The sequence below is a fragment of the Dreissena polymorpha genome, unplaced genomic scaffold (genome assembly GCF_020536995.1).
Source record: "Dreissena polymorpha isolate Duluth1 unplaced genomic scaffold, UMN_Dpol_1.0 chrUn001, whole genome shotgun sequence".
NCBI lineage: Eukaryota > Metazoa > Mollusca > Bivalvia > Myida > Dreissenidae > Dreissena > Dreissena polymorpha.
This window is the reverse complement of record NW_026273315.1, coordinates 1,363,656-1,507,834: the sequence shown is the minus strand read 5'-3', so window position 1 is coordinate 1,507,834 and position 144,179 is coordinate 1,363,656. Positions and strand designations below refer to the sequence as shown.

General features: G+C 35.5%; 5 protein-coding genes and 1 long non-coding RNA gene across 6 annotated transcripts; 4 read left to right on the top strand and 2 right to left on the bottom strand.

The window, feature by feature from the left end:
• Positions 1 to 9,786: 9,786 nt before the first annotated feature.
• On the bottom strand, positions 9,787 to 11,156 carry LOC127863147 (uncharacterized). Its single transcript, XR_008040943.1, has 2 exons — positions 10,692 to 11,156; positions 9,787 to 9,979 (listed from the first exon to the last, which is right to left on the bottom strand). It is a non-coding gene; the product is annotated as an uncharacterized LOC127863147 (long non-coding RNA).
• Positions 11,157 to 12,312: 1,156 nt separating this feature from the next.
• On the top strand, positions 12,313 to 13,389 carry LOC127863160 (B1 bradykinin receptor-like). The gene has a single exon (XM_052402543.1). It carries the CDS (start codon positions 12,313 to 12,315, stop codon positions 13,387 to 13,389), a length of 1,077 nt encoding a protein of 358 aa, XP_052258503.1.
• Positions 13,390 to 48,391: 35,002 nt separating this feature from the next.
• Positions 48,392 to 66,700, top strand: LOC127863159 (uncharacterized). The gene is made up of 8 exons (XM_052402542.1): positions 48,392 to 48,431; positions 49,231 to 49,313; positions 50,022 to 50,097; positions 52,247 to 52,309; positions 55,716 to 55,805; positions 61,790 to 61,887; positions 64,354 to 64,468; positions 66,555 to 66,700. The coding sequence occupies exons 1-8, from the start codon at positions 48,392 to 48,394 to the stop codon at positions 66,698 to 66,700; spliced, it is 711 nt and encodes a 236-aa protein (XP_052258502.1).
• A 12,716-nt stretch (positions 66,701 to 79,416) lies between these two features.
• LOC127863157 (uncharacterized) lies at positions 79,417 to 81,581 on the top strand. Its single transcript, XM_052402541.1, has 2 exons — positions 79,417 to 79,945; positions 81,178 to 81,581. The coding sequence occupies exons 1-2, from the start codon at positions 79,417 to 79,419 to the stop codon at positions 81,579 to 81,581; spliced, it is 933 nt and encodes a 310-aa protein (XP_052258501.1).
• An 8,932-nt stretch (positions 81,582 to 90,513) lies between these two features.
• On the bottom strand, positions 90,514 to 116,835 carry LOC127863156 (dynein axonemal intermediate chain 3-like). Its single transcript, XM_052402540.1, has 11 exons — positions 116,792 to 116,835; positions 114,552 to 114,702; positions 113,665 to 113,748; positions 112,800 to 112,931; positions 107,823 to 107,886; positions 107,552 to 107,682; positions 101,839 to 102,043; positions 99,616 to 99,707; positions 99,052 to 99,174; positions 95,673 to 95,699; positions 90,514 to 91,413 (listed from the first exon to the last, which is right to left on the bottom strand). The coding sequence occupies exons 1-11, from the start codon at positions 116,833 to 116,835 to the stop codon at positions 91,273 to 91,275; spliced, it is 1,194 nt and encodes a 397-aa protein (XP_052258500.1). The 3' UTR covers positions 90,514 to 91,272.
• Positions 116,836 to 136,040: 19,205 nt separating this feature from the next.
• LOC127863155 (uncharacterized) lies at positions 136,041 to 138,170 on the top strand. The gene is made up of 2 exons (XM_052402539.1): positions 136,041 to 136,569; positions 137,752 to 138,170. Exons 1-2 carry the CDS (start codon positions 136,041 to 136,043, stop codon positions 138,168 to 138,170), a joined length of 948 nt encoding a protein of 315 aa, XP_052258499.1.
• Positions 138,171 to 144,179: the final 6,009 nt, after the last annotated feature.

Sequence of the window (144,179 nt, the reverse complement as noted above, 5' to 3'; positions counted from 1 at the left end):
AATAATTGTAAACATGATTAATAACATTTAATAAACAGTTTAATGGTAAATTAGTTGTTGATAAGTATATGTAATCTTGAGATACAAGTTAAAAAAATAACACCATAATGGTTACACATATGTTACTTTTTTATGTGTACTAAACTAGATATAAAAATAAAAACTGCACTGAACACTCTGCTTTAGAAACTCTGCATGATACTATATCTACATGTATTGCATTTTTATGATTAATTGTTATTGTGATGTATATTATACACAATGTAACTTATACCATCAATTAAGTACTTGTACTTGTACATACGATGTTACAATATCGTGATGTAATATCTTCTTTTAACAGAAGAAAACAACACGCTATTAAAACAATTAAAACGAGCACTGAACGCATATTCAAAAAACAAATAGTCTAACTACATTGGCATTACAATTAATATTTTTTATTCACATTAACTACACATGATTATACACAAATTGATTAAAGTGAATAGCTGGAAAAATACTCTTGTATTAATAAGTAAAACGCCACAACTGCTTGTACAGTAAATACTTACATGTCTAGAAATAATGAATAGTAATGGGTCGCTAACATCCTTGTTTGGAACGATTCTTTTTATAATAAAACATGTCAACAAATAATAATTTGGTAGCACTAAAAATGAATCTTTTGACCCAATTGAATGACTGACAGCTCTCTGACTGGTTCAAATCAAACTGCTATAAAGTAAAATGGAAACAGTAATATTATCAATGAATGTTAAAGGTTTAGGTAATAAACAAAAGAGAAATCAAGTTTTCGAATGGTTAAGAAATAAAAAATTTGCGTTGTACCTATTGCAAGAAACACATTCGACCAAAAGCATAGTAGAATCATGGGAACGGGAGTGGAAGGGACAAGCCTATTTTAGTGGCACGAAATCAAACAGCGAAGGAGTAGCAATCCTCATTAACGATACACTGCCAGTAAAAATATTAAATTACAAAGAAATTATACCGGGTCGTCTTCAAGCCTTAACACTAGAAATCAATGAACAGAGTCTTACGATTATTAATATTTATGGGCCTAACAAGGACGACACCCTTCTTTTCAAAACTCTAGCTAAATTCTTACAAGATACCAACGAAAATATTTTAATCGGGGGTGACTTTAATACTGTTTTAGACACTAATTTAGACAAGAAAAACGGCCGAGCCGATACACATAAACATTGTCGAGATAACTGAAATAAAATTATAGACGAACATAATTTAATCGATGTTTGGAGAATGCATAATCCTAATAAATGTCAATTTACATGGCACTCTAACGGTAAAAGTTTCAGGAGACTTGACTTTTTTTTATCACAGATACATTATGCAATATAACAAAAAGTTGTATTATTCAAACAGGATATAAAACAGATCATTCAAGTGTTATATTAAAAATGAATTTCATATCACAAAAACGGGGACCTGGTTATTTTAAAATAAACAACAGCCTTCTGTTAAATACCGAATATAAATCACTAATTAAAAACACATCGCAAGAAGTTTTAAATAACAAAAAACACTCAAACGCAAACACTAAATGGGAATTGGTAAAAGGAAATATTAGAAATGTAACTATAAAATTTGCTAGACCAAAGAAAAAAGAAAACAATCAACAAGAAAAAGAACTAATTCAAGAAATAGAAACCCTTGAACAAAACTTGATACGTAAGGATAATATAGACACAAAAGAATTATCAAATAAAACAATGTTATTGGATAATTTAAGAGACAAAAAAACTAACGGTATATTACTGCGATCAAAAGCTATATACGTTGAAAGTAATGAAAAAAACAGTGCTTTTTTCGCAAACCTAGAAAAAAGACACGCAGAGAAGAAAACTAGTAAATGTATAAAAGTAAATGATAAATTTATAACAAATCAAAATGAAATATTAACAGAAGAAGTGAAATTCTATCAATCCATTTATCAAAAAGAGTATGATAAAACATCAAATATTGATTTCTTTAATACACCGATAAACCGCCTTAGTGAAAACAATAAAAATATGTGTGAAGGTATCCTAACCGAAGAAGAATGTTATAATGCCTTAAAAGAAATGAAAAATGACAAGAGCCCGGGCTCAGATGGACTAACGATAGAATTTTATAAAACCTTTTGGGATGACATTAAAAAAACTTTCATCGAATGAATAAACTATTCATTTATACACGGACATCTAACTGACTTTCAAAAACAAAGCATTATATCACTAATCCCTAAACCTAACAAGGATACCACTATTTTAACAAATTGGCGACCAATATCATTACTTAATGTAGACTACAAAATAGCTACAAAAGCCATCGCTAATAGAATTTAAAAAAAACGATATCCTCAATAATAGCACCTTCACAAACAGGTTTCATAAAAGGGAGATATATTGGGGAGAATGTCAGACTAATTTTCGAAATAATCGAATACCTTGAAAACAAACAAATACCCGGTCTTTTATTTTTTTCAGATTTTGAAAAGGCATATGATACTTTAAATTATGAATTTATGTTTAAGTGTTTACAGCATTTTAATTTTGGCGATGATCTTATCCGTTGGGTAAAGCTGTTTTACCGTGACATAAGTATTATTATTATGAACAATGGATACATGTCGGAAAGTTTTAAGATGAAAAATGGCGTACGGCAAGGTTGCCCTCTCTCATCGTCCCTGTTTGTAATATGTATCGAAATATTGTCTAATTATATTGAAAAAGACCAGAACATTAGGGGTATTGTTGTAAATAAAAGAGAAATAAAACAGTCGCTATTCGCAGACGACGCAACCTTTTTCAACAACGGTGAACAAAATTCTTTTGAAAATATGGTCAATGTAATAACACAATTTGGGAAAACATCTGGATTAAACCTTAACAATTAAAAATCAACAGTTTTAAGAGTAGGGCTTTTCAAGAATACTACAATCCATTTTTGCAATGATCACACATTTATTTGGACATCAGAATCTGCAAGCACTCTTGGGTTATCCTTTTATAATTGTAAAATAAAAAATATGTCCATGAACTTAGAACCAAAATTATGTGCATTCAGTAATTGTCTTAAACAATGGCACCACAGAAAATTGACCTTACTAGGGAAAATTACAGTAATAAAAACATTCGCCCTACCAAAATTAGTATATCCATTCACTGTATTACCAAACCCTCCTAAACACACCATACAAAAAATAACTAAGGAAATTTTTAACTTCTTATGGGATGGTAAACCCGACAAAATAAAACGCAGCAAAATAATAATAAATTATACAAATGGAGGCCTTAAATTAACAGACATTGAAATGTTCCTAAATTCTATAAAGGGATCATGGGTTAAACGACTGCTTACAGCAAATAATAGTATGTGGAAGTGTATATATGATACAATCCTACAGAAATACGGAGGAGATTTACTATTTGAATCAAATTTACAAACTAAAGATATTAAACGTATATGTAAAGACAACGAATTTTTAAAAAACATAATTCAAGGATGGAATACATGTAAAAATTGCTATAAACACAACTTCAGCAAACATGTTATATGGAATAATAGTTAAATACAAATTGAAAATAAAACTTTGTACTGGAAAGATTGGCACGACAAAGGAATCGTATTTGTCGATCAGTTAATTGACTTTCGCGTTAAGAAATTTTATAGCTTTACTGACTTCAAATATATCTTTAATGCATCAGACAATGACTTTCTTAAATACAATAGTCTTATAAATAACATACCAAAAGACATATTGGAACTTGTAGACGAGCGTTTTCTAACAGGATCAAGGAAAAAATCATTACTAGATATAATCAAAACTTCGTACCAACCAAATAAATTTTTATACAATCTTCAACTAACTGAAATAAAAAATACAAATTCGAATGCGGAAAATAGATGGCAAAATATTTTTCAAAATAAAGAGTTAAATTGGGCAAAGATATACACGCTAGTGTTCAAAACTTGTACGGACACAAATTTAAGATGCTTCCAATATAAATATATTATGCGTTTAACAGCTACAAATACATACCTCTTTCGGTGCAAACTAACGAACTCTAACTTATGTGATCTGTGCAATGAATACGATGAAGATATTGAACACTAGGGCTGCAACGAATCCAAAAAAATTTTTCGGATCCGAATCCGAATCCAAATATGGTTTCTTACTGTTTTTCGGATCCGGATCCCTCATATAAGAGAAAATTAGAAGTTTCTGTCTAAATTAAAGAAATCAATGGTATTAGAAGTATAATTTGACTAAAAAACATAGAACATTTATTAACAAAAAACATAACAAAGTTCTCGTTTAACATTGTAGCAATGTCAAAATAAAATGAAACCTTAACAATTATTCACTTAATAGTTTGTTTGTTAACATATGCTTTTCACTGTTCATACAGTTTGATGTTTGTTTTCACAAAAATTATCATTTCAACATTGTCCGGGTCCAGGCAAGTCCTATGAGCACTGGCGAGATCTCCTGCTGTGCAGAAGATTCTCTCACTGGGCACCGTGGTTCCTTGTATCACAAGATAGCATTTAAACTTCGTAGATGATGCTTTCAAGACATTACAATTTACATGATGCAGGAACTCAATTGGACCAGTCGTCCATATAAACGGACTCCCAGAGCCTTTGATAATATTTGCTATGATGCTCAGGGAGTCCATATGCACCCCTTCATAAAAATGGGTGCAGTTCAGCGCAGTGAATCCGTGCGCTTCACTAAACTGACGTCGTTCGAGACAAATTGAGGAAAATAATGAATAAACTTCATAAACATGTTAAATTTACCTGAATGGCAACCTACGGATGTTATCCTTTGCATGCACCCTATAAAAACACGACGATGTTTTAACACACTTTTCTCGCTGATAACTGTAACTATAAGCAGCCCATTGAGCTATAAAGCGTAGAATTGAATTATTGCAACAATTGGACAGGTCGCGAAAATATGCAAAATTTACCTGAATAACATTCCAGAAACACTGGATCCACTACCGTTGTTTTTAATATAATTCAGAAAGACAATAAGGATTGAAAACTTACTTATTGCCATTATGAATTGCATTTGTAATGTGTAAATCCTCCACGATTTCGAATTAGTTTTTCTTTGTCGCAAATGACAATCTTATACAATAAAAGCCGAAGGATCTCGAATGATCTGCTATTTGACTCACTCTGGATCAGCAGACGAATTATTTCATAAATCAATCTCTGGGTTAATAGTCGCCATCTTTAGAACTACTTTCAAAAGTACAACAACAACAATAACAGACAATTTTAATTGCGAAAAGTTGAAAAATTGAGTACATGTGTCACGGTTGTTGAGTGGAATAGTGTTATTTTCAACTGTGTACGAAGCATTTGAACTGGTAGTGGAATAAGCGAATTGTTAGTGGAAATGGAATTAAGAAATATATCTAATAATTCATCATCGTGTAGAATTATCATCAGCATCATTTCTGTGGAACATTGCAATATTCAAAATACAAGTGTTTCATAGCTATGGTGCTTTTGACATAGTTCACTAACCATCAAGACTGAAATGATTCATGCACACAGGTAAAGTAAATAATTGAATTTGTGCAAAATGTTTATTTTTTACAAATTATTATTTAATTTGACCAATTTATTTTAGATATATTGCACTGAAACTCAAAGTCTAAAGCTTAGTAAGACACTTAAGCCAGTTTTCTGAGAAGAAACAATACTTGTTCAGAGTATAGCAGGCTCATGCGGCCTCTGGTTTATTTATTTGGCCTGGGCCTTTAACCTGGGTCGCTTTGATTTCAGGTGTTTAGCCCCCATATCAACAAGGCTCTCGACCCTATATGTAGTTATTCATATTGTTTAAAGATTTTGAGAACCCTCACTCGGTGCCAGTGGGGATAAAACAGGGACCTTCTTATAGCTAGATGAATGCATCAAATATGCCATATAACACTTTATAATCAATAACTTTATAATTCATGATTCTGTTCTTTTAACTACATTACTCATTTACCAAAACAATGTGAAACACATTTTTATGCCCCCAAAGGAGGGCATATAGTGATCGCACTGTCCGTCTGTCTATCCGTCACACTTTGCATTTAGGTTTTGAAAAAATGCTCATAACTTCTATGTCGCTTCAGATGTAACATTCATATTTGGTATGCATGTGTATATGGACAAGGCCTTCCACACACACAAATTTTGACCCCTTTGACCTTGAACTTAGGGTTGGCGTTTAGGTTTTGAAAAATGCTCATAACTTCTTTTAAAGCGTTTATCGGTGGCGTATGTCATCCTACGGAGACAGCTCTTGTTTTTGCTACTGTCCTCTGCACAAACCATGATACATGTATATCTGCATATATGCATCCAACCAAATCAGTAAAACTATTTGTCACTTAATTACAGTAAACTTATTGCATGTTAACTTTTCAACAATATATATTTATATATAATTATATATAACAGATCTTGAAAAAAACACACATCAAACTTCAAATTGTTTTAGTAAATTATAGGCTTTAATTGGTATTGTGACATTGACACCACTCATGCATGCGACTATACAATTATACAACTATGGGACACATTATTTATGAGAAATTCCAATACATCAACATAGCGTCTCAGATTTAAGGCAGATAATCTAGTGCTTTTTTGCTGCCATTTTTACTACAACTCATTTTTTCATTTTATGTTATGATGCATTGATCTTGTTTCTAAATTTACCAAGCAATCATGTTAAACTTTTGAAGAAAGATGTTGTCTGATAAATATAGAAAATATAATCACTACAAAGTGAACAAAATTCAGTTGAATACTGTGACCAACAAAGATTTGCCAAAGAGCAATTCAGATCATGATTTAAATTAAACACAAGTAATATGAAAGTCTGCCTATTGGATCCCAGTTAAGACTTATTTGTCAAATCTGCACATTAATTTTCCCTTAGCCATGTAGAATTGGGGACTAAATACCATCAAGTCATGTAAAAAGGAGCAGGGTATAGCACGCTGCTATTGATCTCTTGAGCTTTCACATGAATTTTACGGGTAATTTTCATACAACAAATGATATTATATAGTGTAATGATAAAGCATTATGAGCACAAATTATATCTCTTACTAGTGGTGCAAAAATCATTTAAGTGTCACATTTCAAAAGAAAATTTATATAAAAAGGTATTATTAATTGTTAAAACGTTATAAAAGGTTATTTCAATTCACTAAAGCATTTAATTACAAGAACAAGTGCATTTTATGTCCATTACAATACATGTAACAGTATTGGCATTGTATTTATCTGCATTTGATGTGCATTTAATACACTTAAAAATGCAGACAAGACACTTCTAACAGAAACAAATGTATTTTTTTCTGCATTTTTCCAGCATTTTTCCAGCATTAATACTCTTCAAGTGTATTTTTTATCATCCCAAATACACTTTACCAGGAAAAAGGTATGTTAAAATGCATTTTTAGTTTGTTTTAAGTATATTTTCAAATGCATTAAGACACTCTTTTCTTTTGCAAAAAAAGGTTGAACAAAAACTTGAAAATATTTAATATACGTATAATATTTATATGTAGTAATAATTAAAGTTTTGTATGAGCATCAAAAACAGTGTCAAATTCATACCAGTGCCTATTTAGTAGCAGTAGGCCTTATATGGTCTACTTGTGGTAGAAATAATGCATTTTGTATAATGCAACATACATAAATTAAAAAATATAGCTGCCCATACAGTTCAATACAATGTTCAATTAACTACACTATGCAAAGTTGAAATATGACATCAAGCTTGGAATACTCTTTTAAATAATGAATAATATGCTCTTTAAATTTATAAGTGAAATAGACACTTGCATATAAAAACTGATTTTACATCAAAACTAAATGTTTAATTTGATTTTTAGCTCCACTGGCCAAATGTCCTGTGTCCATCGTGCATCCATGCATAAACTTTTCCTTTAAACATCTTCTCCTAAACTACTGGTCCAATTCTGATGAAATTTCTTAGGAATGTTCCTGGGGTGAACCTCTTTCAAATTTGATCAAATTATGCCCCTGGGGTCAAATTTGACTCTGCCCTGGGGGTCACAAAATTGAAAATTTGCTTAAATAAGGCCTATTTTGTGAAAACTTTCAAAATCTCCCGACCATAACCATTGGGCCTAGGGCTATCAAATTTGGTATGTAGAGACATCTAATAGTCCTCTACCAAATTTGTTCAAATTATACCCCTGGGGTCAAATTTGAACCTGCCCCGGGGGTCACAAAATTGAACATATGCTTATATAGGGTATATTTTGTGAAAACTTTACTAATCTTCTCGTCAATAACCATTGGGCCTAGGGCTACCAAATTTGGTATGTAGTGGCATCTTATAGTCCTCTACCAAGTTTGTTCAAATTATTCACCTGGGGTCAAGTTTGACCCTGCCCCGAGGGTCACAAAATTGAATAAACGCTTTTAAAGCGCCTATTTTGTGAAATCTTTAAAAATATTCTTGTCGAAAACCTTTTGGACTATGGCTACCAAATTTGGTATGCAGTAACATCTTATAGTCCTTTACCAAGTTTGTTCAAATTATGCCCTTTGGGTCAAATTTGATCCTGACCCGCATGTCACAAAATTGAACATTATATACGCTTATATCTTGCTTATTTTGTGAAAACTTTAAAAATATTCTTGTTCTTAACTCTATGACCTAGGGCTACCACATTTTGTATGTAGTGAGATATAGTAGTCCTCTACAAAGTTTGTTCAAATTATGCCCCTGGGGTTAAATTTGACCCAGCCCAGAAGGTCACAAAAGTGTACATGTGCTTAAATAGGGCCTATATCTAAGTATTTGCACATGCAGAGAAATTTGTTTCAGCCTTTTTTCAGCAGTGGAGCGATACAGAGCCATCATGGCCCTCTTGTTTAAATACTCAAAAAATGAAACCGTGTTCATGCTTGCATGAACACAGTTTATAAATTCTGTCAGAATTATTAAATATGCAATTACTATAAATACAAATGCCAGGGAAAAGTGCTTTTTGTACTAAAAAATTCGAATATTACAATAATACATTCTGAATACTTAAGTATGTAATTAACAGTTTTGTCTGAGAAAATCACGAAATTTTATATATTTATTCAAATTCACATAAATCATATTTCAAAAACACATAATTACTTCAAATCCTTTCACACAATACTGAAAATAATGCACAGTTTCTGATTGTTATTGATTCTTTATTAATTTATACATGTACCATTTTTTAATCTTGATGCATCCTCAATTGTATAATGCACATCTTAATCTTGACAATTATAATATAAAGATTAAGGCTGACTCAGTAAAATAATAATCCATGATTTCTGCAGTACTTGCAGACAAACTAGGAATACTGCTGTGATATTATCTATCTATCTAATGGGATATTAATTTGGCTTCAATAGAAAAAAATCAAAGCATACACATGTATAAAATGTGTATGTATATATTAGTTAAACTTAAATTGATTGACCATCGATAAAAAGATATTAAAATATATGTATATATATATATATATATATATATATATATATATATATATATATATCCTTGTAAAACTAAAAATTAAATATGTATGTTTCTATTACATCATTTAGGACGTTTATTTTCAGACAAAGTAGAGTGAAGCTTAAAACAGTATCCAATTGTAACAGTCAATTTTGGGAAAATCAACCTTATAATTATTTTCTGTGTTGGCCAATGTCATAATTGGTATAAAATGTATATTGAACTGGAAGTTTTCTTTATTTTAAATGATAACATTTGCTTGGTCAGCCATAATTGTCACAATCAAGTGGTCTTTTTACACTGTAGTTTTCTCACTGACTATGGGTTTGTTCTGAGAATGAGCCACACAAATATCGTTGGGGAGATGAGTTGTCAATTTCATGTTTATCAGTCTTTCATAATCCAGTATACCTGTAAAAAGGGAATTTGTAACTAATAATCACACAATATACACAATTAAAATGGTATGCATTTAGATTTATTTAGTACTGCACATTAATCATTTTCCAAAAATATGTAGCAACATTACATTATATAATGCTGCAATACTAAAGTAATTTACTAATTAAAGGTCGCTGATGTGTAATGGATGTGGTGTCCACCTAATGATCTGGAGGTCACTGGTTTGATCCCCAGTGTGGGAGCATTCTTAAGAAATCTCCAAGAGACACCCAAGTACTGGTTCTAGGCCCAGGAAACGAACTCAAGAGCATTTCACATACATGTACGTAGTTAGTACTTTAAATTTAATCGAACTAAAAATGGGTTAAAACTAACAACTGAAACCCTTATTAATACATTTTATTTTGAATCAAGCAAATGTGCAAATTCATTAAAAATAATGAGTAAAATTTAAAAATTCTACTTTAAAGTAATCATGATAATTTAGATCATTTTCAGAATATTTAATGATGATAATGATACAATTATATATTCCCTAAATGATAAAAATAAAACATGTAATGTTAATTTATGAAAAAAACGTTTTAATTTTATCAATATCATGGTAATTACAACTAGATACAGGCAATTAGATCAGAAACGTGCATTAATTATATTAATGAACAACCCAGACATTTATAGCGATTTATGGTCACTATTTGATTAACGTTCTATACATGACCTGTCATAAAAGGTATTTTTTAGCCAGTACTACAATCGGCAATGATAGTCTGTATTGCATACATATTCCAACGTCTATTATCGATTCGCTTCCTCAAACTGAACAAATATTTAATGTTTACATCGCGAAACGTAATGCATCCAGTTTCACTTTCGGTTTGGTTGGTTTTGTAAACACCGTAATTTCATCTTAAAAATTGGATGATAGGGTGATTAAATAATAATGGAAAAGTAAATCACTTGGATAATAGGTCAAAATGCAACACAAATGAACGGTAATAGTGCTATTAATATCAAAGTTTCGGTAAAAAGTTTGGCGCTAGTTCAACGCGCATCGTATACAGCCTCATAACAATAGACTGACAACCTTTTGGGTAGTAAAGTAGTAATACAAGGCAATATGGCGACCGTTAGCCACGAGGCCTATCTTACGGAGGAATCCGAGATAGCCGATGTATCACGATTGCTATTTGACTGTCACACGTCAATAAATATCGACTTTTATAGGTTTCTTTTATCTTTTAAATGAAACCAGTCTGTATAAAATCAATACTCGTGAAAACAGCGCTAGGTTACATACAACTATAAAAATAAATATTCGGAACCGAAATTTCCAGGGGTGGATCCGTACCCGCGAATCTGAAGTAGGATCCGATATCATCGGATATTTCGGGTACCCGTTGCAGCCCTATTGAACACTTGTTTTGGAAATGCCGGGTAGCACAACATTTATGGAACAGATTAGCGGACTACATGTATGATAAAGGCATTTTATTATATTTTAGCTACGAATTAATTTGTTTTGGACAGATGGAATATAATAAGAACATGCAAACAATTAATTTCATCATTTATTTAATGAAATATTATATATTTAAATTGAAAACAATGCACCAACCATATGATTTCAACAATTTCCTTAAATTCCAAAAATTACTCTTTGATATAGAACAAGAAATAGCCCTAAAAAACGATAATCTTGAACAATTTAATACAATTTATCAGAGATTACTTGACGATCAGTTTTGAGCTTCCAGCTTCTTTTTTTTTTCTTTCTTACTTTTTACTTTCTTTTGTTTACTTTTCATATTGCAACAAGACAAAAATAATAACCTATGGTTAAACCACAATTATCACTATTTTTCCATGCGGAGTGGGTATATTTTGAAGAAAAAATATTTAAAAAAACAACATTCTATTGTACGTGCATATGTACCCATAACTGTATTGTTATCTTCTTGAAGGAAAAAATGTTTGCAATGTATGTACATGTATAATGTTTGCTTTTTTTAGTTATATTAAATATAAAAAAAATAAAAAACATGTGCGAATCTGAGATGATTAATTCTTCCCCCACTAGAATACTTACCTTAACATAGATGACACAGCCATCAGGCAAATTACACTTACCATAATTATCTAGGCAAAACCAGATCCGATTATGCTGAGCATTTATGAAAAATCACCAGTACTTAGAGTACAGCTTAGAGGAGTCCGCACAGATCAGACATTGAATAACGTAGTTGACAGACCGAACATGAAAAATGGCGCGATAAAAATACGTTTATAATACTTTTTCAAGTAAAGGAGTTTTAACGATAAAAATAGAAACTTGGGAAACTATGGATGCATCTACAAAGTGTGCTAGTAATCTGACATTGATAAACGTTACAGAACAGGAAACGTTCAACACGACGTCATCAAACGTTTCCGGATGGAAGATTCCGCCGGTCGGTCCCTTTGAAAACACGAGGGTGCTGCTCTGGAGGGTGATCCCGCCGATTCTTATTACCATTGGAACGATAGGGAACGCTATGACTATTTTCGTGCTGCTTCGTCAGAAGAAGATGACGTCAACGGCGGTATTCTTGTGTGCCCTGGCGCTTTCAGATACACTTATCTTGTTCAGCGCACCCATGCCAAGGTGGGTGTTAGAAATCTGGGGCGTTGACCTCTGGGGGATAAGTAACCTAGGGTGTAAAACGATACCCTACCTTGCCTACTCCAGCTTCCAGATCTCTTCGTGGCTGATCGTGGCTGTAACGCTGGAGAGAACAGCGTGTGTGCTGTTCCCGCATAAAGTGAGACTAGGCTGTTCCCCACGAAATGCTGGGTTGATCATCGCCATCATTGTGCAAGCCGTGTTCGGAATTAATATAATAATATTGGTGATATTTGATGTGAATGGATACAAGGGGATTTGCTATCCGTCCACGAAGGGATATCAAGATCTATTTGACAACGTTTACAGATGGATCGACATCACGTTAAGGTTCGGAGCGCCGTATCCGCTGCTACTCATTGGCAACGTCATCATCGTCGTGGAGCTCGCGCGTTCCCGTTCAAGACGTCAGCGGATGAATACATCCGGTCAGGCGCGCGACACGCGTCCAGTGTCGCTGCTACTGATTGGCCTGAGCGTGGCGTTCCTCGTCACGATCACACCGAGGTCTGTTTGTGTGGTGTACTCCAGCTACCAGAGAGAGAAGAGCAAGGCGCTCGCGTCAGTGGATCCTTACACGGCCTGGTACGACGCCCAGTACATTTATTTCCTATGCGAAGTTGCCATTCTGGTCAGATTCTTCAACGCCACCTTCAACTTTGCCATCTACGTGTTCAGCGGCTCGAAGTTCCGCGCAGAGCTGAGGAGCGTGCTTTGCTGTAAGGCAACACAAGGCACACGCCTGTTTGAGAGCTAGGGGCCGATGCAGACACAATCGTAACGCCACCAGCAGCAAAATGCCGACGAAAACCATCATTAATATTTTTTGGCATAATTGCATATTTCATAATATTAAACACAAACCCTGTATGTATGTCAGTTGGGTAATATATGACTCTGCAACACCCAATACAAATATATATAACTATTCATGTTTATTTATAGATCTTTGCAAAACAGTATACTTAAATGAAGTATAATGGAGATTTTTTAAGAACCATGCCCTTTTAAAACGGGGCTTATCGCATATCCCTGATTAGCAGTCCGTACAGGCTTATTATTGACGAAACATTTTCGACTTTATTGGATTTTTATTAAGAAGAGACTTCCTTTAAACGAAAACTTTTTATTTACATTTAGCTGGTCGTATATTATTTATGAAAGGTTTCGATATTTAAATAATCGCAGGTTCAATATTGCACATTATTAGTGTTGCAAATGGAATCGTCTGTATTGATCAAAACCAACAAAACAACCCGTTTTTATTGCTGATCTTGATTGTTTTGTGTAATTAAGAAAGAAGTGGAAATGTGCGTAAGCATTAAGTTTATATAGGGGCTAATCTGGAACGACAATTTACGCACATGCATTAAATGGGCCTGATAATCTATGAGGACCTCGATAAGGGACAAATGTGCTTGACGCATGTGCGTAAAGTGGCGTTTCAGATTAGCCCCTATATAAACTTAATGCTTACGCACATTTCCACTTCTTCCTTAATTACACAAAACAATCAAGATCAGCAATAAAAACGGGTTGTTTTGTTGGTTTTGATCAATACAGACGATTCCATTTGCAACACTAATAATGTGCAATATTGAACCTGCGATTATTTAAATATCGAAACCTTTCATATATAATATACGACCAGCTAAATGTAAATAAATGTTACGGGGATTCTCTTTAGAATACTGCGCATGCGGTATTATTTGGCCCCCTCACTGTGCCAATGCTACAACAATGTCACCGTGTTATGTGCATACGCCATTCTTGTGGTAAGTAAATTGCTAATTTAGTCGCCATCTGTGAAAAAATGATTTAATGAATATGCGTAAAGTTTCGTCCCAAATTAGCCTGTTGAGTCCGCACAGGCTAATCAAGAAAGACACTTTCCGCCTAAACTGGAGTTTTGCAAACAAGATACTTTCTTTAAATGAAAAATATAATAAAAGCGGAAAGGCTAATCTAGGACGACAAGTTAAGAACATGCATTTAGCCCAATTTTCACAGAGCACGACTCATTTATATTTACATAAGATCCCACTGCCAATTCAGGGCACATTCCTGTGTAAACATCAATTAATTAATATCACGGCGTCCAAATGGCGCATTACTTCATTTTCGCTTTCAAACGGCATCATTTTCAGAGCTCTACACATGAAGTATCGCACAAACATTCAGAAGTATTTAAATATACTGCAACACCCTCATAACATTTACCACTGATTTGTTTAAGGCTAAATTAAAACAGTAGTCAATATTATTTAGAATAAGCATATCACGGTTCAATATGTGCGATTTTACTTAATCACATGCTTTGTAAGACAGTTCTCCTGAGCAAGCTATAGGGAGGACGACGTCGAGGCCGTCAAATGGAAAGCTGGCTGGATAATGTTAAAGTGGACATCCCTTCACATGGATAAATCACTCTCAGCAGCAAACAACATACCTGACTGGAGTTGGATTTCTGTATCGTCGTCCATCATTTTCCCATAACGGTCAAACCGGTCAAGGTATTGACGTTGATGATGATGATGATTATGTTGTTGTTGTTGTTGATGATGATGATGTTGATGATTATTATGATGATAATGATGATGATGATGATGATGATGATGTTGATGCTGTTGCTGCTGCTGATGATTATCATGATGATGATGATGATGATGATGACGATAACGATGATGATGATGATGATGATGATAATGATGATGATGATGATGATGATGATGATGATGATGATGATGATGATGATGATGATGATGATGATGGTGATGATGATGATGCTACTGATGATGCTGCTGCTGATAATGATAATGACACAGACACTTCTCTTTAAATGTTTAGGAAGCAAACACCGTATAAACCAATATTATTGCTTTTCGTTTTGAACTACCAGGTAAATGCAAGTGTGTTTTTTTTAAACAAATAACATTACCAATTTTATTTCCAGGCTTTTTTAATTTGTCTACGAGTGGTGGCGGCAAATATATATTGAACCAAACATGATTTATATGAATATTAATGTCGATCGGGACTCAACATTTTAAAATATCGAACTTAAGATCTACATCAGTAACTGTGTAGTGAAAAGGTAACAAAACACATAATTGTGTCAAGTATTAAGGTCTTACTACTAAATTCGTACAAATGGTCAATGCGCTGTGTTCTTAAAGAATAATGCAACATTGAATTGAATAAAATATATACACAAGTCTTTGAATATGGCCTACGATCACACAAGATTATCGTTGGATCAGATTGACGTGTAACAAACCACAGTCAAAGCCAGGACTGGCCGAGGCGTAGTACACGTTTTTTGTTTGAAGGAAGTCTCTTTTTAGCGAAAGTTCAATTAAGCCGGAAAGTATCGTCCCTGATTAGCCTGTTCGAACTGGACAGGCTAATATATGACACTTTACACACACATTTTCCAGAAGGAGATTCATATGAATCAATGTAATAAACCGATACCTGGTGTTCGAACTAGATCCGTACACACTTAGTGTTCATGCTTATCATCATTTGAAAAGAACTGACACCATAATTTCTATTTTAATTTGGTCTGATAAGAAATAGTTCGTCAAAGCTGCATTAAAAAATGCGTACAAAGATGTTAAATTGCAGCGAAGTGACCTTGTTAAGTGACCGATTAGGGTAGTATAGAGTGAGCACAAACGTGTTTGCGTGGTCTGCATATTAATATAGGGTAGTATAGAGTGAGCACAAACGTGTTTGCGTGGTCTGCATATTAATATAGGGTAGTATAGAGTGAGCACAAACGTGTTTGCGTGGTCTGCATATTAATATATGCTAAGGTATGGATTGCAAACGTGTTTACATGTACGAGCCAAATTCACGTTAGTATGTTAGTGTATATGTTCTATAAACAATATTCTGAATAGCCGGTACTGTTTGCAATAGCATATTAAATGCATATAAGTTAATGTCTTACTTAAATAAAACACTAATAAATGGGTGTATTGATAAACAACTTAATTTGCACGGATATCACACCGTTTTCGTGTTAGTCGACAACAACTAGTTATTAACGGAAGACAATTAACAACAGTACTGGTGTTATCTTCAGTAGCAAATAATGTGTTATATATGAGTCGCCCAAGGGACAAATAGATTAAATGCAGGTGCGTCAAGTCCCAGATTAACCTGTGCAGTCCGCACAGGCTAATAATAGACGAAACTTTTTGCCTAAAGTGGATTTTCTTCTAGATGTTAAATGAAAAATACCGAAAAACACGGAAAGCGTCGTCCCTGATTCGCACAGGCTGATTGGGGACGAGGCTTTACGTTTTGTGGGGGGTATTTTTCGTTCAAAATGTAGACGGAATAACGACGCACTGGTTAATTGGGGACGATACTTTACGCACATGCATTAAGCCCCGTTTTCACAGAGCGAGGCTAATGCGTTGATGTTACTTAGCAGCTAAATAGATCTGATTGAAATCACTGACGACTAGAGCCGATTCCATTTGTATGCATTGCATTATTTTCGATGTTAAAGATCTAATCTTACGAGGACTCCTGTTTCTGTACCCAACCTTTCCACATAAAATGGGATTTGTGATACAACTAAATGTAAGTATTGGGCCATACATGTATATGTTTTTACGTTCCTCTGCGTCTTCACGACATCATTTAAAAAGGACTCATCTCTATGGCTCATCAGATGGGAAATTTAGAACCCGCAATAGAAACGAGCCGTGAGTTGTTTTTTTTTTAAATTGTGCATTACGTATTAGTGTATTATGATTTGACGGACAATATGTGTGTTTGGTGAAATGTAAAGTGTGTGTTGTACAGTAAATAATGTTGTTTGATGTTTGTGTGTGCTTACCAAAGGATGAAGCCAAGGACACACGCCCGACCGTTGTGGAATCGAGGAGAGGGATGGAAAGCGCCGCCGTCCAAATCAGGGAAGCCCGAAGCAGGCGCATACCGGCATCGCGCGACATAGCCCGTTTACCCGGTAAACTTCTCCGTCGCTGCACTGCACCCACCCGTTCGGCCATCCATCACCCCACGCAAAGAGACCCGAACCGCCGAACACCAGCCCGAGAGCACAAAAGCCGCATCCAAACACACAAGCCGAAGGCAATACATCCCTCAGCGGACGAAACAAAACGCCCTAAATACCTGTTGTGTTTTGCGCTCTTCGCCCCGAAAGCTGAAAGCTGGGTTTCCAGAAGTATAATACAGGAAACGCCCCTATTCCAGAGGCGCCCCTAGTTCTTTTTATTGCCCAATGTAAAGTACCGATACACTTCACCAACCCCCACACCTTGTAACGCCCCTTGCGAAAGACTAAGTTGCTCGATATTAGCATTGGTATTTTAAACTAGATATGTTGAACCTATTCAGGTACCATTACAAACAAATATATGTCCCTATTGTTTGTATAGGTCTCTGAGCTATTTTAACTTGTTATTTAAATGTGAAAATATCGTTTCTTTAGATTAGCTTTTCACAATGGTTATTTTCCCGTCTTTTCACCAAGTAGGACATTTTAATTCACCAGATTGTGCACTAAGCACTTGGAAAATCCATAATAAACCAGTTTACCAAAGAAAAGTACAAGTTTATGAACCGACGGTCATTATACGAATGATAAATAATGAAACTGCAAAAATAAAAATAAAAATCGCAAACACCAGAAATCATAAATAAACGGCTTATTGAGAGATCGTTGCATAAGTTACTATGAACTAATATCAGTCTGATAGACGGGCCTCCGAAAGTTGGTTAATCGGAGTGCTTTTGATTTTGCCGATCAATTGTTCGCAACAACAACACCACTAACAATAATAATACAACAATTTGATAAAAGTGTCATTCGTATTCAAGTTTTTAACTGTAGGAAACTTGTTGTATTCTATTCTATACGATAAATCAATTAACATGGAAAGGTACACATTTAAGTGCATAGTTTAATGCAGATTTCATGTTGCTTTTTTTGTTATGGAGTGGGATGTTATTTCGGACGTTCATACGGACTTAGAAAGCCTGATTATAATTTATATGCATGTTTAATGTTCTTCAGAAAAGTAACTGTTTAGCTCGACATGAATATAAATTGTTATATATACGCAATAAAACATGCGATATAAACGTGAATATATGTTCTTAACATGTTTATTAATTAAATGTAATTCACTTTCATTGGCAGAGCTTCCATTTTCAATTTCACTTAATGAATAATGGTTTTGTCACTAACTTGTCATTATCTTCGGGTTATGAACAAAGTTGAACAAACAACCGTCTTCTTACTTTACCAATTATGTTATAATATCAGAATGATTTTGAGCACATGTTCAAAGGTAATGGTCACACTAATAATTTGACATTGAATACAGTCTTTGTCTATTTGAAGATTTTATGTTGTGGTCAGTTAAATAGTTTTGCACGTCTATCAGATTATGCTGTAATTAATTAATAATACATTTATTTAATAAACACGTTTATGTTAATAAATTAAAAAATAATAACTGGTTGGGATGAATTTTAAATTAAAGCTTATATGTCCAGATATTTCATTTTAACTCGGAGATATTCAATGCTTGTGTGGTCTTGTTGGGTTAAACTGTTGTACCTGGAGGGGCCATCAACAAAACTGTCGAGCACTTTTGGCAGGGATCACCGGGTTGCCTAGAAGAGAGGGGTGGGTGAACCAGCCACAGCGCTTACCAGAAAACCTCTTTACTTGACCCCATCGAAATCCCATGTATTACATCTATTATATATCTGTGTACAAGCACACCGCTGTGGTTTCAATGCACCGACCAGAATCAGATGATCCTCTCTACAGTATAAACGTTGGATAGCTAAGTCAGCTGTGACAAAATATCACAGATAAAAATGAGACATTTTATGAAAGACCAACACACTGAGTGAAGACTCTCTTCAGGGGCCAGACATTTGTTTTAGCCTTCTTTACCCATCTCAAATCTTGTGTATTATATCCCTATCTTCTGGCAACAACTGTGGTCACAGTGCAGCGACCCTTATTAGTGGCAACCCGTTCTCAGATGCAGAGGAAATAGTGTAGTAAACCATAGGTCTTTAATGATGTTGAGCTATACTAATTTTTGACTGAAAATTGTCTAATTTCAGATTATAAAGGCTGCATTTATCTACAGAAGTTTTTGATTCAGACATATTGAAAATGGCAAAACAGTCTACGTGCAGTAAAGAAATTACAGGTACATAATTTTGTTTGTTTTATGTTCGCCTTTTCACCGAAAGTCTTTGCTTAAGTACGCGGCAAAAATGTTAGCATCTGGGTCTAAGTAATACTCTAATTAAAATCCCATGAACACTCAAAAGCAACGAATAGTTCATAGATTTTTTATAAAAAATAAAGTTAACACATAAACAATCAATGTTCCTTATAGCAATAGCCAAAATTTCAACGCTAAATGTGGTCTTGTATTATAGATTTAACAAGATACAACATGTGTTTTTTGTGTGAGACAATATATTTAACACATGTTCATGAAACATGTTAGTGTTTGTGTGTCGTATGAATAGATATCGTTTCTGTACATAACATGAAATAGATTGGGCCACACAAAATTACGAGCATATGAGGTGCATATGAGTGCATGTATCACCAGTACACAATTTGTCTCGAGATTTATTCATAAAACTGACATTATTCGAAGTGTGTATGTTAGACAAAGTCTGGCATTTACATTACTTAAACAAAGAATAAATAAAGCTGTTTAGCCAATTAAGAATTACTTTTAACAAATGAGCTTCGCTCTAGGAAAACGGGGCCTTATGCATGTACGTAACGTATCATCCAAGATTAACACAGGCTTATCTGGGAAAACATACTTCAGTCTGCTTCTCTGGGAGGACAGTCACGCACATGCATTAGCACCCGTTTTAATTGTTTAACAGCTCAATATCCACTGGAAAACTGCGACATATCTCGAAACAAATAGGCCATGATCTCAACACGGTTGAGTTTGCACGACACATGGACTCCAATTTACCCACTGCAGCATCTCAGGAATGAGTTTCATTATTCGAAAATAAAGACTTCGCGATCAGGTTATTATTTTTAGAAAATTAAGTTTGCATGTTAACTCAAAGTGCTTTTGAACTAAATACGGTACTTTTCGAATTTGATGTTTATCAAATGATGCATTGGTTGTTAACCAATATTAGGCTTATCAGATACAAATTGCATGTTTCACTTAATATGCTTCCAAGCGGAGATGATGATATGTAATCAGCTCAACTCTTTGTGTTAAAAGCGTATGGCCATTTTATACATCACCTAAGGTCTTTGAAAAACATCACACACATTATTATGGATCTTTAGTTTGCAAGACTAATACAAATAAGCTAATGATAACAGACAACTTTGCTGCAATAAAGTGCTGTTAAATCATTATTATTTGTGAATCATTAATTTGTATTGATTTTGAAGCTTGACTGATCCTCATATTTTAAACAAACACATCTCAAAACAATTTATTCTTCATATTTTACCCCAAATCACAGATCCAAAAATTAACGAGTCCACCAAAGAGTATTTCTTTGAAAAAACACATTTTTTTCATGTTAACGAATATACATGATTTTACAGTAACAGCTTTTGTATTTCAGTTGATCAGGGTATATTTAACCCAGAGGAGGACTGTGTCTACTTCTGTGGCAATTCTCTGGGTATATGTCCAAAGAAAATTCGGGAATACGTCCAATTGAAGTGGACAAGTGGGAGGTGGGATAAAACGTAAGTGCTAAATTGGGGTATTTTCTGTCAGGTTTTGGTATGAACTTTGGCCCCATTCCAATCTCAAAATGTATATATTTTCCTGAAATGATTGCCCAAAAAGTCCCAATTGAAAGTCCCCACCCCCTCCAGAAAATAAATAAATTGTAACACTAAGTTTAACACTTTCATTCTCAATTGGCATTTGCAAGCCCAAAAAAGGGGGGGGGCGAAAAGGCCCATTTCCAAATTCTGGTCGAAATAGCACCATTTTTCCCAATTCAAGGGAGCCCATGCCCCATTCCCTTAATTGTAAAAAACACACTGTAAAATGTTTGTGAAAAATTGTTTCTTGTCTGATAATTACTAATTGCTTATATGATATTGTAAGTTTGCTGGTGAGAGTAGCTAAGTTGCAAAATATACTTAAATGATATTTGTGGGTTTTCATTGTTGTATTGCTTTTAAACTTTTAAGCATTTGCTTACATTTTAAAATGTTTTAACTTGAGCATTCTGTACACGTTTTTAGTGGGAGTATGTATGTGAGTGCATGTACTGAGAATGGTTAAGTTGTTGTGTGTTAGTTGAAAATGTGTAACGGAATTCAATAAAGGAAACAGTATTGTTCTTTTAAGAGGTCTGGAGGGTCACAGACACGGTGATCTCCCATGGGCCTGCTGTGACGATGGTCTAGATGATCTGATGGGTATGCTTGTTGGTAAATACCAGGGCCCATGTTGACCAAACACTGCTTAGTTTAAAGTCTTAAAATAAAGACTACTCTTTTAATTGGACTATTCAAATAATGGTTTAATTTTGAGTCACACTTGGCATTACTCACCTAAACCTACATCATTCTTCATTTTGTTAAAGACATAATCGCCAGTGGAAGCCTTTACATATTCAATCACTGGATGTATTTTTCTTGGTTGTAATTCTTTGTTTTATTATTAAGTCTAAATGTGGATTCGTGAATACGGCCCTGAGATGTAGATAGCCCCCTTTCTTTCATCCTATGTACTCACCATACCAATGTGCATGATTGTACCTCAAAGATTGTTCTCTATATATTCTTGGGGAAAGGAAATGATCTACGAACTAATCATCAGACTGAATTGGCATTATGCTTACATGGGATGAAATGAAACTGCTTATCAATTTTGAGGTCACCACGTCAAAGGTCAATGTCAATGTGGTTGTAAAATAACATTTGGACCAGCTTGTTTCACGCAGTAATGATAACTCTTTGAATTGCGCTCTTGAGATGAAAATAATATGTTTTGAGGTCAACATGGTCATCACTTTAATTTTTCTTGCCTATTTTGTGTTATTGTAACATATTTTATCAATATATTACAATTTAACACATATACAAAATCGTATAATATCGCTTTCATGAAAACTTTCCTCGCTCGTCTGTATACGAATAGCAGTATAAATTTGAGGTAGGACGAGTTAAGCCTATGCTAATAGTTAAACGCATGGACGTTTATGGCAGTTGTTATAATTTGCTGGTTAATGTGAATTCGCGTCCAGATGAGAGCATTTGCAAGTGTCGGGATTGCTCGTAGCGCCTAAAGCGTTTACAAACACGCCTACCAAAAATTAAATGAAAGCATTCAAGTTTTGCCATAAAACGTTTTTAAACACGACGTTCACAACTTCCTACTGAAGTATTATTTACTGTCTAACCATTGTACAATATCCGTTTGATGATAGTGACATTTTCGACCGAACATATCTCTCATGTGACTTAAGTTCACTCTTATAACCATAAACTATCCGATACATATACGTATCGAAACAATCTAAATTCGTAAATTAACATGAGTTAATGCAATTATTGTTTTTGATTCATACTAGCCTTAAAGGGTAGCGAAACTAATTTAAACTGATTCAACTGCAGTTATCACGAATACACTAAAATAACAAATGAATGAGTTGATTGTTTATAATGGCGTCCAATTATTTGTACTTTGCAGTACTGTGTGCGAAACAATATCTCAAAATTAAACACAACAGTAACGTGTTCCCTTTCTCTTTCACACACACAAACACACACGCGCACGCGCACACGCACCCGCGCACACACAAACACGCAAACGCACTCGCGCTCGCATTATAATCCGCACAAAAAATAACGCGCACATAGCATAGGATATATTATTTAATAACACATGTTTGTATTTCAGAACAAATTGTCGTGCCACTGGTAATTTTCCACGCTCGACTTCATAGTGATGGTATAAAACACACACTCACTGGCAACCAGGCTGTTGCGTTCAAGACTGTTCTGGTCAACGAAGGTCGAGGATATGACCCTGCCACTGGACTCTTCACGGCGTCTGTAGCTAGAGTGTACATGTTCACAGTGCAGTACTGTCCGAATATAGCTTCGACTGTTTACCTTGAAATTACACATGAAGGGAAACCGTTGCAGAGATCATATCACTACGAGAAAGATACATATGTCTGTGTCAACATGCAGGCCTTGGGGTGGGGGAAAAGGTCTGCGTGCGGCCTATATATTCTGGTGACCCTTACCATTATGAGCCGCAGTTCTGGAACAGCTTTGCTGGGTTCCTGGTGCATTTATAATTATCAAATGCGATATGTTGTCCGATAAACATTTAAATCATAGGATTTAATATAGAATCCTTAGTCTCAACATATAAACCATAGAAGCAGTTAACACACTTATTAATTATTTGGTATTATAACGTTCAAACTTTCGTCGTAGTTAATTGTACATTGAAATATTAAGCAATGCTAATATAATTTGATATTTAATATTAAGTTACAAAAGCAAATACACATGTAAACTGTATTCATTTAGTATATTTTCTTTAATGAATTATTCAAACATAATGCATTTTGTTAAACTGGATAATAGTAAATATGTTCATAAATAAATGAGTATTTCGTTATATTATTGGCCATTCTTTGGCCTTCAAGCGATGCGCGAGTCAAAGCTTTGCACTTATGGTCTACCAATTTTTATCTTGACTGTTAAAAACTCTACAAAACTTTAAAACCAACACTAAAAAAGAAGACAACGATGGCCAAAATATGTTTACCTGATTTCAAGTGCTTTCGAGGATATGACCTAGTTTTTGACTTCTTCTGATACAGTTCTAAATTTGGTCTATATATGGTTAAGACAACATATTTTAAGTTTCATCGTAAATAGGCAATAAAGTGTGTCATTAGAATTTGTATTCTACGATTCGAAGTTGCGATCTTGTTTGCGACCTCGTCTGATCCATATTCAAACATGACTCAAGTACTTCAGTCATAGCATTCAATCGAAATTTTACCAGAATTGATTCATTACTGTGGCTTAAATAGTGATAACCATTGACCTTTCTAGACAAATATGTATGCTTACTTTACATTGAATAGTACATTAAAACCTTTCGACCAAATTTCATCAGGATATGCACATAAATATTTCACTTTAGTACTGGCATTTTTTTCTAGGATAAAACCAGGTATTAAACTTTTTTATATCGGCAATTGATCGGAATGCGAACCTGACCTTTATATTTTAAAATAATTACATTCTGACCAAGTTTTATCAGTTATACTTTATACATGTGACTTGTAGAGTTGAAATAAGGTATGTCGACGATTTGACCTGGTCACCTAGTTTTCGACCAATGGCTTCTAGATAAGTAACAAGGCTTAAAGTTGACGACACACACCGCACGACACACGCCGAAAAGAGCGACCACAATAGCTCATCTAGATCACTATGTATTCAGATGTGCATAAGCAGTGACGCCTGGGTGCATCAAGTCTTTACCGAAAGGGTATGATTGAAGCAAAAATAGTAGAGAACCACAATACGATTGTGAAAACAAATAATACATAAATGGGCGTTTAAATTTTCGAAAAGATTTTTAATAATTTATTTTAATCATACGGCAGCAGAGCCTGACTTTTGACTCAAATGCGTAATTATGTAAAACTCTATAAACATTTATCATACCAAGGCTATGAGTTTTGAGAGAAGATTTTTAATGTTCTATTGCTCCATACAACAATATAAAGCATTTCCCGAATCCCTTGGGCGAGACCAATTATTTTAACAGAGGCATGATCTGAACTAACATGGCTGGAGTCCTTTATACAGTGTTACATGCCAAATAATACTGCTCTGGGACTTGTTGCATCATAGATTTTTAAGTTATATGTCTTCAAAAGTATAAGTAGCTTATATGACCGTTGATGCGTGACTGTTTATGACCTCAAGGGGATGATTTTAACAAAGTTTTTAGTGGACCACTATGTCATGTCACATACCAAATATCGAAGTTGTGTGCCTTGTGGTTTCAGAGAAGATTTGCTATATAAATGAATAAAAAAAATGAGTCAAACATTGAACAAACTCAGGAGATTCTACTGTAATTGTCTATGTTTAACACCAAATCTTATGTAAATAGAACTTGTTATTTTGTCGAAGACTATGCTAAACCTATGTTACTTTAAAACGTATGTGTCACCTAAAAATTCTCGAGTCTTGACCCTATACACATGTTTTAAAAAAGTGTGTGTAGAGGACCACTATCTGATTTTGCATTTTACAAATATATAAGATTTGGACCTTTTGGTCTCGAAAATAATATTTTTAAAGTGCACAGCTTTAAAAGCCATTAAAACAGATTTGCACAACCAAACTAATTGTGGCAATTATTGACTTAAAAGACATTAGCTAACAAAAACAACTAAAGAAATTCTATATGCTGACACATAACAAATTGTAATATAAATCCCATGACCTTGTGGTTTGAGAGAAAACGAGGTTACGACTTTTACAATCTGTTTTTTACTCTGGTGCACATAAAGCAGAAAGCGAAAAGATTTGAACAACGACTTTGAGATAGGTTCGAGCATGGAATATTCCTGTAACGTTTCGTGAAAATATCTCTAACAATTTTAGAAGCTGTTAAAAAATCTTGATGACGGATGCCACACGAAGACGGACGTAGGGCCTATAAATAGCTCACCATAAAACGAATGACTCAAAATAATTCAAATAATTTGCGTTTCATGCCATATTTACAATGGGTAATTTTAACATTGCAAGAATTAGTATGATAATTACTTTGTCAATAAATCATGATAGCATACACGTATTTACATACGTTTTCACGCACTTCTTATATTTAAATTAAGACTGAAATATAGTGAAATAAACACAGTTTTTTACAAAAATATCGATAACGAAAAAATAATTACATATGAAAGAAAGAGGGATTGAAAAGGAGTAACTGCTTGTACAGTTGAAAATTGTATTTAGAAAATAATAGGTTTGTGTAATTATTCACTTGATTTCCTGCGTCGTCTATAAAACAAAGTGGTGTGTATAATAGTAAAATCTTAATTGTATCATGCATGAAACTACAAGCAATTAAAAATTCGTGGATTTAGTGACGACCGTGGATTTAGTACTCAACATAACTTACTATGATTTAGAACAATTTATCTTTACAATTTTAAACGAGAAATAAACAACTTCTGCAAATACGCAGATGCAAATCGGTGCAGGAAAAAGACATACCGACTTGATTTGAATCAAGATTCATGATTATCAAAACAAATATAAGAAATAAATGATATAACTTCAAATTGTACATTAATTTCAATTTGAAATAGACCTATACGGTTTGATTGGTCCAAGTCACACATGGCTGTATAAGAAACGCCTAATTTGAGAAAATGTTCGGTATTGATTTTAAAGGTTGTTTTTTTCCTATACACAGTGAAAATTAACATGCATACTTTTTTGTTTATTTATTAGACGATAAATATCGTTGGTTGCGGTAGAATATAGATTTAATTGCCGGGGGATCTGAGAGACTGACACTTTATTTAAACGAGTAGCGCAATCAGGAGTGAACATATTTCTTCTCTGAAGTATGACTATTCAAACAGAGATCTATACTTAGAGGAAATGGCACGAATATGAATATAGAAAAAAATGAAAAAATACTATATAGTTCAATCTTGAAGAATATTCCAACTTGTCTCAATATAGGCTTGTTCCAAAAGCAACTGATTCAAAGAAACTGCATGTTTATAGCAGGTATGTATGTTTTAGAAAAAAACGATGAAGATGTAATAATTAAAAGATACAACGGTTTAGATCGCAAAACAGAGGTGGCCCAGTGTTTATTATGTGCAGTATGTATATGTTGTTGTTAATTAAGAAAACTTTGAACAGTATTTCTAAAAATTTCCGTTTACGGGAAATTATGGTAATTAAGTAACATACAATTTTACATGACGAAAACATATCAAAGTAAGATAATGAATGCAAAGATTTCATTTAATTGCTAAAAAAATAAAAAATTAATCACAATTTTTGTAAGATTTGTTTAGTCTAAGTGTCTGAAAAAATATCATGTATTAACTGAAATTGCATTCTGCAGAAAAGTATAACCACCAGAACTGTTTTCTCGTATTTTGAATGTATGTTACCTATTTAACATTTATTTTGCTGAACGGAAGCAGAACATAATTCCGTTAGCATTCCGTCCATTCATCCAACCTCACTCCGTTTTGGGAGAGTCCGTCGTCACCATATGGCGCCTTGCAGCCTCAACATTGAACTAGAGCAATCCTCAGTCTGGTTCCCTGATATATATAAGTGATAATGGAACACAATGTCTCGTTCAGAACCGTAAACCAACACTTTTAGTCAGTTTGTCTGCGTTATATTACAACTTATGTGTAAATATAATAAATTGGCTTAAGTTGTAGCTATTGTTGATTTAAATATGGTATTTTGTAGGACATGCATGCTCGAATTAATGTTATTATAAATCGATGAACAGTGGAGATCCATATCCAAAAGTAATTATTTTTATTATGACGCGAGATACAGAATCTTACCGGAACTGTCGATGAAGTGAAAACAACAGTCCGCTCGCTTGTAGCACATACATCTAATAAACTGGATGTCATTAAACGTGCAGAGGTTTTGGTAGTTTATGTCTTGCTACCATCGAATTTTATGTCGTTCGTTATAGTATTTATCTTTGAATAAGAACGCAGTTTACATTTACATTTTTTAAATAGGAACTATTCAATTTTAAATAAATATTAATATTTACGGAAATAACAGTCGATGTGTCCCTCAAAACATTGTGAAATATTCAAATGTTTGTTATATATCATTAATTGTATTACCATTGTACGTCGCATTAAAATACCTTTGCCTGCATACGATAACTATTAAAATATCACTTGTAAACGAAACAAAATTAAAACAGTATTTTATTTGCGAATGTATCGTGCAAAACAAAGATACTCCTTATACAAACACATACACTTGAATATTAGGGTCAATGAGAATTTTAAGACATAATTTTCCTTTCATCGTTTTTATTGATGAATGAAAAACGATCCAGGTGCATTAAACCTATACACCGCCAGGTCGTTAGCAAGCACAAAGAGTTTAATAATTTGATAAATATTTGAGGACTGTATATGCCGTCAAAAATGTACTAAGCTGTCATCAGATTTTAGACATGCATAATGGTAACACGCAGTATAATACTTTTATCATATTTGTGTCTAAAAACGGTCAGCAATTTTTTTTTTATTAATATACAAAAGCACTACGTTCTTTTTCCAAGACGAATTGTCGTGCCACTGGTGATGTTCTACGCTCGAATTCATATTGATGGTAAACTACGGAATACCGTTGGGGCCATCGTGGTTACACATAAAAATCCAGAGGGCGACAATGCAATAGTGCGATAGTACGATGGCGACAATGCGATAGTACGATGGCGACAATGCGAAACGCGATAGTACGATGGCGACAATGCGATAGTACGATGGCAACAATGCGACAACTCGATAGAACGATAGCGACAATTCGATAGTCATATCGTACTGTCGCCATCGTACTATCGCATTTTCGCCATCGTACGATCGCATTGTCGCCATCGTACTATCGCTTTGTCGTACTGTCGTCATCGTATTATCACATTGTCGCCATTGTACTATCGCACTGTCGCCATCGTATTGTCGCACCGTCGTCATCGTGTTATCACACTATCGCAGTGTCGCACTGTCGCCATCAAACTATCGCACTATCGCCATCGAACTATCGCACTGTCGCCATCGTATTGTCGCACTGTCGTCATCGTATTATCGCACTATCGCATTGTCGCATTGTCGCCATCGTACTATCGCACTGTCGCTATTGTATTGTCGCACTGTCGCCATCGAACTATCGCATTGTCACCACTATCGCACTATCGCATTGTCGCCCTTGGATTTTAATGTGTAACCACGATGGCCCTAACGGTATTCTGTAGTATGCTGCAAAGTAAACATCTAAGTAAGTTTATTGATTAAGTAAAAGCTCAGTGCTGAAAGAAACTTGTATATTTTGCAAATTTGATTGTTAAATAACTTGGTATATTTAAAATAATAACAGTTGCTACTGAAGATATTTAATCTTTTCATTCTAGTACATTCCGTAGATTGTTAAACATAACCGGCACCAGTACCAATATATACAGATGTAATTTGTGCATTGTATAGTATCTACTTCTACCCACCTAATGATGAGTTTCCTATGTTTCGCGTTCCGCCACGAAGTTAACGAGTGATATAATGTAACCGATAATGATCTTTTGGGGATTTTCGACTTAAATGATGCATGTCCGTTACTTTTGATTCGCTCCTTTGCCCTCTGTTGCGATCTTTTAACGATTTGACAATTACTGATTAGGTACAGTCTGATCAGAAGTTTAGATAATTACATACGATCCATGGGAATGTTTCGAATAAGTCCAAGATTGGGTCTTGTTTCGAAACGATCATCATGATCGGGTTTGCCGAATCTACACGTCTTATACGAGGTGATACGTTCTGCTAGGTGAATCAAGAATCAATACGTTCCGTTACGTTACGTTTGTTTTGCGATATTCTACGTTTCAATCAATAGTAATTATTACCAGAGCTACGAATGGACCCACATTTGATAAAAACAGCACGATTGGCTTTCGTCTTTATTTACTTTTTAGATCTCAAAATATCGTAACAGAACGTGACTTTTTTGCACGCATACGATCGACTAGAATCGCTGCGAGGTGGAAGTGCGAATATATATAATAAAGGAATAATCGTTCTAATAACCTTACTATCTGATAAAATGTGCTACGATTGACAACTGATTCAATGTGATCGTGTTAATCATAGAAAATTCCACGATTGAGAAGATTGACTTAAAAAGGTTATAATATCCGCGGAACCCATGTTATGGGTCCCAATATTCCATTATATATCAATAAAGAAACATAGCGTATTTGAGTAAACGATGGTTGCTACGTCGAGGTTTGACAGGATCGAAACGATTAGTTCAAGATTTTGACAACGATTACATTCGTGGGACAATCGCGATTGAGGTAACATTGCCTCAACTGTTATTTAAAGACGTTTAACTTAAACTATTGTTATATTCAGAAATCAATGAGTTACTAACGGGCAGTTGTTATATACCTGTACCATTGCAAATGAAATCGATTTACAGAGAAGGATAATAAACACGTTACCTATACCACGTGACTTTTTCGGATCTGTGTTGGGAGAATAAAGTGCAACCCAGTTTACATTTTTAAGGATTCTTTTTTAATATTTCACCATATTTCGTAAGAGTTTTCTTAAGGTATCTTGATCTTTTTAAACAAATAAGTATTTTTTCAGTAAAGTGCAACCGCGCGTTTGACCGGTCAGAAAAATATCGGATCAGTGTGGGGACTTCATATTACAAACGCGCAGAAGGGTGGAATGTTAGAGTTCAAGTTCATATCACATTTAAATTACCGATCAAATCGTTGCCTTCAAAGATCAGAAATATACTATTTTGTTCACTTGGTACTGATCACAAGGGAAACGTCGGTACATAACAAAATGTTTTATTGGTTGTAAGCAATGTTCAACTTAATGCAACCTCTTATGCAAGGCTGTCACATCGTAAAAGTGACAAATAATTTATCGAATGTAAGGATTCATTGTAATGAGAACAGGTTATATTAACCCTTTTCCACTTAGATACGTATTTTTACGCATTTGTAGTCCATCAGAAAGTTAAATTTAATTAAAGACCTTTCTTACTAGTTTCAAGTTTTAAAGGCCGTATTTCCAACCCTTAGTTACTGATGAGCAGCAAACAGTATAAAACCTGAACAGACTGCGAGTTATTCGCAGGCTGTTCTGGTTTTATACTGGTTGCAAAAAAACAACATTTTCACTTTGCTTCTTATGGGGGGAGGTTAAAACGGTGATGCATGTGAGTAAAGTGTCTGTACAGGCTAATCTTGGACCACACTTTCTGCCGAGACTGAAGTTCGGTGTAGATGAGACTTTCTTTTAACATAGCACAATATACACGCGGAAAGTCTCGTCCCTATTGGGGACAATAGTTTACGCATATGCATTTGCTTGAAACCAGGTTTACCAAGAGCCTGTGTCATTTTAATTGCAGAGGCTTTTCTGGGGCGACACTTTACACACATGCATCAAACCTTGTTTTCCCAGAACGAGAATCAATTATAATATGAATGGCGTTTCTCACAACTGGCTAAATATGTTGCAAAAAGTTATCTAGTTGATGTCATTTGATTTTTACTGTAGATATATTGTGTCTGGAATATATAATGTGAAATCAAAATATTTCTGCTAAATTAAATGAGAAAGTAAGACAAAATTCTAATTGTGTCTGGAATACTAGTATTCAAGTTAATATTGAAAATATTTATTTATTTTTTTCTATTTGCAGTTTGTGTTCTGATGAGATATATTTTGTATTATAATCTTTCATGCCTATTAAGTTTAAAAGAATATGTATGTAACTTGATTTGTATTCATATACATGTTTTCTTTGAAATTCTGCTTTTTCATGTGCGAGTTACCTGCTTACATAAGATGTAACAAACATTTAAAGTGTAATAAAGGCGGCATTCTGTTTTTGTTTCATAATCGTATTCTTCAAAAAATAATATGCTCACATACATTTTAGTATTTAAAAATGCCTAAGAAGAGGCAAGTTAATAAATAGTATTTTCATTTTTAGGTTTGTTATACCCTTTGAGAAGAAAGGCATATTGCAGATATTATGGAAGTAATATACCATAATATTGGCCAAATAGATTTATATAACTCAACAGCATTTACTTACTCTGTTGTGTATGAATGAAATATATACTAATTATTTAAATAACATAAAACACCATTATGCAAGTTTCTAAATTGATCTTTGGTAAGATTAATTAAACACAGTTTTACTAATATGACATTAAACTTTCAAAACCCTAAAACTGGATACAAAAAATAGGAAACAAACGCTATCATCATCAGCCCTCGCATCGTTATCAACACCACCATAATCATTTACATTTTCCTTCTTATAATCAGTGTTGTTTTGTAGTACAATCTGCCAATGCTAAGAAATGTACAAGGTTCAACACGCGCTGAAGACCGATTCGTTAATTGCTTGTTCAATGGAACACGGAGCGTATATTGACTGATATTATCTAGAGTCCGTGAATGGAATAACAAGATATTCGCGGCGATTTTCAATAATGACAAATTATAATTGGCGAAAAAATAATAGATCTAACAGTTACCGATAATTGGTAAAGCACGGGGAGAATAAAGACGTTTTTTTACAAAATAAATATCACTGCTGTCGGACACTGAGAAAAACGCTCTAGGCCACGATGTCGCAGAAGTTATTGACGCGCTCATGACAATTCACAGGGTCGATTGTGTACACAGCTAGGTAATCTCGTTATCGATTTTTCCTGCTTTATGACCCGATTTACAGGCGTTTCGCACTTGCCGGACAACTTTTAGAGGCAATTTTTGTTTGATGTTGGCGGATAAAATAATCGCCATTTTTTCTAGACAATTTAAAGAAATAATAGCCAGTTAGATAAAACAATCGCCATTGTCGACAATGTCTTGCAGCAGCGTGAGCACTGCGTAAGCTATCCATAAAGCCATACGCTATCCGTAAAGACGTAAGCTGTCAGTAAAACAGTTAGCTATCGTTAAGTAGGAAAATAGCATTTAAAATACTTGAAAATGCTGGTTTTGCATGTTGCAATGTCTGTGCAAAAAAACATGGCCTGTTCACAAAATTGTGTCAACCCTCTCAGAAGCAAAGTAAAAATGGCTATGTGAAAAAAGCATAAAGCCAGAACAGCCTATGAGTAACTCGCAGTCTATTCAGGTTTTAAGCTGTTTGCTGCTCATCTGTATCTTAGAATTTGAAATGAAGCCCTTTAAACTTGAATCTGCGTATCTAAGTGGTAAAGGGTTAAGAAGAAGCATACTGTACTGAAATATTTCCACACAGGACTTCTGTGTTCACTAGTTTGCAGTATTTCCCCATGTAGGTTCAGTGATGTACCAGCTCTGTTGTAACATGTTACAGGCGAAGGCACATTACATGATCACTTATTGGATAACAAGAACTTTTGAATGTGTTTTTGCTTTAGCGAAAATTCAATTAGGGCCAATTTCGATATTTCTTAGAAACGTCCAATCTTCTCCGAGAAGTAGTATGGTGGAGCTGTCCACATGATTTGCCATTTATGTCCCTGAAACAACATGCCGATCAATAATTGAAAATATATCAGGTTTGCAGGAGTTTGGTCTGGTATTCACAAGAGATGTTTTTTTACGCATGGGCCGTGTGGTTTGTTGGACACTATATGAATACATGATAAATTAAATCCATTTATTGTACATACTGTTTGTGAATTAAATCATGAATTAGTTCATGAACCAATCATATTATATAAATTATATTATATAAATATTAAATATTGATAGTAATGAAAATGACGTGCGGCTTACCTTTGTGAAAGGAATACAGCAAAACATAGTTGACCTGATGCTTACTTTTTTTATGCCCCCGAATGTGGGCATATAGTGATCGCACTGTCTCAGTCTGTCCGTCACACCTTTGCCTTAAGGTTTAGAAAAATGCTCATAACTTCTATGTCGCTTCAGATGTAACCTTCATAGTTGATATGCATGTGTATATAGACAATGCCTTTCCATACGCACACAAATTTTGACCCCCTTCACCTTGAACTTAGGGTCAGCGTTTAGGTTTCGAAATCTGCGTTTAAGTTTCGAAAAAGCGTTTTTTGGGGGCATATGTCTTCCGATGGAGACAGCTCTTGCTTTTACAATTTTTATTTGAACAAGTCAAGAACTTTAATCAGTATATACAAGGCTGTATTTATATTGTTTGCCTGGAAAATTTGCTCTATTGCCAAAATAATATGCAATTCATTCTTATCAGTTTTAATAGTAGGTTGGGTTAAATTTACAGATAAGGTTACTGTAGAAGTGTTTATGCCATGTTTTTTGTAATTTAAATAAAGTAGACAATGCTTCATGATAACAATTATTTATTTATCATAAATATAAAATGGACTGTATGCAATGGGTCAGGTGCTTGTTATCATTTTTTAAGGGTAAAGTGTGTGCGCATCTAAAGTGTATTTGCCATATGTGCATAAGTGAAGCCATTTATTTGTGAAGCCATTGATTTAATTATTTAATCTTTGTAAATGTCACAAAACATGATTTCTATTCAATTAAATTTAAATAAAATGTTCTGAATTAAATTTTTATGTTTCTAAACCAATTTAAAAAATGAGTTTTAAGTAGATTTGAAGTATCTGCAAACACTTTATAATAAAAAAGAAGCACAAAATGCACTTTACTGTACAATTTATGAGACAGTTGGGAGGAACTTGTTAAAATCCGTTTTGATATCCGGTCTCAAGTTATTGGTGCTTCTGTTTGGAACTAAGGTTGTCTAGTGCAGGTAAATAAAGTAATGTCTAGTATAGAATAACAAGTTTTTTATGGAAGTCGATCAATATTTTTCTTTGAAGCAATTAATGTAGTTCTAGTGTTATCTCCAGAATGCTCGGGTAATTTACAATTGAAACGAAGTAAAAATATTGTGCGGTGTCTAATTTTAAGCCTGCATTTTCAACGCAGCTGTTAATTGATATAACAATTTAATAGTTTGTCATAGAATGAAAATTGACATTGTTATGAAACTATTAAAACTTCATCGAATGGTTTGACTCAGTTTTCTCCCTTGCGATTTTGTTTCACAAACTTTTTCCTATCAGTATAGGTATTTGGTAAATTAACATTATTTTTTTACAACTTAAAAGTGGCATAACCTATAAAAATTGTCTTTTATGCTCATAACCCTCTATTATGATCCTTAGCATAAGACATTAATCTTGGAATCAACTGTGTTATTACAACAATTCTTTGGATTGCAATATAACCGGATGCATTTAATTATTTTTACCACTAATGAGTAAAATGGACACCTGCATATATAATTGCATCATTGAAATGGATTTTATCACAGAACAGGATGTTTTATGAATTAAAAAAAAATCCCTAAAAATGAAACTGTGCCCATGCATGCTAAAATTACATTTTAAGAAAAACGTGAAAATGATAAAAAACAAAGTCATTTTAATGAAAGTCATGGAAAAGTGCTTTAATATAATACGATAAGTATACACAAAATATATTTAACATGTAATTATGAACAACATAACATTCAGTTTTATGTGAGAAAATCACCGAAATGATGTATATTATATGTTTGATATCTTATTCCAAATTACACCGACATTGAAAATGAAATAACATTAAAAAAACAAATATTAGATGGAATCTATCATACACATCTCAATGGAATAATACTAAGAGCGCGTGCACAGCATGTTGAACACAATGAAAAAAATACAAAATATTTCGCAAACATTGAAAAACGTAGAAGTGAACAAAAAACTGTACACAAATTAGTAGTCAATGGCAAAGATATAACAAACAGAACTGAAATACTAGAAGAACAACGTTTATTTTTCGAAACCCTCTATAAACGAAAAAATGTTGAAAATAACACCCTTTTTAAAAATACACATCACGCTTTAAACCAAGAGGAAAAACAACTGTGCGACGGATTGCTTAATGAATATGAATGTGGATTAGCCCTAAAAGAAATGCAAAATAACAAAAGCCCAGGATCTGATGGCATCACAATCGAGTTTTATAAAATATTCTGGAATGAGATAAAAACACATCTAATTAATTCACTTAACTATTCATTTAACAACGAAAACTTAACTACGCTACAAAAACAAGGTATTATATCGCTTATTCCAAAACCTGGAAAAAACTTAGAATCCTTATCAAACTGGCGCCCGATTAGTTTACTAAACAATGATTATAAAATTGCAACTAAAAGTATAGCAAACAGAATTAAAAAAATATTACCATCAATCATTTCAAAATCTCAATCTGGTTTTATAAAAGGACGTTACATTGGTGAAAACGTTCGTCTTATCCAAGAATGCATAAACTATTTCAACAATTCAAATAATCCTGGTCTAATATTCTTTGCAGACTTTAAAAAGGCATTCGATTCGCTTGATCATTCATTTATGTTCTCTTGCTTAGAAAATATGAACTTTGGTGAAAGTCTCATTCAATGGGTCAAACTATTCTATACCGATATTAACAGTATAATCATTAACAATGGCTTCTTTTCAAACAGTTTTAACATCGAACGAGGGGTTCGACAAGGATGTCCACTCTCATCATCGCTATTTATTATTTGCATCGAGTATCTATCACATCAAATCCAATCAAATAAACACATAAAAGGCATATCACTAGAACCTGACGAAGAAATCAAACAATCCCTATTTGCTGACGATGCAACTTATTTTTTAAACGACAATTACGATTCTTTCCATAACCTAATAGAGTCGCTAACCCTTTACGGAATGACATCGGGTCTTAAACTAAACAAAAGTAAATGTACTGTGCTACGAGTAGGTAAATTAAAACAAAGTACTGTTCAATATAAAAAAGAAATGAAATTTTATTGGACATCCGATGAAGCCACAACGTTAGGCATTACTTTCACAAATAATGAAAAGGATACAGTTCTTAAAAACATACTTCCTAAATTACAGAATTTTAAAAACTGCTTAAAATCATGGCATCATCGTAAACTTACACTAATCGGAAAAAACACAGTATTGAAAACGTTTGCACTTCCTAAATTAATATATGTATTAACAGTTCTCCCAAATCCACCAAACGATGTAATTAACGATATAAAATCAGCAATATTTAATTTCATATGGGACGGTAAGCCTGATAAAATAAAAAGAACTCGGTTAATTCAATCTGTAGAAAATGGAGGTATCCAATTAACGAACATTGACTCATTCTTGAATGCAATCAAATGCAGCTGGGTTAAAAGATACCTAGATAATACCAATACGAGTAAATGGAAATTATTCTACCAAAAAATCCTTAAAAAATATGGTGACTCCTTACTCTTTGAATGTAACATCAGCAATACTATCTTACATGAAATTGCAAACGAAAACATATTTCTGTCTGATGTTCTATCAGCGTGGAGTGATGTCACTCATAACTTAGAAACCCAAACCAGCAGTAAAACAATTTTATGGAACAATAAAGACATAACTTCAAACAATAAGACGTTTTTCTATAAAGATTGGTTTGAACGAAGCATTAAATATGTCGACCAATTATATGACTACAGAATTAAGGATTTCTACTCTTTTGATAATATATGCTACATATACGGAATACCTTCAAATAATTTTCTGAAGTACTACACACTAATCAAAAGCATACCCATACATATTAAATCTGAAATCAATACAAATAATACACCATGTACTCAAACAACATTTGTAGAAAACATACTTGGAAGAAAAAACAAAACAAATAAAATATTTTACACACTACAAATTAAAAACCCTACAGAAAACTCCAAAATCCAAAATAAATGGCAAGACCTTTTTGTAGAAAATGAACTTAATTGGAAACACATATTTACCATGCCATATAAAGCAACCATTGAAAGCACACTGAGAAATTTTCAATATAAATACATCCATAGAATTATAGCTACAAATAAATATCTCTTTAAATGCAAATTAGCTAACTCAAATCTGTGTGACTTCTGCAGTGAAAACATTGAAACTATAGAACATCTTTTTTGGGAGTGCAAACACATCCAGCCTATTTGGAATCAATTAATATCATTTCTTGAACAACAGCAACTAAACGTTAAACTATCTTTCTTAAATGTAAGTTTCGGAATTAACTCATTGAAATCACTAGACGGTAATAATATTGTGAATTTTATGGTTATATTGATGAAATATTTTATCTTAAACATGAAGTACAAAAAACAAGTACCAAATTTTAATTGTTTTGTCCATAGTCTTAAACTAAAAATCCAGATTGAGAAAGAAATAGCCCTCAGTAATGACACATTACAAATCTTTGAACAAAAATGGAATCGGATTAAATTCTCATAATGTTTTGTCCACTTTTATACATTTCACTCTAATGTTAGTTTATCTTTCTAAAATAGTTTTGTTTATTTTTTTTAAACATGAAGCACAAAAAACAAGTACCAAATTTTTATTGTTTTGTCCATAGTCTTAAACTTAAAATCCAGATTGAGAAAGAAATAGCCCTCAGTAATGACACATTACAAATCTTTGAACAAAAATGGAATCGGATTAAATTCTCATAATGTTTTGTCCACTTTTATACATTTCACTCTAATGTTAGTTTATCTTTCTAAAATAGTTTTGTTTATTTTTTTTCAATCTGACAAGATCATTGTGAATATAAAACAAAACACACAAGTCCAGTATGCTTTCTTCCGACTTTATACAACTCATCATTTTTCATAACTATTCCTCTGTTGTTCTTTTCTATTCTCTTTAAAAAATATATATATATTAGCATATCTTGTATAACATGTCTGAACTTTATTGCTTTGTACAATCACTATGTTGTATGATCATATACATGTTTACATTGTATGTATGATATTGAATAAAAAAAAAAAAAAAAAAAATCTTATTCCAAATTCAGTTTTTCAATGTGTAATGTTCTTATGAAAGGGATGTATTGGAGCAGTAACTAAGGGCTGCTCTTTCGTATGAAAGGTAACCATCATCATTGTTGTATGGCCCATTCCATGGGAGAATGGGTCTTATGCCATATGCGCCCAGCCTAGCTCGAGACCAGATTCTGTGCAATCACACAATATGTTCAGGAGCTACACGGTCTTCTATAATGTTATACAAGGTTTCATGGTCTCACACATGGACAGGGTAGCTATACACGGTCTGCTATAATGTTATACAAGGTTTCATGGTCTCACACATGGACACGGTTGCTACACAGTCTGCTATAATGTCATACAAGGTTTCATGGTCTCATACATGGACACGGTTGCTACACAGTCTGCTATAATGTCATACAAGGTTTCATGGTCTCACACATGGACAGGGTTGCTACACGGTCTTCTATAATGTTATACAAGGTCTCATGGTCTCACACATGGACAGGGTTGCTACACAGTCTGCTATAATGTTATACAAGGTTTCATGGTCTCACACATGGACAGGGTTGCTATACACGGTCTGCTATAATGTTATACAAGGTTTCATGGTCTCACACATGGACAGGGTTGCTACACGGTCATCTATAATGTTATACAAGGTTTCATGGTCTCACACATGGACAGGGTTGCTATACACGGTCTGCTATAATGTTATACAAGGTCTCATGGTCTCACACATGGACAGGGTTGCTACACGGTCTTCTATAATGTTATATAAGGTTTCATGGTCTCACACATGGACAGGGTTGCTATACACGGTCTGCTATAATGTTATACACGGTTTCATGTTCTCACAAATGGACAGGGTTGCTACACGGTCTGCTATAATGTCATACAAGGTTTCATGGTCTCACACATGGAGAGGGTTGCTATACACGGTCTGCTTTAATTTTATACAAGGTTTCATGGTCTCACACATGAACAGGTTTGCTATACACGGTCTGCTATAATGTTATACACGGTTTCATGGTCTCACACATGGACAGGGTTGCTACACGGTCTGCTATAATTTCATACAAGGTTTCATGGTCTCACACATGGACAGGGTTGCTATACACGGTCTGCTATAATGTTATACAAGGTTTCATGGTCTAACACATGGACAGGGTTGATACACGGTCTGCTATAATGTCAAACAAGGTTTCATGGTCTCACACATGGACAGGGTTGCTACACGGTCTGCTATAATGTTATACAAGGTTTTATGGTCTCACACATGGACAGGGTTGCTATACACGGTCTGCTATAATGTTATACAAGGTTTTATGGTCTCACACATGGACACGGTTGCTACACAGTCTGCTATAATGTCATACAAGGTTTCATGGTCTCACACATGGACACGGTTGCTACACAGTCTGCTATAATGTCATACAAGGTTTCATGGTCTCACACATGGACACGGTTGCTACACAGTCTGCTATAATGTCATACAAGGTTTCATGGTCTCACACATGGACAGGGTTGCTATACACGGTCTGCTATACTGTTATACAAGGTTTCATGGTCTCACACATGGACAGGGTTGCTACACGGTCTGCTATAATGTTATACAAGGTTTCATGGGCTCACACATGGACAGGGTTGCTATACACGGTCTGCTATAATGTTATACAATGTTTCATGGTCTCACACATTGACAGGGTTTCTATACACGGTCTGCTATAATGTCATACAAGGTTTCATGGTCTCACACATGGACAGGGTTGCTATACACGGTCTGCTATAATGTTATACAAGGTTTCATGGTCTCACACATGGACAGGGTTGCTATTCACGGTCTGCTATAATGTCATACAAGGTTTCATGGTCTCACACATGGACAGGGTTGCTACACGGTCTGCTATAATGTTATACAAGGTTTTATGGTCTCACACATGGACACGGTTGCTACACAGTCTGCTATAATGTTATACAAGGTTTCATGGTCTCACACATGGACAGGGTTGCTATACACGGTCTGCTATAATGTTACACAAGGTTTCATGGTCTCACACATGGACACGGTTGCTACACAGTCTGCTATAATGTCATACAAGGTTTTATGGTCTCACACATAGACATGGTTGCTACACAGTCTGCTATAATGTCATACAAGGTTTCATGGTCTCACACATGGACACGGTTGCTACACAGTCTGCTATAATGTCATACAAGGTTTCATGGTCTCACACATGGACACGGTTGCTACACAGTCTGCTATAATGTCATACAAGGTTTCATGGTCTCACACATGGACAGGGTTGCTACACAGTCTGCTATAATGTCATACAAGGTTTCATGGTCTCACACATGGACACGGTTGCTACACAGTCTGCTATAATGTCATACAAGGTTTCATAGTCTCACACATGGACACGGTTGCTACACAGTCTGCTATAATGTTATACAAGGTTTCATGGTCTCACACATGGACACGGTTGCTACACAGTCTGCTATAATGTATACAAGGTTTCATGGTCTCACACATGGACAGGGTTGCTACACAGTCTGCTATAATGTTATACAAGGTTTCATGGTCTCACACATGGACACGGTTGCTACACAGTCTGCTATAATGTCATACAAGGTTTCATGGTCTCACACATGGACACGGTTGCTACACAGTCTGCTATAATGTTATACAAGGTTTCATGGTCTCACACAAGGACACGGTTGCTACACAGTCTGCTATAATGTCATACAAGGTTTCATGGTCTCACACATTGACACGGTTGCTACACAGTCTGCTATAATGTTATACAAGGTTTCATGGTCTCACACATGGACAGGGTTGCTCTTAACACTTACCCCCATAAGAAGCAAAGTGACAATGGCTTTTGCAACCAGCATAAAACTGGCAGTCTGTTGAGGTTTTATGCTGTTTGCTGCTAATCAGTATCAATGGAATAGAAATAAAGCTTTTAAAACTTGAATTTAGTAAGAAAGGTATTAAATTAAATGTAACTTTCAAAGGGACTACAAGTGCATGAAAATAGGTATCTAAGTGGTTATGGGTTAACCATACTATGCTGATTTGCAGTCTGGGCGTGAGCTACTCTGGCTACGTATGTCATATGCTTCATTTTCCTTTTACATAACTCATATGAAAGACAACAACAGACATTGAAATTCCCCAAATTTATCATACATATGGTCCTCCCACTCATTATATAGCTCTAACAGTTGCAGTATATGAATATCATATTTTAGTGACATCATATATTAAAGGGAGGCCTTGCCACTGTGAATGTTGCCCGTAGAAGTCATAAGCATGAAGTACTTGTGATGCGTTTTTTGCAGATGAAATTACATTTATAGTGTTGACTTTGTAAATTACACCTTTAAATGCCTTTAAATTTCCATTTAAAATATGTTCTTTTATCTTTTTAACTCAGTCTGTATGGCAAATGAGGGATATTGTAGGAAATTTATATTTAGCCACATCGATGTTGATATCATCACACACACACAATTAATTGCTCTAAAATGAATGGTGAAAAAAATAAAAATAAAAGTACCTATAATATTGTGAACCAATCTCAGTAAGGTTTTATTTACGAAATAATGTTAGTATACAACTGTGAATGTCAAATGAACAAGGCCGGTATGTTTTATCTGATAGAAAGTTAACACGAACCACCCTTGAAAATCTTGTGTTTTCATGTTTTGTAATGTTTAAATTGCACAGTGTCACGAAATGTCTCTTTTGTTTTATCAAAGTTGCTTAACTTTGATTTGGTCCATGCTAAGTGAAAAGGGGTAAAATGCATGAGCGTAAAGTGTTGTCCCAGGGACGGCTTTTACGCTTTTATGATAATTTTCGTTTCAAGAAAGTCCTTTCTTAGCAAAAATCAAGTTTGGTGGAAAGTGTCGTCCCTGATAAGCAGACTGCACATGCTAATCTGGGATGACACTTAACGCACATGCATTAAACCCCCTTTTTACAGAGCAAGGCTCAAATCAAATTGCAATACATGAATTGAGCGTATGCAAACAATTCATACTGATGCCATATTCATAGTATGATGTTGTTTATTACTTTTAATGCATAAATACTTATAATACATAAATAGCCAACAAAATACATTTCCCAAAAAACAACTGAATAAAATAAAATAAAAATGTGTTTAACAGAAAATTATGTATTTGAAGAACCCTATTGTTTTGCAAAGAGTTGTTATAAACAGACAGTGGCAGTAGTATTTCATCGTTTCCCCTGTTTTCTTCTGAAGTGACGACCAGGCAGCCATAAATTACACGGGTAATTTCCAAGCACATGCTGTTATATGAGACTGAGTAGGCTATAATTAGCCTCAAATTTGCGTACCTCTTGACAGTATTTACGTCATTCCTGCTCCTTTCTGTCAGTCGTCTATCAAGCTCTTTTTCATGACTCAATGCATTTCCTAATGCGGAACCCAATCATAGTAAAAAGACACAATCATAGTAAAAAGACACAATCATAGTAAAAAGACACAATCATAATAAAAAGACACAATTATAGTAAAAAGACACAATCATAGTAAAAAGACACAATCATAGTAAAAAGACACAATCATAGTAAAAAGACAGAAACATACATATGAGCCGCACTCTATGAAAAGGGAGTTTAATGCATGTGGGTAAAGTGTTATCCTAGATTAGCCTGTGTAGAAATGGACGACACTTTCTGCCTTAACTGGATGTTGGCTTAGAAGAGACTTTCTTTAAACGGAAAATATCATACAAGCAAAAGTGTTGTCCCTGATAAGCCTGTGCAGATTTCACATGCATTAAACCCACTTTTCACAGAGTACAGCGCATATTTAAAAAACTTTCTTAAAAAACATTCTTCGACTAATTGCCTACTGCAAGTTTATTGTTCCCGTATTTTACTGGTGCACCTGTAGTATGTTCATATGACAGAGTTTATGCCTGTTCCTGATAGTTTGATCTCTCTGTAGAAAATTCTGGTATTTCCTGATGGGAATGTTCACATATTGAAGTGACAAATTGGCCAGAATTTGAGACATTTTCTGAATAGTGGGGCTGTACGTCCCTATACCTTGTGATGGTTGAAGATTGTGTAGTGTTCAGTATTTGAATTCCAGTATTGGAGCCAGTCTATAATATTTAATTAGATTTTTAGTATTTTTAAGTATTGAGTTATTACACATGATCTCGTAAATGTTGATTTGAAGAAGACACTTACTAGTACGTCCCTGGGTTTGACCCTTCACTTATAAGTAATTATAATGACATTTGATTCAATGCCATTCAGTGGTGTAGTACTTGTACATTTGAGAAAATTACGCAAGTACTGCATTTAATGCCCCTTTACCAAATAACTATTCTCAATTGTTCCCTGTGCATTCATGTCATGTTAGGAATTCTTCATATTACTTAATTAGTGCCCCTATATTATACGGGTCAAATGCTAGATTTAATTTCATTGTTTAGCGGAAGTATGGCAAACTATTAGTTGTTAATTGTCATACATGATCATGCATGTGGTTAATGTGCATACACTTACATGACACGCCCACTTGCTTGACTGACTTCTGTGGGAGGAGCAATGCAAATGAGGCTTATGCAAATTAGGTTATTTTGTTTTGCAAATGTTGCAGGTTAGTTGGGATATAGAAGTTTTTTTGCATTTCGAAAAAGCAAGTGCAGGAGTTTTGTTGCTTAAATTTACACTTGCATCGTTCTAGAAGAATAAAGAGAAAATATAAAGACAAAACATCCTCATATTTGTTATTTAAACTAACAAGTTGGTTAGTAAAAAAGCACTCCTCGCCATGTCACACAGTTTTAAACTTAACTACTTAATAAACACAGACTTCCTGAAGTTTTATTCTTTTAAGAGTTGATTAAAATAAAACACTTGTAAGTTTATTAATTTTGATTTTGTTGGTATTGAATGGGAACAATAAAGGGAGGTAAGTAATATGGTTTGTCATTTCTCTTTAAGGAGTTGTTTCCCTTTTTAAAAAACACCAAGAGAACGTCATCACCCATATGAAATCCCAAGTCACATGACGTCAATGAATATTTTATATGCATTTTCAGGCACACGTGTTAGCAGAGCCGTAAAAATATGTTCATTGTAAACTAGGGTCTTTTTAGTTAGGAACTGATCTAGTTTAGCCGTGTCTTAGAGACTGCGTCCGCCAGGGGCGGGCAACTGCTTATGTTACATGCACCTATGAGCCTGGCTCTGAGATAACTGGTTTAATGCATGTGTGTTAAGTGCTGTCCCATATTAGCCTGTGCAGTATGCACATGCTAATCAGGGATGTCACGTTCCGCTTTTATTGTATTTTTCGTTTAAAGGAAGTCTCCTATACAGTTAAAGCGGAAAGTGTCTTCCCTGATTAGCCTGTGCAGACTGCACATGCTTATCTGGGACGATATTTTACACACATGCATTACGTCCTGTTTTTTCCCAGAGGGTGTCTCACCTAGTAGGATGAAGAGTACTGTCGTGTATTTGATTACGCCCCGCTGTAGCTTACTATCGTTACGTTGAATTAATATTCACACAACCAAGGACTTTCAAGTGACCAATCGAAATAGAAAATGGGCTATTATTATTGGATAAATGATGAATTTATGAAGTGCATCAATAAATATATTTGATTTCATGAAACTTAAGTATTAATTAATGTTTTAAATAGTTCAAATAATGTAATAGCAGAGAAATATTACTGTTTGAATTTTAATAAAATAAAGTAATTAGCCAAGTACTGGTTCTTCCCAGGAAACAGCCTTGAAGGAGTTTCAATAAGCCTTAGGCTTTTGTTTCATTTCAGCTTAAATAAATAGGTGTATTAAAACAAAAAAAGATTTGCAAATTGTCAATTCTTGGCAAAAATTTAAAATTATAAAATAAACACTCTTGTCATCAAACAATAACACAAGCTAACATTTTAAATGTGTTTAAAAAAACATGCTGAGATATTGGTTTGAAAGTCCTTGAGTAAAAGTGTTGTTTAAAGTTGAATACAAACTTGGTGAGGGCTACATGTTGAACGTTAGATGTGTACTCATATGAGTGGGTCTCTGGGAAAACAGGGCTTAATGCATGTACGTAAAGTGAAATCCAGATATTAAGCCTGCGCAGGCTAATCAGGTGCAACACTCTCCTCAGACTGGATTTTTTCATAAAGAAAATACTTCTTTTAAAAGAAAATACCATGAAAGCGGAAAGTGTAGTTCCTGATTGTCCTGTGTGGACTGCTCAGTCTAATCTGGGACAACACTTAACGAACATGTATTAAGCCCTGTTTTCCCAGAGCAAGACTCGATTATATAACTCCACACTAGTTGACTATCGGCTGACTGAGCACCCATAATACTCGACGTCTACGCCCCATGCGCATGTTTGTAGCAGTTGGCATGGTAACACTGGAACAAGGTGTTAACAAACAGAAACATTTCACGATCATGTTATCACATGTTTCAGAATAAGGTACTATTATGTTTGGTGATAGAGGCTAAGAAATGCCAAGTACTGGTTCTACCCAGGAAACAGACTCGAGGGAGTTTCAATAAACCTTAGGCTTTGTTGCATTTGAGCTAATATAAAAAGGTATATAAAACTAAATAAAAGAATTGCAAATTGTCAATCCTTGGAAAAATGTGGCAAAAATTAAAATGTCATGCATTTCTTAAACAAATTTGTAGAATTATAATATGTAGAACAATCAAAATTTTGCCTTCATAAGAGAAGTCAAACTGTGTTTTAAATTCTTTGGATTGAAGTTATTTTTATCTGAATCGTTTGACTCTTAGTGAATGACCAAGTTGCTTAGATGTCTTTAGAGCTTCTAGCCTTGAATCGAGGTTCAAGAAGGTATGTTGTAGCCCGTTGTCATAACGATCGCTTGGGTCTTGCGTAGTACCCTTTTCACACTAGATGGTTTCAGTTTTCTTTTGTCCATAATACGATTCGAATTATGGAACCAAAATAAATAAGTTATCACATCCAATAGTCGGCGGCAAAGTTTCACCATTGATTTAGATTTCTCATGGAATTTCATCATAAAATATCAGGGCAACCAAATGTTCATTCTACCATGAATAATTATGTAGAATAGACAATATTCTTCTGGTAATATAGCTAATGACTGTAGTATTAAAATGGAAAACTCCCACAAACTATTGTTGTGGTTATAATCGTAGCTGATAACAATAACAATCCGTATGACTATGAATACGTCTACAACGCACATTTCCGGGTTATGGAATCTAATGAGAAAAGATCCTCAGTTTGTCCGTGTTCGTCACAAGATTGATTTAGTAATTTACCCTTCAGCGTTCACAGTTCTCTGATTAATGATGCAGGCAAAGTGGATTGAAAAACACTGCGAGATATTACATGTTGGGGAATATAATGTGGCGATAGTCTCATCTGTGAAGGAACATGAATATATGGAAGATTCAATGGAAGGTTTAATGTTGGTATAAAAGATGGGGCATAAGGAGTGTGATAAATAAATAAAATAGATAGATTATATGTTAACCCTTTACCCCTTAGATACGTATTTGATACGTATTTTGACACATTTGTAGTCCCTTGGAAAGTTAAATCTAATTAAAGACTTTTCTAACTAGATTTAAGTTTTAAAGGCTTCATTTTAAACCCTTTTATACTGATGAGCAGCAAACAGCATAACACCCGAACACACTGCGAGCTACTTGCAAGCTGTTCTGGTTTTATGCATTTTGCGCATAGCCATGCTCACTTTGCTTCGGATGGGGAAAGTGTTGACTGTTTTTATTTCAAATAATGTTAAATCCAATTAAATGGATGTACAAATGTTACTTTTATAGTCCAATATATATATAGTGAGAAATTTTCTTTGAAAGTCCACTATATTAGACGATATTTCCTGTTGAAATTCAAATGTATATGTTGATATTTTATGTCAATGTCTACTTTATAAAAAGCCAGGTCCAAAAATCTTATATTAGCCCTTCCCCACTCAGAATCAAATTTAAAATGGCTTTTGCAACCAGTATAAAACCAGAAGAGCCTGCGAGTAACTTTAGTGAATTCAATTATAGTAAAGAAGTATTCTTGATTCTAGTAAAGAAGATTTTTAATATAATTTGATTTGATAAGGGACTACAGGCGCGTCAAAGTGCATTTATAAGGGGTAAAGGGTTAAGGTAAAGTTGTTCAAATTCCTTGTTAAAGTTCAAAAGATAGGTTCACATCTTCTTAAGTGCAATAATAAATAAATTTACAGCTCAAGTCCAATATTACCTGCTTCAGACCCTTGTGTTGTTCTGCAACAGTTCTAGACCTAATTTGACTGTAGATGACTACTAGATGTATTTAGGTATTGATGGATAGACCACACAGACTATATGTAGATTTTGTAGTGTTAAAATTGTATTTTGTACACAAATGCTAGTCTGTCTGAATATTGTGTCTGTCTTAGATTATTTTTCATTTTATGCATTAAAAAATAAAATGTATGTAATGAAAAAATTCCTTTCAAGCAACATGAATTTATAAAAGTGTTAAAATGTCCATATTCTTTTCAGTAGAATTTGTGTATATGATATAAATATATATATGATATTTTGGATCATAATTATGTTGCCACTTTTGTGTTCATTTTTGCAGTCCACTTTACTTGTCATGTTATAACTTTCACACCCTTGGAGATTTCAGTTGTGCAGAAAGGAAATTGTATGTGGTCAGATGTTGGTCAGACGGGCCGAAAATATAGAACATAAACAACACAATTATTATTGTGAGGGATATTGCGAGATAGCTTCTCATTAAAGAGTTTGGCTGTCAATACAGGTTAACCTTTTTTCTGGTTTCAGGTTTTGGGTTTGTGACCTTTGAAGATGAGGAAACCGTGGAGAGAGTGTGTGAACTACATTTTCATGAAATCAACAAGAAAATGGTGAGTGGTGTGCGTGCGTCCCTGTGGTCGGAGTATACAATGATAGTATCGTACCATCAGTAATTCTTTGAAATCCTTTAAACCGTACAGACCATTATTTTCTTGTTGTAAAGAATATGTGATTATTGAACAATTACTACACTTTAAATTTCATGATATGTATTCAAATGTTATCATTTTTGACTGAAACAGCAATGTAGGCCAAGGCCACATTAGATAAATGTTTTCCATTTTAGACATGCATTTACCTCGACACCTGTATATGTCAAGAGTACGGTATAAGGAAATAATTTCTGCAAAAACTTCACTCCAGAATTTATCAAGAATCAGTTCAATGTGATACATATTTTAATATCAGATACAATAATATCACTGTTATTTTATTGAAATGTACTCCATAATTAAAACGCATATTATTAAATTTGCACATCAAAAGAAAAAATCTCACCTGATACCTTGCTCTCTATGATGGTCTACAGTAAAAGTGTCAAATGTGACCTTGAGCTCAATGAAGGTCAATAGTAAAAAAATTCACATGTGACATTGACCGCAATGAAGATCTAGAGTGTAAAATCTCATATGTGACATTGACCCCAATGTAGTTTAATAGTGAACCACTATCTAGGTCTAAAGCAAAAAGTGACACAAGTGACCTTAATACAAATCTAGGTGTATAGTATCTCTTATGTGATCTTGACCTTAATGTAGGTCGAGTGCAAGAAGGCTCAGCCCAAGGAGGTGATGCTTCCACAACAGTTGGTACGTGGTCGTGGAATCGCCAGAGGTAGGTGGCACTTTGTCCTGGCTGGTGCAGAGAGTTCTAGGCACTTAGACGTGTACATGTTCATGATTATTGTAGAGTTTCTTGATTTATATATGCAAGTGCTGCCAGGAAGACATAGTCTCTGAAACAGTTCAGTTCAAAATGTTTTGTTTTGTGAATTTTAATTGAAGGCAATATTTGTTGAAAGCCAGTTATGTGATTTAGAAATTGTATCTGATTTTCTGTAAGAGATTTTATATTATTTTTACAACTTAATATGCTGCCTGGTAGCACATTATCATATCATTGCTGTTATCCACTGCATTTGACATATTGCCTTTCTGTTGCTAGGAAATTGCATGTAACCTTGGGGGTCGTAGGTGAGATCTTCACCTCCTAAATGCAGGATTTAAATTGAAAGATTATTGCTTGAAGAAAAAAGTTGGATCATGGGGAATAAATATCATTTATTTATAAAAAAGATGAATTGTAAAACAAAAAGTCTGGCTTCACATACAAAGTATACAAAAAATTGTTATGTTTTTTAATTGCATAGAACTTGCATGTACATTATTTACTTAGTATATTCCCATAGTGCTGTTTGGCAGTTGTTATGATCAAAGAAACTTTTCAGAATAAAAAAGGCACCACAAAGGAGCAAGAGGTCAAGCTTAAGGGATACTTTGTAGACATTTGTATGTTTGTATTCTGAAATAATTCTGAATGTGGCACAATCACAAGCTTTCAGGGTATTAATGAGTCAAAAATATTTCTTTTTGATGCTTTAAAACAACAGTATTTCTAAAAACAGTAGGTGACTAGTTGTTAATTAAGGTTAGCTGATGATTATATATTTTTAGATAAATGGAAAGTGGCTTATATACCTTGTAGGTGTTTGTGTAGTGTTAGTTGTGTTTAACCGTTTCCTGCTCAGAAGCAAAGTGAAAAAGGCTACATGCAACCAGCATACAACCAGAACAGCCTGCGAGTAACTAAGTAACTTGCAGTCTGTTCAGGTTTATGCTGTTTGCTGTTTATCAGTACCTTAGGGTGGTAAATGAAGTGTGTAAAATTTAATAGTAAAATTCAGAAAAGCATTTATTTTATTTGCTAAATGACTACAAACATGTCAAAATGTGAATCTGAGCAGTAAAGGGTTAATGTTTTGACAACTAGAATGAATATATGCAAGGATATTACAGTGATTGGGGAAACACAGCAATAACCAATCAGTGAGCTAAGAGTTGTTGTTGTTACAAGTATTTGACCAATCAGATTGTGACTTAAAGGATTCAAATGTTCAAATAAGACTGGAAACAGCACATGGGGGTTAGAAAGCCATTGTGTGCAGGATGTGTATATAGTACCGTGTTCATATGCCTGTACGTTTCTAGATAAAGTGGATGGTTCACATGGCATCAAGTGGCTACTTTCTCCTTACTTCAATTTATTTATGAAAACAAGCTGTTAACATTTAAATGAAAGATCATTCAATCAGAAGGTTTGATTTATATATAGTTTAATCAAAGCAAAAGCAATTTTCTATTTGAAACTTTGTTTTAAGTTTTGTCACAGTAAGCAAATTGGTAAAAATCATTTGGGAAAACAAGAAAGCTTGAATGACATATCACTGGAGAGGGTGACTTGTGTGTTTCCCCTACAATATTCACCTAAGAAAGAATAGTGCCGATATCATGAATGCATAATTATGGCCATTCTAGAATAAAAATGAATGATGCAAAATGAATTTCCATGATTCAAACTGAGAATGAGAAATTAATTTGAAATTGTTTATAGTTGGTATGACATTTGAGCTGTACTGTAAGAAAACGGGGCTTAATACATGTGGGCAGTGTCATCATATATGTGCAGGCTAATCAGGGACAACACTTTCAGCTCTACTGACAATTTTTGTTTAAAGGAAGTCTCTTCTTAGCGAAAATCCACTTACACCCGAAAGTGTCGTCCCTGATTGCGCGGACTTCAAAGACTAATCTGGGACGATATCTTACGCACATGCATTAAGCCCCAGTTTTCCCAAGGGCGAATCAAATTTGAACCAATAACAACCTCCAGGCAAATGTTGGCACTATTCTCTCAGGGGGACTGTGTGAGCTTATATTTCTGCCGCCATTTAACATATTTGTTTCCCTTGTTCTAATCTCCGTAGTGACTGAGGACGGGGAGATAATCTGGGAGCCTCTCTCTACTGACCTGGTTATGCCAGAACTATGTAAGTGCCCAGTCTACCCTTTAGACTTTTCTGTATGTACTGTTTGAATTTTATTCTCATTTTTCGGTGTAAAATCATTGTCAATCATTGGATATTGATTTTTTGTTGATTTTGTTTGTTTATCGTTTCATGAATTTTAGACAAACACACTTGAAAATGATCAACGCAAATTCCACTCTTTTGTTTACAACAATAACAAATCCATCATGTTATGTGTGTGTAAAAATGTAATTTTGTGAAAACTACAAAATGTCATGCTGACAAATATAAAAGAGATTACAGTCTGTAAATATTACACTTATACAAAGTTACCAAAGAAGTTAAAAAATCTCTTCTCACAAGAATTCTGAGGTCTAAATAGTTAACACCACAGGTAAAGTCAGAATCCTGTGCCAAAAAATAAAAAAAAAATGAAATGTTAATACTGGCAAGTGTAGGTGAAAATTTTCTTATCTTATTTTCATCTATCTGCCACTGATGTTGCACAATTATTTTATTCTATTTTTACCATGTTTGCTAGTTAAATGCATTTCACAAGAAGTTTCTTTTTCAAATTCCTTTCTATAAAATTAGAAACTATGTGTTGTAGAATTAATGTTTTTAGCCTTCTGAATGTACTGTAGATTATATTGTACCTTAATATGTATTCATGTATGTTGATTGTAGTAAAGAAATATTACCCTGAAAACAATATCAATTGCTTTTTATGTTTATTGCAATCATATATTATAATAAACATACCTTGGTTACAAGGTAAATGTTTTAACATTAAAAATACCATTGTAGAGTGCAGTTATGCATTATCAAAACTGATTCTTCATACACAAATCTTAAAATATAAACGCCTAAAATAGCCTCAATGATGAATAATATTCAACATTGCAATGAATTATCATTCAGGTAATAGAGAGCTTGGAAAATCATTCTTAATACACAATGAAGCAAATGCTATTTTCAACTATAAAAATAACAATCAATTTTATCCTATCATATCTAAATAGCAGATTGTATTCCAAAAATATATGGCTGTTAGGGAAGCTGTATTGATAGAACTGTTTAAGCCATCTTGTCATAAAATTCCCTTTTTAAAGGCAGTTATAAATATTCTTTTCATGTGAGCATGAACCAACAATAAAAATTAAACAACTATTTCCAGGACCATCAAGGGCTGTTTACACAGGGTGTTTGTTCTAGATGTCTGGTATTTCCATGAACATTTTACATCATCTAACAGTCTTATAGTTCACCTGTGATCCAATGTTAATGGCATCAAATTGTTTTAAAATGTTCCTGGAAGTCCCATGTGGAGAGATTTCCTTCACAGCTAGTTATCTTGAATGTAAAACCTAATCATTGCCACAGACACGTGGATGTTTAAAAGAAAAAAATGCATTTTAAGATCTGGTATGCACCTGGAAAAGGGTGGGACCTTATTTCACTAAAACCTTTATGCAGTTTCCAACTGTTTTTACCTGATACAAGTGCCATACTATCAACAGCTGATGAGATAGACACTCATCATCTATCTTTATCTTTATGTATCATTTATCTTTGGTAGCATCCATCAAAGTGCAATCTACTTTATATCAAGCTGCCTCCCTGCCCCCCCCCCCCCCTCGAAGAATTTTTCAACTGCAAACTTATCATTTAATCTTTGAAATGTTTTATACATTTCAAATAGCTTGCTTTCATGTGATTGCATTGGCATTCCTTGCCAAGAATCAGTTCTGTTTTAAGGTTCTCACGTTATTTCCCAGTGCTGTTCCTCTTAAAGGCATCTCAGGTGGGGTAATTTCCTGTTAGCGGTCCTGGAGTGAAGATGGAGCTTCATTGAACACTTGCTGATCAGTTATGATCGGTTTCTAGTAGGGGCATTGATGAGTAAAAGATTGCTATAGATTGCTATAGACAAAAAGCACTACAACTATTCCATATATCTGCATTATCAATCTTTTATTACGATTGGAAGTGTGATGTTTCCAGAAAGAAATCGGAAAAACTGTTTTGGAGAACAAAAATTGGCAGTGGATAGACTATGAATAACAAGATGACTTTCAATATCACCTTGAAAGAATTAAAGCACAAACATTAGCTCTGTGATGATAGGTTTTCAGGTTGTTAACCTTTGAGGTTTTCAGGTTGTTTATGTTTGCACCTGGTAGAACTTCTTAGTTATACATCGGACAGCAAATTAAAGAACCATAAATCAGGATTCTTGCTGTGAACTTGTTTCTGACAAGGCTTTCCTGGTTGTCTGCTCTCCCTTTGCTCTGGTTCCCTACTGGGATTGCAAAAGATAAGGAAGCATCCCTGTATTATTTATGCTGGTTAAAAAATATTTAATGCCAGACTTATCTAAAACTTATATCTGGTGAATACATGGGGGTGGCTCATTATCAGGCTCCTGTTTTTCTGAAGGTCTCAGATTGACATATAGTCAGGAGCTGAACAAAAATTGAAAAGATATGATAAATGTGCTATTTAAGTCCATCATTAAGGTGGAAAATATACATCACACCTGTTTTTTAATGTTATTTTCTATTTTATGCAGCATTAACATGAAATTCAAGTTTAGAAAGCGATTACTTATCTTTGCTGTGCCAGATAAAGTTATAAATTGAAGTTTTGTTATTTATATTCAATCAAGCTTTTCATATTCCCACTCTGGCCTATTAAATCCAAATCGAAAACATTAATCCTTTCACCTAAAAATGTAAGAATTCCTTTCTGCAACCTGCATAAAAACAGATCAGCCTTCGAGAAACTTGCAGTCTGTTCAAGTTTTATGCAGTTTGCTGTTCATCAGTATCCTAGGTTTGGAAATGAAGTCTTTTAAACTTATATCTTATAAGAAAGGTCTTAAAATTTATTTTGATTTTCAATCTTTAGCATAAGTGGTATGCTGTAATGTTTTGTATGCAACTCTATTTTACTGTATAAGTCAGAGGGGGTAAACACATGATAGTCAATATGGGGACATCCTAACCGAGACACTTATTTTTCGCATTTTTATACCCTGTATTAAATTTGTTTATTTTTTAAATGATGCTCACTTTCCAGCCATATCAGTAAAAATTTGATTAGCGTTTATTTCGTAAGTAAATTTGCTTTATATCTCGACTTTACTACCTGCAAATTTTTAGTGGAGCCCTAATTAGGTCATCCCGCTAAGAAATTTTGCACCGAGTAAAGTCGAGATATACAGCGAATATTACTATGAAATAAAAGCAAGTATCTTTCTTCCTAATATGGCTGGAAAGTGAGCAGAATAAAAAAAATAATACAAGTAATAAAGGGTATAAAATGACGAAAAATAACTGCCTGGGCATGGATGTCACGATCTTGTTTGTCACGTGATTACCCCCTCTGTAAGTAGTAGCTTCACGGAATGTGTCTGGTTTTGCAGGTCTTGTACCGACGGCTATGCCGACATACCAGGCAGCTTATGGGCGTGGTCTGCCGACGGCGTTCGCTCCCGCAGGCTATTACTACCCAGGTATGGAAATCTTAGATCTTGGTCATTGGTATCCATTTTAACCCTCCTCAGATTAGTGCAGCTGTCGTCATGTCGGTGAAGGAACACAGGAAGTGCCACATTATGACACCTGGATATTTGATTGACACTTGCCAGAATTGTCAAACTACATGAAAGGTATGGCCTATTGATATTAAGTTGACTGCTGTCAGCATTATAACTACTTGAATGGTGTGGCTTGTTGATATTTGATTGACAGCGGTCAGCATTATAACTACATGAAAGGTGTGGCTTGTGTTCTTGGAACTTTGGAATTTATTTCTGTGTTCCACTGTATATGAGCCTCGTTAAACAGGGTTTAATGCATGTGCATTAAGTGTCGACCCAGATTAGCCTGTGCATTTTGCACAGGCTAACCAGGGAAAACCCTTTGCGGTTTTATGGTATGTTCATATATAAGAAGCAGAAGGAAGGACACTAAATCACTTGCATGAAGCCCAATTTTCCCTGAATGAGGCACATATGATTGAATGAGGGAGTTCAATTCACACGTACAATTTGTAATTGTTGAAATGATTTGTATGACTACATTGTGAATATGTGTAAGTGTTATCAAACATGTTTTCTTTTGTGATTTTTAATATTTTTTGTGTCCCCCACTATAGTAGTGGGGGACATATTGTTTTTGCCCTGTCTGTTGGTCTGTCTGTTTGCGCCAACTTTAACATTTTGCAATAACTTTTGCTATATTGAAGATAGCAACTTCATATTTGGCATGCATGTGCATCTCATAAAGCTGCACATTTTGAGTGGTGCAAGGTCAAGGTCAAGGTCATCCTTCAAGGTCAGAGGTCAAATATATGTGGCCAAAATCGCTCATTTATGAATACTTTTGCAATATTGAAGATAGCAACTTGATATTTGGCATGCATGTGTATCTCATGGAGCTGCACATTTTGAGTGGTGAAAGGTCAAGGTCATCCTTCAAGGTAAGAGGTCAAATATATGTGGCCCAAATCGCTTATTTTATAAATACTTGTGCAATATTGAAGATAGCAACTTGATATTTGACATGCATGTGCATCTCATGGAGCTGCACATTTCGAGTGGTGAAAGGTCAAGGTCAAAGTCATCCTTCAAGGTCAGAGGTCAAATATATGTGGCCCAAATTGCTTAATTTATGAATACTTTTGCAATATTGAAGATAGCAACTTGATATTTGGCATGCATGTGTATCTCATGGAGCTGCACATTTTGAGTGGTGAAAGGTCAAGGTCAAGGTCATCCTTCACAATGTCAAGGTCATCCTTCAAAGTCAAATGTCATATAGGGGGACATTGTGTTTCACAAACACATCTTGTTTGGAACATGCTTTTCTTATTTGACAATTGGAAAATATGCAAGTTGAACATATCAATGTTTATGGTTTGAACATCATCATTTTATTCGTAGTTTGTTCTTACTTCTGCTTATAGACTTGATTCACAAATAATAAAAGGAAAATGTTCAAGGACATACTGGGTAGTTGGAAACTTGTTAAAACTGCTGAATAATATTACAATGTCCAATACAGCAATAGAACATAGCAATTTATTTAGAGCTATCCATGTTGTTGACTTGATATATTTGAAAAAAATAAGTCTTCCACAATTTCCGATGCATTCATTTTTGTGCCAAAAGCATACATTTTAAAAGGGTGGATAAAATATATTGGACTTTTTAATATAAGTAAATATATTATAATTGGAAATTTAATATAACTTATATTGTTTGATATTATTGTAAATATTGTTTCCTTATAATATTTATATAATTTATTAAGATTGTATTTAATGATTGATAATTATATCTGATTGCATATTTGCTGTATGGTATATGTATTGAATAACTCATTTTCTATTCTGCCACATTTTTTGTTTCTGTGCCAACACCTCACCTACCTGTCTTTACCACTTACTGTGATCTCAGAATTGCTGCAGTGTTTTATTTAAAATTTACTATTTAAATTAATGATGCCATTAAAATAAATGAGTATTTCTATATATACATTTATTATGAACAGCATACACTTGAAGGATGTTTTCTAAAAAGAACACTTTCGCGTAATCAATTAAACATTGAAACTGGAAACATTTTTGTGAAACCGTGATGATATAAATTGCTTGAGAAACTAGGAATTGGTATTCTAGACTTCAATTAAATTTCACTTTCTTTTCTCTGTAAAATGCTGTTTAGTTCTTTAGGACATCACCATTTTTGTTCTTTAGTACCCTGTTAGATTTTTTGCAAAAAATGTATAAATTAAACTTGGTTCTTTTATCATTGTACATTTACATACAAAGTTGAACAGAAATACATTTTCTTAACCCTTTCCCACTCGGAAGAAAAGTGAAAATGGCTATTTTCAAACAGCATAAAACCAGAACAGCCTGTGAGTAACTCACAATCTGTTGATGTTTTATGCTGTTTGCTGCTCATCAGTATCTAAGAGTTGGAAATAAAGCCTTTAAAACTCAAATCTAGTAAGAAAGGTCTTAAATTAGATTTAACTTTCTATGGGACTGCAAACATGTTCATTATAACATTCTAAGTGGAAAAGGGTTAAATGACTAATTTGTACAAATGTGCATTGCTGTTTGTTGTCAGTCAAATGTTTTGATGTGAAAAGGAAAAAAATACCCTGTTCATCCTACCCTGTTTTGTTTGGAAAACTGAACAATATTACTTTCATGTGTACCCTTTTGACAGAACATTTTATCATATTGGAATTTCTCATATATGCAAATTGGACATGCTATATGTTCCACTCGGAATTTGTTAAACTATGTCAACTAATTGATTCATTGTCAATAAAAGGGTTGACTTTTATTTTCTTATTCTATCACTGGATCCAGAACACTCATGCAAGGGAATCTTCTGATATGAATTGTAAAACTACACATCATAAATGTTAACAAATGACAGGCATATAATTCTGCCTTAATTCTGCATTTGTTTACACCCTTGACATAAACATTTACTGTTCTTGTTTTGGTAGGAAAGTAAGAATGTATTATACACACAAAAACATCATCAATTTGAATTAAAATTTTGTTTGCTCACCTGAGTTCAAAATGCTGAATGTTAGCTATTGTGAATACTGTATATGTCTGGCGTCAGTTGTCGTTTGGTGTGTGTCATCAACTTTAAGCTTGTTAGTCTAAAAACTAGGTCATCAGGTCAAATCTTATAAAATCCAAAATGCTATTATAGAGGAGACATTTATGACTTAAATCTTGATGGAACATGGTGAAAATATATTTATCTTTAAAATGTCTTGGCCAAATTTGAATCTGGATTTGGTGCATCAAAAAAAAGGTCATGTGTTAAAAAAATAATCTTTAGTGACCACTGTAAAGGTCACATCTTTTACTCAGTCATGATGAAACCGAGTCAGAATGTTTATCTTGGAAATGTTAAGTCCATAATTGGAGTTGTGTCAAGGGGGGGTCAAAAACTAAACGACCAGGTCAAGTCTACAACAATTGGTGTCCTTGAACTCAGGTATTTGACAAAGGGCTATCATGGCTCTCTTGTTGATTAATTACAAGATTTATTAAAAATGTGAGGCCGATTGATTAAGGAAAGGGTGTTGTTGACAGGCAGTCATACTTTTAAGGGTTCACATACAGCCAAAAAGTTGACAATTTTAGGGCCTTGAAATTCATAAATCATCATTTATGTAATATGCTTATAAGCCCTCTGCCTGTCGAAATTCATATTGCTGCTTATATGCCATATTGCTTTCAATTTTTCAATTAAGAGTGTTGGCAGTTTGTTGTATGATGTTTGCTTTATCTTGCATTTCGAATGCTGCAGTATGAACTTTTGTTCTGATTGTATGACAGACTAATTGTATACAGTTTTGATGCTATAATAATTTCAGGATCTGATGCTTGTTTTGTTAACCAGATATTTTTAATGCATTGTGAAATGCTTTTATTTTTGTATGGTAGTTTTTCATATGTTTTACTAATAATTTGAACACTTTGTGTCATGTGTTTAATTTTTGACCATAGATTTTGACTTTACCTTTGTTTGATATGCTGGTTCTGCAGAGAGTATTATACTACTATAGCCTGTGTATTGACACTGTGTAATATAGTACATGTAGTTATTTTTTATTTAAGAATATAGATATGCATATTTTAGGAACTGACTATTATTGTGCAAACCAAAAATTCACCCTCCAGGACTTAAATTATTAACACGTAACATGTATTATTTACTACATTGAATCTCTGTAAATGTAGCTTACTTGATTTAAATGATAACACAGGCGTGATTGTTTGCAATATGGAGTTAAAAGCCAGTTTGTTTTTACCATTTTAGGAATGGGACCGGATCCCTTTGGATGGGGAAAAATCGCCATGTTTTGACTAAAATTGGGAAATAAGTATTGTTGTTTTGTTTACAAATGCTTCAAAATGTAGCATATAAGTGTTTTCAACATTTTACTTACTAAGTTTCAACTTATAGAGCTGGATGGGAGATGAACTAAATGTTTATAAGATCTGGAAAAAAACACACAAAAAACCTTCAATTGGGAATTTTTAGGTCCAATTTTGAAAAAACAACAACTGTTTTCCATTGGGAATAGGGCTGAATACCTGCCCGAAAATGAACGATGGTGAATATTTGGTTTGTGCAGCTTGAGTAGCAGACTTTAGTCCGTCCTTCCATGTGTCTTCAATAAGGCTCCTCCCCCCTCTCACAGGGAATGCTCACATGCAATAATCATGGCGATACCAACAACTAATATATATTTCTCATCATTCCTCCTATGTAATAGAGTGTTTCTCTTTCAAGTAAGTAGATTTTTGGTTGATATTCACTATATTTAGAAATTGTTTCATATTTTGTACTGTAAATTGTGATAATATGGTTTGAAATATAATTATATGCCTTACACGCACACACATATGCACGTAATGTTCCTAATTTTGTCCTTAAATTAAATTGATTTGTGAGAGTAATATGCTTCTAAACACTTCAGTAATTGTATAAAATGGCATTAATTTTCGTATCAAAAAAACATTTTCCTTTTTTTATGTTTTTGTACATTAGTATTGTCCTCTCAAAGTGACAATTCATTAATATAATAAGAACAATTTCCTTGCAAACTTAGAAATCATGTATACAATGGGAGAATTTTCCTTATAAAAAAATCAATCATTTTTATGCCCCCGAAGGAGGGCAAATGGCGATTGGTCCGTCTGTCTGTCCGTCCTTCCGTCACACTTTGCGTTTAGGTTTCGCGTATAGTTTTCGAAAAATACTCATAACTTCTATGTCCTTTCACATAGCAACTTGATATTTGGCATGCATGTGTATCTGATGGAGCTGCACATTTTGAGTGATGAAAGGTCAAGGTCATCCTTCAAGGTTAAAGGTAAAAAAGCATGTATCAAAGTGGCGCAGTAGGGGGCATTGTGTTTTTGACAAACACATCTCTTGTTTATTTAGTAGTATTTTCCTATCAAAAGTAATTCATCATTCATATACTATGTTCCTGTTCTTAAAGTTAGTATTAAAACGGGAGTTTTCCTTCTCTAAACATCAGTTAAACAACGAGTCTCACTGTTGTAAAGCAAGGCTTAATGCTTGTGCGTAAAGTGGTCATCCCAGATTAGCCTGTGCAATTAGCACCGGCATATCAAGGACGATACTTACTTTCTATTACAGTATTTTTATCGTTAAAAAATTCTCTTCTTTGTGAAAATCTAGTTTATGCGGAAAATTTTGTCCCTGATAAGCTTGTGCAGACTGCGCAGGCTAATAGGGGACAATACTTAACAAGCATCATGAATTAAACCCCATGTTTATAGTGCGAGGCTGGAATCGATTAATTTGTAATGAAAGTTATTCATCAGTCACAGTCAGGTAGTAGTCTAGTTGTTTAGTGTCCATCCATCGTTACGAGGCGTGTGTGGCTAGTGATGCGTGTTTGTTCTCTCCCTTGTTAGCGTGTCTGGGCGCGGTCCCGACCTCCCTGGGTCTTACCCCGGTACACAGCGCCACCCTTGCCCTTGCTCTCGGGCGGCCTCCAAGTCTCGCATGCCTTGTAAGACGTACCTCGTGCAGCTTACCTCATCTGTAGTCCTGGGATGTGATTTCTCCTCCTTTTTGCTGATTTTCTCCATAACAACGTCAAACTGATGTTATAAATAATTATTGAATTTGCTGGATCAATTATACAAACATAGAGTTTGATTTAACTCTGGGAGGGGGTGTGCCTGCATTTTCCTTTCCTAAGAAGTTTATTTGATCACCCCCTTGAATCCAAGGATGGGATTCGATTTAAGCTTTATGGAAGACTTTTCTCAATTTTAGTTAATTATTTTCATTTTGAAATCCACTGAAATTTGCTGGGCTTTAATTGTGAAGGACATTTTAAGGGTAAGTTAAACCCCCTTCCTTGCCTTAAATGTAATTGTCTCCAATTTAATGATCTATAATTGTCTCCCTTTAAATAATTTGAATGGCTTCCCCTGAAATGACACCCTGAAGGGCTGTACTCTCTAAAAAAATATCATAGTTGACAGGAAGGCATGTTTTACACTTTTTACTATTATTCGGGTATTATCTTTCGGAGATAATGGTAGGGCATGAATATGTGTTCACTACTGAATCCCTGAAATATGATAAACTTGAAGACTATAGTATACCATTGCACTAGAAAAGGTTACATTCCACAAAGAAACGGCCGAAAAAAAAAGTTGCAAAAACAGTCGATTTTGATTTGTGTCAAATTCTTTCTTGCATTGTACATGACATATCTTTTTTGTTGCATAAATCGATTCCGCTTAGAATGGCCTTTAAGAAAACGTATGGTTATGGGGGTCTCAATGTGCAAAATGTTGCATTTATTTTGGCTTAAAGTTGTCGCTTTTACATTGAATTATATAGGGAAACTATTTGGTATATTATGACCTGAATTGCTTCCTCTGAGTCGCTTCCTCTGAAATGACAAACTGAATTGCTTCCCCTGAAATGACACCTTGTTAGAAGCAGTAATTGCCTGCCCCTCAGAGTGGCAGTTCTGTGATGTCAGATACGGAAATGCTTCTCTCAAGTTTTGTTTATTAATCCTAGGAAGGAGTTAATATGGATCATCCATATATTGAGGTCACAGTTGAACATTCTCTTTAAAAAAACTTCATTACCCTCTTTCTCTAGAAGATTGCAAGACATGCTGATGAGATTGGTTGGGTTTGGTGTTTGTTGAATTGCCACACTGATGGGTTTTCTCCAAGTAGTGTCAGTTGTTTGCTGCTTCAGTTCAATAAATTGTTTGCTGGAACAAAAAGATGACTCTCGGTTTGTTGTCTTGCACAACCCACTTATTTTATACTTGCGCTTTACATGTCAACTATACTGTATGCATATAGTATGTTTGTGTGAGTGGTATGCCATTATAAGTCAGCCAATCATGTCTATTTTTTGCTACATAATTTGTGATTGTATTGATTATGAGTTGGACCTATTCATTCAAATCATACTGTATTTTATAGGACTCTTGATTTTGAAGTTTTGGTATGTTTTTAATTGATATTTTCGAAAAATGTTCTATCCTGAACAATAGTTTTTTTTAATTTTAAGTTGAATTTTCAATGCCTGAGTTAATAATGTATATATTATACAGCCAGTCTGTCGGAAATTGGGGTTAAATGCATGTTGGTAAAGTGTTGTCCCAAGTTAGTGTGTGCAGTCTGCACTGCCTAATCTGGGACTTTACTTTTCGTTTTTATGGATTTTTTTTGTTTTATCAGAAGCCTCTTCTAAATGAAAATCCTTTCAAGATGGAACGTGTCTCTAATTAGCCTGTGCATACTGCACAGGCTAATTCGGGACAATAATGTATGCACATGCATTAAAACTGTCTTCCCATGGTGAGGCTAACATACTAGTATTATGTAAAATTATCTCATATACCGATGTTTATTGCTCTGCATGTCCGTGAAATTGCACACATGTTCAAGTTGTCAGCGCTGAGAACTCGTATGTTTGTAGATTCTCCGTTTGATGCATGTTTTTTTCCGCTTTATTTTCCTGAGTCAAATCGTCTCACAGAATAATACTGCATTTGGAGTGTAAATCAAATGTTAACATTATAATGTAGCTTAGTCTGTATAGAAATAGCGAGAACTCTTATATCTGCCTGCAAGAATTTCTTCTACCAGTTTTAGAAGCTACTTGCCCAATCTCAATAAAGCCTTTATGGAATCCAAATCCAACAATTTACAATCCGAATCCGAAAAGGGTGTGTGAACATTCACTAAGACATTAGAGCAATAACCACGGAAGCCATCCAACATTAATAAAAGCCTATCTTTTTTTTTTAACAAATTTTTAAAATAATTAATTAATAAATCTTCAACCAATGTTTTTGACCGAAAATGTATCGAGGCAATTTTCCCGCCACAGGCTTCCCTAGTAACGGCTTGATCCCCGCGGCAACGGACATACACACTTCGCCAACAGCTTTCTATAATTTTGCCGACGTGACAATGGCATGCAAACTCTCCAGCGCAGCGAGCAGTCGCCGTTACCCACGGTAACCTCGTCCCCCTTACAACGAGCCAATGAAACGCAGGCCTTATTCACAGCCCACTTACAGGCCCTGGTGAACGCTCAGAGATCAGGTACGTGGTGCGCCCTATTCATGGGAAATCTGGTCTTAACGCATGTGTGCAAAGTGTCACCCCAGTTTAGCCTGAACCCTTTCTGCTTTTATGGAAATTTTTGTTTATATGAAGATTCTTCGTCACAAAAATTCAGTATAGGCCGAGGTGTGGTCCCTGATTTGATTGATCACTGTTTATCAGTCAATCAACAATAATTATGCAATCTGATGCATAGTATTTAAACTATGTGGGAGTAATAACAAGTTTATAGCAAGTTTATAGCCATGTTGAAGTAAGAACAATTTAATAGCCAAGCCATCAGATAAACGTCAGAGTTGTTTATTGACTGATAAATCATGTTTATGCAAACGTAATTAAGATTCTAATATGATTTGATAAATATTAATACTGTTCAAATGAAAATTGTTTAAACTCTAATCTGCTCAAGTCTGGAACTACTTTTTGTGTTGTTTAAAAGTAGCTTTACCACCATGATTGTGTTCTCTGTCTACAGGAATGTCAGCCCGTATCCTGTTAAACATGCGACGTGTCATGTGACTTGTGTCATGTGAATTGTGTCATTTGATGACTCCATTTGTTAGTAAATATAAAGTTGCCTTTGTGGAAAAAACAGTCTTAATGCATGTGAGTAAGGTGTCGTTCCAGATAAGCCTTGCAGGCTGCACAGGCTAATCTGGAAATGACACAGTACGCAAATGCATTAAGCCCAGTTTTCTTAGTTCCCTAATTTGTAAAATTTCCTAATGTACTGAGGTTTAATTTTTGAGCATTTTATTATGTAACCTTTTCTAATTAATAGTGTTTATTGGGGTTGTGACTTGACTTGATTATTATATACTAAATTCTCTGATTACCTGGGTCTTGCAAATATGTATACACTTTTGAATTTGATTATTTCCCATTCTTTACTTATATAGCTTATATGTGTTTGATACTCTGTCATTAATTGTAAATCCTTTTCCACTCAGAAGCAAGGTGAAAATGGCCAACAGCAAAAATACAGAACAGCTTGCAAGTAACAGTCTGTTCAGGTTTTATGCTGTTGGCTGCTTATTAGTATCTAAGGGTTTGAAATGAAGCCTATACAATTTTAATCTAGTAAAAAATGTCTTGAATTACATGTTACTTTCTACAGTACTACACATGCATGAAAATACTTGCTTGTCTTGTTACAGCCCACACAGTTGGTGAGCTTTCAGAATGGATACCACTAGATCTGTGGTTGCATAGAAACAGGTAGGGCTCTTGTGGCACAGCATTTTATCAGTTATGGAATGCGTTAATTCAGGAGAAAATGGAACAGACAACAAAATGCATTAACTTATGTTTGGCCTTAACTTTAATGCAACTTATTTAAAATGGTAATAGTCTGTTTGGAACTGTTTAACGGCTTTATGCCTAGCGTCTAGAAAAAAGGCCTAATTTTGGAAATAAATTGATCCAGTTTAGAAGGATGTGAGAGTCCACTAGGCATAAATGGGTTAAACTAATAAAATTCATGTGTCTGCAATCAATTATCCTGATTTCATCCCTTTTGCGTACTTAGTACTGGCTAAACATTACATACTGGTTCTATCCAGAAAACAAAAGCAACAGAGTCTTAATAAGCCTTAAGCTTTTGGTGCAATTAAAAGTTGAAATAAATAGGTTTAAACTTCAATACTTCAGACCAATGGAAAAATGGCAGAGATACTATGCAATAGAGGTTTTGTCGTTTTGTTATTTTGTGTTATGTTGGTACATGTAACTTCCGTTAATTTAATCAATTTATTTTATGCTTTCTGGTGGTTTATAGAGAAGTGAGTTAAAATTGATAATTCCCTGTTCCAAAAAAATGAAAATTAACAGTGACATATATCAATGATGTTTACTGTTATACTGTGAAATGACGTTGTTGTTGTTGTTGTATCATTTGTATGCATAAAATAAAAAAGAAAATTTGTTGGATTTGGTGGAATATCGATTTTAATTCACTCATGATCATAGAACAAATATTATTTCTATGATCATGAGTGAATTAAAATGGATATTCCACCAAATCCAACAAATGTCCTCTGTGTGATTTTGTCGTCTGCTTCTTCAGGCTGTACGTTCCAACTGTCTTCAGAAACGTTGTCTGCAGGGGAGGGGCGCTGGTCCCCAGCTTGCAGTGATGAAATACACACGCCTGTTAGTCGCCCAATATTTGAGCGTATTTACGCACATGCGTACAGTGACAAACCTGTTTGAACTGCATGGCCAATGAGTCTCAGTATATTCTCTTTATTTTATGTATATTATTACATGTACGCCACCCTTGTGGTAACGTTTGTTAATGACTATTTGTTACGATTGTGTCTGTTTATTGTAGTTCGCGCATTCTGGGGTGTTTATTAACAGGGTCATGTTTCAACGTGATAACTTTTTTAGAAAGTGTGAGCAAGCTTAAGTGTATTTTAGTGGTTTTTGCAAAATGAGACAGTTAACTTTCTGAATGCCCGAATTACATAAAATTATATAAATATTCATGACATATACTCAAGTTTTATACATTTTTGAAACGGCTTTTATTCGTGTGTATATAAATACTGTCATACTTAAATATTACATGATATGACTTAAAAATGTTCTACTTCAGAGTACTTTTTTGGAGAATGTTTTTAGTTTAAATTGAAGGGTTATGGGAGTTGATTTCCTACCATTTACATTGTTTTAATGTGTGACTTTCATTGTTATGTGTAAATATTATGTACGTTTACAACATTTGTTCATGATCTGGGATTGTATCAATGGCGTTTTGATTTGATGTGGATGAATGAACCTATATTCCTGTATTTTAATCGTATGTGGTAATGTTGAGGGATTCAACAGGGTGTGGCATTGATATTTTTAGTGGGTGGGTTTTCAAAATCTTTTCAGTAATTTAAACATGCGAAAACCAAACTGATCTTCTAAATTAATCAATACATTTGGTGAAAATAGAACAATAAAATAATTTAGTAGCCTTTTATTTTAAACCCTGTTGCTTCCCTGCGTCTGTAAATAATGACTTGTTTTGTGTTATTTGTGATTTTGTAAAATAAATGACCATGCAGAAAAATAACTTTAAACGAAGGAGTGCTAATTTTTAAAAACCAACGCACATTTATAAAATGATAAAATCATTACGCATTGCACATCTCTTCGCAATTAGCGTGAATTTCTGAGCCCATCTACGCAAACCAGAAATTAGTACTAGCTTTCAGAAATACATTTATATAATTGTACTAAAAGATTTCTGCAAATTTTTGTGTAACCAAATGTTGCTTAGCTTTAACATAACCAACCAAAACTTACGCCCGTTTGTTTATACTTTTATCTACCTTATTAAACAAAATATTTCTCATTTTTTGTCTGTTATAAAATGTGTGTGAGAGTGTTCATGTAACCTTTATATTTGTAAGGTGAACATATCAATGTATAACAAGCCGCAAGTTACCAAAGATATAGTAGTTTGTAGCCTTGTAAACAATTTCTAGCCTTTGCAGATGGAATTATTTTTCTGCCTCTAATAATATAAAAGATCTTTTTATTGTGTACAGGCAAACCATCTTCACAAAGTCATTAACAAAAGTTATATTTTGATTGTTTTTCTATGTTTTTCAGTAAGAAATATTTCTGAAATGAAAATTATGTAATGCTGGGTTGTTAATTTGAACAGGTTTCTGCTTAGGACTGGATTTTGTTGACGCGTATCATTGACCAGTCATCCATAGTTAAAGAATTGCTTGCAGTAGGCTAAATAATCCTATGTACCCAAAATATTTCTAGTAGACTTAGAAAAACTGCATTTAGATTTAGAGTTGTTATAAACCAGTTTGTTAATAATTCTAAAGTCTAAATTATTTTTGTAAATAATTTATTTATTGGACATGTTTAATGTATCCGACAGTTAATTGTTTCATATATAAAAGTTCTCTTTGGTAACTTGCGGACATAATTCATTTTTATTTAGATAATTATTAATGTTTATATAAAATTACCAGAATTGCAGTTGTTATATATTTTTAACAGTAATAAATTATTGTTTTAGAATAGCAATACTATCTCTGTCATGCCTGCTTTATTCAGGTATGTTTATGCAAAAACCAAGGGTAAAGTCACAGTTGATAGATATTGGGCAAATTTTCAGACACTAGAAACTTCAAGATTACCCATATCTTACATGTATTTTTTATCAACCTATACATTTCTTGGAAATTGATAACGACAATTTCCTTTAATAAAATCAACTTATAATTGTACCCTCAATGCTGTGTCCTTTAGATGATTGGATATTTGCCCTCCATTTGTTGACTGTAACTGTCCCTTCACGTCATGGATAGCAAATAATATCTTTTTGTGCCAAATCTTCCGTGGCGTCGACGTTGACTACATACCAAAGCATGGTTCACTTGCATGCAAAAACTGGTCAACGGAAAAACAACTTGTCTAATTTTTGCTTGCATTTGAGACTTGTTATTCCTATATTCTTACAATTAAGGTCATGTGATCACGTAAATATTCAGGTCTTAGAAAGCTGCTAGGTTCACAAAACTGTTGGTATTTGAAATTTTATATACATTTTTTGTTGCAAAATACCAGTGTTAAATATATATTAGCTACAGTTTAAGTTCAAACCTAAAATATTGCACAACTACCTTCCATTTTCAACATGGAATCTGTAATTTTTGTTAATTTATAAAAGAAGCTCCGACGCATCAAACTTCCAGATGTGTTGTATTTTAATTTAAGTTCCCAGAACACTGGGAGTGTCGTGCACGTAATTGATTTTACACTACAGGATATATATGTCTCAGTCTGTGCGATTTGTTTACTGTACATGTCAATACTTTAACTCTAAATAAAAGGTTTGAACTGGTATTTATGTTATGTCTTTCATCAAGTTGTTGTCATAAAAGAAATCAGCCTCGCTCAAGGAAAGGGAAACCAAACTTATTATCCCCACTGAATTTTTTTTTCGGAGGGGATATAGTAATAGTCTCCGTCCGTCTGTGCGTCCGTCTGTGCGTCTGTCCGAAACTTTGTCCAGAGCATAACTCCAAATGTATTCAATGGATTTACTTGAAACTTAGAATAAAAACAGATGGCAACTAGGAGAAGTGCAGTGACCAAGAACCATAACTCTTATCTACCTTAGTTTTTGATTTATCTCCCTTTATATAATTTCAAACTAAATTCTTGTCCAGAGCATAACTCTAAATCTACTGAAGGGATTTACTTTAAACTTAAAATATAAACAGATGGAAAGTAGGAGAAGTGCAGTGACTAAGAACCATAACTCTATCTACCTTAGTTTTTCAATTATATCCCTTTATTTAATTTCAAAGTAAATTTTTGTCCGGAGCATAACTCTAAATGTACTGAAGGAATTTACTTGACACTAGAAATATGATCAGATGGCAACTAGGAAAAGTGTAATGCACATGAACCATAACACTTTCAGCCGCAGTTTTTGTATTATCTCCCTTTATTTTTTTTTATTTTTTTTAAATTTATAATTTTAAATTATATTTAATTTAATTTCATAGTAAATATTTTAGCTTTACAATTTTTAATATCTTCCTTTACTTAATTTTACAATAATATTTTAATTTGAACACTGAAGTATTCACTGTAAAATGAATAGATGAGTTTAAGGAAAAATACAGTGATCAAGAACAGTAACTGTTTAAAGTCTTCTTTTTTAATTACCTCCCTTTCTTTCATTTTCATATATTTTATTTTCTAACCTCCAACACTATATAACTAATTGATCCTTGAAATATAAATAGATGACACAGATGCCATGTTTTAAAAATATTATTCTACTCTCTAAAACAAATGTCGTAATACAAGCAAACACATGTCGGCGGGGATTTGGCAATACTGTGACAAGCTCTTGTTTTGACACATTTGTATTACTTTAGAAAGTTACATTTAATTAAATACCTTTCTTATTAAATTCAAGTTTTAAAAGCTTCATTTCCAACCCTTAGATACTGATGAGCAGCAAACAGTTACTCGCATGCTGTTCTGGTTTTAGCTGTTTGCACATAGCCATTTTCACTTTGCTTCCGAGTGGAAAAGGGTTAAACTGTTGATATATTGTGTCTTGAATATATCTTGTGAAAACAAAATCAAAATATTTAGGCAAAATTAAATGTGAAAGTAAGAAAAACACTCGCATGGTGTCTGGAATACTTGTATTCAAGTTACTATTGCAAATATTTTTTTTCTATTTGCAATTTTTGTTCTGATGTGATATATTTATTATTATAAATATTTCATGCCTATTTAGATTCAAAGAAAATGTATGTAACCTGATTTGTATTCATATACATGTTTTCTTTGAAATTCTGCTTTTTGATGTGTGAGTTACCTGCTTACATAAATTGTAACAAACATTAAAAGTGTATTTTTTGTTTTGTTTCATTATTGTATTCTTAATACATGAATATGCTCACATACATTTATGTAAAAAGGCCTAAGAAGACGCTAGTTAATAAATAGTATTTTCATTTTTAGGTTTGTTATACCCTTTGAGAAGAAAGGCATATTGCAGATATTATGGAAGTAATATACCATGATATTTGCCAAATATATTTATATAACTATACAGTATTTACTGACTCTGTTGTGTATGAATAAAAGATATACGAATTATTTAAATAACATAAAACATCATTATGCAAGTTTCTAAATTGATCTTTGGTAAGATTGGTTAAGCACAGTTTTACTAATATGACACTATCATCATCAGCCCTAGCATCGTTATCAATACCACATAATCATTTTACATTTTCATTCTGATAATTATTGTCGTTTTGTAGTGAAATCTGCCAATTATAATAAATGTAAAAGGTTTAACACGCGATGAAGATCGATTCGTTAATTGCTTTTCAATGGAATAACAAGTGTTGCAAATACCAACTGTTTGGCCTGTCGTGATTTGAACAGATAGCTTGTTTATTTGAGTCTTGTTCTGAGAAAACTGGGCTTAATTCATGTGCGTAAGGTGTCGTCCCAGATTACAGTGCAGTCCGCACATGCTAATCAGGGACGACACTCTCCGCCTAAACTTGATTTTCGGTAAGGATTTTCGGTAAGGAGAGACTTCATTGAAACTAAAAATACCATTAAAGCGGAAAGTGTCGTCCCTGATTAGTCTGTGCGGCCTGCACAGGCTAATCTGGGACGACACTCTACGCACATGAATTAAGCACAAATTTCTCAGAACAAGACACAAATATGTTATCAATATGCTAAGCTCATAGTATCCAATTACTTTAAAATAGATGAAATATGCATTTGCGTCACGTCCTTAGCGCCATTCCCTTGGCATTGGCTCCATCTGTTTTGGAGAAATTTAAAATAACATATTATATCTGTAAGAATCCAATGTATTTGTTCATGCAGCAACTAGTATGTGTTGATCGCAATCGTGTGACGTCATGAGCGAATTAATCCGATGGAAATTTTCTTGTCACAATGTAGTGGGGCCATATGGTGAAATGATTGTTCACTTTTTGATAAAAGCAACAAACTTGGCACATTTGTAGATTTAAGTATTTTATTTAATTTTAGCTATGGACCCATCTCCTATTTTCAAGATGGCCGCAAAGATGGCCGCCAAAATATAGGAAATTACATGTTACTGCCATATTTGATTAAAATATTCTGTATTTGGCATTAAAATTAGCTGTTTTATGTTATTGATTAATTAAAATATTTTTCGTCATGAAAAAAAAATGAAATAAACATTGCATATAAGTCAAAATGGATTCCAAAATGGCCGCCTAAAAGTACAAAAAAATAGGATTTTCCTACTAAAATCTATAATTTCAATACACATTACACGTATGTTATGTAAGCAAGTGTTTTTCTTTTTTAATGTATTTACAGATACATTCATTATCATAATTTTCTCAACATATTGTGTCAGTCCTTAAATAAAGAAATATCTGCATTCAACGAGTTCACACACACACTTCCAGACCTTAAAGCTGCCTTAAAATCTAACCGCGGTCACATCCTCCACCACATATGGTGCTTGTATTCAGTGGAATTGTCAACTTTTAGATAAAAGAACACACTTTGCTTATTGGTAGTTTAAAGTATTTAAGACAAAATAGGCTATGGACCCAATTCATATTTTTAAAAATGGCCGCCATTTTCAAAATGGCTACCAACCTATCAAAAAAGGAGAAAATATCGAGGTGCTGATTTTTTATTGCGATCTTTTATATATAAAATGAAATATTACAATACTTTATTACTAATTATGATGATAATCAAACATCTTTGCAATAAAAACATTTATTATAAGTATTTTGTTAATTTTGTACTTTTTGTACGGTCAAAAGGTATTTTTTTAGGCGGGAAATTATGCTTTTTTGGCAAATATTCATTTAAACAAAACATTCCAATGAGTACAGTGTACTTGTAGGTTTAAATCCACTAACTTTTTACATTTTCTTGCTGTTTGAGTCATTTCACCTGATTTATTTTTGCGGTTTCATACAACAATGGCAAATGTGGATATATTTCTTTTGTGGTTTTAAACCTACAAGAACACTGTACTCATTGGAATGTTTTGTTTTGAGCTATGTTATTCGCATATGTACTAAGGCGAACAGTTTTTATTATTATCGTGATCACATGTGTTATAAATCTAACTATATCAAATCATACCAGAAATCAGCAGTTTTGTGTTTGATTTCGTATATTGTTCCTGAAATCTCACTAAAAGTCGTAATTCAAAAATGTTCATGTTTCAATTAAATCAGGAGACCCTTTTGTGTTTTTAAAACAATAGTTAGACTACTATTTTGAAAATTATTTCAGTTGAGTAAAAATTCGAGGAACTAAAACCTGAAAAATGGACTAAAATAGTTAAAAGTTAGTGGTTTTTAACCTACATAAACTTTAACAAATAGTGGTTTTGACCTAAAATAACACTCCGGTCATTTCATTGTTTGTTTCGAGTGATCTTATATGCAGTGTTTGTTTAGAGTGATCTTATATGCAATTGAATATATGCGAACAATATTTGATTATTATAATGATCACATGTCTTATAAATCTAATAAAATCAAATTATACCAGAAATCCACAGTTTTTTGTGTGATTTTATTCATTTCCACCCAAAATCACTAATAGATGTTGTTAACAAAAGTCGTTGTTGGAATGAAACAAGGAGGCCACATGTGTGGTTTTAAAACACTGATTAGACAAATATGATGGAAATTGTTAACTTTGTTAAAGAATTTGCAGAATTTAAATTTGAAAAATGGGCAAATTTGCAAAAATAAAATGCGAAATTTGGTGTTTTTTCCCTTAAAAAAATACATGGAAAAAATTATTTTTTTTACTGAATTATCATAACGGTTTCTGATACCTATTTAATATCCCCAAAACTGAAATCCTGGGTAAATTCCCATGACTGAAAATGTCTATTTATTTAATTATTCCAGAAATCAGAGGGAAAACTTTTAATTTTGAGTGATTTTACCCCAAAAAATCATAGATATGAACGGCTGTGACACTTAAGAAATGGGTTTTCTGGAAGGATATAAAATTCTCTTTTACAAATATACACAATAATTCGTGGCCTCAAAACTTGCAATAAACACCAGTGGGCTCTCGGACCATGATAATCTGCTTAATGGATTTATTTATTATTAAAGAAAATGAATATTTGCCAAAAAAGCATAATTTCCCCCAAACAAATGACCTTTTGACCTTACAAATTAAGTACAAAATTAACAAAATACTTATAATAAATGTTTTTCTTGCAAAGATTTTTGATTATCAGCATAATTAGTAATAAAGTATTGTAATATTTCATTTGATTTGTAAAAGATTGCAACAAAAAATCAGCACCTCGATATTTTCTCCTTTTTTGATAGGTTGGCGGCCATTTTGAAAATGGCGGCCATTTTTTAAAATATGAATTGGGTCCATAGCCTATTTTGTCTTAAATACTTTAAACTACCAATGAGCAAAGTATGTTGCTTTTATCAAAAAGTTAACAATTCCACTGAATACAAGAACCATATGTGGTGGAGGATGTGACCGCGGTTAGATTTTAAGGCCGAGCTTTAAGGTCTGGAAGTGTGAACTCGTTGAATGCAGTTATTTCTTTATTTAAGGACTGAACCAATATGTTGAGAATATTATACAAATGAAGGTATTTGTAAATTCAAAAAAGAAAAACATTTGCTTATATTAAATATGTTCAATGAATATTGAAATTATAGATTGGAGTAGGAAAATCCTATTTTTGGTACTTTAGGCGGCCATTTTGGATGCCATTTTGACTTATATGCAATATGTTATTCATATTTTCATGTAGAAACATGTTTTAATTAATTTATAACATAAAACATCTAATTTCAATGCCAAAAAACATAATATTTGAATCAAATATGGCAGTAACATGTAATTTCCTAAATTTTGGTGGCCATCTTGGCGGCCATCTTGAAAATTGGAGATGGGTCCATAGCTAAAATTGAATAAAATACTTTTATCTACAAATGTGCCAAGTTTGTTGCTTTTATCAAAAAGTGAACAATTCCACTGAATACAAGCACCATATGATCCCGCTAATGGTAAATGACATCGATTTGCTTTTACAAACCTCAACCATTCCACAACTTATGAAGCTCCTCAAGTTTCTAAATGTGATTGTATGTTTCTGTACGTTTTTGGATAAATGTATCTTCGCTCAATCGCCCTACAATGCCCGATGTTTAAAATTAAGCGCAATACGTTGAAAAAAACATATAAAATATACACACCCTAAAAAATTATCTGTGAAATATCAAAACGTGTTGCCACCTCGGACGTAGCATTCAATTTGGCTAATTTATTATTTTAACAAGGGCTGTTTGTAAAACATGCATGCCCCCCATATGGGCTCTCAGTTGTAGTGACAGCCATTTTGTAAATATGTTTTTTGTCACTGTGGCCTTGACCTTTGACCTAGTGACCTGAAAATCAATATGGGTCATCTGCGAGTTATGATCAATGTACCTATGAAGTTTCATGATCCAAGCCATAAGCTTTCTTGAGTTATCATAGGGAAACTATTTTACTATTTCGGGTCACTGTGACCTTGACCTTTGACCGAGTGACCTGAAAATCAATAGTGGTCATCTGCGAGTCATGATCAATGTACCTATCAAGTTTCATGATTCTAGGCATAAGCGTTCTTGAGTTATCATCCGGAAACCATTGTACTATTTCGGGTCACCTTGACCTTGACCTTTGATCTAGTAACCTCAAAATCAATAGGAATCATCTGCGAGTCATGATCAATGTACCTATCAAGTTTCATGATCCTAGGCATAAGCGTTCTTGAGTTATCATCCGGAAACCATTTTACTATTTCGGGTCACCGTGACCTTGACCTTTGACCTAGTGACCTGAAAATCAATAGGGTTCATCTGCTAGTCATAATCAATCTACCTATCAAGTTTCATGATCCTAGGCATACGCGTTCTTGAGTTATCATCCGGAAACCATTATACTATTTCGGGTCACCGTGACCTTGACCTTTGACCTAGTGACCTGAAAATCAATTGGGGTCATTTGCTAGTCATGATCAATCTACCTATCAAGTTTCATGATCCTAGACATAAGCGTTCTTGAATTATCATCCGGAAACCATTTTACTGTTTCGGGTCACAGTGACCTTGACATTTGACCTAGTGACCTCAAAATCAATAGGGGTCATCTGCGAGTCATGATCAATGTACCTATGAAGTTTCATGATCCTAGGCCTAAGCGTTCTTGAGTTATCATCCGGAAACCACCTGGTGGACGGACCGACCGACCGACAGACCGACCGACCGACCGACAGACCGACCGACATGTGCAAAGAAATATACCCCCTCTTCTTCGAAGCGGGTCATAAAAAGAGAAGGCGTCCATGATTAACGGCCGAGAGGTTGAAGACTCATAACACACATAACTCAACGGTCGTGTTTCTGTGGTTGAACTTCTGTAAAATGCCAGTTATTTCATCGGGATATATATTGATGCATGTGAAAGGTTTGGAATACATTCTGGATAGGACTCGTGCTCGTGAAGTGGGGTAAACAACTAATAAGCAGCGTCATGCGAAATGAATCTTGCGCATGTGGCGCAATCTTGCTGTCTGCTCAGGTGCTTCGCTGTCGGCTATACAGTCACGCTATAAACGCACATAAAAATCAAGAAGTCTCAAACATGATTTACACTCCCGCACCATTGTGTCAGTCAAGTTCATATTCAAACTAAAGAAAGTATGCATCCCTTGGGATAAACATTGTCTCGAAAATCGACACTTCATAATTTTGCTTTATTTGAGTATTTTATTGTATTCGCTTTATATATTTGGAAGTAGTTCAACAAAATTATAGAAAAATATGAAAACAAATCGGCGGTCAATGTGTGGAGTCTGAATGGCTCCAATACATCCCCGCTCAAACATATTTTCAAATGTTGTGGAGTATTAAAAGTACCTAAAAGGAATTACTTTCCTTTGGTCGGATCGTATATTTTACTTATACATACATTTTTTATTGAATTCTAATAATAAATCGTTGTGCTTAGCCATAGATTAACTTAGTTATATTTTATATATTACAAAACTCTATCTTATTTAATTAAATGTTGCTTTGAACTTAGATCAAGGAAGATGATACTGAAGTAAGAAATATCACGTATTATATATATCATTCCTAAATCTGCGTTTCACTCTATATCCAAAAATCAACCTGATTAGGTCGTCATGGTGGTAATATATCACCCACAAGACCAGATGCATTTCACCATACATCGCTATAACTAAAATAACGTTTTCTAGAATACTCAGTACAATTTTGGACTGATGATTAAAGGAAAATAATTTATAGCCATAATTGTTTGAAATATAGTCACATAAGGTTACCAACACGACACTACGGACGACCTTCAAATAAACCCGCCATAACGACATTGTTGTTCTGGCAAGTATAAGTGTCGTTCCTGATGCCAATACGCCAAAACGATATGACAGAAATTAGCCAACTTGGATTATGCATATTCAATATCCAATTAATTGAAATCATCGGATACACGATTCTTTGTTCGCTATTGATGCTTCATAAAACGCATGGGTTTTAGTACATTTACTTGTACAGCATTACCGCGCGCTATTTACACATGTGAAAAAATTAAATGATAAATTCACTACATCATAGTCGTTGATTACGTACAATACTTGTTTTTTCAAATTATACAATGCACAAATTTGTATTGACACATATAGTATGCACAAAAAGAATCGTTAGCCGCCCCAGCAAGAGAGAAACCTTACTATACAATGCGATCCTATATGGCACGGAACCTATTGCAAAACAACGAAGCAGAAGCACTTGTAGTAGGCAAGACGCACACGCACACAATAAACACGCACTCACGAATATGATCTATTACGTTTGTCTTTACTTATTTTATAAGCGTTTGCCATTAGAAATACATAATTTTACCACTTTATAGTGTGTGCTTGTCAAATTGCATCAGCTTAATACTACTGACAGGCAATCGTGAGATCATTATGCAATGAATGTTGTAATCGACTTGAGCCCCTATGTCAGCATCGTCAATGTCGTGTTTATACGAAATTAAATAAACTTATTTTTTATGAACGAGCATAACATCCTTATTATAACATAAAATAAGGAACATGTTCCGTTATAGATCGTACGTTATATTTATTTTAATTTGTTTATTTAACAGCTTATTTTAAACCGCTTATTAAAAACTGTGTAAATTGTATTTGTTAAAAATATAAAACAGTCGTTGGTTTATGTTAAACAAATGCAGCATATTTGCATTTCTTGTGCAAATTAATGCACTTCAATTTGCGTACAATTATGACGCTGCAAATATTGTCGAAAGAAATAAATTTTAGGGGCAAACGAGAGGATAGATAGATTTTTCGAAAAACAAAGCTTCAGTAGAGTTTGCGGAAGTTTACGTCAGCCTCGCGACATTTTAAGTCTAGTGCGACATATAGCGTCGGTGCTACATACAACGTTGAGCTACACTGTGTAAACAATGCTAAGAGTTCTTTTTTCTTTGAGGTCAACAAACCATGTGTGGTATCCCCAGCAACACCCAGTTGTATGTTGGAAAATCTACATAAGCTTAAGAGACGAAAGTATGATCATATTTTAAAACAATACTACGGTAACTGTCGACTTCCCATAGATTTATGCCTTTTTGAGTACATGTAACAATCCTTGTGGTGTAAGTGGAATTCTTGGGTAAACTACTCTGAACCTCTCAACCTCTTTGAGATATGTCTTCAGAGATGTTAGCTAAATAATACTCAAATAATTATGCTTTTCCATAATACTCCTCATCAAAGAAACAAAACAAAAAACACAGACTGTTCGCTAAACGATTCCCAGGAACAGCAATTACGCCGAACATATGAGAAAATAATAAAGCGACTCTTACAAATCCCTCAAACTGGGTTATTTAATTCTTATCCACATCTAAGACGTATGCTTATGAATACAAATGTTAAGTACTTCCCACCATCAAAGATTTACATAAGTATGCCTTTCTTTGAACATGAACAAACAACAGATGCGCTAACGTAAGTATTGTTTTTGAAAACAAGTGGCAATACACTACCTCATAGACCTGACTATTAAATTGCAATCAAACCCGTATTTTCTGTACATTAGTTATAGCTCAACACATAAAAACAAACAAGTGTTCTTCAACATCTAAAGAGAAATATTTGTTGATGACTTGATTTATCGAATATGTGCTGAAGTACTCTAGCATACCTGTGCTATATTACGACGAATAAGAGATCTAAATTTCATTTCGATTGCATGTTTCAGCAAAGACGGACACAACCATTTTTCTATTAACATACAACTCGTGAACATTGAAAAGTTACAATGTGGCGCTGGCTCGTATTGTTGGTTCTATTAGGGACATCACATGCCACAGAGCCTTCCTGTCCCGTGTGTTCCAAGTATGAGTACGAAGTAAGCCTTCTCGAACGAGTGCTTAGCAATGAACCGGCACTGAAAAACACCCTGGACAAAATAAGTGAAACACATGCGAAAGTTGAGGACACTTTAAAAGCGATACAAGGGGAGAATGTGAAGCTAAACGACGCAATGACTGCACTGGAAGTTAAGAAGAAGGAGATGGACGAAAGGCTTAAGGCACTGAACAACACCCTGGATAAAACAAGTGAAACGCATGCGAAAGTTAAGGACACTTTAAAAGCGATACAAGGGGGGAATGTGAAGCTAAACGACACAATGACTGCACTGGAAGTTAAGAAGACGGAGATGGACGAAAGGCTTAAGAGTTCCATCAACTCGGGGATCTTAAATGTATCTGAAACTATTTCCGAAATGAAAACAAATGTGCAGGTTCTCGTAGCAAAGACGGAGAAGGAACTCAACGCAATGAAAGGTAATGCTTTTCGTTTGTTCAACTATTGACACATTATTTCGCCTAACATGTTTACATTAATATTACGTTATCCATTGCATTGAACGATAAATGCTTTCATGCTTTCAAAACTAGTTACGAATAAAACATATTATTATTTAGGTGGGTTGATATTGCTTTGTTAAAATTATTATACAGTTATATAACTCGAAGCAATTGCTGTAATTATAAAATTAGTAATATTCAACAAGTATTTCTATAATATTAATAAAATACTAGTGTAATGAACATTTTTTCAAATAATAGTATGTTATTAAGTCAAGATTGTTAAACTAAAATAATTATGTTAATGAAAATTTTCCTCGCTCGTCTGTATACAAATATCAGTATTAATTCGAGGTAGGACGAGTTTAGCCTATGTTAATAGTTAAACGCATGGACGTTTATGGCAGTTGTTATGATTTGCTGGTTGATGTGAATTCACGTCCAGAAGCGAGCATTTGCAAGTGTCGTGATTGCTCGTAGCGCCTAAAGCGTTTACAAACGCCTACCAGTTGAAAAATTAAATGAAAGCATTCAAGTTGCGCCATAAAACGTGTTTAAACACGACGTTCACAACTTCCTACTGGAGTTTTATTTACGGTCTAACAATGGTACAATATCCGTTGATGATCGTGACATTTTCGACCGAACACATCTCTCATGTGACTTATTTTCGCTCTTATTACCAAAAACTATCCGATACATATACGTATCGACACACTCTTAATTAGTAAATTAACATGAGTTAATGAAACTATTGTGTTTGATGTATACTAGCCTTAAAGGGTAGCGAAAATAATTTAAACTGATTCAACTGCAGTTATCACGAATACACTGAAATAACAAATTAATGAGTTAATTGTTTATAATAACGTCCAATTATTTGTACTTTGCAGTACTGTGTGCGAAACAATCTCAAAATTAAACACAAAAGTAACGTGTTCCCTTTATCTTTCACACACACAAATAGACACGTACGCACACACACACACGCACGCGCACACACACACACACACACACGCGCGCTAACACATACACACACACGCGCGCACACACCCGCACGCACATACAAACACACACGTGCGCACGCACACTCCCTCGCGCACACGCACTCGCGCTCGCAATCGCGCTCGCATTATCGTCAGCACAAAGAAATTAGCGCGCACATAGCAAAGGATATATTATTCAATAACACATGTTTATAATTTCAGAACAAATTGTGCCACTGGTGATTTTCCACGCTCTACTTCAAACTGATATTATTCTCTTTGTCAACCTGGCTGTTGCGTTCAAGACCGTTCTGGTCAACGAAGGTCGAGGCTACGACCCTGCCACTGGAAACTTCACGGCGTCTGTAGCTGGAGTTTACATGTTTACAGTACAGTACTGTCCTTATGCAAACTCGTACGTTTACCTTGAGATTACACATGAAGGGAAACCGTTGCAGAGATCAAAGCACTTCAACAACGATACTGAAGTCTGTGCCAGCATGCAGGCCTTCGCTAAAGTTGCGATGGGGGAAAAGGTCTGGGTGCGGTCTTGTTGTACTGTCCGGCTTTACCAGCGTGAGTCGTATCAGTGGAACAGCTTTGCTGGGTTCCTGGTGCATTTATAATTATCAAATGCGATATGTTGCCCGATAAACATTCAAATCATAGGATTTAATATAGAATCATTAGACTCAACATATTAATCATAGAAGCAGTTTACAAACGTAATAATTATTTGGAATAATAGCGTTCAAACTTTCGTCGAACTTTCTTGAACAATTTATAGATTAGGCAATGCTAATATAATTTAATATTTAATATTTAGTTACAAAATCAAATACACATGTAAACTGTAAGTGACGTAAGGATTATGCATCACACTTTATATCTGCAGACGTAAAACGTCTAAAATAGTCCGGTGACTGTTTTTCAAAATTAAATTACACAAAATACTGGCATTTTCGAAATGAACATAAAACATAACAATGAACTTATTGTACCCATAAATAGCAACAATAGGTTCATGCAAAAAAATGTTTGCAGATGTCAAAAATTCTGGTTGATGTTAAACAAATATTTTAAATGCCGAGACTAATCGAAGTCTGATTTTTTAAATAAAATATATATAAGAGGCATTATGAAAAGTGGACGATCTTTAAGTGATTTGGGTTTCCACCGGTAGGTGACTTCTGTTTCGCTTGCAATACTATCAAAGTCTTGCTTTTCTGTAGTATTATAGGTTTATGAAAATATGTTTTATTTTAATTTTATCAAATCGATTACCAAATTAACTTTTTAAAGAACATCTTGACAAAGACAGAAAATGGAAATATCAGTTTTACATGTGTTTGCAACGCATTTATTTCTGTAAGAAAGAAGGCTTGATATACCTTTGCCATTCTCTTAAGTGCTAAACATTGTGTACTTAATCATATACTTATATAAAGATGCAATTATTTTCCCGCATAATAATGAATTAAAATGGTACACATATGGATCGATTGAATATTTTTTAATTAATTGATTATCTTGGTGTTGGTGCATAACTGTTCAAATTGGAACTGTACAGACAATCTGAAAAACTTATTTGGTACTTATAATTGCTTACTAAATGGAAAATGCCTATAACATATTCAATATCTAAAGATATAAAATTGTAACAATTTGATGTTGGTATTCATCTTTTAGCCAAGTGAATGTATAATGTTTAAACGTGTCTTCTAGTGAATGGTGATATTGTCCGTACATTGGTTGCATCGCTTTTACACATGTTATTGTACAATGTACATTCATGGTGATATGGCACTAATTAGAGAATAAAGTTTTTGCTGATTAATGTAATGATTATTTGAGACGCGCTCTTGGGAAACCAGGCTTTATGCATGTTGGTAAATAATTGTCATCCCAGATAATGTAATGATTATATGAGACGCGCTCTTGGGAAACCAGGCTTTATGCATGTTGGTAAATAATTGTCATCCCAGATTAGTCTGCACAGGCTTATCAGGGACTACTTTATGAGACGCGCTCTTGGGAAACCAGGCTTTATGCATGTTGGTAAATAATTGTCATCCCAGATAATGTAATGATTATATGAGACGCGCTCTTGGGAAACCAGGCTTTATGCATGTTGGTAAATAATTGTCATCCCAGATTAGTCTGCACAGGCTTATCAGGGACTACTTTTTTGGCTTTACAGAATTTTTATTGAAAGGAATTCTCTTGTAACAAAAATCCAGTAAAGAAGAAAAGTGTCGTCCCTGGTCAGTTTATGCAGACTGCACTTGCTCATCTGGGAGGACACTTCGAGCACATGCTTTAAGCCCCGTTTTCATAGAACGTGGCTCATATTATTGTCATCAAGACTTCTTTTACACATAGAGTTAAGTTTTTTGCTTATAGTATAAATGATATCAATTTTACATTTCATTATCTGTGTATACATAACAGTAGTTATTTCAGTGTACATTTTGTGTAACTTTTACATTGCTATAAAATACTTAAAGAAAAACTGAATGAGTTGCATCTGTAATAGGCTGTAGTAGTATGTATAGATTTGATAAGGAATTGTTTGTTTGTGTATGTGTATTTTTAGAATATGTCATTTCATTTGAAATAAAAGTCATGTTACAAAAACATAAGTGTGTGTACTTTTTTTTGTTAAACATGTTCATGTAAAACATATTTTCAGGGCAATTTTAAGTTACTAACAAACTTACACACACCTTGTACTGGTAAACCAGCTAAAACCAGGAAAAGTGTGAGTTGGTTAACCTTTTGCATGCTGGGAAATTTGTTGTCTGCTAAAATGACGTCTGCTGAATTTCTAAAATTAGCCTTTTCTTCAATTTTGTTTCAAGAATACTATAAGAATAGCAAACTGTTTCGATCCTGATGAGATGCCACGTTCTGTGGCGTCTCATCTGGATCGAAACTTTTTGCAAAGGTCTTCAAAATTCGGTTCCAGCACTGAAAGAGTTAATTAACCACCGTGATATTACTGAAAAAGTGTTCAATTCAGTGAAAAATTAAAACAATCAAACAAAAACAAGCAGACAGAAATTAGCCACGCTCAGGGAAAATAGGATTTAATGCATTTGCGTCCTCAGGCTTATACGGGACAACACTTTCTGCCTACACTGGATTATCTTTAAGGAAAGACTTCGTGAAAACAAAAAACAACATGAAAGGGGATAGAGTTGTACTGGATTATCTTTAAGGCAAGACTTCGTGTAAACAAAAAACAACATGAAAGGGAATAGAGTTGTCCTGGATTATCTTTAAGGAAAGACTTCGTGAAAACAAAAAAACAACATGAAAGGGGATAGAGTTGTCCTGGATTATCTTTAAGGCAAGACTTCGTGTAAACAAAAAACAAAATGAAAGGGATAGAGGTGTCCTGGATTATCTTTAAGGCAAGACTTCGTGTAAACAAAAAAACAACATGAAAGGGGATAGAGTTGTCACGGATCAGCCTGTGCGGACTGCACAGGCTTATCTGAGATGACGATTAAAGCACCTGGATTAAGCATAGTTTTCCCAGAGTGCGGCTAATCTATATCTTCTCATCCAAGAGTTCTCTCCCTTTGGGATTTGGTTGATGAAAACATGTTAGCCTACTAACATAAAACCCATATTAATCTTACTAAATCCTTCATTGATAAACATTGATTGGTTAAATACTTTGTCCGCCTTGAGACTGGAAGGTCGTCAGTATGATCTTCACTAAAGGAGAATTCTGAAGATTATTAAGCTTTTTCACAAACTGTTAATGAATAATGATAATGCATACAATCAGTGCCAGTTTTGACTGTGGCCCTCAAATGTGTGATGGTTGATCTACATCCATGACTAGCGATTCATTCAATATGGTATGTCTGCCAGTACAAGTCCAAAGTCATCACCAGATTTTGCACAAGGATGCCTTATATTATAGATGTTTGGGAAACAAACAAAATATGTCAATGTGATGTATGAAAACATATGCAGCATTTGATTTTGAACTGTTCAAATTATTTAGCAATTTGTTTTTTATGCCCCCGAAGGAGGGCATATAGTGATCGCACTGTCCGTCTGTCTGTCCTTCCGTCACACTTTTGCGTTTAGGTTTCCAAAAATGCTCATAACTTCTATGTCGCTTCAGATGCAACCTTCATATTTGGTATTCATATGTATATGGACAAGGCCTTTCCATTCGCACAAACATTTTGACCCCTTTGGCCTTGACCTCGAACTAAGGGTCCGCGTTTAGGTTTCAAAAAAATCGTTTTTCGGGGGCATAGGTCTTCCGATGGAGACAGCTCTTGTTGACTTCCTTAAGTTTCCATAACATGTGATGAAAAGCCAAATAGCCTTGACAATGGTAGCATATGAACACCCTTGTAGGAGTTTGTAAGAGGAATCCAATTATAACAGATCCATCATTCATTGTGTTCATTAATTCTTTGAAACATAAAAGCATAAATTATTAGAAATGTGGACTTTTCAGAAGTCTGTGGTCTGATAAATATCACCCAGTAATTATGTCACAGAGTTACTGAGTAACAGCCTAACTGAGTAACTGTGTCACTGTTTTGCCAAGTCGCTGAGTAACGGTGTCACTGAGTAAATGTATCATTGAATAACTGTATCATAGAGTAACTATGTCACTGAGTAAATTTGTCATTGAGTAACTCTGTCACTGCCTTACAGTGTCAATGAGTAATTTGGTCACTGAAAAACTTTGTCAAGTGAATGAGTAACTTACAACTTAGTAACTTTGCCACTGAGTAACTGTGTCATTGAGTCACTGAGTAACTGTATCTCTGTGTAACCATGTCACTGAGTAACTGTGTCATTGCGTACATTTTCCCGGAATTATAATGCCACTGAGTAACCTTTCATTGAGTAAAAGTGTCACTAAGTTACTATGTCAATTAATACATGGTCATGGAGTAACTGTGTCACCGGGTTTCTGCCTCTAAAAGTAAATCTTTAATGAGTGCCTGTGTAACTGAGTAACTTGTCACTGAGTTACTGTGACATCGAGTACATGTGTCACTGAGTTAATATGTCACTGAGTAATTGTGTCACTGAGTAACTGTGTCACTGAGTAACTGTGTCACTGAGTAACTGGGTCACCGAGTAACTTTGTCATTGAGAAACTGTGTCACTGAGTAACTGTCACTCAGTAACATTCTCCCTGAATAAATGTGTAACTGAGTTAATATGTCACTGAGTAATTGTGTCACTGAGTAACTGGGTCATTGAATAATTTTGTCATTGAGAAACTGTGTCACTGAGTAACTCTCACTCAGTAACATTCTCCCTGAATAAATATGTCACTGAGTAACTGTTTTCCAGAGTAATTGAGTAACTGTGTCACTGAGTAATTTTGTCACTGAGTACCTTGGTAACTGAGTTACCGTGTAATTGAAAAACCGTGTCACTGAGTTACTGTGTCACTGATAACCTGTGTCACTAAGTAATTGTGTGTTTGAGTAACTTTGTCACTTAGTAACTAAGTAAGTGTGTCACTGAGTTGCTGTGTCACTAAGTAAATGTGTAACCAAGAAACTGTCACTGAGTAACATTTTCCTGAGTAACTGTGTCACTGAGTTAATGTTTTGCCGAATGAGTAACTTTGTGTCACTGAGTAACTGTCAGTGTGTAACTGTTTCACTGAGTAACTGTGTCAGTTAGTAACTGCATCATTGGGTTACTGTTGTACTGAGTACCTGGGTCACTTGAGTTTGTAGGTCACTTAGTAACTGTGTATCTGAAGAACTGTGTCACTGAGTTCCTGTTAAACTCAGTTTCTGCGTCACTGAGTAACTGTCACTGAGTAAAGGTCTCCCTGAGTAACTGTGTCAATGAGTAGCTGTTTTGTCAAGTGAATGAGTAAATGTGCCACTAAGTAACTGTGTCATTGAGTCACTGAGTAACAGTGTAACCGTGTCAATGAGTAACTGTGTCACTGAGTAAATTGTCACTTAGCAACTTTGCACTTAGTAACTGTGTCACTGAGTTACTATGTCACTGAGTACATGGATCACTGAGTAACTGTATAATCGAGTAACTGTATCACTGAGTAACTGTGTAATTGAGTAACTTTGTCACTGAATTACTGTGTCGCTGAGTAACTGTGTCACTAAGTAACTATGTCATTGGGTAATTTTGTCACTTAGTAACCGTTTAACTGAGTAACTCAGTAGGTTTGTCACTGAGTAACTGCGTCGATAAGTAACTGTTTCACCGAGAAAATGTCACTGAGTAACGTTCTTTCTGAGTAACTGTGTCACTGAGTAACTGTTTTTCCAAGTGAGTGAGTAACAGTGTCACTGGGTTACTGTGTCGAGTAACTGTTTTACTGAGTAACTGTGTCACTTTATCATTGAGTAACTGTGTCACTGAGTTCCTGTTCTACTGAGTAACTATGCCACTGAGTTACTGTTTCAATGAGTGACTGTCACTGAGTAAAAGTCTCCCTGAGTAACTGAGGAACTGTTTTGTCGAGTGAGTAACTGTGTCAATGAATATCTGTGCCACTGAATTAATGTGTTCCTGAGCAATATTGTCATTTAGAAACTGTGTAATTGGGTTACCATGTCACAGAGTAACTGTGTCCCTAAATAACTCTGCTACTGAGAAATTGTGCCACTGAGTAACTGTGTCACTGAGTAACAGTGTTATTAAGAAACTGTGTCATTGGGTTACTGTGTCACTGAGTAATTTTGTCACTGAGTACCTTGGTAACTGAGTTACCGTGTAATTGAAAAACCGTGTCACTGAGTTACTGTGTCACTGATAACCTGTGTCACTAAGTAATTGTGTGTTTGAGTAACTTTGTCACTTAGTAACTAAGTAAGTGTATCACTGAGTTGCTGTGTCACTAAGTAAATGTGTAACCAAGAAACTGTCACTGAGTAACATTTTCCTGAGTAACTGTGTCACTGAGTTAATGTTTTGCCGAAAGAGTAACTTTGTGTCACTGAGTAACTGTCAGTGTGTAAATGTTTCACCGAGTAACTGTGTCACTTAGTAACTGCATCATTGGGTAACTGTTGTACTGAGTACCTGGGTCACTTGAGTTTGTAGGTCACTTAGTAACTGTGTATCTGAAGAACTGTGTCACTGAGTTCCTGTTAAACTCAGTTACTGCGTCACTGAGTAACTGTCACTGAGTAATGGTCTCCCTGAGCAACTGTGTCAATGAGTAACTGTTTTGTCAAGTGAATGAGTAAATGTGCCACTTAGTAACTGTGTCATTGGGTCACTGAGTAACAGTGTAACCGTGTCACTGATTAACTGTGTCACTGAGTAAATTGTCACTTAGCAACTTTGCACTTAGTAACTGTGTCACTGAGTTACTATGTCACTGAGTACATGGATCACTGAGTAACTGTATAATCGAGTAACTGTATCACTGAGTAACTGTGTAATTGAGTAACTTTGTCACTGAATTACTGTGTCGCTGAGTAACTGTGTCACTAAGTAACTATATCATTGGGTAACTTTGTCACTTAGTAACCGTGTAACTGAGTAACTCAGTAGGTTTGTCACTGAGTAACTGCGTCGATAAGTAACTGTTTCACCGAGAAAATGTCACTGAGTAACGTTCTCTCTGAGTAACTGTGTCACTGAGTAACTGTTTTTCCAAGTGAGTGAGTAACAGTGTCACTGGGTTACTGTGTCGAGTAACTGTTTCACTGAGTAACTGTGTCACTTTATCATTGAGTAACTGTGTCACTGAGTTCCTGTTCTACTGAGCAACTATGCCACTGAGTTACTGTGTCAATGAGTGACTGTCACTGAGTAATAGTCTCCCTGAGTAACTGTTTTGAACTGTTTTGTCGAGTGAGTAACTGTGTCAATGAATATCTGTGCCACTGAATTAATGTGTCCCTGAGCAATATTGTCATTTAGAAACTGTGTAATTGGGTTACCATGTCACAGAGTAACTGTGTCCCTAAATAACTCTGCTACTGAGAAATTGTGCCACTGAGTAACTGTGTCACTGAGTAACAGTGTTATTGAGAAACTGTGTCATTGGGTTACTGTGTCACTGAGTTACTATGTCACAGAGCAACTGGGTCAATGCATACCTCGGTCACTGAGTAACTGTGCCACTGAGTAACTGTTTCACTGAGTAACCAGGGTGCAGGACCACATGACTGTGTGGGGTTCACAATTAAATGTTTATGGATGTAAACACACCGGTATGTGGTGCTTTTCTTTAAATAATTTTTTTAACAATTTTTCTTAAAAAGTTCAACTAGCGCATAAAAGACAGTTTTTATGCTTCTTATCACAATTGAAATACACCAGAAATACTTTATTTAATAAACCTGTGTTCTAGGCCAAAATTTCAATGTGTAACGCAATCAAGTTAACTGCTGCAAGCAACATGAAATTTTGGCACAGATTTCAGTTGTATTCCATGATTTGTTCTTAAAATACCTGTGAACCTCCTTGATCCTACATCCTGTAACTGCGTCATTGAGTAACTGGGTCATTGGGATATTTAGTCACTAATAAACCCTGTCACTGGATATCTGGACACTGAGTTCCTGTGTCGCTGAGAAACTGTGTCACTGAGGAACTGTGTCACTGAGTAACTGTCACAGAGAAACTGTGTGATTGAGGAACTGTTACTGATTAACCTAGTATAGAGTACCTGGGTCACTGAGTAACTGATTAAATGTATCATTGAGTTACCTTGTCTATAAGTAACTGTGCCAGTAAGTAACTGAGTCACTTGGTGAGTGGGTCATTAAATAACAGTGTCACTGAATTACAGTGTCACTGAGTAACTGTGTCACTGCTTCACTGAGGGAGGAACTGTGCGACTGATTAACTGTCAACGAGTAACTGTGTCACTTCATAACTGTTCAACAAATGACTGTGCCACAAAGTATCTGTGTCACAAAGAAACTTGTCACTGAGAAACTGTGTCACTCGATGACTGTCATTTAATTACTCATTTTCTGTTTTAGTTTAATGCTGGTTGGTGCTCATAAGTATCTAAGAGGTGGAAATAAAGCTTTTTAAACGTTAATCTTTTTATAACAGTATTCATTTTATTCTGATTTTGTATGGCACTTCAGATGTGTATCTGAGTGTTCAAGGGTTAATAAAGTTCACATGGAGTTGCTTTTTTGTTGTGTTCAGCTGTATGAAACACCAATATAAAGTAATGTTAGTACGAGTCCAAAAAACTTATATTCCATTGCAAATTTTTATTGATCAGTTTTGAATAATAATACAAATAGTTTATCAGTATAATTAATAAATAATTTATCACAAACTAATTAATAAAACCATTCCATTAACAAAATGCAAACATCAACCAATATAGATCTGGTAGCGAGATAATTACACACATGAGTCTTTATAATGTCAGCAAATAAAACACAGTAACATGTACAAGTACAACTTGAAATTATATCACATACAATGACATGCAAATTGTGAAATTTTAATATGTCAAATCATGTTTCAAAGAACAATGCAACATAAACACCATATTGTCTTCCTTTTTGCTATTTTAGTTTATTTATATAAAAAAAAGCCCAAATGTATGTGACAATGTTGAATCACATATGTATACCAAAATGGTGAATACAAGTTAAACAATTTGCGTTACAAGTCTAACTAGTTATAAACCATGGCAGTTGGTGCTTTCACAAAATTCTGAGATAGTTCAAATGTATCTAAATTATACACTCAACACAAGTTGTATAACACACAATAGAAAGTGTTGATTTTGAGAAGCAAATGTCAAACTATTTTGTTTATTTGTCGGAACAATAACATGTTGGTTATGATTGACAGGGCTACTTATCTGGAGTTACTCATTATAATATAGTATCTGACATAGAATGAATGTATTGTATGTGAGCTGCTCTATGGAAAAATACAGCCTCAATGCAAGTGGGTAAAGAGTCTATCCATATAAATCTGTGCAGTGGGCACAGACTAATCAGGGACATCACTCGCAGCCTACACTGGATTTGCATTAAGAAGCATATTCCTGTAAACGGAAAATCCATAAAAGCAGAGAGTTAAGACACTTTAACTCACGTGCAGTAAGGCTGGTTATCACAGAGTGCAGCTCAAATACATACATTTTTACCATACTTGAAGATAAACGTCAGAATGAATTCCAGGTTTTCCATGCCAGAGCAAGTACTGAACTAAAAATTCTGAAACATATTCTTGTCCATTTGTGTGAAATAACTTTAGCCATTAGTAAACAAAATAAAAAAAATGCATAATAACCCCCGTCGCCCTCCATTCATCGCTTTCAAATTTCACCACTTATAAAACACACCCGGTCTACGTCTGGGGCAGAGGTTCCTCCTCCTTGGTGATCCCAAGCTCTCGCAAGAAATTCCCCTCCGCCTCCATATAGGTCTGGTACTCCAGCTTCAAGCGGTACTCAATCTCCTCGTCTGTCAGCAGCACATTCGGCGCAATCTATGGACACAACACAAGGAAATTCTTACAATTACAAGGAAAAATGCAAACAGTAAATAGCCATTTTGGAAAAATGGGGCTTAATGCATGTGCGTAATTTGTTGTCCTAGATTTGCCTCTGAAGTCCATACAGGCTAATCTGGGACGACACTTTTCGCCTAAACTAAATTTAATATTAAGAAAAGAATTCCTTCAAACGAAAAATGCCATAAATGCAGTAAGTATTGTCCCTGATTGTCACTGCACATGCTAATCTGGGACGGCATAATGCACATGTCCCTGATTGTCACTGCACAGGCTAATCTGGGATGGCACATACACACATGTCCCTGATTGTCACTGCACAGGCTAATCTGGGATGACACATACACACATGTCCCTGATTGTCACTGCACAGGCTAATCTGGGATGACATAATGCACATGTCCCTGATTGTCACTGCACAGGCTAATCTGGGATGGCACAAACGCACATGACCCTGATTGCCACATCACAGGCTAATCTGGGATGGTACATACACACATGTCCCTGATTGTCACTGCACAGGCTAATCTGGGATGGCACATACACACATGTCCCTGATTGTCACTGCACAGGCTAATATGGGACAGCACATACACACATGTCCCTGATTGTCACTGCACAGGCTAATCTGGGATAGCACAAACGCACATGTCCCTGATTGTCACTGCACAGGCTAATATGGGACAGCACATACACACATGTCCCTGATTGTCACTGCACAGACTAATCTGGGACGGCACATACACACATGTCCCTGATTGTCACTGTGAGGCTAATCTGGGATGACATAATGCACATGTCCCTGATTGTCACTGCACAGGCTAATCTGGGATGGCACATACACACATGTCCCTGATTGTCACTACACAGGCTAATCTGGGATGGCACATACACACATGTCCCTGATTGTCACTGTGAGGCTAATCTGGGATGGCACATACACACATGTCCCTGATTGTCACTGTGAGGCTAATCTGGGATGGCACATACATACATGTCCCTGATTGTCACTGCACAGGCTAATCTGGGATGACATAATGCACATGTCCCTGATTGTCACTGCACAGGCTAATCTGGGATGGCACAAACGCACATGACCCTGATTGTCACATCACAGGCTAATCTGGGATGGCACATACAAACATGTCCCTGATTGTCACTGCACAGGCTAATCTGGGATGGCACATACACACATGTCCCTGATTGTCACTGCACAGGCTAATCTGGGATGGCACAAACGCACATGACCCTGATTGTCACTGCACAGGCTAATCTGGGATGGCACAAACGCACATGACCCTGATTGTCACATCACAGGCTAATCTGGGATGGTACATACACACATGTCCCTGATTGTCACTGCACAGGCTAATCTGGGATGGCACATACACACATGTCCCTGATTGTCACTGCACAGGCTAATATGGGACAGCACATACACACATGTCCCTGATTGTCACTGCACAGGCTAATCTGGGATGGCACAAACGCACATGTCCCTGATTGTCACTGCACAGGCTAATATGGGACAGCACATACACACATGTCCCTGATTGTCACTGCACAGACTAATCTGGGACGGCACATACACACATGTCCCTGATTGTCACTGTGAGGCTAATCTGGGATGGCACATACATACATGTCCCTGATTGTCACTGCACAGGCTAATCTGGGATGACATAATGCACATGTCCCTGATTGTCACTGCACAGGCTAATCTGGGATGGCACAAACGCACATGACCCTGATTGTCACATCACAGGCTAATCTGGGATGGCACATACACACATGTCCCTGATTGTCACTGCACAGGCTAATCTGGGATGACACATACACACATGTCCCTAATTGTCACTGCACAGGCTAATCTGGGATGGCACATACACACATGTCCCTGATTGTCACTGCACAGGCTAATCTGGGATGGCACATACACACATGTTCCTGATTGTCACTGCACAGGCTAATCTGAGACAGCACATACACACATGTCTCTGATTGTCACTGCACAGGCTAATCTGGGATGACACTTACACACATGTCCCTGATTGTCACTGCACAGGCTAATCTGGGATGACACTTACACACATGTCCCTGATTGTCACTGCACAGGCTAATCTGGGATGACACTTACACACATGTCCCTGATTGTCACTGCACAGGCTAATCTGGGATGACACTTACACACATGTCCCTGATTGTCACTGCACAGGCTAATCTGGGATGACACTTACACACATGTCTCTGATTGTCACATCACAGGCTAATCTGGGATGGCACATACACACATGTCCCTGATTGTCACTGCACAGGCTAATCTGGGATGGCACATACACACATGTCCCTGATTGTCACTGCACAGGCTAATCTGGGATGGCACATACACACATGTCCCCAATTGTCACATCACAGGCTAATCTGGGATGGCACATACACACATGTCCCCAATTGTCACTGCACAGGCTAATCTGGGATGACATAATGCACATGTCTCTGATTGTCACATCACAGGCTAATCTGGGATGGCACATACACACATGTCCCTGATTGTCACTGCACAGGCTAATCTGGGATGACACATACACACATGTCCCTGATTGTCACTACACAGGCTAATCTGGGATGGCACATACACACATGTCCCTGATTGTCACATCACAGGCTAATCTGGGATGGCACATACACACATGTCCCTGATTGTCACTGCACAGGCTAATCTGGGATGGCACATACACACATGTCCCTGATTGTCACTGCACAGGCTAATCTGGGATGGCACATACACACATGTCCCTGATTGTCACAGCACAGGCTAATCTGGGATGGCACATACACACATGTCCCTGATTGTCACTGCACAGGCTTATCTGGGATGGCACATACACACATGTCCCTGATTGTCACTGCACAGGCTAATCTGGGATGGCACATACACACATATCCCTGATTGTCACTGCACAGGCTAATCTGGGATGGCACATACACACATGTCCCTGATTGTCACTTCACAGGCTAATCTGGGATGGCACAAACACACATATGTCCCTGATTGTCACTGCACAGGCTAATCTGGGATGGCACAAACACACATATGTCCCTGATTGTCACTGCACAGGCTAATCTGGGATGGCACATTCACACATGTCCCTGATTGTCACTGCACAGGCTAATCTGGGATGACATAATGCACATGTCTCTGATTGTCACTGCACAGGCTAATCTGGGATGGCACATACACACATGTCCCTGATTGTCACTGCACGGGCTAATCTGGGATGGCACAAACCAACATGTCCCTGATTGTCACTGCACAGGCTAATCTGAGATGGCACATACAGACATGTCCCTGATTGTCACAGCACAGGCTAATCTGGGATGGCACATACACACATGTCCCTGATTGTCACTGCACAGGCTAATCTGGGATGGCACATACACACATGTCCCTGATTGTCACTGCACAGGCTAATCTGGGATGGCACAAACACACATGTCCCTGATTGTCACAGCACAGGCTAATCTGGGATGGCACAAACGCACATGCATGAAGTTCTGTTTCCCCAGAGTGATGCTCAACAAATATTTTCCATTTAAACCTTCTTCTTAGAGAGTTATAGCACAATCTGTTGCCACATAATCTGCATTTTGTTTTACATGAATTATCCACAACTTCTATTTGACTCAGTGCTCAACCTTTACTTTTAAATCAGTTAAATCATTTAGATGTCATTATTGTGAGTTTTCTATATCTCCCAATTGGGGTTGTTAATTTGATTCTCTCACATTTCTCATATTGTATTTTATTTAATTGCCTTTATCAATATTTTTTTTTAGAAGTGCGTCGTCTATATTAAAACATAATTTGTAAAAGGATTCTGTGTTGTATGCCTTAGGCACTGTACCGTTTTATTCATATTTGTTAGCAATAAATACCTACAATAAAAATTATTGTTTGAAACAATATAATAGTAAAGAGGTACCTGAGATTCAGAAACTTATAATATAGAAATAATGTCACAATTTTATGCTCATTTCTACTTTCTGGTTTAAAACAAGGCAATTAATATCCCAATTTTATTTTGAATGAACAAGAAAGACATACAAATAGCAAATAAAACTGTATACATTGTACAATGATAACTGATAACTGTTTTCAACACAAGTTTTCAACAAATGCCTATTAAAAATTGAACAAATGGAACAAAAACACACACACATTTTTTTTAATTTACCAAAGTTGGTCTAACCTGTCTTACATCCTGTGGAGTAAAATAGTTAAACAAGAAAAGTTTGTAAAACAGGTACAGGTATACTTGGATTGCAGCAAAACCCTACTTGAAACCTTGACCATTATTCTCTTGATTTGAAAATCCTAAGGGGTCAACATTCATCAAGAGTCTCCAGCCTATGAATGTATATGAGCCGTATTCTGGGAAAACTGGGTTTAAAGAGTGTGCGTAGTGCCTTCCCAGATTAACGTTGCAGTCCCCACATGGCTCTGTGTGCGTAGTGCCTTCCCAGATTGCCGTTGCAGTCCTCACTTAGCTCTGTGTGCGTAGTGCCTTCCCAGATTGACGTTGCAGTCCCCACATGGCTCTGTGTGCGTAGTGCCTTCCCAGATTGACGTTGCAGTCCCCACATGGCTCTGTGTGCGTAGTGCCTTCCCAGATTGACGTTGCAGTCCCCACATGGCTCTGTGTGCGTAGTGCCTTCCCAGATTGACGTTGCAGTCCTCACTTGGCTCTGTGTGCGTAGTGCCTTCCCAGATTGCCGTTGCAGTCCTCACATGGCTCTGTGTGCGTAGTGCCTTCCCAGATTGCCGTTGCAGTCCCCACATGGCTCTGTGTGCGTAGTGCCTTCCCAGATTGCCGTTGCAGTCCTCACATGGCTCTGTGTGCGTAGTGCCTTCCCATATTGCCGTTGCAGTCCTCACATGGCTCTGTGAGCGTAGTGCCTTCCCAGATTGCTGTTGCAGTCCTCACTTGGCTCTGTGTGCGTAGTGCCTTCCCAGATTGCCATTGCAGTCCTCACATGGCTCTGTGTGCGTAGTGCCTTCGCAGATTGCCGTTGCAGTCCTCACATGGCTCTGTGTGCGTAGTGCCTTCCCGGATTGCCGTTGCAGTCCTCACATGGCTCTTTCTGCTTCTATGGAGTTTTTTGTTTAAATGAAGGCTCTTCTATATGAAAATCCAGTCTAGGCTGAAGGTGTTGTCACTGAATATCTTGTGTAGACAGCACAGGCATATCTAGGACATCACTTCAGTAGACAGCACAGGCATATCTAGGACATCACTTCAGTAGACAGCACAGGCATATCAAGGACATCACTTCAGTAGACAGCAGAGGCATATCTAGGACATCACTTCAGTAGACAGCACAGGCATATCTAGGACACCACTTCAGTAGACAGCACAGGCATATCTAGGACATCACTTCAGTAGACTGCACAGGCATATCTAGAACATCACTTCAGTAGACTGCACAGGCATATCTAGGACATCACTTCAGTAGACTGCACAGGTGTATCTAGGACATCACTTCAGTAGACAGCACAGGCATATCTAGGACATCACTTCAGTAGACAGCACAGGCATATCTAGGACATCACTTCAGTAGACAGCACAGGCATATCAAGGACATCACTTCAGTAGACAGCAGAGGCATATCTAGGACATCACTTCAGTAGACAGCACAGGCATATCTAGGACACCACTTCAGTAGACAGCACAGGCATATCTAGGACATCACTTCAGTAGACTGCACAGGCATATCTAGAACATCACTTCAGTAGACTGCACAGGCATATCTAGGACATCACTTCAGTAGACTGCACAGGTTTATCTAGGACATCACTTCAGTAGACAGCACAGGCATATCTAGGACATCACTTCAGTAGACAGCACAGGCATATCTAGGACATCACTTCAGTAGACTGCACTGGCATATCTAGGACATCAATTCAGTAGACAGCACAGGCATATCTAGGACATCACTTCGTTAGACTGCACAGCCATATCTAGGACATCACTTCAGTGGACTGCACAGGCATATCTAGGACATCACTTCAGTAGACTGCTCAGGCATATCTAGGACATCAATTCAGTATACAGCACAGGCATATCTAGGACATCACTTCAGTAGACTGCACAGGCATATCTAGGACATCACTTCAGTAGACAGCACAGGCATATCTTGGACATAACTTCAGTAGACAGCACAGGCATATCTAGGACATCACTTCAGTAGACAGCACAGGCATATCTAGGACATCACTTCAGTAGACAGCACAGGCATATCTAGGACACTTCACACATATGCATTAAGCCAGATATCCCAGAACAAGGCTCCTATGATCTGCATACAGGCATATACACAATTTGACAGACATAGCATGACCAGCTGTAAATTGAATTTGCTCATTTGCATACCCTTTCTCATTGGCTGATTGGTACAGTTGACTAAAGCCGCCCGAGTTGATATTTCTCACAACAATTCAGTTATCTCAACTGACAAGAATTGATCAGTATTCGTCCGATTCATTCTAAAGCTTAACTCTTCCATACTGATTTTCGCAAAATTGTGCCAAAAAATGCCAAAAGCATAAAAAATATGAAACCTAATCATGTACATAACGGAATCCTCAAGACTATTATTAACCTGTAATGTATGCAAGCTTTGGGTCACGTAAGCGCCAATGTCACGTGATATCCACTTCCGCGCATATAAAAACAAAAAAGAACTACTAAATAACACAAACAGTTTGTTTGTGTTTGTATCTAAATCCATTAATGTGAATAATGTGTACGTTTAAAGACATATTTTAAGTTTTTTCCTGTAAATTAGCAAGTTATCTACCTTTATAACATAAACGATATCAATACGAAACAAACATGGCTGCGTGTGTAAATAATACATTACAACTGGACGTACACTACACTCTATACACGAGCTTATTATGATCAAATCAATGACATGTACAAATGAAGATGGCTGCGCCCATGAATTAAACGTTAACGGGCATTTTATAATGAAAAGGTAAAAAATCATAGCAGACTATAAAAGTGTATTGGTAGAGATTTAAAGCTGAAATTTAAATACGTGAAAACTAGCGGCCGATAGTATAGTTAACATGGGGCGGTTTATACGAGTATTGAAAATGTGGTCATAAAGCAGACGGAGTGTATTTACAAATTAAATCGGCACTATAAAACAACATAATGTGAACATGCTTTAAACGAAATGTGCATGTGTAAGACAGCATATATTTAAACTGGTAATAACATGATTATTCATCATTCATGCAAATAGGGTTGTAAACAATTATGCAATGGTCACGTGGTTTTACATGTGGTCCGCGCCTGTTTAAATTTAGATCATTTCTGTCCATGGACAGAAATTGAAAAGCCCTATCTTTGTACTGAATTTGGGCATGTTTTGACCGATTTTGACCAAATTTTTTGCACATCTGACATAAATACCATCACATTTTTACTCATAGTCACTTTCTTGCGACGAATAGCAAAAATGGGAAAATATACCAACATCAAATCGGCCGTCTTAACGAGGCCTGTCAGCTAAAAAAACAAAAACAACAGCCTGCTATGTTCTTACCCCAGCCTTCTTTTTGGCCTCAGCCTCAAGTTCTCGCTTCTCATGCTCTCGGAAGTCCCACCTCTGCACCACGAAGCCTCGCCTCTTTACTTCCCGCTCAAAGTAGTTGGCTTCCCCAGTCACCTGTGGGACAAGAGAACCAAACAAACATACAGAACTTGTTGTAACTAGAAAACAGGCAGGAACACCACCAGACACTGCAGTTTACTAAAAAAGTGAGTACACTAATGATACTTATCTCAGAAGCCTTGAGCCCAAGATATAAAAATGTATATAATGCTTTATCATTTTAAGAATTATTGACATATTTGATTAGCCTAACTGGTCTTTATGCATGTGCATTAAATGGCTTTTGCATTCCGCACAGGCACGACACTTTCTCCTTTATTGAAATTTGTCATTTAAAGGATGTCTTTTTTCTCAGAAATCAAGTGTATGCGGAAAGTGTGATCCCTGATTAGCCTGTGCAAACTGCACAGGCTAATCTGGAATAATACTTTATTCACATGCATTAAGCCAAGTTTTCCAAGAATTATTTTTAGTAACAGGGGGCCCTGTACGGACCTTATTGGGTGCAGGCAGGCGCAGGCTCCAGGGTATCTCCAGGATATGCAGGGTACCAGAACTGTCACCCACAGTCAACAGGTGCTGCTTGTCTGCAATACATGGGAAATACAGCTGTACAAATGTTGTCGTTGTGTGACAATAAGCATTGACTAAAATCTGTGATAGATCTTTAGAGTAAAGTTTCATCTTTCTAGCAGCAATACTACTATGCATAACATAGGTTATAAAATGTCAAGAAAAAGTAATAAACCAGATACATGCCTGTTAGCAAGACATTGAATCCATTTTCAATAATACTTGCAATTAGTTAACAATCTGTGCCATATACATGTTTGACCTTTAGTGTGACCATGACCTATGCCCAAGGAGTACAGGACTCAACAAGGTGAACATTTTTGGTATATTATTTAAAAAATTGCATGATGAATGACAAAATTACAGTCCATAAAAACTTAATTTGACCAGTTCCATTTATGACCATTTGAAATTTTGAAGTCTAATTGTAACCTTTAAGCTAGGGTGATGATTTGACGAATCACATGAAGTCTCCACATGGTGAACATTTATGATAAATTATTTAAAACTGCATGATGAAGTTATGAATTGGAAAACCTGTTTGACAGCCTAATTTAATTTAATGTTTGAACTTTAAGTGTGACCTTGACCTTTGAGTTAGGGAAACAGGTGTTACACAAGACGTGCTGTCTCCTTATGGTTGACATTTGTGGTTGGTTATTTTAAAATAACATGACAAATTCTGAAGGTTAAGTCCGGGCAATCTCATTAAATCTGTGACATTTAGGTGTGACCTAGAAATTCGAAGTAGAGAGACAGTTTTTACACATTACATGTCCTCTCCACATGGTAAATATTTGTTATAAACTATTTTGAAATTGCATAATAAATTAAGAAGTTACATTCTGGACAAGCTGTTTATTGCCCGTATTTAATGTCTGACCTTTTAAAGGGAGCCTGACCTTTAAGGTAGGCTTAACAAGTGACACATCCTCTCCTCACCTTGTGATTATTTGTGGTAAGTTGTTTTAAAATTGCATGACGAACAGCAAACTTACAGTCAAGACAAGAACCAATAGCAAAATTTGTCCTTTAAAACCAGATTCTGAAATTTTAAGTATTAATCTAATTTAATGAAACTAATTAATGTTCAATCCCTACTGAGGTCTGCAAGTACGCTACTTACATACACAATTTCATCACAATACCATGCCAAAACTCAGGTCAATGAGCAGTAACTGATATTCTATGTTAGTAAGAAAACACTTGACCATAAACTGACTGGACTGTAATGGTATTCGCAGCTAGGTTTGCAGGAAAGCTGTTTACACACAAAATGTGAATGCCATACCTCCATCTAAACTTAAGTTTTGAGTGGAAACTGTTTTGCAATTTTTAGTAAAAATGGCCTTGACCTTGACTAGACTAGCCACAATTTAAATCCGAAGTCATCCTTTAAAACTTGTAATATAGAAAATGTCATCTCTAAAACCCACTCATAACAGAGCAGACAACATTAAAATTGCAACTTTCTAATAATTTAAAGATAATAAGTCAGAAGTAACTTTGAGAAATCTAACTGAATATCGAATTTGGTTAAAATATTATGCCCATTTATATTGTCATCATGTTTCATAATGGTCCAATTTAAACTATTCGACATATTGAGCCCACATTGTTTATCTCGCCACTACTCACAGGCGTTTAAAATTGTTTTTGGTTGCAAAAAAGAGAGCTCCATCACTGTGGTCATGTCAAAAATATCCATAACAATTAATAAAAACAGTCTGAAAACTCTATAAGCAATACTTTTTCAATGACAAGTTAATCAAAATTCAAACACACAGAGAAAGTGTGGCAAAGCAAATCATATGCCCCCCTCTGAAAGTGGATGCATTAAAAATACAAAGACCAAACGAGCAAAGCATAGTATCTGCACTACACAACACAATTGTTGAACAGCGTTTTTTTTTTGAAAAAGTGATGATTTACAATATGTCAGAATAGCTATATCTTGATACTGATTAAAATGCTGATGATGACTTGCTAGTTGAACATGATAACATAATCATAAATACAATGCAGCATGATATATATTTACCCAACTTATCTTAATTCTCAAGTTACAGAGACACTGCATTCCAACACTTCCATATTATTGATATAACCACACATATGTCACCAATCCTAGGTTCAGTAACTTACGAGACACTGCATGCGGGTAAATCTTTGTGATTGCTGATGGGGAAACGCTCTGGGTGATGGAGGGTTCATGGGTCTTGTCCAGTAAGTCCCAGACGTCGACGCTGCCATCCACCTTAGAGATGTAGAACACTCCCGGACGGGAGGGGGACCAAAACCCGGACGTCATACGGATTGGGTTTGGGGCGGACTGGAGGATTGGTCCTGACTGAAATTGGCAGGAGAGTTTTAATTTAGCCTTGTTCTGGAAAAAAAAGTGGCTTAATGTCTGTGCCTAAAGTGTCGTCCCATATTAGCCTGTGCAGTCTGCACAGGCTAATCAGGAACAAAACTTTCCACCTAAACTGGATTGTCACCAGAAGAGACTTCCTTTTAACAAAACTTACCATAACAGTGGAAAGTTTCTTACTTGATAAGCCTGTGCAAACTGCACAGACTAATCTGGGACAACACTTAATGCACATGCAGTTGGCGAAAAACGTAGGATTTTGTAGTTTAACATGTTTTTTGTTTTGTTAGTTATAAGCTGGTAGTATTTGTTTTGTATTTGTTATTAGCTGTTAAAGGGATCTTTAAAATGACAATTATGTATCAAATAAAAAATACTTATGATGGATACTGAAGACAATGTTAGAACTTTAAAAAAAAAACATTTTCTGGGATTCAGAAATAGCAAAAGTAAAACCTGATGTAAAATGCATGGCTTCACTGTGAACAGTTACCAATTATTGACTGAAGTACAAACAAACATATACAAAAAGCCTTCATACCACACATCACTTTCACGGAAAATCATTATTATCAACAAAATTCAACTCTAACAAAAATTAGACATATATCCATTCCTATTTTTTCTACGATACTTTTCTAATATCCATATGAAGTAAAATTATCTTTTTTGTTGTTGCACAAAAGTATTTAACTATTATAACAATGACTGTTGTTTTTGTAAAACAAATTAGACAACACAATAACAGTTAAACTCGTTCTGCAAACATTGTCAAACACATTAACACAAAACGACTCGTCAACAGATTACCTTCAATGCATCGTTTTCAGCAACGTTCAAAGTTTTCAGCTAATATAATATTAAATACACAGGCATAAACTTGGCCTAAAAAAAAAATTCATAAAAATTATTGGTTAAACAAGAATTCTTATGAAAAAAATATTTACATTTACAAATGTTGTTAAATGCAGGAGATAATACTAAAGGAACAAGTGCACCGCATAACGGGTGCAAACGCTCGGCTGCGTGTGCAGTTTTGAATAAATGAAAGCTTGTCATAAGAATTTTTTTTATTTTTTTTAGAGGTAACAGTGACCTTGACCTTTGACCCAAAAATAGGTTTGGCGTATAGAACTCATCGAGGTGCAGCTACATATGAAGTTTCAAAGTTGTAGGTGGAAGCACTTTTATTTTAGAGCCGATGTTAAGGTTTTAGCACGAAGCAGACCGCGGACAAGTTGGCTATGACAATACCTCGGGTTTTCTCTGAAAACAGCCGAGCTAAAAATTAAACTTCAAACATTAGAAAACTTTCCAATGTATGCCAAAATAATATGACTAATTAAATTACTTAACAGTTCATTTACAATGAATAAACATATAAAGAATATGTGCATGTGCTTACTGTATACTTCAATTACACGGATGATATAACAACAAGCAAATTCGTTGAATTGATATCCCCCGCCAATATGCTTCTGGACACAAAAGGGTTATATTTAATACTCAAAAAAGCATTTTTTCAAGATACAAAGGGCCATAACTCCGTTATTAACAGATGGTGTACAATGCATCATCCTCTTATCCATATATATATACTCATACCAAGTTTCAATGAAATCCGCCAAAGCACTTCCAAGATATGGCTCCAGACACACACAAAAAGCATTTTTTCAAGCTACAAAGGGCCATAACTTCGTTATTTACAGATGGTATACAATGCCATTTGGTGTGCATCATCCTTTTATCCATATATATACTCATACCAAGTTTCAATGAAATCCCCCAAAGCACTTCCAAGATATGGCTCCGAGCGGACAGAAAGACGGACGGACGGAAAGACGGAAGGACGGACGGACAACGCCAAAACAATATCCCTCCGCCTATGGCGGGGGATAATAATTATGAATCAAGTAAACATTATCTGTGACATCACACAAAGTAATACTACATGTATTCATATATAGTAACTTTTTTTTCTAACGTTATCCATTTGGTGAATTTATTACAATATGAGAGTCTAATACACTAAAAAATCTTCAATTAACAATGTCTACAGCTAGCCAGAGCAACAATACAGGTTTAGCCAGAATTAACAAATACTCCACTATTTTGTAATTAATTGTGTCTGTCTCTGGTCTTAATACATGTGCATAAAGTATTGTGCCTTATCAGCCTGTGCTATAACTGGCTTATCAGGGAAAACACTTTTTGCTTTTATTTGATTTTGTCTCTTCTCAACAAAAATCCACACTAGGCGGAAAGTGTCGTTGTTGATAAACATATGCGGAATGCACAGGCTAATCTGGGACAATACTTTACGCACATGCATTTAGACCCGTTTTCCCAGAGACAGACTCAATTAGTACAGACTGATTTACAGTTCGCGTTATTTTGATGCAAAACTAAATTGAAATACTTGGTAGTACAAACTTGAGCTAAACTATAACACTTATGGTATTGCCATCAAAATGCCTACCAGGTGTGATTGGTTCTGTTACTAAGATACTACAATACAGGTCATAAGATATATTTGGCTTGTACTTAACACATTTGTCTTTAATAATGGCAATCAGCTAATTTGAAATTGACAAAGCCAGATGCAAATCAGTGTACAGTGTTTCAATTTTGTAATCAACCAATTACATGAGCCTTGCTCACAGAAATGGGTTTTTATGCATGAGTGTAAAGTGTTGTCCCAGATAAGCCTGTGTAGTCAGCATAGGCTTATCAATCAGATACAGCATTTTCCTCCAAAACTAGATTTTCATTAAGAAGAGACTTTCTTTAAACAAATAAAATCTGTAAAAACTGAAAGTGTCGTCCTTGGTGCATACTGCACATGTTATCTGGGACGACACTTGACTCATATACTGTAAATCAGGCTATTCCACAGCGGGGCTTAAATATATTGTTGCTCAGACATGCTGTTCAATTCTCTAGCTTTCTTTCTCTAAAATTGCGCAGTTCTATAATGTACATAACATTACTGATGTAAAATATCAGTTTCTGAATATTTGCATCTATTTTACACCAGATATATAAGACAAATGTCACAAACATTCAATTCAATGCAACTCCGCCACTCTGGTGTGAATCCACTTACCGATTCAGCAGAGCATGGGTTATTCTTGTCGATCTGTTAATAAAAGTGAGGCTTGCAAAGAAATGGTGAACTAGGTTACAAGGAATAGGTCAGTTAGGAAAGAAAATATAGTACTACAAAAGGGGAAGGGGTCGCAAAATTGGTTGCTTATTCCACGAACATAAACTGAAAAGGGACATTATTTTACCAAATTCCAAAATACTGAATGTACAAGAAAGTGTAAATACAATTATGACCAAATCCTGTTTTGCCAACCCTGAATGGAACTTATAATATTGGAAGATTTTTTATCAATTACTATAAACCAAAACCAACTAGATTTACATGATAAAATGTACTATAAGCATAGCTATATATATGTATGGGATTGTTGTTCATAAGAAGGTCAATGACATTCAGGTGATATGGGTGTGTTGAAAGACAACATCCAGGCAAGTATCAAAACTTTGTGGCAATCGCTATGGATGTTAGACAAAACGTGTCATTATTAGGAAACCAAGACTTCAGACCTTCTTGATTAGTTTAGGCCACAAAAGGTCAATGTAAAGGTCTAAATCAGGTCAGGTGATGTGTGTGTGTTGATAGTCTTCAACGACATCACCCATTCATGTCGCAAATCTTTCCAGCAAGGGGTATTTATGTAAGCGAAAATGCGTTTTTTTGGGTCTACCAGGTATTTTGACATTCAGAATTATACCATATTTTGAAGGTGACAACATCAGGTCAGATAATGTGAGTTTGTTTAAATTGTTTCTAGATAACATTTATGCAAGTAGCAATGATTTGCAGCAAACTGTATTGCAGTTCAAAACAAACAAGTATCGTTGAAAACGATGGATGCTCCCCTTGTTTGACCTTGAGAAAATATATTATTAGCCTCAGTGACCTTGACCCCAGTGACCTCAATCCTCATAAAAAAGTGAAGGTCCATGCAAGGTACCTACATGCCAAATATGTAAGAGATCGGTAAAATAGTGAAGGCGCTATGAGAAACTGTAACAAAAGTGTGACGGAAGGAAGTAAGGAAGGACAAACTGGCAACTATATGCTCCCCGAAAATTTTCGGGAAGCATAAAAACATCATTACAGGTTAACCATGAATTGTACCTTCTGAATTACTCTATATCAAAAAGAAGGTAATTGTCAAGGCAAAGAAGTGGTCAGGTGATTTTAATTTTCAAGAACATCATCCATTTAACCCTTTCAGTGCGGGAACCGAATTTTAAAGGCCTTTGCAAACAGTTTGGATCCAGATGAGACGCCACAGAACATGGCGTCTCATCTGGATCCAAACTGTTTGCTATTCTGATAGTATTCTTTGAAAAAAAATGAAACAAATGCTAATTTTAGAAATTCAGCAGACGACATTTTAGCAGACGACAAATTTCCCAGCATGCAAAGGGTTAAGTATTAAAGCTCTTTAGGTATCATTATTGATTTTATAAAAACGTAGATGCAATACTTTAGTCATAAAAAGATCAATATGTTATTATGATTTTAGAAATTGATTCTATTTTTATATATTTTAAGTAGTATTGGTAAGCAAGCATAATAGTTACAATAAAAGAACCATTCCATTCACAGAGATCTCCAGCATTTCAGAGCTGATCTTAATGTTAGGCCCAGTGTGACCACCATTCCATTCACAGAGATCTCCAGCATTTCAGAGCTGATCTTAATGTTAAGCCCAGTGTGACCACAACTGTAACAAGTCTCCTTACTTCAAAGTGTAATTAAAAAGAAGAAAAGCACAGTGGCGCATACAGGTAAGAGGGAGTATCAATGATCACCACAAAATAGTTGCTGAAAATTAAACAGGCAGCTTTTTAACAAAAATGAGTAGGTTTATGTAGAAATCTTGGGCAGACGCAATATTGCCTCACATATCCAGAGATTTTTAGCTTCCATTGTACTCATTATGTTTGAAGTACATAACACAAACATCCAGAAAGAAGAACCTTCTAGAGTGTTTTGTTCATCTTATATCCTTCTATGCATTCTATAGCAAAATGTAAAAAATGCTAGGATACATTATACATCAATATTAATTGTGCAGAAACAATAAATAACGTGCAACTAAGACAAGGTTACTATTTTGTAAGTATAGGTGATTAGCTAAGTGTTTATATAATAGCATAACTCAAATTAAAGTATTTTATGGGTTATTGAGTAAAGGTTCTACTGAAAATAAATACAACTACCGGGAAAAAAAACTAATACATAAATCATTGATAAAATAAATGAACATTTGTAAATTAAAAACCAAACAACTGAATTTACATAAATGTGACATTTGGCAAAGGTAGACAAACATAAAGTATACAGGGCCACCCAGCATGGAAGGGTTAAAATATTTATCAAACTCAAGGGGGATCACTCACAACAACAGCCTCTTTCCAGATTGTGAAGTTCCAACCGCCAACCACAAGGAGGATATCCATGAAAAATGGGGATCGCTGGACCGTCATGATGGGTCCGTCATGCATGGTGTGATAGAAATCTGGTTTTGGCGCTGAAAAACGGTTACAAACAACTGTATTAATATTTGTAACTACAGTGAGTAGAAAATAATTATTCTGGTAATGAAAGATTATCTAAACAAAGTTTAACTTAAAAATAAAAGTGTTTATAAGGCAAACATGGTTAGCTTACTTTGGATCTTGCCTGTGTCCTGATCCTTCTGTGGCATCCAGTCAACATAGACCACCTCCCCGTCCTGAAATGTACAACACAAAATACTCAGTCAAATATGGTGTCAAACATCCAGTCAAATTACCTGTCAGACATTCAGTCAAACAATGCCAACAGTCAAATACCCTTCCCAGTGATCTACACAATTAATTGAGCCTTATTCTGTGAAAACTGGGCTTATTTCATGTGCGTTAAGTGTCATCCTTGATAAGCCTGTGAAGTGTGCACAGGCTTATCTGGCTTATAAAGCTCAGTTGAGCAACAACCATGCCAAATATAATGAAGAGATATTAACTAAAAACATCATGATGTCAGTCAATTATTCAGTAAATAAACCTACTAGTCAGATTCTAATAAACAATCCTGGTATTTATCAAGTAATATATTTCATCAAATACTCAGTTAAATATCATATCAAAAATCTAGTTTAATTTGCCTGGGTTAGCATGGATAATCAAATTGAGTCTTTCAAAATACAATAGTTAAATCTTTGACATTATCTTTTCAGCTCTAACAAATCCCAGTTAATCATTTCTGAAAATGCTGTCATTTTCCATACACCAAATCTACTCAAATTTATAAGAGTTGTATATCTAACTTTAAGAAGACTCAAACAATGTATCTCCCTCTGGAAAAACTGGGCTTAATGCATGGGCATAAAGTGTTGTCCCTGATCAGTCACTGGGCTTCTGCTTGATACGGTGAAGGGCCAGTTTCGGCGTAGTACACCGGGGAGTGCGCCTAGTCGAAATGAAGGGCAGACTTAAAGCCCTCAACTGTCTCTGCGTGGACCACTCTACTGTCCAGGTGGTTCCACTCTATGATGGTTTTCACGAAGAATGAGTTTTTGTATTGATTACTGTTTGAGTTTTTCCCCACAAAACCTCTATCGTTATGTATCACTTGTTTATCTATTATATTTGATGTAACACAGTCACTGTATTGTTTTGCCTTAATTTGCCTTTTAACCCTTGCTGGTTTCAAGTAATCGGTTGCTGGTATGGCTGGCACCAGCCCCTCAGCCACTTTGTAGAGCATCACTAGACGGTTGATTTTACGCCGTTCTTGTAGAGGTGGTAATTCTAGTTGCTTAAGCATGTTTGTAACACTGCCTGCCGTTCTTGATTTGTAGTCTCCAGTTATGAAACGGGCAGCTTGTTTTTGTACTTGTTCAATTTTATCAATATCCCGAGTTAAGTAAGGATCCCAAATTGAAGAGCCGTTATCCAGACAGGATCTTACTAGCGCTAGATACGCTGTTTTCCTACTATCCATAGGGCAGTTCTTTAAGTTTCTACGCAGTACAGCCATTGTCGAGTTCGCTTTCTTTCTCAATTTACTTATGTGAGTTGACCGGGTTAAGTCTTCAGATAGGGTTAGTCCCAGGTATGGATTATCGGGCACTTGTTTGAGAATATGGTCACATAGGGAATACAAGTGTGGAGTCTTGTTTTTAATTGACATTACGTAACATTTCTTTGCGTTAAAACGCATGCCCCATTTATCAGCCCATTGTTCAAGTTCTTTCAAGTCATTCTGAAGGATGTCAAAGTCTTTCTGAGTTTTTATTTTCCGATATAACAGGCAATCGTCCGCAAAAAGGCGCACTTGTGATTTGACTGAAAGTGGCAGGTCGTTTATGTGACATAAAAACATAAGGGGTCCGAGTACCGTGCCTTGAGGGACCCCGCAGTCCACTGTGGACTTCTGGGAGACTTCGCCGTCTACTACAACTTGCATAAATCGTTTTGTGAGAAAAGTTTTGAGCCATGTATGGATTGTTCCGGTTATGCCAAAGCATTCCAGCTTGTATAAAAGTTCGTTGTGTGGCACGGTATCAAAAGCCTTGGAAAAATCGAGTATAATGACGTCTGTTTGTATGCCTTCATCGTAGAAAGATAATAAGTCATTCAAAATTACTAGTAGTTGAGTTTCGCACGAGAATCCTGATGGAAATCCGTGATTTAGGTTTGTAAGAATATTATTTCTCTCGAGATGGTTCAGTAAGTGCTTACAAATGATATGTTCAAGATTTTTACACAGTACGGATGTTAATGATACTGGCCTGTAGTTTTCGGCGAGGTGAACATCCCCTGATTTGAATACCGGCGTGACATTTGCATTAACCCAGTCGGATGGTAGTTTGCCACTGTCTACTGATGTTTGGAAGATTTGGCGTATTCCAGGTGCGAGTTGTTTAGCACAGGTTTTCAATATTATATTTGGAAGATTGTCTGGACCGACTGCGTTTGCGACTTTGAGTGATGTTTATAATTTCTCTATTCCGGTTGTTGTTATGTTTAAGGGAGGTAACTTGGATTTATACTGTTTTTCTAATGGCGTTAATACGCGTTTGTCTCTCCTTGTGAATACGGAACTGAATTGATCCAATAGAATTTGTGCTTTACCTTTTCCCTCACTGAACAAGTTTCCTTTTGACTTAAGTGGTGCTACACCAATGTTATCTTGTTTTTTGGATTTAATGAATCTCCAGAAAGGTTTACAGTTGTTTTCTTTAAAGCCATTTTGTATAGTCTCATTCACATAGGATATTTCTGCGTTTTTGAATTCCTTTTTACAAAGTCTTTGGTATTGTTTCAATTCATTCCACTGTTTTGATTTTTTCGCCGCCCAATAGAGCCTTGCTTTACGTTTAGTCATCCTCTTTAAATATCTATTAAACCACGGTACTGTGTTTTTCTTCTTAAAAGTTTTAGATGGAACATTTTTCTCAATGATGGTGTTTAGGCCATTTTTGAATTCATCCCACATTGACTGGGTGTCAGGTGTTAGATCCGCCATTTTAACTATGTCACTAGACAGGTTTTCACACAACGAGAAGATGTTTACCCAGTTTGGTTTTGAAAATAGATACACTTTTCTTGGTTTCTGAATGTTATAAATCGGTTTAACATCCGAGTCTGTTACTACCATTGCGTGGTCACTTATGCCTGGTATGCTGACTGAGGATTTTACAAGTGAGGGATTGTTTGTGAAAACTAAGTCTAATGTGTTTCCTTCACGTGTCGGCTGGGAGTGTACTTTCGTTAGGCCGTGCTCTATGGATAGATCAATTAATGCTTGTTGTACGTTTTTATCCTGTACATTTGCATTTACATTCAACTTTTCCCAATCAATATCCGGACAGTTGAAGTCTCCAGAGAGGATAATATGTTTACTCTTCTTACACTCGGAAACTTTTTTCAGAGATTGGTCTAAGTTATTTAAGTCATTAATATTTCGATGTGGCATGTAAAAGGAGGCTAGGTATAAGTCCTTCTAACTTTTAAGTTTCACTTTTGTCCAAACAATTTCACAGTTGGTGACTAACTGAAATTGTTGTTCAATTGCAATGAGGCTCTTGCTTACACCAATAAACACTCCGCCACCGCGTGACGCTCTATCATTCCTATGAAAAATGTAATTATCTGGAAAAATTTCGCAGTTCTTGATAGCGTTACTTTCGATCGGTTTGCCTGGTCTAACACCTTTCAACCACGACTCCGTGCCGCAAATTATATCCGGTTTCACATAGTCTAAGGCTGCCGTAAATTCTTGTTTGTGCTCGCATATGCTACAACAATTCGCATTCAAATGTCTGAGGTTAGTTTTCATGGGCAAGAAGCCATTTCCAACACTGGTTTTCAGTTTATACGAGATTTGTCCGTTGACACTGATTTCGCCGATGATTTACGTGAACTGTCTCTGTTTCGGGGGCTGCTTGTATGTAACGGGCTAAACGGTGTTGAAGAGTTTAGAGAATCTAACGTTGATGTAGTACCCGACAAGAGGAAAAACATGTTCATTGTATGTAGTTCATAGCTATTAAAAGTAAAGCTGTCTATGTTTACACTTTCACATATACAACAATACCATACGACTGAAGTTCTGTTAAGTTGTTCTATATCTTTTGAGTCTATGTCTTCACATGACTTGTGGTGCCAAACATTACAATCATCACAACATACAATGAAGTGGGACCAGGTAACTGGTTGTTGACATATACCGCATGGAAAAATTGATTCATTTCTAGGTCTTGATTGTGGCCGACAAGGGCCAGGATTAACTTCAATGTCTCCTGCTATAATCAGAAGTAACACAAGTAAGGTTGTTTTGTTTACATCTTCTACACTTACTGGAAAAGCGATGGAATTTCTTCTCATTTTGGGTTTCAAATTTGCAAAGTTATTTATCAGGTTTATACGTGAACATTTCAGGGTTATCGAGATAGCTATGCTTGGTTGTTCATGGTATTTCAACTTAATGCATTGCAAGATGTTTATCACAAATACTGTAGTCAAAACTAGTAATAATGTCAGAACAAAAGAGTTCCTCGTTGTGGTCACGGTGGCGGCCATCTTGGATTTCATCTCTGTGACCGAGGGGTGGCTAGCCAGCTTTGGAAGGTTTTATAAAGGCATTCTAGTTAAATTACCACTTCTTATAATAAATGGGACTAATCTATTGTCAAAACTTGCGTTTCTGGTGTATCACACGCTCATTCTGCACTTGGAAAAGCTTCAAAATAATTAAAAATGGTTAAATTTTGCACTCCGTGAAAAACCACGACTTCTTCCGTCCACGCATGCGCACTCAAATGGATGTGCATAAAGTGTGGTCCCTGATCAGTCACTGGGCTTAATGCATAAGAGTTGTATATCTAACTTTAAGAAGACTCAAACAATGTATCTCCCTCAGGGAAAACTGGGCTTAATGCATGTGCATAAAGTGTTGTCCCTGATCAGTCAGTACAGGCTAATTCGGGACAACACTTTCCGATTCTAATTTATTTATTGTTTAAAGTCTCTTCTTTGCAAAAATAAGATTAGCTGGAAAATGTAATCCCTTACTAGCCTATGCAAACTGCTCTGGTTAATATTGGACGATGTTTTACGCACAAGCATTAAGCCCCATTTTCTCTGAGCAATCCATTCATACCTCGGTGCCAACAAAGAAATGTGTCTTGACAGTTTGTAGGGTCCTCTTCTTACGGCCGGACCCGGGTTTCCTGGACTGGAAATATCCGCCAGTCACACTTGCCTCCTTGTCTGGAACACCACCATCGGTCGCCTTGGATACTGGAACAGTGGAGTAACTCACTTTACTCAATTTTGGTGAGCAGGATCGGTAAACATAACATGATATTACTTAAATATACAACTTTTAAAAGAAAAAGAGCATGCATTTTAATATTTATTTCATACCAATAATTATTAAACCTGTCCATGTTAAAATTCACTCACTTATAAATGTTCCTAAACTTTGGTTAAATCCTATACATAGCTAATTTATTACATAGTAAATAATAAACAGTATGGAGCCCATTTTCACAAAGCTCGAAGGAGCAAACTTAAGAGAATTCCTTAAAATCCTAAAGTTCCTGAACTTTCTGGCTAGTTTGATTTGACATATTTTCACATTCCATCGTAAATATTGATAAAATGATAACTATTTTCTCCTTTTCTGAGGTGAAACCATAGAATTTTTCCTTGAATATATGATCTGAAAATTTCATTCAGGAACAACTAAGGTTAAGAATCCCAATGGGAGCTTTGTGAATAGGGGCCCTGGTTAACAATTATTAGAGAATTGTAACAAAACATTTTACTGATTAACTTTATGGACAATACTTACTGGAATTAAAACCTGCCCATAGCCTACGTGTAACTGGCAATTAAAACATGTTTATGAAGCAAACACTTTTTGTAAGATCTGATTGCCGAACCATCATGTATCTGCCACTTTATGTCACCCATACGCTGCCATATGCTGGGTACACATTCTCAATTACCACTCAACTTACATGCCCCTCTATCCCTTGCTTCTCTGCTATTGAGAACTTTGTTGGTGCATGATCACCGCCCGGCTCAGATTTGTGGAGATGGACCTGTGGGATAAGGTTATTGAAAAGTGTATGAAACAAACATGAGCCCCGCTCCGAGAAAACTAAGTTTAATGCATGTGCTTAAATTATCGTCCCAGATTAGACTAAGAAGTCCGCAGAGGCTAGTCAGGGACGACACTTTCTACTTTTATGGATTTTTTAATTAAAAGGTCACTATCCAACAAAAATCTAGTCTTGGTGGAAAGTGATTAAAAGTATGTGAGCAAAGTATGTAAATGCTTATCTGGGGCCATAGTTTACACACATGCAGTTAGCCCAGTTTTACCAGACACCAGCTCATGATGTGAAAAAATTATTACTTATTTGCATATTGCAATTGTGCCTATACTACATAGTCAGAACTAATTTTGCATTCAACATTTAACAAAGCACTGCACTACATCTATACCTACGTAAACAATGTATCAAATGTATTCTTAAAGAATGATGAATAATCAATGTTCATCATTTATTAAAGACCTAATACTTACTGCCCTTTGCAAAATTGTTAACACCCACATTAGAGACTAAAAAGTTTAAGGGCTTTAACCCTTTCACATTCAGAAGCAAAGTGAAGTGAAAAGGGCTATATGCAACCTGCATAAAACCATAATAGCCTGCAAGTTACTCGCTGTCTGATCTGATTTTATGCTGTTTGCCGCTCATCAGTATTTTAGGGTTGGAAATGAAGCCGTTACAACTTAAATCTAGTAAGAAAGGTCTTAAATTTCATTTGATTTTCTAAATGGCTACAAATAGGTAAAAAGTGTATCTGCGCAGTAAAGGGTTAAGGGGCTACACCCCACCTTCAGCATGGGTTTCCATGTGAGGTCCAGGTGCTTGAACGTGTCAGGGACGCCTATGGGGTTTTTGGTGCCGTCCTTGTCTTTGGGCTTGGCCCCCTGTTGTTGTTGTTGTGGTCCTTTGGTAGGTCTTGTGTCCCAAACCAGGATACAGCTGAAAATATTGTATAAGTATCAACATCAAGTTCAGCATAAATTAACAGAATGGGATATTGCTTGTTTTTATCTTTGCAAATTTACTGGTAACTTGCTTTCACTTTTCTGGGACAAGCAGCCCTTTTGTATGCCATTTTAGGGGCCTGTTTCTAGTATACATGTACATAATATATTTTTCAATAGATCCAGTTTTAAATTGTGTTGTACATGTAGATTGTTATACATGTATGTTCATTTTAGCAATAACGCAAAGTGATAACATGTACAAACTATACTTTGTCACAGAAGTGATGAAGAATCTTGCCCCCACTGCCCATGCAGAATTTCGTAATATGTAGAAGTTGATACAATATCAAAATGTTACCCTATGATGGGTCGCAGCCAATTTTTACACAAGGGGCTTGGTTTTAAAACCTTTGTAAAGGTCAACTACATTTGTATACAATTTTATATACCAATACTAGCTTCAGAGGGTTATTTTGATGTGTTACCATGTAACAAAACAAATGTTTAACCTTTGGGCAATGTGATTGTCAAAGATTTTTGTTTAATTTATTGTTGCATATTAAGTGTTTGTTTACCTTGAGACACCTAGGGACTGGCTAGTTTTTATCCTAAGGACATTATTTCAAAACATGTTCTGAGATTACTTTATAATGTTACAAACCAATATTCACCTGTAGACCATGTGATGTCAGAAAAGTTGTTTTGATAACAGTGATAAAATCGCGCAGGCTAAACTTCATATAAGAGACCTAACAATTCTTAACATTTAGTTCATCTCTCATGAATCTCTTTAAATTTAACCTTAGTACATATAATAATGAAAACACTTTTATTCTCAATTTTTAAGCATTTTATAGCAAAACAACAACAACACATCTTTCCCAACTTCAGTCAAAATGTCGCATTTTTTCCAAATCAAAAGGGATTTCAAATTGGTGAAAAGAAACAACACTGAAAGTTCACAAGTTGTGTGGCTGGGTTGGGACAATAAAAATTTAAAATGGAAAGTTTCTTGTAAAAAAAATTGTCATTTAATTTCAGGTTAAAATATAAATAGTGACTTGTCTGTTGCACATGTGAATATCTTGCAGGACTCAAAACCCTTGTTTTCCTGGGGCACTCCCATTCTGTTGATCTGAAAGGGGGAAAATAACATGAGAGAAATCAGTCAAATAATTAGGTCTTGGGAACTTTTAATCATCTGTATACACATGATAGCTGATGATGCCTTTGGAAATTAATCAACATGTACATATTTGTATTCCACTCATACCACACATCATTTATGTAAACTGTTAAAACCACTTCTGAACAAAATTTAAACACCAATACTGAAGAAATTAATACATTACTGATTAATGCAACAAAAACAATTAACACTCGTAAAGTTTATTTATGTTAATTTAAAAAAAGCTTGTCTTTGAAAATAACAGGCTTAATGAATGTGAATAATAACAGGCTTAATGAATGTGAATAATAACATGCTTAATGAATGTGAATAATAACAGGCTTAATGAATATGAATAATAACAGGCTTAATGAATGTGAATAATAACAGGCTTAATGCATGTGAATAATAACAGGCTTAATGAATGTGAATAATAACAGGCTTAATGAATGTGAATAATAACAAGCTTAATGAATGTGAATAATAACAGGCTTAATGAATGTGAATAAAGCTTTGACCAGATTAGCCTGTGTAGCCCAGCCGCACCTGATTATTGGAGACAAAGCCAGGGTTTTCGCAGAGTTTGGCTTAAATGCATTAAATGAGTCGCGTTCTGAGAAAACTGGGCTTAATACATGTGCGTAAGGTGTCGTCCCAGATAAGCCTGTGCAGTCCACACAGGCTAATCAGGGTTTGACACTTTCCGCTTTTATGGTATTTTTAGATTCAAGAAAGTCCCTCATTCGCAAAATCGAGTTTAGGCGGAAAGTGTCATCCCCGATTAGCCTGTGCGGACTGCACAGGCTAATCTGGGATGACACTTTACGCACATGCATGAAGCCCAGTTTTCTAAGAACAAGGCTCAAATGCATTTTCTTAAGACGCTGCAATCCTATGTGTATGAAGGTCATACCTCGACATGATCCGGTAGCCACATGATGTCCGTGTTGGGCGCATGGTGACTGTTCTCAATACTGGACACCGCACAATAACGCACGATTGGCGTCTTCAGGGCATTGGGGTCTTCAAAGCCAGGCTGGACAGGTAAAAATATTGTTCAAAACATAAGAATACATAGTACTAAAACTACTCAACCATACATATGATGAATAAAATCGATTCAAAGTTTTTTTGTTCAATTATTTTTAGAAAAAAAAAACAACATGGGTCATTGGCATTGAAAAAAAAAACATTTGAAAATTACAAACAAGAGATCTGTTTGTCAGAAACCCCTAATGCGCCGTTTTTTTGTTGACCTTTGACCTTGAAGGATGACCTTGACCTTTCACCACTCAAAATGTGCAGCTCCATGAGATACACATGCATGCCAAAATATCAAGTTGCTATGTTCAATATTTCAAAAGTTATTGCAAAAGATTAGCTTGTGTAGTCTGCACAGCCTAAGGGACTACACTTTCCGCTTTTATAGAGCATGACTCTGAGGTATTTTCATCATAACCATTTTTGCTGTGAAACTTATCATGCTTACACACCTTCTGGTACACAGTCTGGAACAAAGGTCTGACTCCAGCCAGTCTCGTTTGAGCAAGTGTACATCGTGCTAAGGGGAACAACAGACATTCGATGCTGTTTGCATGTGGCCTCATACTGGCCAGTGTTTTTCTCTGTGAAATCGACGCCCTCTGGTACAACTGGGATCTTGCATGGGTTGGGGTCTACAATAGGACAGTATTTGAGCTTCCTTTTTGGAAAACTGGGCATAACTCATGTGCATAAAATGTCTTCCCAGATATGCAATCGTGACCATGTAGACTACCTACACACACAACTTTATCACAAATCATGTACCTCCATTAAAACTAAGTAATTAAGCAGGTAATACAAGATTTCTTTATCCAAAGCTTTATCAATCGAACGTTATTTACCACAAACCACCTGCATGAAGCATTCTGTCTAACAAACCTTCATACAAATAGTAATAAAAGAACCAGGCTGCTCAGTTGGCAGAGAACCTGACTGTGAATCTGGGAAAGATTAGTTTGAAATGCTGAGGCACCAAAATCTATATAAAAAAAAACGACTAACAAACAAAGAAAAAGTTTTAAAGGTATGTACATTTGGTAATATTAGGTAGGTAAAAGGCTAATTGACATATGTACCTTTAACCCGGATTGCAAGGTTACATACAGCACTGTTTAACATCTCGTCTGAGGCAGTGATCCAAACAATTGTATCTTGAAAAAAATATTATAAGTTCAAGGCCTACTTTAAGAAATGTCTGGCCCCACCATGAGGTCAATTGTGTAATGGTCGCCCAAAAAATATATAATCTTCAGCTATGTTCCTTCCTGTTAGCTGACCTATAAAGGATTTACTGCACTGTTTCAAAATCTCCCCAAGTATACATTCTACTTTGTCAAAATCGCAAATAACTTTTCCACAAATAGTCACTGCCAAAATTGCTTCTTAAACAATCTCCTAAATATATGCATGTCCTTTAAGCGCAGTTATTGGTACACGCGCTTCTCACCAAGGCGATCAGGATTCAATCACAGACGCATTTTTGCATGACGCGGGTCTTTATGTTTCTTAACTATATTTTATACGTGTCTTGATAATGCAGAACTGTTTGATAGCATTCATTACAGGATCAAACAGCGATAGTCCGTACCATTAAAAACATAACCTTGTTTGAAAATAAATCAACAACTATTACCAATTACTTATTGAAGTGTGGTAAGTCATAATAAAGTGGTTTTCAGTCATTATAAGGCGTGATCAGTCGCTATCAGACGTGGTCAGTTATTATCAGGCGTTGTCAGTAATTATGAAGCGTCGACAGTCGTTATGACGCTATAACACGCTGTCAGCCATTATTAGTGAGCTCAGTGGTTACTATACGCGCTCACCACCAAGGCGGGTCCAACCCCAGCTTCCGGCGTACGGAATTTTACTTTAGCCTCGCGACATTTAAAGTCAACTGCGACATTTAGCGTCGGTGCGAAATAAAACGTTGAGCTACACTGTGTAAACAATCTTAAGATTTCTTTATTCTTTGAGGTCAACAAACCATGTATAGTATCCCCAGCAACACCCAGTTGTATGTTGGAAAATTAACATAAGCTTAAGAGATGAAAGTATGATCGTACTTTTAATCAAAACTAATTGTCGAGTTCCCATAGGTGTATGCCTTTTGGAGTTCATATTACAATCCTTGTGGTGTAAATGTTGTTCTTGAATAAACTATTCTGAACCTCTCAACCTCTTTGAGATATGTCTCTAGAGATGTTAGTACAATTATATTCAAATACTTATACTTTTCCAACTCATCATCAAAGAAACAAAACAACAACCACAGACGATAAGCTCAACGATTCCCAGGAACAGCAATGACCCCGAACGCCGAACATATGAGAAAGTAATAAAGTGACTCTTAGAAATCTCTCAAACTGGATTATTTAATACTTATCCACATCTAAGACGTATGCTTATAAATAAAAATGTTAAGTACTTCCCACCATCAAAGATTTACATAAGTATGCCTTTCGTTGAACATAAACAAACAACAAATCCGCTAACGTATGTATTGCTTTTGAAACCAAGTGGCAATACACTACCTCCTTGACCTGACTATTAAATAGCAATCAAGCCCGTTTTTTTACATAAGTAATAGCTCAACACATAAAATGAACAGACAAGTGTTCTTCAACATCTAAAGAGAACTATTTTTGGATGAATTGATTGATTGAATATATGCTGAAGTACTTTAGCATGACAGTGCTATAATACGACGCAGAAGAGATATAAATTCCATTTCGATTTATTGTTTCAGCAAAGACGTTCCGTACCATTTTCTAGTAACATTCAACTCGTTAACATTGAACAGTTAAAATGTGGCGCTGGTTCGTATTGATGGTTCTATTAGGGACACCCCTTGCTGCAGAGCCTTCCTGTCCCGTGTGTTCCAAGTATGACTACGAAGTTAGCCTTCTCGAACTAAGCAATGAACTGGCACTGAAAAACACCCTGGACAAAATAAGTGAAACACACGCAAAAGTTGAGGACACTTTAAAAGCGATACAAGGGTAGAATGTGAAGCTAAACCACGCAATAACTGCACTGGAAATTAAGAAGAAGGAGATGGACGAAAGGCTTAACAATTCCATCAACTCCGGGATCACAAATGTATCTGAAACTATTTCGGTAATGAAAACAAATGTGCAGGTTCTCGTAGCAAAGACAGAGAAGGAACTCGAGGCTATGAAAGGTAATGCTTTTCGTTTGTTCAACTATTGACACATTATTTCGCCTGACATGTTTACATTAATATTACGTTATCCATTTCATTGAACGATAAATACGTTCATGCTTTCAAAACTAGTTACGAATAAAACTTGTTATGATTTTAGGTGGGGTGATATTGCTTTGTTAAAATTAGTATGCAGTTATATAACTCGAAGCAATTGCTGTAATTATAAAATTAGTAATATTCTACAAGTCTTTCTTTAATAATTATAAAAAACTAGTGTAACGCACATTCTTTTAAATAATAGTATGTTATTAAAGCGAGATTATACGATTGTATCAAGTATTTATTAATTAATATAACATGTTTAAAAAACTTATTAAACATACATTTCAATATAAATTAAAATAAAAGTTAAGAAGAACATGTGTCGAAAAATGCTGAATAAGCCAGATTTCTAATTCTGAAATCGAAAATGTCTGGACAGTCGAATTCGCCAGCATGTAAATCATGCATGTACGATGTGAATCTAAATTTAATTTAACAGTTCATTTTAAATTCCTGCAACGATATCTAATCATACGACACACGAATACTTACTAAAAAAACGAATGCTTTGGTTATTGTAAGAAAATATATACGAAATATCTTCGTCACAATCGGCTTGGGGCGCTAATTTGTCTTAGCTGCATTTTATGAAATTCGTCTTCAATGTATAATTTTTCTTGCCTATTTTGTGTTATTGTAACATATTTTATCAATATATAATAATTAAACACATATACAAAATCGTATAATCCCGCTTTAAGTAAAGATTGTAAAACTAAAATGATTATGTTAATGAAAATTTTCCTCGCTCGTCTGTATACAAATAGCAGAATAAATTCGATGAAGGACGAGTTTAGCATTTGCTAAACGTTCAACGCATGGACGTTTATGGAAGTAGTTATTATTTGCTGGTTAATGTGAATTCACGTCCAGATGAGAGCATTTGCAAGTGTCGGGATTGCTCGTAGCGCCTAAAGCGTTTACAAACGAGCCTACCAGCTGCGAAATTAAATGAAAGCATTCAAGTTGTGCCATGAAACGTTTATAAAAACGACGTTCACAACTTCCTACTGGAGAATTATTTACGGTCTAACCATTGTACAATATCCGTTGATAATCGTGACACTTTCGACCGAACATATCGCTCATGTGACTTATGTTCACTCTTATTACCTTTAACTATCCGATACATATACATATAGACACACTCTAAATACGTAATTAACATGAGCTAATGAAACTATTGTTTTTGACGTATACTACTAGCCTTAAAGGGTAGCGAAAATAATTTAAACTGATTAAACTGCAGTTATCACGAATACACTGAAATAACAAATGAATGATTTAATTTTTATAATTACATTCAATTGTTTGTACTTTGCAGTACTGTGTGCGAAACAATCTCAAAGTTAAACACAAAAGTAACGTGTTTCCTTTATTTTTCACACACACACACACACACACACACACACACACACACACACACACACACACACACACACACACACACACACACACACACACACACACACACACACACACACACACACACACACACACACACACACACACACACACACACACACACACACACACACACACACACACACACACACACACACACACACACACACACACACACACACACACACACACACACACACACACACACGCGCACGCACGCACGCACGCACGCACGCACGCACGCACGCACACACACACACGCACGCACACACACGCACGTACGCTCGCACACACACACACACACACGCGCGCATACACATACACACACGCCCGCATGCACACACGCAGGCACACACACACACGCACCCACCCACCCACACACGCGCACTCGCACGCACGCACGCGCACACGCACTCGCGCTCGCATTTTCGTCAGCACAAAGAAATTAACGCGCACATAGAATAGGATATATTATTCAATAACACATGTATATATTTTCAGAACAAATTGTCGTGCCTCTGGTGATTTTCCACGCTCAACTTCATATTGATGGTAAACACACATTCACTGACAACCAGGCTGTTGTGTTCAAGACCGTTCTGGTCAACGAAGGTCGAGGATATGACCCTGCCACTGGACACTTTACGGCGTCTGTAGCTGGAGTGTACATGTTCACGTTGCAGTACTGTACTTATGTAGCTTCAAGTATTTACCTTGAAATTACACATGAAGGGAAACCGTTGCAGAGATCATATCACTACGACAAAGATTCTTATGCCTGTACCAGCATGCAGGCCTATGCTAAAGTTTCGATGGGGGAAAAGGTCTGGGTGCGGTCTATATCTTCGGGTGACCTTTACCATCACGAAGGGTATATGTGGAACAGCTTTGCTGGGTTCCTGGTGCATTTATAATTATTAAATGCGATTTGTTGCCCGATAAACATGTAAATCATAGGATATACTATAGAATCATTAGACTCAACATATAAACCATAGAAGCAGTTTACAAACATATTAATTGTTTGGTATAATAACGTTCAAACTTTCGTGGAAATTTATTGAAAATTGATATATTAAGCAATGCTCATACAATTTAATATTTAATGTTTAGTTACAAAACCAAAAGCACATGTAAACTGTATTCAAAAGAGACGTAAGGATTATGTATGACACTTTATTTCTGCAGACATAAAATGTCTAAAATAGTCCGGTGACTGTTTCTCAAAATTTAATTTCACCAAAATACTGGCATTTTCGAAATGAACATAAACAATAACAATGCAGTTATTTTACACTTAAATAGCAACAATAGGTTTATGCACAAAAATGTTTTCAGAGGTCAAACGTCTGGAATGATGTTAAACAACTCTTTTAAATGCTGAGACTAATCGAAGTCTGATTTTTTATAAAATATGTCAAGAGAACATATATAACAGGCATTATGAAAAGTGGACGACCTTAAAGTGATTTGGGTTTCCATCGGTATGTGACTTCTGTTTCGCTTGCAATACTATCAAAGCCTTGCTTTTCTGTAGTAATATATGTTATTGTAAATATGTTTTATTTTAATTTTATCAAATCGATTACTAAATTTTCTTTTTTAGAGAGCATCTTGACAAAGACAGGAAATGGAAATATCAGTTTTACATGTTTTTGCAACGCATTTATTATTGTACGAAAGAAGGCTTGTTATACATTTTTCATTCTCTTTAGTGCTAAACATTGTGTACTTAATCATATACTTATATAAAGATGCAATTATTTTCCCGTATAATAATTCATTAAAATGGAACACATATGGATGGATTGAATATTTTTAATTAATTGTCTTTGGGTTGGTGCATAACTATTAAAATTGGACCTGTGCAGTTAATCTGGAAAACTTATATGGTACTTATAATTGGTTAATGGAAAATGCTTAACCATTTGATGTTTGTATTCATCTTTAGCCAAGTGAAGCTCGATTGGTCATTGTCGGCTCGAGTACTACTTACCTGTACCCCGGGTACTCTAAAGTATACTTACATGTACCCCATGTACGGTAAATATACTTGAACGTACCCGGTCGATATTAGACTGTACCCGAGTTGTTTTCCCGCCCAAAATCCGACGTTATAAAACGCGCTACCTTTTACCGTAAAACGATATTGTTTATCTTTTTTACAAACTTCTCTTTAAAAAAAAATCCTGCATCAACATGCTTTTTGAGTATGAGTTTCGATAATATAGAGGCCATTTAACAGAAAATTTACATAAATGTGAACATAATTAAAACAAATAGCCGACAACGACCGATTTAGCGTTAAAATTCCCGGGTACGTTATAGTATATTTAACCGGGTACATGTAAGTAAACTTAAGAGTACCCGGGGTACATGTAAGTAGTACCCGAGCCGACAATGACAAATCGGGCCCAATTGAATGTATAATGTTTAAACTTGTCTTCTAGTGAATGGTGATATTGTCAGTACATTGGTTGCATCGCTTTTATACATGTTACTGTACAATGTACATTCATGGTGATATGGCATTTATTAGAGAATATCTTACAATTTTTGCTGATTAATGTAATATTTATATGAGACGCGCTCTTGGGAAACCAGGCTTTAAGCATGTTGGTAAATAATTGTCATCCCAGATTAGTCTGCACAGGCTTATCAGGAACTACTTTTTTGGCTTTACAGAATTTTTATTTTAAGGAATTCTCTTGTAACAAAAATCCAGTCAAGGAGAAAAGTCTCGTCCCTGGTCATTCTATGCTGACTGCACTTGCTCATCTGGGACGAAACTTCGAGCACATGCTTTAAGCTCCGTTTTCATAGAACGTGGCTCATATTATTGTCATCAAGACCTCTTTTACACATAGAGTTAAGTTTTTTGCTTATGGTACAATTGATATCAATTTACATTTCATTATCTGTTTATACATAACAGTAGTTATTTCAGTGTACATTTCATGAAATTTTAAGATGACTATGAAATACTCGCAGAATAACTTGATGAGTTGCATCTTTGATAAACTGAGGTAGTAGAGTTGATAAGGGATTATCTATTCGTGTATGTTTATTTTTAGAATATGTAATTTCATGTGGAATAAAAGTTTTGTGACAGAGACAAAAGTGTGTGTATTTTTTTGTTAAACATCTTCATGTAAAACATATTTTCATGGCAGTTGTATGTTATTAACAAACTTTCGCACACCTTGTACTGGTAAACTCGCTAAACCAGGAAAAGTGTGAGTTGGTTAACCCTTTGCATGCTGGGAAATTTGTCGTCTGCTAAAATATCGTCTGCTGAATTTATAAAATTAGCATTTTCTTCAATTTTGTTTCAAAGAATACTATGAGAATAGCTAACAATTTGGATCCTGATGAGACGCCACGTTTTGTGGCGTCTCATCTGGATCCAAACTGTTTGCAAAGGCCTTCAAATTCGGTTAAAGCACTGAAATAGTTTATTTACCACCGTGATATTTCTTGAAAGAGATGAAATCAGTGAAAAATTAAAACAATCAAATAAAAAAATTGTAAACAGAAATTAGCCATGCTCAGGGAAAATAGGCTTTAATTCAATTGCATAGTGTCCGCAGGCTTACAAGGTCTTTAAAATTCGGTTCCAGCACTGAAAGAGTTAATTAACCACCGTGATATTACTGAAAAAGATTTCAAATCAGTGAAAAATTAAAACAAGCAGACAGAAATTAGCCACGCTCAGGGAAAATAGGATTTAATGCATTTGTGTAGTGTCCTTAGGCTTACAAGGCACGACACTTTCTACCTACAATGGATTATCTTTAAGGCCAGACTTTGTGTAAACAAAACAAACATGGAAAATGACAGAGTCTTCCCGATCAGCCCGTGTGGACTACAAAGGCTTATCTGAAACGATTATTAAAGCACATGGATAAAGCCTAGTTTTTCCCGAGCGCGGCTCAAATCTATGTCTTTTTCAGGTTATTCATCCAAGAGTTTTCTTAATATCAATTGGGTTTTGGTTATGAAAAAAATGTTAGCCTACTGACATAAAACCCCATATTTGGTTAACTTAATCCTTCATTGATAAACATTGATTGGTTAAATACTTTGTCCGCCTTGAGACTGGAAGATCTTGAGACTGATCTTCATTCAAGGAGAATTCTGAAGAATATATAGCATTTACACAAACTGTTAATGAATAATAATAATACATACAATCAGTGCCTGTTTTTACTGTGGCCCTCAAAGGTGTGATGGTTGATCTGCATGATGTGAACACCCATGACTAGCTACTCATTCAATAAAGTATGTCTGTCGGTCCAATGCCATCACAAGGTTTTACACAAGGAAGTTTAATAGTCTTATATTATAGTTGTTTGGGAAACAAACAAAAAGTGTCTATGTTATGTATGAAAACATCTGTATCATTTTTTTCTGAACTATTCAAAAAAAAATATTTCCTCAATTTTAATACAATTATTATGAAATGTCACATAGCCTTTCAATTGAAGCATATCGAAACCCATGGAGGAGTCTGTAACAGGAATCCAATTAAAACAGATCCATCATTCATTGTGTTCATAAATTCTTTGAAACATTAAAGCATGAATTATTAGAAATGCAGAAGTCTGAGTCTGATTGATATTACCCAGCAATTGTCAGTGAGTAACTATATGATTGAGTTCCTGTGTCAGAAACTGTGTCATTGAGTAACTGGTCACTGTGTACTTATGTCACTGAGTAAATGTGTCACTTAGTAACTGTGTCACTTAGTATACATGTCATTAAGTACCTTTATAATTGAGTTACTTAGAAACAATGTCACTGAGTAACTGTGTCACTGATTAACTTTGCCACTGAGTAACTGTGTCACTTAGTTATTGTGTCAATGAGTACCTCGGTCACTGAGTTGCTGTGTCCCTTATTAACTGTGACACTTAGTAACTGTGTCACTTAGTAACTATGTCACTTAGTAACTGTGCCACTGAGTAACTGTGCCACTTAGTAACTGTGTCACCGAGTAACTGTGTCTCTGAGCAACGGTGTCAATGAGTATCTGGGTCGCTGACTAACCTAGTCACTAAGAAACTGTGGCACTAAGTTATTGTATCACTTAGTAACTGTGTCACTGAGTAACTATGTCACTGAGTTACCGTGTCACTGAGTTACCGTGTCACTGAGTTACTGTTTCATGAGAAATTGTATTACTAAGCGTGTCACTCAGTTACTGTTTTATTGAGTAAATGTGTCACTGTGTAACCTATTTACTGAGCGACTGTGTCATTAACTCGGTTATTGAGTCACTGTGTCACTGAGTAACCTTGTCAAGAGTACCTGGGTAACTGAGTAACTAGGTCAATGCTAAAATGTGTCATTTGGTAACTGTGTTTCTAAGTAACTGTGTAACTTAGTAACTGTGTCATCTGGCAACTGTGTAACCATATCAATGAGTAACTTTGCAACTGAGTAACTGTGCCACTTAGTAACTGATACTAAGTAACTTTGTCATTGAGTAACTGTATGACTGAGTTACTGTGTCACAAAGTAACTAATCACTGAGTAACTATCACTGAGTTACTGTGTCTCTTTGTGACTTTGTTACTGAGTAACTGTGTCTCTGAGAAACTTTGTCACTTCGTAACTGTGTCATTGAATAACTCTTTGGTTGTTTTGGCTTTATGCTGGTTTCGTGCTCATATCTAAGAGGTGGAAATACAGCTTTTTTATTTTGAATCTTTGTTTATTAAAGTATTAAATTAAATCTGATTATGTAAGGTACAACAAATGTGTATCTAAGTGTTAAAGATTAAAAACACTTCTCATGAAGTTGCTTTTTGGCTTTTAAAACACCAATACAAAATAATGTACCGGTAAGTACGAGTCAAACAAACTTATATTCTTGTTGCAACATTTTTATTTATCAGTTTTGAATAATACTACAAATATTTTATCAGTATAATTAATAAATAATTTATCACAATCTCATAAATAAAACCATTCCATTAAAAAAAATGCAAACATCAACCAATATAGATCTGGTAGCGAGATAATTAAATGTACACACATAAGTTTGTATCATGTCAGCAAATAAAACACAGTAACATATTGAAGTACAATTGACGTTTACTTTAATATTATATCACATACAATGACATGCAAATCAAAATTTTGACATTTGAATATGTCAAATCAGGTTTCTAAGAACAATGCAACATAAACACCATATTTTCTTCTCTTTCTTCGAACTATTTTCGTTTATTTATATAAAATAACAAAAAACAAGCACAGATGTATATGACAATGGGGAAGCACAAATGAATACCAAAATGATGAATACAAGTTAAACAAGTTGCATTACAAGTCTAACTAATTCTTCACCATGGCAGTTTGGGCATTAACGAAATTCTAAGATAGTTCAAATGTGTCTAAATTATACACTCAACAAAAGTTGTACATGTATCACACACAATAGAAAGTGTTGTTTTTTAGAATCTTCATGTCAAACTATTTTTGTTTATTTTAAGGAATATTAACAACTTGGTTATGATTGAAAGGGCTACTTATCTGAAGTTGCTGCTTATACTATAGTATCTGACACATAATTAACTACTGTATATGAGCTGCTGTCTTGGAAAAAACAACAGGCTAAATGCAAGTGGGTAAAGAGTCATTCAATATTAGGCCGTGCAGTGGGCACAGTCTAATCAGGGACGACACTTTCTGCCAAGACTGGATTTGCATTAAGAAGCATGTTCCTTTAAACGGAATATAATTCATAAAAGCAGAACGTTAAGATACTTCACTCACATGCAGTAAGGCTGAATATCGCAGAGTGCCCCTAAAATACATACATTCTTACCGTACTTAAAGATAAAAATAACAGGAAATGTGTTTGTAAATAACACAATGTCCCTTTCTGCGCCGCTTTGATTAGTTTTTATCATTTGACAGGTACAGATCGTTATCTCCCTTTAAAGCTTAGTACTTCCCTTGGATTTGTTTTATGACCTTTTACCTTGAAGGATGACCTTGACCTAACCCGCTCACCACTCAAAATGTGCAGCTTCATGAGATACACATGCACGCCAACTATCACGTTGCTTTCTGAAGCGACATAGAAGTTATGAGCATTTTTCAAAACCTAAACGCAAAGTATGACGGAAAGACGGACAGTCAGACGGACAGACAGTTCGATCACTTTATGCCCTCCTTTTGGGGGCATAAAAATGACGTCCATGATTACCATACCACAGCAAGTACTGAACTATAAATTATCAAGCATATTCGTGTCAAATTGTGTGAAGAAACTTTAGCCATGTGTATACACAATTAAAAAAATGCATAATTATACCCTCTCCCTCCCTTCATCGCTCTCAAATTCCACCACTTATAAAACACGTCCAGTCTACGTCTGGGGCAGAGGTTCATCCTCCTTGGTGATACCTAGCTCTCGCAGGAAGTTCCGCTCAGCCTCCACGTTGGCCTGATATTTGAGCTTCAAGCGGTACTCGATCCCCTCGTCTGTCAGCAGCACATTCGGCGCAATCTGCAACATTGCAAACAGTTAATAGCCATTTTGGGAAAACGGGGCTTAACGTGCGTAATTGTTTGTCCCAGATTTACTTCTGCAGTCCACACAGGCTAATCTGGGACGACACTTTTGCCTAAACCAGATTTTTAGTAAGAAAATAATTCTTTTAAACTAAAAAAGCCATAAATGTGGTAATAAATCATTGTGCTTAGCCATTCATTAACTGAGTAATATTTTATATTTTTACAAAACCCTATATTATTTCATTAAATGTTGTTTTGAACTAAGATCAAGGAAGATGATACTGAAGTTAATGAAGTTAAAAATGTCACGTATTATACATATCATTCAATCGACGATTATTTAATAGCGTTGTTGAGAAGATAATAACAGCCACTTGTATTCTGAGATTAATATTTTCCCAGTCAGTTCTTATCCGGATCTTATAGTTCACTGAGTTTAAATGATAGGGAGTATTATACTCTGTGGTTTCTTTTCATATGGTATTATAACCATGCAGTTCCTAGTGATTGTTTAAAAATAAAAGTGGATATTTCTGAAAAGAACACAAATGGTTAATATCCCTTAATATACTGAGAAACACGGTGAGCGTTGTTCCCAAGTTATAAACAGATCTTACGAATAAATGCATATGTCGAACAGCAAACACCAATAGACGTGAGCCACACCAAAGTGCTTTCGCAAGTTTGAAATCATACTTATGGTAGAGGGAGGGAGTAAAATTTAAAAAAAAAACAATGTATGAAGCGTGACGTATAAAGTAAACGTGAAACGCGTTTTTGTTCATTGTGTTACTTGTTAACAGAATAATTATTTCAATGACACTTTACACGTTTGGCTATTAATATCATACCGGACCTATGTATGTGAGAATTATAAAGATCTCAAAATGTATCAAACTTGGGCTTTTATATATTGGCAAGGATTATTATTTAAGCAAAACTGAAATCTTCATGTTTACGCCGTTTTTTTTCCAAGATATGATAAAATACATAGACTCTTATTACATTAAAAAACACGCTCTGTCTCACCCTCCCTCCCCCCTCTCTCCAAAGTCATCACAAGATTTACACAAGGAAGTTTAATAACCTTATACTATAGTTGTTTGGGAAACAAATAAAAAGTTTCTATGTGTTATTTTTTCTGAACTGTTTAATTTATTTAGCATTTTTTTTTGACTTCCTCAATTTTTATAAAAATGTTATAAAACGCCAAATGGACTTTTCAATCGAAGCATATTGAAACCCATGGAGGAGTCTGTAATAGGAATCCAATTAAAAAAGATCCATCATTCATTATGTTCATTAATTCTTTGAAACATACAGGCTAGAATTATTAGAAATGTGGACTCATCAGAAGTCTGAGTCTGATTAATATCACCCTAAAATTGTATAAGTGGGTAACGTTGATTGAATTCCTGTGTCAGACACTGTGTCATTGAGTAACTGGTCACTGAGTAATTATGTCACTGAGTAAATGTGTCACTTAGTAACTGTGTCACTAATTAGACATGTCTTTAAGTATCTTTATCAATGGGTTTCTTCGAAACAGTGTCACTGAGTAACTGTGTCACTGAGTAACTGTGCCACTCAGTGACTGTGTCACGTAAACATAGTAACTGTGTCAATGAGTACCTCGGTCACTGAGTTGCTGTGTCACTTAGTAAATGTGTCACTTACAAACTGTGTCACTTAGTAACTGTGCCACTGAGTAATTGTGTCACTTAGTAACTGGGTCGCCGAGTTAATGTATCACTGAGCAACTGTGTCAATGAGTATCTGGGTCACTGAGTAACCTAGTCACTTAGAAACTGTGGCACTAAGTTATTGTGTCCCTTAGCAACTGTGTCACTGAGTAACTGGGTCACTGAGTTACCGTGTCACTGACTTACCGTGTCACTGAGTTACTGTGTCATGAGAAACTGTATTACGAAGTGTGCCACTTAGTTACTGTGTCATTGAGTACATGTGTCACTGTGTAACCTATTTACTGAGTAACTGTGTCATTAACTGGGTTATTGAGTACCTGTGTCACTGAGTAACCTAGTCTATAGTACCTGGGTAACTGAGTAACTAGGTCAATGATTAAATGTGCCATACGGTAATTGTCTCTCTTAGTAACTGTGTCACTTAGAAACTGTGTCATTTGGCAACTGGTCACATAGTTACTTTGTCACTTGAATTAGTGTCACTGATTAACTGTGTGACTTGAATAACTGTGTCACTTAATAACTGTCTCGCTGATTAAGTGTGTCACTTATTAACTTTGTCTCTGTTTTGAGCAAGTGGGTAGCTGTGTCACTAAGTAACTGTATCAATGAGTAACTTTGCAACGGAGTAACTGTGCCACTTAGTAACTGATACTTATTAATTTTGTTATTGAGTAACTGTATCACTGAGTTACTGTGTCACAAAGTAACTCGTCACTGAGTAACTATCACTGAGTTAACGTGTCTCTATGTGATTGTGTTACTGAGTAACTGTGTCTCTGAGAAACTGTGTCACTTCGTGACTGTGTCATTGAATAACTTTTTGGTTGTTTTGGTTTTATGCTGGTTTCGTGCTCATTAGTATCTAAGAGGTGGAAATAAAGCTGTTTTATTTCGAATATTTTTTTATTAAAGTATTAATTTAAATCTGATTATGTAAGGCACAACAGATGTGTATCTAAGTGTTAAAGATTAAAGAAAGTTCTCATGGAGTTTGTTTTTGGTTGTTAGAAACACCAATACAAAATGATGTACCGGTAAGTACGAGTCAAACAAACTTATATTCCAGTTGCAACATTTTTATATATCAGTTTTGAATAATGCTACAAATATTTTGTCAGTATAATTAATAAATAATTTATCACAAACTCATAAATAAAACCATTCCATTAACAAAATGCAAACATCAACCAATATAGATCTGGTAGCGAGATAATTAAATGTACACACATAAGTTTTTATCATGTCAGCAAATAAAACACAGTAACATATTGAAGTATAATTGAAAATTATATCACATACAATAACATGCAAATCAAAATTGTGACATTTGAATATGTCAACTCAGGTTTCAAAGAACAATGCAACATAAACACCATATTTTCTTCTCTTTCTTCGAACTATTTTCGTGTATTTATATAAAAAAAAGCACAAATGTATATGACAATGGGGAAGCACAAATGGATACCAAAATGCTGAATATAAGTTAATCAATTTGCATTGCAAGTCTAACTAGTTCTTCACCATGGCAGTTGGGGCATTAACGATTCTGAGACAGTTCAAATGTGTCTAAATTATACACTCAACAAAAGTTGTATCACACAAAATAGAAAGTGTTGAATTTTATAATCTTCATGTCAAACTATTTTGTTTATTTTTAGGAATATTAACAACTTGGTTATGATTGAGAGGGCTACTCATCTGAAGTTGCTGCTTAGACTATAGTATCTGACATAGAATTAATTACTGTATATGAGCTGATCTCTTGGAAAAAAACAACAGGCTAAATGCAAGTGGGTAAAGAGTCTTTTCATATTAGGCCGTGCAGTGGGCACAGTCTAATCAGGGACAACACTTTTTGCCTACACTGGATTTGCATTTAGAAGCATATTCCTGTAAACGGACAAATCCATAAAAGCAGAAAGCTAAGACACTTCACTCACATGCAGTAAGGCTGGTTAATGCAGATTGCCCCTAATATACATACATTCTTACCACACTTGAAGATAAAAATAACAAGAGATGTGTTTGTCAATAACACAATGCCCCCTTCTGCGCCGCTTTGATTTATTTAAAAAATATTTATCTTTTGACAGGTACAGATCATTATCTCCCTTTAAAGCTTAATACTATTCTTGGATTCTTTTTACCTTTAACCTTGAAGGATGACCTTGACCTAGACCTTTCAACACTCAAAATGTGCAGCTTCATGAGATACACATGCATGCCAAATATCAAGTCGCTTTCTGAAGCGACATAGAAGTTATGAGCATTTTTCAAAACCTAAACGCAAAGTGTGACGGAAAGACGGACAGACAGACGGACAAACAGTTCGATCACTATATGCCCTCCTTTTGGGGCATAAAAATGACGTCCAGGTTTACCATACCACAGCAAGAACTGAATTATAAAATAGCAAGCATATTCTTGCCCAATTGTGTGAAGGAACTTTAGCCATGTGTATACACAATTTAAAAAAAATGCATAATTATACCCTCGCCCTCCCTTCATCGCTCTCAAATTCCACCACTTATAAAACACACCCAGTCTTCGTCTGGGGCAGAGGTTCATCCTCCTTGGTGATCCCGAGCTCTCGCAGGAAGTTCCCCTCGGCCTCCACGTAGGCCTGGTACTCCAGCTTCTAGCGGTACTCAATCCTCTCGTCTGTCAGCAGCACATTCGGCGCAATCTGTGGACGCAGCAATTTGTACTGTAAGGAGGAACATGTCAAACAGTAAATAGCCATTTTTGGAGAACGGGGCTCAATGTGTGTAATTTTTTGTCCCAGATTTGCCTCTGCAGTCTACACAGGCTAATCTGGGACGACACTTTTTCCCTAAACCAGATTTTTAGTAAATAAAGAATTCTTTTTAACTAAAAACGCCATAAATGTGGTAATACATCATTGTTCATTATACATATCATTCCTAAATCTGCGTTTCACTCCATATCAAATAATCAACCTGATTTGGTCGGCATGGTGATAACATATCACCCGCAAGACCAGATGCATTTCGCCATCCATCGGTAAAACTTAAATAACGTTTTCGAGAATACTTAGTGCAGTTATGGAATGATGATTAAAGGAAAATAATTTATAGCCAGAATTCGTTTGAAATATAGTCACATGAGGTCACCAACACTACACTACGGAAGAACTACAAATAAAGCCGCCATAACGACATTGTTGTTCTGGCGAGTATAAGTGTCGTTCCTGGTGCCAATACGCCAAAACGATATGACAGAAATTAGCCAACTTTCAGTATGCATATTCAATTTTCAATTAATTGAAATTATTGGATACACGATTCTTTGTTCGCTATTGATACGCATATGTTTTAGTACATTACTTGTACAGCATTACCGCGCGCTATTTATACAGGTGGAAATATTAACTGATTTAGTCACGACATCATAGTCGTTGATTACGTTCAATACTTGTTTTTCAAAACAATACAATACACACATTTGTATTTACACATATAGTATACACAAATGGATTCTTCGGCCGCCCCAGCCGGCCTTACTATACAATGCTATCCTATATTCATATGCAAAGTGCCTATTGCCAAACAACGAAGCAGAAACACATGCAGTAGACAACACACACACGTACACTATAAACACGTACACACGAACATGATCTATTAAACTTGTCTTTACTCATAAGCGTTTGTCATTTGAAATACATAAATTTACCACTTTATAATGTGTGCTTGTCAAAGAGCATAAGAGTAATACTACTGCCAGGCAATCCTGAGATCATTGTGCAATGAATGATGTCATCGACTCGAGCCCCTATGTCAGCATTGTCAATGTCATTTGAGTCGCGTGTTTATACGGCATGAAATAGACTTATTTTGTATAAACGAGCATAACATCCTGATTATAATATAAATAATAAGGAACACGTTCCGTTATAGAATGTACGTTATATTAATTTTATTTTGTTGATTTTAAAATCTTAATTCAAACCGCTTATTACAAATCTGTGTAAATTGTATTCGTTAATCATATACACCATTCATTGGTTTATGTTAAACAAATTGCAGCATATTTTTATTTCTAATGAAAATTTACGGACTTCAATTTGCGTACAATTATGACGCTGCACAAATTGTCGAAAGGAATATAGAGCAAAAGATAGGATAGAAAGATTCTTCAAAAAACAAAGCTTCAGTAGAGTTTTCGGAATTTTAAGTTAGCCTTGCGACATTTAAAGTCAAGTGCGACAGATAGCATCAAGTGCTTCAGTTAGCATCAAGTGCGACAGTTCGCATCAAGTGCGACATTTAGCATCAAGTACGAAATAAAACGACATAAGCTACACGGTGTAAATAATCCTAAGATTTCTTTATTCTTTGAGGTAAACATACCATGTGTGGTATCCCCAGCAAAACCAAGTTGTATGTTGGAAAATCTACATAAGCTTAAGAGACGAAAGTATGATCATATTTTAAAACAATACTACGGTAATTGTCGAGTTCCCATAGATTTATGCCTTTTTGAGTACATGTAACAATTCTTGTGGTGTAAGTGGAATTCTTGGGTAAACTACTCTGAATCTCTCAACCTCTTTGAGATATGTCTTCAGAGATGTTAGCTAAATAATACTCAAATAATTATACTTTTCCATAATACTCCTCATCAAAGAAACAAAACAAAAAACAAAAAACACAGACTGTTCGCTAAACGATTCACAGGAACAGTAATTACGCCGAACATATGAGAAAGTAATAAAGTGACTCCTACAAATCTCTCAAACTGGATTGTTTAATACTTATCCACATCTAAGACGTATGCTTATGAATACAAATGTTAAGTACTTCCCAACATCAAAGATTCACATAAGTATGCCTTTCTTTGAACATAAACAAACAACAGATGCGCTAACGTAAGTATTGTTTTTGAAATCAAGTGGCAATACACTACCTCTTGGACTTCACTATTAAATAGCAATCAAACCCGTATTTTCTGTACATTAGTTATAGCTCAACACATAAAAACAAACAAGTGTTCTTCAACATGTAAAGAGAAATATTTCTTGATGACTTGATTTATCGAATATGTGCTGAAGTACTCTAGCATACCTGTGCTATATTACGACGAATAAGAGATCTATTTTCCATTTCGATTGCATGTTTCAGCAAAGACGGACAGAACCATTTTTCTATTAACATACAACTCGTGAACATCGAAAAGTTAAAATGTGGCGCTGGCTCGTATTGTTGGTTCTATTAGGGACATCACATGCCACAGAGCCTTCCTGTCCCGTGTGTTCCAAGTATGAGTACGAAGTAAGCCTTCTCGAACGAGTGCTTAGCAATGAACTGGCACTGAAAAACACCCTGGACAAAATAAGTGAAACACATGCGAAAGTTGAGGACACTTTAAAAGCGATACAAGGGGAGAATGTGAAGCTAAACGACGCAATGACTGCACTGGAAGTTAAGAAGAAGGAGATGGACGAAAGGCTTAAGGCACTGAACAACACCCTGGACAAAACAAGTGAAACACATGCGAAAGTTAATGACACTTTAAAAGCGATACAAGGGGTGAATGTGAAGCTAAACGACGCAATGACTGCACTGGAAGTTAAGAAGAAGGAGATGGACGAAAGGCTTAAGAGTTCCATCAACTCGGGGATCGCAAATGTATCTGAAACTATTTCCGAAATGAAAACAAATGTGCAGGTTCTCGTAGCAAAGACGGAGAAGGAACTCAACGCAATGAAAGGTAATGCTTTTCGTTTGTTCAACTATTGACACATTATTTCGCCTAACATGTTTACATTAATATTACGTTATCCATTGCATTGAACAATAAATGCTTTCATGCTTTCAAAACTAGTTACGAATAAAACATGTTATTATTTAGGTGGGTTGATATTGCTTTGTTAAAATTATTATACAGTTATATAACTCGAAGCAATTGCTGTAATTATAAAATTAGTAATATTCAACAAGTATTTCTATAATATTAATAAAATACTAGTGTAATGAACATTTTTTCAAATAATAGTATGTTATTAAGTCAAGATTGTAAAACTAAAATAATTATGTGAATGAAAATTTTCCTCGCTCGTCTGTATACAAATATCAGTATTAATTCGAGGTAGGACGAGTTAAGCCTATGCTAATAGTTAAACGCATGGACGTTTATGGCAGTTGTTATGATTTGCTGGTTGATGTGAATTCACCTCCAGAAGCGAGCATTTGCAAGTGTCGTGATTGCTCGTAGCGCCTAAAGCGGTTACAAACGCCTACCAGTTGAAAAATTAAATGAAAGCATTTAAGTTGCGCCATAAAACGTGTTTAAACACGACGTTCACAACTTCCTACTGGAGTTTTATTTACGGTCTAACAATGGTACAATATCCGTTGATGATCGTGACATTTTCGACCGAACACATCTCTCATGTGACTTATTTTCGCTCTTATTACCAAAAACTATCCGATACATATACGTATCGACACACTCTTAATTAGTAAATTAACATGAGTTAATGAAACTATTGTTTTTGATGTATACTAGCCTTAAAGGGTAGCGAAAATAATTTAAACTGATTCAACTGCAGTTATCACGAATACACTGAAATAACAAATTAATGAGCTAATTGTTTATAATAACGTCCAATTATTTGTACTTTGCAGTACTGTGTGCGAAACAATCTCAAAATTAAACACAAAAGTAACGTGTTCCCTTTATCTTTCACTGACACAAATAGATACGTACGCACACACACACACGCACGCGCACACACCCGCACGCACACACAAACACACACGTGCGCACGCACACTCCCTCGCGCACACGCACTCGCGCTCGCACTCGCGCTCGCATTATCGTCAGCACAAAGAAATTAGCGCGCACATAGCAAAGGATATATTATTCAATAACTCATGTTTATAATTTCAGAACAAAGTGTGCCACTGGTGATTTTCCACGCTCTACTTCATACTGGTATTACTAAACACCGTCTCCCTGGCAACCAGGCTGTTGCGTTCAAGACCGTTCTGGTCAACGAAGGTCGAGGCTACGACCCTGCCACTGGAAACTTCATGGCGTCTGTAGCTGGAGTGTACATGTTTACAGTACAGTACTGTCCTGATGCAAACTCGTACGTTTACCTTGAGATTACACATGAAGGGAAACCGTTGCAGAGATCAAAGCACTTCAACAAAGATACTGAAGTCTGTGTCAGCATGCAGGCCTTCGCTAAAGTTGCGATGGGGGAAAAGGTCTGGGTGCGGTCTTTATCTTCGGGTGACATTTGGCTTTACCAGCGTGAGTCGTATCAGTGGAACAGCTTTGCTGGGTTCCTGGTGCATTTATAATTATCAAATGCGATATGTTGCCCGATAAACATTCAAATCATAGGATTTAATATAGAATCATTAGACTCAACATATTAATCATAGAAGCAGTTTACAAACGTATTAATTATTTGGAATAATAGCGTTCAAACTTTCGTCGAACTTTCTTGAACAATTTATAGATTAGGCAATGCTAATATAATTTAATATTTAATATTTAGTTACAAAATCAAATACACATGTAAACTGTAAGTGACGTAAGGATTATGCATGACTCTTTATATCTGCAGACGTAAAACGTCTAAAATAGTCCGGTGACTGTTTTTCAAAATTAAATTACACAAAATACTGGCATTTTCGAAATGAACATAAAACATAACAATGAACTTATTGTACCCATAAATAGCAACAATAAGTTCATGCACAAAATGTTTGCAGATGTCAAAAAGTCTGGTTGATGTTAAACAAATATTTTAAATGCCGAGACTAATCGAAGTCTGATTTTTTAAATAAAATATATATAAGAGGCATTATGAAAAGTGGACGATCTTTAAGTGATTTGGGTTTCCACCGGTAGGTGACTTCTGTTTCGCTTGCAATACTATCAAAGTCTTGCTTTTCTGTAGTATTATAGGTTTATGAAAATATGTTTTATTTTATCAAATCGATTACCAAATTAACTTTTTAAAGAACATCTTGACAAAGACAGAAAATGGAAATATCAGTTTTACATGTGTTTGCAACGCATTTATTTCTGTGAAAAGGGGGTTTAATGCATGTGCGTTAAATGTCGCCCAGATTAGCCTGTGCAGTCTGCATAGGCTTATCAGGGACTGCACAGGATATTTGCTAAGAAGAGACTTTCTTTAAACAGAAAATATGATAAAAGCAAAAAATGTCCTCCCTGATAAGCCTGTGTAGACTGCACGGGCTTATCTAGGAATACACTTTACGCACATGCATTAAACCACCTTTTCACAATAAAGAAAATTAACAGAGTCATGCTCATGGAAATATGGGCTTAATGCATGTGCATAAAGTGTCCGCCCAGGTGGACATAGACTGGATTTCGTTTACAAGAGACTTTTTTAATGATTTTTTTTTAAAGCGGAAAGTGTTCTTCTTGGTAAGCTTGTGCTGTAAAAACCGCCAATTGCCAGAAAATTCAGGGCATAAAATGAAGCCCAAGGTAATGTAAGTAGTAAACAGGCCTTTGTCATGCCATAATTAATTGACATAAAATTGAGCTTCGTTCTGAGGAATCTGGGCTTAATGCATGAGTGTCATCCCAGTTAAGCCTGTGCAATTTGCAAGAGCTTATCAGGGACAGCACTTTCCACTGGTATGGAATTTTTTGTTTATAGGAGTCTTCTCAACAAAAAGCCAGAGTTGTCCCTGATTAGCTTGTGCGGACTTCACAGGCTTATCTGGGATGAAACTTTACGTACAGGCATTACGACCAGTTTTCCCAGAATGAAGCTCAATTAATGAACGAAACTAAGCAACAACATTTACAGAGCACTTCCCCATGTATACGTACCCATCTTCCTGAGCAGCATACGTCCCTTGTTCTCCTCCCCTATCCTATGTATACATACCCATCTTCCTGAGCAGCATATGTCCCTTGTTCTCCTCCCCTATCCTATGTATACATACCCATCTTCCCTTAGCAGCATACGTCCCTTGTTCTCCTCCCCTATCCCATGTATACATACCCATCTTCCTGAGCAGCATATGTCCCTTGTTCTCCTCCCCTAGCTTCAAGCAACAATAGGTTTATGCACAAAAAGTTTTCAGAGGTCAAACGTCTGGTTGATGTTAAACAAATCTTTTAAATGTTCAGACAAATCGACGTCTGATTTGTATATTTCAAGTGAACATATATAACATGCATTATGAAAAGTGGACGATCTTTAAGTGATTTGGGTTTCCACCGGTATGTGACTTCCGTTTCGCTTGCAATACTATCAAAGCCTTTCTTTTCGGTAGTAATAAAGGGTTTATGTAAATATGTTTATTCTAATTTTATGAAATCGATTACCAAATTTACTTTTTTAAAAGAGATTCTTAATAAAGACAAAAAAATGGAAATATCAGTTTTACATGTTCTTGAAATGCATTTATTTCTGTTAGAAAGAAGGCTTGTTATACATTTTTCATTCTCTTAAGTACTAAACATTGTGTACTTAATCATATACTTATATAAAGATGCAATTATTTTCCCACATAATAATGCATTAAAATGTACACATATGGATGTATTGAATATTTTTTTATTAATTGATTGTTTTGGTATTGGTGCATAACTATTGAAATCGGAACTGTACAGAGAATCTGAAAAACTTATTGGGTACTTATAATTGCTTACTTAATTGAAAATGCCTATAACATATCAAATATCTAAAGATATAAAATTGTAACAATTTGATGTTGGTATTCATCTTTTAGCCAAGTGAATGTATACTGTTTAAACTTGTCTTCTAGTGAATGATGATATTGTCAGTACATTGGTTGCATCGCTTTTACACATGTTATTGTACAATGTACATTCATGGTGATATGGCACTAATTAGAGAATAAAGTTTTTGCTGATTAATGTAATGATTATTTGAGACGCGCTCTTGGGAAACCAGGCTTTATGCATGTTGGTAAATAATTGTCATCCCAGATTAGTTGGGAAACCAGGCTTTATGCATGTTGGTAAATAATTGTCATTTCAAATTAGTCTGCACAGGCTTATCAGGGACTACTTTTTTGGCTTTACAGAATTTTTATTTTAAGGAATTCTCTTGTAAGAAAAATCCAGTCAAGGAGAAAAGTGTCGTCCCTGGTCAGTTTATGCAGACTGCACTTGCTAATCTGGGAGGACACTTCGAGCACACGCTTTAAGCCCCGTTTTCATAGAACGTGGCTCATATTATTGTCATCAAGACTTCTTTTACACATAGAGTTAAGTTGTTTGCTTATAGTATAAATGATATCAATTTACATTTCATTATCTGTTTATACATAACAGTAGTAATTTCAGTGTACATTTTGTGTAACTTTTACATTGCTATGACATACTTCAAGAAAAACTGAATGAGTTGCATCTGTAATAAGCTGTAGTAGTATGTATAGAGTTGATAAGGGATTGTCTGTTTGTGTATGTGTATTTTAAGAATATGTAATTTCATTTGAAATAAAAGTCATGTTACAAAAACAAAAGTGTGTGTACTTTTTTGTTAAACATCTTCATGTAAAACATATTTTCAGGGCAATTGTAAGTTACTAACAAGCTTACACACACCTTGTACTGGTAAACCAGATCAAACCAGGAACAGTGTGAGTTGGTTAACCCTTTGCATGCTGGGAAATTTGTCGTCTGCTAAAATGACGTCTGCTGAATTTCTAAAATTAGCATTTTCTTCAATTTTGTTTCAAAGAATACTATCAGAATAGCAAACAGTTTCGATCCTGATGAGATGCCACGTTCTGTGGCGTCTCATCTGGATCCAACCTGTTTGCAAAGGTCTTTAAAATTCGGTTCCAGCACTGAAAGAGTTAATTAACCACCGTGATATTACTAAAAAAGGGTTCAAATCAGTGACAAATTAAAACAATCAAACAAAAACAAGCAGACATAAATTAGCCACGCTCAGGGAAAATAGGATTTAATGCATTTGCGTAGTGTTCTCAGGCTTATAAGGGACGACACTTTCTGCCTACACTGGATTATCTTTAAGGAAAGACTTCGTGAAAACAAAAAAACAACATGAAAGGGGATAGAGTTGTCCTGGATTATCTTTAAGGAAAGACATCGTGTAAACAAAAAAAAACATGAAAGGGGATAGAGTTGTCCCGGATCAGCCTGTGCGGACTGCACGTCTGTCTTTCCTTCCGTCACACTTTTCCGTTAAGGTTTCCAAAAATGCTCATAACTTCTACGTCGCTTCAGATGCAACCTTCATATTTGGTATCCATATGTATATGGACAAGGCCTTTCCATACGCACAAACATTTTGACCCCTTTGGCCTTGACCTTGAACTAAGGGTCCGCGTTTAGGTTTCAAACAAAAGCGTTTTTCGGGTGCATAGGTCTTCCGATGGAGACAGCTCTTGTTGACTTCCTTAATTTTCCATAACATGTGATGAAAAGCCAAATAGCCTTTTCAATGGTAGCATATGAACACCCTTGTATGAGTTTGTAAGAGGAATCCAATTTAAACAGATCCATCATTCATTGTGTTCATTCATTCTTTGAAACATAAAAGCATGAATTATTAGAAATGTGGACTTTTCAGAAGTCTGTCGTCTGATTAATATCACCCAGTAATTATGTCACAGAGTTAATGAGGAACAGCCTCACTGAGTAACTGTGTCACTGTTTTGCCAAGTAACTAAGTCGCTGAGTAACTGTGTCACTGAGTAAATGTATCATTGAATAGCTGTATCATAGAGTAACTATGTCACTGAGTAAATTTGTCATTGAGTAACTCTGTCACTGCCTTACAGTGTCACTGAGTAACTGGGTCACTGAAAAACTTTGTCAAGTGAATGAGTAACTTTGCCACTGAGTAACTGTGTCATTGAGTCACTGAGTAAATGTGTCTCTGTGTAACCATGTCACTGAGTAACTGTGACACTGCGTACATTTTCACTGAGTTACAATGCCACTGAGTAACCTTTCATTGAGTAAAAGTGTCTCTAAGTTACTATGTCAATTAATACATGGTCATGGAGTAACTGTGTCACCGGGTTTCTGCCTCTAACAGTAAATCTTGAATGAGTGACTGTGTAACTGAGTAACTTGTCACTGAGTTACTGTGACATCAAGTACATGTGTCACTGAGATAATATGTCAGTAATTGTGTCACTGAGTAACTGTGTCACTGAGTAACTGGGTCACTGAGTAACTTTGTTATTGAGAAACTGTGTCACTGAGTATCTGTCACTCAATAACATTCTCCCTGAATAAATGTGTCACTGAGTAACTGTTTTCCAGAGTAATTGAGTAACTGTGTCACTGAGTATTTTTGTCACTGAGTACCTGAGTCACTGAGTTACTGTGTAATTGAGTAACCGTGTCACTGAGTAACTGTGTCACTGATAACCTGTGTCACTAAGTAATTGTGTGTTTGAGTAACTTTGTCACTTAGTAACTAAGTAAGTGTGTCACTGAGTTGCTGTGTCACTAAGTAAATGTGTAACCAAGAAACTGTCACCGAGTAACATTTTCCTGAGTAACTGTGTCACTGAGTTTATGTTTTGCCAAATGAGTGAGTAACTTTGTGTCACTGAGTAACTGTCAGTGGGTAACTGTTTCACTGAGTAACTGTGTCACTTAGTAACTGCATCATTGGGTAACTGTTTTATTGAGTACCTGGGTCACTTGAATTTGTATGTCACTAAGTAACTGTGTATCTGAAGAACTGTTAAACTCAGTAACTGCGTCACTGAGTAACTGTCACTGAGTAACGGTCTCCCTGAGTAACTGTGTCAATGAGTAACTGTTTTGTCAAGTGAATGAGTAACTGTGCCACTTAGTAACTGTGTCATTGAGTCACTGAGTAACAGTGTAACCGTGTCACTGATTAACTGTGTCACTGAGTAAATTGTCACTTAGTAACTTTTCACTTAGTAACTGTGTCACTGAGTTACTATGTCACTGAGTACAAGGATCACTGAGTAACTGTGTAATCGAGTAACTGTATCACTGAGTAACTTTGTAATTGAGTAACTTTGTCACTGAATTACTGTGTCGCTGAGTAACTGTGTCACTAAGTAACTATGTCATTGAGTAACTTTGTCACTTAGTAACTGTGTAACTGAGTAGGTTTGTCACTGAGTAACTGCGTCAATAAGTAACTGTGTCACTGAGAAAATGTCACTGAGTAAATTGTCACTTAGTAACTTTTCAATTAGTAACTGTGTCACTGAGTTACTATGTCACTGAGTACATGGATCACAGAGTAACTTTGTAATCGAGTAACTGTATCCCTGAGTAACTGCGTCAATAAGTAACTGTTTCACCGAGAAAATGTCACTGAG

Excerpts from the sequence above, each read along its gene's own strand:
- LOC127863159 (XM_052402542.1), top strand. The coding sequence starts at position 48,392 with ATGGCTTTTGCAACCAGTATAAAACCAGAAGAGCCTGCGA. Across the intron at positions 49,314-50,021 it reads ATGAAATCAACAAGAAAATG|GTCGAGTGCAAGAAGGCTCA; the intron begins GTGAGTGGTGTG and ends ACCTTAATGTAG. Across the intron at positions 52,310-55,715 it reads CCTGGTTATGCCAGAACTAT|GTCTTGTACCGACGGCTATG; the intron begins GTAAGTGCCCAG and ends CTGGTTTTGCAG.
- LOC127863155 (XM_052402539.1), top strand. The coding sequence starts at position 136,041 with ATGTGGCGCTGGCTCGTATTGTTGGTTCTATTAGGGACATCACATGCC. Across the intron at positions 136,570-137,751 it reads GGAACTCAACGCAATGAAAG|AACAAAGTGTGCCACTGGTG; the intron begins GTAATGCTTTTC and ends TTATAATTTCAG.
- LOC127863156 (XM_052402540.1), bottom strand. The coding sequence starts at position 116,835 with ATGCGCCCAACACGGACATCATGTGGCTACCGGATCATGTCGAG. Across the intron at positions 114,703-116,791 it reads GGCTACCGGATCATGTCGAG|CTGTATCCTGGTTTGGGACA; the intron begins GTATGACCTTCA and ends CAATATTTTCAG. Across the intron at positions 91,414-95,672 it reads GACAGGTTAGACCAACTTTG|ATTGCGCCGAATGTGCTGCT; the intron begins GTAAATTAAAAA and ends TTGTGTCCATAG.
- LOC127863157 (XM_052402541.1), top strand. The coding sequence starts at position 79,417 with ATGTGGCGCTGGCTCGTATTGTTGGTTCTATTAGGGACATCACATGCC. Across the intron at positions 79,946-81,177 it reads GGAACTCAACGCAATGAAAG|AACAAATTGTGCCACTGGTG; the intron begins GTAATGCTTTTC and ends TTATAATTTCAG.
- LOC127863160 (XM_052402543.1), top strand. The coding sequence starts at position 12,313 with ATGGATGCATCTACAAAGTGTGCTAGTAATCTGACATTGATAAACGTT.